At 39.0% G+C, this 144179-nt stretch overlaps 3 protein-coding genes across 6 annotated transcripts in view; 2 read left to right on the top strand and 1 right to left on the bottom strand.

Annotated features, from left to right (window-relative positions):
* Positions 1 to 39625: 39625 nt before the first annotated feature.
* On the top strand, positions 39626 to 127295 carry LOC307059543 (E3 SUMO-protein ligase ZNF451-like; the record flags this gene model as incomplete). Of its 3 annotated transcripts, XM_079713604.1 has the most annotated exons (16): positions 39626 to 39671; positions 40033 to 40116; positions 46590 to 46670; positions 65291 to 65416; positions 75596 to 75707; positions 79163 to 79313; positions 80474 to 80600; positions 87238 to 87391; positions 87883 to 88030; positions 90926 to 92532; positions 94354 to 94497; positions 98948 to 99078; positions 99977 to 100163; positions 109385 to 109453; positions 123891 to 123958; positions 127192 to 127295. In XM_079713604.1, the coding sequence occupies exons 1-15, from the start codon at positions 39651 to 39653 to the stop codon at positions 123935 to 123937; spliced, it is 3189 nt and encodes a 1062-aa protein (XP_079569730.1). In that variant the 5' UTR covers positions 39626 to 39650. The 3 variants fall into 3 exon arrangements, with proteins under 3 accessions (XP_079569730.1, XP_079569731.1, XP_079569732.1); XM_079713605.1 differs by lacking the exons at positions 123891 to 123958; positions 127192 to 127295 and adding an exon at positions 110008 to 110012; XM_079713606.1 differs by lacking the exons at positions 65291 to 65416; positions 75596 to 75707; positions 79163 to 79313; ... (8 more) ...; positions 123891 to 123958; positions 127192 to 127295 and adding an exon at positions 48128 to 49621.
* Positions 127296 to 128113: 818 nt separating this feature from the next.
* On the top strand, positions 128114 to 139159 carry BAG2 (BAG cochaperone 2; the record flags this gene model as incomplete). Its single annotated transcript, XM_079713406.1, has 3 exons — positions 128114 to 128226; positions 137189 to 137298; positions 138747 to 139159. The coding sequence occupies 3 exons, from the start codon at positions 128114 to 128116 to the stop codon at positions 139157 to 139159; spliced, it is 636 nt and encodes a 211-aa protein (XP_079569532.1).
* Positions 139160 to 143678: 4519 nt separating this feature from the next.
* Positions 143679 to 144179, bottom strand: part of RAB23 (RAB23, member RAS oncogene family) — a gene marked incomplete at both ends in the record, with an annotated part of 14300 nt that continues 13799 nt past the window's right edge. For both annotated transcript variants that reach the window (XM_079712987.1, XM_079712988.1), the window contains one exon: positions 143679 to 143818. In XM_079712987.1, the coding sequence (XP_079569113.1) occupies positions 143679 to 143818 (140 nt within the window). The remainder of the gene's footprint in view (positions 143819 to 144179) is intronic.

The following is a 144179-nucleotide window of genomic DNA, read 5'->3' as shown; positions in this document are numbered from 1 at the left end:
TGACAGTGAAAACTACAAAACGTTGCTGAGATAAGTTAAACATCTACAACAATTAGATAAACAAGAAGATAAAGCTGAAAGACTAACACTATTTGATTTCAAGACTTACTGAAAAACTACAGTAATCAAGATGGTGTGGTACTGGTGTCAAGATAGATAAATTCATCAACAGAATATAACTGAAAGTTCAGAAACAGACCCACATGAATATGGACAACTGGTATTTGACAAAGGTGCAAAGGCAATTCAAATGAAAACTATTCTTTTCAACAGCTCGTCCTGGAACAATGGTATATACATATGCATACCTCACACCATATACAAAAATGAATTCTAAATGGACCACAGACCTAAAATTAAAACCTAATTCTAAAAATTTCAGAAGAATATTTGTAATCTTGCTTAGATACACCACCAAAAAAAAAAAAATTGATAAATTAGACTTCATCAAATGTAAGAACTTCCCTTTGAAAGACAATTTTAAGAAAATGGAAAGAAAAGCCACAGACTGGGAGAAAATATTTGCAAATCACATATCTGTTAAGGACTTGTACCCAGAGTAAATAAACAATTTTCAAAATTCGATAAGAAAATAAATAACTCATTTAAATAACAGACAGAAGGTCTTAACAGACACTACCAGTGAAAACATACCAATGGCAAAGGAACACATAAAAAGATGCTCAACATTATTACATTATTAGTCATTAGGTTAATGCAAATTAAGATCACAATGCAGGAGACTTCCCTGATGGCGCAGTGAGTAAGACTCCGTGCTCCAAATGCAGGGGGCCTGGGTTCGATCCTTGGTCAGAGAACTAGATCCCACATGCATGCCACAACTAAGGAGCCCTGGAGCTGCAACTAAGGAACCCACCTGCTGCAACTAAGACCTGGTGCAACCAAATAAATAAATACATATTTTTTAAAAATATCACAATGCAATATCACTACATACCTATTAGAATATCTTAAATGGAAAAGACCATCCCCTCAACAATTACCGAAATGAAGGGCATGAGCACATTTGGGCTCTAGGCACATACTTGCTGCTGTTTACCAAGAGCTTAACTGAAAAACTCCCAACGGCAACCTATCACAGTGCATTTCTATTGAACTCTTACCAGCAGACTAGGAAAATCTTTTAAATGCAAACCTCTCCTAGACATTTACAGAATTTAGAAATGGTTAATTTACCTGTGGCTTTTGGGGAGATCATCATGGTCAGTCCCTCCTGTTCTCAACTTTCTTTTACAAGCCCCAAATTTAGTTGGAACAAGTGCACTTTGTGAAAATGCAAAAAATATAACAGTTGTATCTAATACCACCTATGAACATAATGTAATGTGCTCATTTAGACCGGCAAAAACGGACCTCCGACAAGAAATTAAATGTCTGCTGGGCTTAAATATCACACACACATAAAGTCAGCTTAAACATTAACAAGGGACAATATCTCTACCAAAGATATACGGCATAAAGTCAAAGTGACTTTGATAACTACTGCTTTCTTATTTGCTCAATGAGAAACTTTGTTCTCTAAAATCAGACTATGAGACACTTTGTTCTTTGAAAATGTATCAGTAAGAATGAAATGCCCCTCTCTTGGCTGGTCTCTTTGATATAGAGAACCAGCCTCACATCTCACACCTGGCACAGGGGTTTCTGGATACATCATTTAGTATCTATCTTAATTTGTAGTTCCCAAGTTACCAAGACCTTTGCAGTCCAGACCTAATGTTGAACTCTTTACACGCGGCCCTATAATTGCTTTTGACCCTATCAGAACAGTTTCACTGACATTTCACCTACCTAAACCCTTCCTTAAAATCTCATAACTCCATTCCTTTGTCTCCTGAGGTTATTCCGCTGTATGGCCTCGCTCACTGCAGGCCAGGGTCAGAATCATAAAGGTGATTCTGTGGGAATACAGGTTCGTCGGACTACAGGTGATCTTAGGCTGATGGGGAAAGGAGGAAAAGCTTTACATGTCCTCAGATAATACCTGTTTTCACACATTTTATCTATTCACAATTGTTTGCGTGTTTTTTAAAGAAAACGGTTGGTCACTATTTCACTAGAAAGCATTTTAACACCATTGATCTATTATGTAAACCACAATTTTGTTCTAAAACAGAAAACAGAGAGAGAAGTTGGTAGAGAAAGGTCACCTAATGATTCCACTTGAGCAGCAGAAGCTTCTCGAGGAGCGCATGCGCAGTAGCTCAGACTTCCCGCGCCCCTCCGCGCGCGGAGCGATCTCGGCGCGGCCGGAACTACACTTCCCAGCAGCCCGCGCGGCGGGCGAGTTTGTCCGGGACCCTAGGAGTGAAGCCAGGCCGCACGGGCTTACAGGACTGCTGCTCACGGGAAGCGGTTTGCAGCCCTTTCTGCTGCTGCTGGCGGCGGCGGCGGCGGGGAGATGGAAGACCCAGGGTCGGAGGTGAGTAGCGGGCTGGGCCCGGCCTTGTGCAGAGTCCGGGGGGTGCTGGGCCGGACCTGGGGTCCGGGGGGCTTAGGAGGCCTGGGGAGCTTAGGGGGTCTGGGGCCTAGGAGGCCTGGGGGGCCTAGGAGGCCTGGGGGTCTGGGGGCCTGGGCCTGGGGGGCTTGGGATCTGGGGCTTGGCGGACTAGGGGCCTGGGGGTCTGGAGGCCTAGAGTTTGGGGCCTAGCGTTTGGGGCCTGGGAACCTAGTGGGCCTGGGGGAGAGGGCCCCGCAGCAACAAGGGCCGCCCGGCTCGGGGACCGCTGCTCGGCGCGGGCGCGGCGTGGGTTCCGAGGCCGACTGCCTCTTGGGGGAGCGTGCTCCCTGCTCCTCGGGGAGAAGGGATGCGGAGGGGCCCCTGCGGTCCACGGACGCGAGCTCGGGCTCGCGGGGGCTGGGGCTCCGTTAGGTCTCCGCGAGAGCTTTCCTTCTTCGTTCCCTTCGGAAAAATCTCCTTCTGTAAGTGCGGGGTTGTCTAGATAACCGTGTTTTGGCTTATTTTTATAGATAAAGAATGTGTCCCTCCAGCTGGGCCTGAGGCGTCCGAGTCAACACCCGAGGAAAATGAAGATGACATTCAGTTTGTTAGTGTAAGTAGCGACGATATTCGGGTTTTTCCGAGTCAGAGACTATGCGTGATAAGCCGTGATGTGATTACCCCTCACCTGTTCGTTCATCATGCAGCAAACGTGTGTGAATGTCTGATAGGGACTGTACACTGTGGAGCAGGGCATAGGAGTAGGGAATTTGCCCGAAGAGGTGTCTGAGCAGCCCCACTAAGCATCACAAAGCCTGTGGCCTGCGGTGCGTGTTGTACCCTGAATCTCGCCTCTCCCCCTGCACTTAGAGTCGTTCATGTACGCAGGGTTGTGGTCTCCTAAGACTGTTTTGAAATGAGACAAGAGTAACTTCTAAAAGATAGCACACAGGTTAGGGAGAAGGGGCGACTAGTGATGAGGAATGAGGTAGAAAACCAGAAGGGCTGCAGGAACTCACCTTCTGAGCCTGTGTGTCTCCATACCGTGAAGGTGGGTGGCTTGAAGACTTCACTAAGCTCCGAGCTCATCCTGTTACAGCACAGTCCAGCAGGCGAGGTTCACAGTGAAGGGCCCGTATCACCAGAAGCATCCTGTATCTTTCTGTTTTTATTCCCTTCGGACAGTAGTTTTCAAGCATGAGTAAGTAGAAGCGTGTGGATTCCTGGACCTCACTCCAGACCTATGGAATCAGAAATGAGAGGTGGGGCCCAGGAATCTTCATATTGGTGCAAATGCAGGGGTGAATGAAGCTGTGAACACACTTTGTAAAACATTGGTTGCAAAAACTGAATGGGGTGCTATGATACACTTGAGGATAATTTCCACCCCACACTGTTAAAGTTTTACAAAGGGTCTGCTTAAAGTAGTATCTTAGTTAGCTAGAGAATATTTCTACTGTGAACGACTCTTTTTGAATATTGTAGTTAGTTGAGATTTGCTGTTAAAGGTGAATAATCTTTTTTAAAGGTTTGCCTGTTTAATGTTTGTGTGTTTCTTAGTTGCTGTAGGTTTAAGGCAACCATGTAATTGACTTGTTTTTATTTTTATATTAATTTTTTTCAGTTTTTTTTTGACATCTTTATTGGAGTATAATTGCTTTACAATGGTGTGTTAGTTTCTGCTTTATAACAAAGTGAATCAGCTATACATACCCATATATCCCCATATCTCCTCCCTCTTGCAAATGACTTGTTTTTAAATCAAACAAAATTCCCTCCCTAAAGGTTGTGGTAACATTGTCTTTATGTTCTAGTAGGGTTATATAGAAATTCTTTAAAAGATCAAGATCATTTCCTTGACATTCTTCCCCACAGTAGTGCATATGGTACTTTTTTCTTGACACTTGGAACTTTTATAAATTTGGGGATACCAAGAAGGATTGTATGCTCACTTTGCCTCCCAATGTGGTGAGGAGTAAGCGATGTAGCTGTGGAAATTGAAGAGTCATGATGTCTGTTTTTGTACTGAAAAACATTTGGAAAGAGGATTGCAGGGGTCATTAGGAAAAATAATTTAGGTTCTTCCTGACCGTGGTATAAAGACAATGAATAGGATATGATGACCTTGATGGTGTTTTGTGCAGCTCTAGCTAGGCGTGACACAAGTGTTTATGATTTGTGTGCCTTATTTTGAGAAACACAGTAGGATTCTACAAAATTAAGGTTGGAGAAATAAATAGGTGTAATCTTGTGTCATACTCTCAGGATTAAATGCATAATCATGTTGTAAATTCTGACTGAGTTAATATATCAGCTTGTGTTCAGGTGAGGTTTAGAAATCTTAACTTAAATTTTATTTTAAATATAGAGAATTTTTTTGTATCTTTGCATCCAGAGTAGTGTACATCCAGCTTGATAGAACCTCTTAGAAATAGCCTTGTTTACAATTAGAGGATTGAAGATTTGACAGCTCAATAAGAAATTAATTATATGCACTGAGTGGAATTGCAGTACAAGAAGAATCTAGTAAAAATATTCCTGTTGCATTTAAATGGTGCCACATAAAAATGATCATTTAATTCTACTTTAAACTACATTCAGATCAGAATTTACTCCTCTCACCCCATCCTATGCTGGGTTCCATCAGGATGTATTTATTACTATGTTTTTTATAGTACCATCCAAAAAAGATGAAATGCTACTGGGTACAATGCTCTGCTTGAGGGTTCTCAGATACAAAAAAATTTTTGTGTTCTTTTTATATTTTTTATCAAGAAGTATGTTACTACTTGACGTATTCTGGTTTGGATTTCTTAGTTTTTTCGTATAAATCTTATTTTCCAGCCTCAGTCTGCATTATGGCACAGCATCCTCTTTGTATATACATAAGCCCCAAACTAAACACAATATGCTGAAAAAAAGGAATGATGAAAATTGGGGAGTACAGAAAGAGCTCTTATCTTTGGTGTAAATTTTCCTGAAGTGCAGTGTACATACAGAAGAGGGCACTTGCTCATTATTATCCTTGCCCTCACTCTACTTTAGTATTAAATTACCATTTGTCTGCATCGGTTTTCTTCTTTTTTTTTTTTTTGTGGTACGCGGACCTCTCACCGTTGTGGCCTCTCCCGTTGCGGAGCACAGGCTCCGGACGCGTAGGCTCAGTGGCCATGGCTTACGGACCCAGCCGCTCTGTGGCATGTGGAATCTTCCTGGACCGGGGCACGAACCCACGTCCCCTGCATCGGCAGGTGGACTCTCAACCACTGCGCCACCAGGGAAGCCCTGGTTTTCTTCTTAACTGATCATCCCACATTTCATACTCTCCTAATCTTCTTCTTCTTTTTTTTTTTTTAATAATTAGCAGTTCAAGTTTATTTTTTATTTTTTAAAATATTTATTTATTTGGCTGTGCTGGGTCTTAGTTGCGGCATGCGGGATCTTCTTTGCAGCATGTGGGATCTTCGTTGTGGCCTGTGGGATCTTTTTTTAGTTGTGGCACACAGGATCTTTAGTTGAGGCACATGGGATCTTTAGTTATGGCATGTGGGATCTAGTTCCCTGACCAGTGATTGAACCTGGGCCCCCTGCATTGGGAGCATGGAGTCTTAGGGAAGTCCTGTCTCCTAATCTTCTTGAAGCACACCTTTAATGTGGTTCCTGTCTCAACAGTATTAGTTGATTCCTTTGCCTGTAAAATAAAATCTGGGTTTTCAGCTGGGGTATTTAAGGCCTGGTCTATGTTGAAGGTAGTATGTATGTAAAGAAAAGATTGAAGAGATTTGATATTTGGTTGCATAAGGATATGGAGGATGAAGCAGAGATATCAAAGAACTCCATGCTTTTGAGCTTAGATATGTAAAAGATTATTGATAACCATCCCAGTTAAAAAATGCTGTACCATGATATCTGTGTCTTTTTAACATTATCCCTGGTCTACTTCCCGTTTCTAAAGGAGTACATGGCTTTTTTCCTCTATATAGATTTAGGCTCTTTTTGGATTTTGTTGTCATTGCATATTGGTCTTCTCTGAATCTTTACCTCTGCTGGTTCTGTTTCTGATTATTTTGCACCACTGCTAAGGCCACCTCTTCACAGGAATTCTTGCTAATTCCAACCAAAAACCCCTAGTGATTGTAAAGGCACATTTGGTTTGAATGATTGTTAATGACTTGTAAATTTGCTGACTTCCTATTCAGGAGGAACCATCAAGACCTGTTCTTGAATACATTGATCTGGCCTGTGGTGATGATAAAGAGCGTAGCACCTGTCATAGTGATGTAAGTATATTATATTTGTGTTCCTTCAGTTGTGTCATTAAGTGCAGTATGTGCTGGAGGTGGCTTGAACTGGCTTGCAAGAATTGTTTGTTAAATTTGAGCTGATTGTTAAACATAGCCATTATTAAAAATTCAAGTATAACTCAGCCATAAGAAAGAATGAAATAATCCATTTGCAGCAACATGGATAGACCTAGAGATTATCATACTAAGTGAAGTAAGTCAGAAGGAGAAAGACAAACACCATATGATACTACTTATATATGGAATCTAAAGTATGATACAAATGAACTTATTTACAAAACAGAAACAGACTCACAAACATAGAAAACAAATTTATGGTTACCGAAGGGGAAAGATGGGGAGGGGTAAATTAGGAGTTAGGAATTTGCAGATACAAACTACTGTATATAAAGTGGATAGACAACGGGGTCCTACTGTATTCTGTAATAACCTATAATGGAAAAGAAAGTGAAAAAAGAATATATATAACTGAATCACTTTGCTGTACTCCAGAAACTAACATAACATTGTAAATCAACTATACATCAGTTTAAAAATTTAAGTATATAAAAATTTAAAAGTAAATGATTATCATGTTTAAGGTAATAGATGCTCAAAACTCTTCATACCCTAATATCTACACACTTGAGGTTATTTACATCTGTTGTACTGTGTGGTAGAAATATGGTATAACAATGTGCTCCTGAAGGAAGATGGAAGTGTTTACAGCAAGGTAATTGGCAAACTATTGTACAGAGCAGGTCGTGATTTATTATTTGTTGATTGTCTAAACTGAAGGAAGTGATGGATGAAATGTTAATATAGATTAAGCCTAAAAACATAGGTCTCTAACTACTAGACTCTATGCTATACAAAAAATTGAGGAAATCTTGCAGTATTTGAAAACTCTTCATTGATTCAACAAAGATGTTGATGTTATCATTGATGAATGAGTGGAGTTCTGATATACATCTTTTTTTACACTCTTAATAGTGTAAATGAAAGTATCAACCACTCTTCACACTAGAACTATACTTGTAAATCATATGAGCAACTTTTCTGTTGAATTGGGTGATCATCAAAAGTTCAGTCAGATTTTGTGACATTATTGGCTATAGAATTTAAAAAACTGATAGTGCATTTTTCAAGAAATAGCAAGTCATTGAAGTTATAGTTATAAACTGAAAATCAAGGTAAGTATTCTAGTTTAAAAAATTTATTTCTAAAATTATATAAAGAAGTCATTAACAGAAGTTTTTACATTAACTCTAAAAGTGTTATCATGACTTTTACTTACATATGTAAAATTATTTTTCAGATTTTGTTCCCTAAAATGCCAAAACGACAGGGTGATTTATTGCATTTTTTAAATGTGAAGAAAGTGAAAACAGGCACAGAAAGTAACAATAGGAACAAAAACTATTGTGGATTGTCTAAGTCTAAGGAATCAAATTTCAAATATGTTGAACAACCAATCATTGAAGAAAAGCCATCATGTTCACCAAAGGAAGAAATGGATAATCTTGTGCTTCCAGATTGTTGGAATGAAAAACAAGCATTTATGTTTACAGAACAGTACAAATGGCTTGAAATAAAAGAAGGTAAATTAGGATGTAAGGATTGCTCAACAGTTCGGCCTTTGGGATTGAAAGCAGAAAAGCATGTCCATGTGTCCAAGGAGTGGATTGCATATTTAGTAACCCCTAACGGCAGTAATAAAACTACTAGACAAGCTTCTCTGCGAAAAAAAATTAGGGAACATGATGTTTCTAAAGCCCATGGTAAAATTCAGGATTTGTTAAAGGAATCAATTAATGACTCAGTTTCTAATTTAGTGCAGAAACAAAGTAATAAAAATATTGATGCTACTGTGAAAGTTTTCAATACTGTTTATAGTTTAATAAAATATAATAGACCTTTATCTGATATTGAAGGGGCAATAGAATTACAAGAGAAAAATGGAGAGGTCAGTTGTTTAAATACATGATACAGTGCAACAAGAATAGCAGAGCATATTGCAAAAGAAATGAAGATGACAATATTTAAGAATATTATAGAAGAAAATGCCAAAATCTGTATTGTAGTTGATGAGGCATCCACAGTTTCAAAGAAAAGGACCCTCGTGATTTATCTCCAGTGCACAGTTCAGTCGGTTCCTGCACCCGTTATGTTATTTGTTGCTTTAAAAGAACTGGTGTCAACCACAGCAGAGTGTATTTTCAATACATTATTGAGTACTTTAAATGATTGTGGTTTCACTAATGAATATTTGAAAGCAAATTTAATTGCATTTTGTTCTGATGGTGCTAATACAGTGCTGGGAAGAAAGTCTGGAGTAGCTACAAAGTTGTTAGAAAATTTTCCTGAAATCATTATTTGGAACTGTTTAAACCATCGATTGCACTTGTCCCTTGATGATTCAATATCTGAAATAAAACAGGTGAATCATTTAAAAATATTTCTCGATAAAATTTATTCTAATTATCATCAATCTAATAAAAATCAAAACAAGCTTTTAGAAAATGTAGCTAAAGATCTTGAAATTGAAATTGTTAAAATTGGCCGGATACTGGGACCAAAATGGGCAGCATGTAGTTTTCAAGCTGCTACTGCTGTATGGCGTGCATATCCTGTATTATATATGCATTTTTCTCATTCTCATTCTGGTTTGGCCAGGAGATTAGCTAACATTAATTTCTTGCAAGACCTTGCTTTAATGATTGACATTCTTGAAGAATTTTCACTACTTTCAACTGCGTTACAGTCAAGCTCAACTAACATTCAGAAAGCACAAAAATTGATCAAACACACCATAAAAGCCTTGGAAAATTTAAAAATTGGTGCTGGAAAGCATGAATCTCAAATTGAAGGTTTGATTAAGTCAGATAAGTTTAAAGATATTCCATTTAATAAAAATAATAAATTTAATGCCCTTCCTAGGAACATGTTACTAGAAAATATAATTCAACACATGAACTTACGTCTTTTATCTGACAGGAACCATGATGAAAGTATTTTTAATTATTTTGATTTGCTAGAACCTTCTACGTGGCCTTATGAAGAAATAACTTCACCATGGATAACTGGTGAAAAAAAATTATTTCATTTGTGTGAAATTTTAAAATTCGAAATTGATTTGAATGATTTTTGGGAATTTGTAAATAATAATGTAAAGTCAAACAATGTTTCAATTCCTACAACTGTACAAAAAGCTAAAAAGATAGTTAGCACCATTGCCATCAATAGTGCTGAAGCTGAAAGAGGTTTCAATTTAATGAACATAATTTGTACAAGGGTGAGAAATAGTTTAACAGTAGGTCATATATCAGATTTAATGACTATAAGTTTGTTGGGAAAAGAGCTGATTGGGATGCAACTCCCTTTGTAAAATCCTGGTCAAATTGCAATCACAGGTTAGCTACAGATACAAGAGTTCGGCAAAAGTCAACAAAAGCCTATGAGAATCAGTTGTCTATATGGAACGTACAATAAAGAGTATTGTGTGGGAATTCCCTGGTTAGGTCTTGGTGCTCTCACTGCCGTGGCCTGGGTTCAATCCCTGGTCAAGGAACTAAGATCCTGCAAGCCACATGGCGTGGACAAAGAGAAAAAAGTATTGTATGTGATTTTATCATTTGTAAATTGTATGCTGCACATCTTTTATATACATACATTTTTATTTCAAAAGCCAGTTGTTAAACTTTATTCAGCACGTTGCTGTTTAAAAGGCATTCTCCAAAGAGATAAAGTTGATTGTTTTTAGGAGCAATGGGTTTTTAGAGGTTGGTCCATGTCTGCTAGAGTGGGCCAAATACATATTTCAGGGAATCCTATACAGAACATCCAACAATTCCATTTTTGCTTTGTTTTATTTTTTTGTGAGGATATGAAAGAGTAATATAACCCAGATAACTTTTAAGCCCTGGAAGTTATATCAAATAAAAGAGAAATGGAATAAAAACTACAAGCCTTGTGACTTTTGTCTTTCTCATTTCTATATCTGCACTATCTAATATGGTAACCACTAGCAACATGTGGCTATTAAGCATTTGAAATGAGTTCAGTAGGACTAAGAAAGTAGATTTTAAAATTAATTTTAATTAAACCTAAAAACTAAAGCAGTGTGAAATATTTTTGTTGAACTCAACTTATTTGTTTTTTTAAAAATACATTTAACTTTGTTATCTTGCTTAAGGTGTGATTGTTGGAATGTGCTTGTCAGACTCCATGTGCTATGTCTGGTATTACATATAAACATCACTGATTGAGTTGGTGTTGGATTCAGTGTAAATTATTTTTTCCTATGAATCAATGTAACGTAGTGTATTTATCTGAATATTTTATGCTGGCAACAGGAATTACAGTGATTACTTCTGTAAATCATAATTGGTAATTGATATACTTGTTTTACTTATTATTTTTCTAGTTTAGACATGAATATGAACGAACTTTAAATTTTAAAATGAAGGCATACTGAAAAAGCAACAAGTAGAACTGCAGAAGCTAGTCCTACAACTGGGACAGTAAACAGAAAGACTGGAAGAAGGTATGTTGCAGATTTCACAGTGAATGACGATTACAGTTTGTTGTGGCAGAGAAAAACAAGCTATAATTTAACAAAAAATAAGACAGTAAAGTAACAATATTGAGACAGTTCCAGCAAATGCATAATGAATGAGTGAATGAAGTTACCTTTCAAAAGTCAAAAAAGAATTGAAATTTAGTCGCCTGAAATCACAATGAAATGTCCAACAGAATTTTTTTGAACAATTTTTAAAAGGATTGAGTTTGTTAAGTTTGGCCAGATATAAAACAGCTTGGATTCTTGCATGAAAAAAAACTAGTTTTAGATAGATGGATAGTAAAGTTCATTATTTTAGTTATAGAAATTGTTAGAAATTTATGAGTTAAAGCCTAAATATGCCTTATAAAAAAGTACAGAGTCTTCAGTAGTCACCAAATGTTGCTTGTAGAATACAGGAATTTTTAACAAAGATTAATTGATTCAAAATCTGAAAAATTACAGGTACTTTTCTTTAGCTTTAGATGAGTTATGTAATAGAAAATGTGCTGTCCAAGTAATACTTGGAGTGCATTTTGTCTCATAGGACTTAAAAATTTACAAAGAAATAATTTCAATTCATGGCCTGTATAGCTATATTTTAATCTTTAAATTATCAAGAGTTTCATCTAGATGAGAAAAAATTACTTCTTGTCACAATAAATGGCATTCCAGCTAGGTTAGGTCAAAAGTCAGATTTCATTGGAATTTTTAAATGAGCTTGGTGTTTCCCCTATTTCTTCATTCCACTGTATGATACAGTTTGAGAGTACCTGTGCTCAGTTTTCCGAAATGGTCTCTATGATAGTGTCATGGGTACAGTTGTTAGGTGTTAAGTGCTATGAGTCAACATCAGCTTACAGGATTGCTGAACAAATTAAAAGACAATGAATTTAGTGATTTGTGTACTCTGCCACTTGGTTGAATTGTGGAAAAGTTTTACAAAACTTACTGTACTGTTAACACCAGTTCAAGATGTTCTTGCAACAACAGAAATGCTAGCCAAATATTTAATTAATAATCAAAGAGAAAATTGGGCCATTTGTTTTCTGCTCAGTATTACACAGAATATGAATGATCTAAATTTGAAGCTCCAAGTAAGGGAAAAAGCCTACTTGTGCTACCTAGACAAGTACTAGAATTTATTTATTTATTAAAGAAAAATTTTTTAAAATATTTATTTATTTATTTATTTATTTATTTATCTTTGGCTACATTGGATCTACATTGCTGCGCACGGGCTTTCTCTAGTTGCGGTGAGCGGCAGCTACTCTTCGTTGCGGTGCGCGGGCTTCTCATTGCGGTGGCTTCTCTTATTGGGGAGCACGGGCTCGAGGCATGTGGGCTTTGTTGCTCTGCGGCACGTGGGATCTTCCCGGACCAGGACTCCAACCCGTATTCCCTGCATTGGCAGACGAATTCTTAACAACTGCGCCACTAGGGAAGCCTCTAGAATTTATTTTGAAAATGAAACTTTAAAAAATAAAAGAATAACTTTACACATTTTTCTAATATGAATTGGTATGCATAAGATTTTAACTGTTTTTGACAGGTAAATTTACTACAAAAACTACAAGAAAAATTTGAAAAATGTTACTTATTGATAAGTTTAGAGTTGCTTTTCAGTTTACCCAGTAACTCTGAGTTCAGTGTTAGCAATACTGAGCTGACACAAGATTTATTGAATTTACTTAACTTGGACAAATGTAGTTTTCAAACTGATGTGCTTTTGCTCTGAAGGCAAGTCAATTTTTTTAAAACGGATGAGCAGGATTTTTCTGGTGTGGATTTAAAAAGTAAAGGAAAAATTTTCTTTCAGGTACTGGCAAACTTAAATGTGTTTGGAACAGTATGGGTATGTGAATCTACTTTTTTCAACTGTAAGTTTTATGAAATTTATGTATAGATCAAGTATTTGTGATGAAAAAGGCATTCACATGAATTGAGATGAGCTTTAAGTATAAAATATACATCAGATTTTAAAGACTTAGTATGTAAATCATCCCCATTAATAACTTTATATTGATAACATGTTGAAATAATATTTTGGAAAAACTGAGTTAAATAAAATATTAAAATTAAATCCATCTATTTATTTTAACTTTAGAATTACATATGTAATTAGAATTACATTATAATTCTTCTGGACAGTACTCTGTATCTGACGGTACTCTCAAATCTGGGTTTCTCTAATCCAGACCTCACTCTTGACTTCAAGATCCATAGTCAGCTGCCTTATCATTTTCACGTGTTGTCCCATAGGTATCCAAGCTGAATATGTCCAAAGCTGAACTTATGCCTCACCATATGTGTTTTGGAGAATGGCATGACTATCCACCTAGTTTCTCAAACTCGAAACTTGGAAGATATTTGAAACCTTTTCTTTATCTTGCCTTTTCTCTCTCACCTTTTAAATATCTCTGAATCTATATTTTCCTCGTTATCATCACTGCCCTTGTTTCTCTTGCTTAGAGTACAATAATAACTGCATCACAACTCTCACTACCTTCATTCTTGTCCCTTCCTAACCCATCCTCCACAGTAACTCAGAAATGGCCATTCTGAAATACACATTTATTCTTATAACTTTTATTGGTCAAGAAGACATTCAGACTCATAACAGAAAACCCAACTTAAATCACTTGAATGGACTTATCATTTTGAATAACAAGAAATCTGGAGATGGCTGCAGGCTTTGCTTGAGTAGCTCAGTGGTATCATTGCTGTGTTACCTGGGATGCTTTTGGCCTTTCCCTTAGGGTTATAGCATGACTGGCACAGTTTTACACATGCTGGATTTAAGGCAAGAAGGCAAGGGGTGGAACAAGCCCTGGATATCAAAAAATCAAAAGGTTTGCCAGAAGCCTTTTCTAGTAGATTTGCATTTCACTGGCAAGAACTGTATCAATGTGGCCATCCCTCATTGCAGTAGAGGCTTGGAATGTGAATTTTTACCTTTCCTAGCTTCTGTAATAAAGGTAAGCAAGGGGGGCAAGGGGAGTGGATGGTAGTTTAGCCAGTCTGAGGTTTACCATTTTTCTCCCCTGCTGAAAATCCTTCACTAGTTCCACACTTTCTTCAAGATAGTAAAGTTCAACCTTTCTGGTTTCCTTATAATAAGAGTTCATTTTTTTTGTCTTTTTCCCCTACTAGGTAGTGAGTTTCTTGAAAAGAGTCTATAACCCTAGTTATTAGCAATGTCTAGCACATAGTAGAAGCTCAGTAAATGCTTGCATAGTATTGGACATTTCCTACATATCAGTTCATTTTTATGAATCGTTTACATCTCCAAATATTCCTATTTCCCAGTGAACTTCTAAGGGAAATAAGATACTCTTCTGTTTTAAATTTCAGGTATATAGTTATGCCTTATATAACCTTTCATGTTTACTTTGAAGAGAAATTGAGGTACTCTTAAAAATGAGTTGAAAATATTTACTGGTTTTTTAATATTGTAGAGATGTTCAGGGTTTGGACAGAATTTTCAACAAGATTTTTATATTCAGCATTTTTTTAAAATTGTATTTGATAGTGTGAAAAACAAAAACATCTTATAACCAACTTACCTTATAATCAGTACTGCTACCTGGTTTTACTGCTTAAGTTTGTGTTTTAATTTACAAGCATGTTGGTGCCAAGTGATATTTCTTTACTTGTCATGAGTTAATGAGGAAGGTGAGGAACAGTCTTAATATAAAATTTATATTCATCCACATTAGAGGAAAATGGTGCACTTTGGTAATCCTCAAGTTTTGAGAAGTGGTGCAGATTTGACCAAAAAGCATGAGAAATGGTTAAATAGGCAAATATAAAATACCATTTTTTCTTGTTAATTTCTTTAAAAGAAAGCAAAAGTTGTAACATTATTTTGTCATTTGTACTAGACACATGACAATTAGAGCAGGGGTCCCCAACCCCTGGGCCATGGACTGATACTGGTCCGTAGCCTGTTAGGAACTGGGCCGCAGAGCAGGACATGAGCGGCGGGTGAGCGAGCAAAGCTTCATTTGCCACTCCCCATCACTTGCATTACCGCCTGAACCACCTGCCCCCACACACACAACACCCCCCCCGCCCCCTGCCGTGGAAAAATTGTTTTCCACAAAACCGGTTCCTGGTGCCGGAAAGGTTGGGGACTGCTGAACTAGAGCATAAAATAGTAGGGGTTAGGTATAGTGAAGTATATGGTTGCAAAGTTTCTATATATTACATGAAGTGGCACAGTATTAACTACATAGAAAGAAAAGATTGTATAACTAAAAAATATAAATGGAAGTTTAAAAAATGTTTAAATATTTTTTTAAAAGGCAGGAAAAGGTACAGAAGAACAAAACAGTGAGTACAAACAAAACTTACAATTATGTTTAAATATAGCCATAGCAATAATTACATTAAATAATAATGGTCTGGGCTTCCCTGGTGGTGCAGTGGTTAGGAATCTGCCTGCCAATGCACGGGACACAGGTTTGAGCCCGGGTCCGGGAGGATCCCACATGCCGCAGAGCAACTAAGCCTGTGTGCCACAACTGCTGAGCTTGCGTTCTAGAGCCTGTGAGCCACAGCTGCTGAGCCCACATGCCACAACTACTGAGGCCCGCATGCCTAGAGCCTGTGCTCCGAAACACGAGAAGCCACTGCAATGGAAAGCCCTCACACCACAACGAAGAGTAGCCCCCGGTCGCCACAACTAGAGAAGGCCCGTGCGTGGCAACGAAGACCCAACACAGCCAAAAATAAATAAATAAAATAAATTTATTAAAAAAGATAATAATAATGGTCTAAACACACCAGTTAATAAGGCAGAGATGAACCAAAATGAATAAATAGCAAGACCCAATAATGTCTGTCTAGAAGGAGGTAGATAGAAAATCAAAAGTTGAGGGTAAATGGATGGGGAATGTACTTTGGGATTCCTCCTGCTATGTACTAGAAACCCTGAACATTGTTTATAAACATAAGAAGACTGAAAAGATGGAGAGAAGGCAGACCAGCTATGAACGTTAGAACTCACAGAATGATAGAATGGTGAGTTCCTTGAGTTTTCTATTTGCCTCATATCCCAGGCTTGGAGCTGAAGAAGCTAGCAACCTGGAAACGCCAATGGATGCAGACAAGAAAGCCCTGCAAAAAGCCTGTCTTCTCTTCAAAAGATCAGGGAGGGGCAGGTTAGCAAGACAGAAAACATATTATTTTACACAATAACCTCTCTGCTTCAGCCAAATACCACAGAGAACACTGCAGCTTCACCTAAACCACCAAAGGCCAAGTGGGGAGCCTGGGCTTCCATCTTTGCCAGCTTATAATGAAGTACCACTGACCTGAATCCCATCCCACTGGGTTGATGTCAGAGGAGGCCTAATGGAGAGCCATGAAGTTTACCTTTGCTCAGCATTAAGGAGCCCCTTCCCCCAACTTCAGGTATTAACAGAAGCTAACTAGGGAGCTTGGACTTCTTTACTACCTGGTAGTAACCAGGCAACAAACAACATCCCTCTTTCTGCTCCTAAAGTGGTGTCAGCAGAAACCAACTGAAGCAGTAAGTTTATGATCTAGAGTCTCATAATATAATAACCAATATGTCTATGTCTGTTTCAATAAAAAGTCACATGTCATTCCTAGGACCAGGAATATCTTGAGTGAAAAAGACAATAGATACCAACACTGAGTTGCCATAGATGCTAGAATTATCTGACACAGATTGTAAAGCTTCAACAAGCAATTAAAACATGTTTTTGAAACAAATGAAAACATAGAATGTCTCTGCACAAAAAAGAGGAAGTCTCAGCAAAGAAGTAGAAGATATAAAGAACCAAATGGAAATTTTAGTAATGAAAAATACAATAACCAAAATAAAAAACTTAGTGGATTGACTCGAGAGGAATGGATGGGACAGAGGAAGGAATCAGTGAAGTTGAAGGTAAACAATAGAAATTACACAATCTGAACAAGAGAGGAAATAGACTGGGGAAAACAAGAATCCAGCCACAGGTACCTGTGGGACTGTAACAAAGAAGCTAATATTCATGTCATCAGAGAACCAGAAGGAAAGGAGGAGGGCAGGGCTAGAAAAGTATTTGAAGATATATTGTCTGAAAACTTCCCCCATTGAACAAAGACAAATCTCAATTCAAGAAGCTGAGTGAATTTGAGAAATCCACACCAGTATATATCAGAGTCAGACTTTGGAAGACTAAAGACAGAAGTCTTGACAGCACTGAGGAAGAAAGGCACCTTACATATAGAGAAAAATAATTTGAATGACACAAGAGGCCAGAAAGAGGCACAACATTTTTCAAATACTGACAGAACTGTCAACATAGATTATCTGGTGAAAATATCTTTCAGGAATGAAGGAGAAATCAAAACATTCTCAGATGAAGGAAAACTAAGGAAATTTGTCATCAACAGACCAATGCTAAAATGAACATTTAAGGGAAGTTCTGTAAACCATTAAAGGAGGAATCTTGGAACATCAGGAAGGAAGAAAATATAGTAAGTAAAAAATAAGGGTAAGCATGAAGCAGTATTGTGTTGTTTGAAAGTGGACTTAGATTTGTTGTAAATATATGTTGCAAACACTAGAGAAACCACTAAAATTTAAAAAAAAGTTTAAGTATAATTGATATGCTAAGAAAGAAGATAAAATAGGATCATATAAAATGCTCAATTAAAACCAGAGAAGGGAGAAAAGATTGGAAAACAAAAGCAAAAACAAAAAAAAGGGGACTTCCTGGTGGTCCAGTGATAAAGAATCCGCCTTCCAGTGACCGGGACGTGGTTTTGATATCTGGTTGGGGAACTAAGATCCCTCGTGCTGTGGGGCAACTAAGCCCACACGTCACAACTACTGAGCTTGCCCGCCTCAACGAGAGAGCCCATGAGCCGCAGACTACAGAGCCCACGTGCTTTGGAGCCCGCACCACAACTAGAGAGAGAAAGCCTTCACACTTCAACTAGAGAGAAGCCTGCGTGCTGCAATGAAGACCCAATGCAGCCAAAAAAATAAATGAAATAAATATTTTTTTAAAAAACCAAAAAAACAAAAAAAGAAGAAAGAACAAGGTAACACATAGAAAAGTTACAAATGTAGTATATGTTAATCTGTCTATACCAATAGTCACTTTATTTTTTTATTTTTATTTTTGGCCACACCACACGGCTTGTGGGATCCTAGTTCCCCAACCAGGGATTGAACCTGGGCCCCCTGCAGTGGGAGTACAGGGTCCTAACCACTGGACCACCAGTGAATTCCCCCAATTGTCACTTTAAATGTGAATGGTCAAAATATACTAATTAAAAGAGATTGTCGAGTAGATTTAAAAAAGTAAGAACCAACTGTGTGTTTTCTACAAGAAATATTTAGGTATAAATCTAACAAAATATGTGTAAGGGAATATGTGTGTTAGGAAATATATACGTAAGGAAAAACTGTGTACAGAAATATATGAGGACAACTAAAATTCTGAAGAAAGAAATCCAAGAAGATCTAAGTAAGTAGAGAGATATTCTGGGTTCATGGATAGCAAGACTCAATATTATTAAGATATCAGTTCTTCCAATTTGATTTGTAGATTCAGTGTAATCCAGATGAGAATTCTAGCAAGTTACTTTGTGGATATCAACAAACTGATTCTAAAGTTTATATGGCAAAGCAAAGACCCAGAATAGCCAACACCGCATTGAAGAAAAAGAGCAAAGTTGGAGGAGTGACTACCCAGCTTCATGACTCACCAAAAAATGACAGTTTGGTAGTGACAGAGTGGACAAATAGATAATGGAACAGAACACAGGACCCAGAAATGGATCCATAAAACATACAATCAGCTGACCTTTGACAGGAGCAAAAGCAATTCAACGAAGAAAGGGTAGTCTTTTCAACAAATGGTGCTGAAACCACCAAGCATCCACGTGCACAAGAGTGCTGTGGTGCTTCCAGAGCATAGAGTACTACTCAGCAGTAAGGAGGAACAGACTTTTGTCATTTAAAACAACTTAATTATCCTGAGTGACAGAAGTCAATCTCAGAGGATTACGTATCGAATGATTCCATTTGTATAACATTCTTGAAATGACAAAATTCTTAAGATTAAGGAGTTAAGGAGGTTAAGGAGGTGGCGAGGATGTCAGGGAAGTGAGTGTGACTATAAAAGGGCGGTGGTAGGGATCTGTGGTGATGGAAATATTCTGTGTCTTGACTGTGTCACTCAGTATCTTGGTTGTGATATTGTACTATAGTTTTGCAAGATTCACCAAGGGAACACTGAGAAGAAGATACATGGTGTCTCTGGGTATTGAAATCCTTATAACTGCATGTGAATCTAAATTATCTCAAAAATAAATTCAATTAAAAAAAAAACCCTCATCTAGACATGCTTCATGAGTTAGTCAAATACAGCACTGCCCAGTAGTATACGGCTGTATTTTTTTCTCTTCTAGGCTGGTTAACTCAACAGAACCCTAAATGTAATTACACTTCTTTACTCCTATATATTCTTTTTGGAGGGGGTGGGGTGGGGCAGGCTGTTTTCCTACAGTCATTATTAGGAAAGCAATATAAACCAAAAAATCACCAAATTTCTACAAATTTTAACGTGTCCAAGAGCCTAGCAACCCATGCCCCATGCCCTGTGATAGGCTATGTCCTCCACCCAGTACTGAGTTCAAGGTAGCTGCCATTGGTCTAGTTTTGAAGGGACAACTTAAAGATGATCTAGTAGGATCTCTTTTGTACACAGCGAAACTGAAGTTTCAGGAGGTTAAATGAATTGCCATCATCACAGAGTTTGTCATGAACAGATAACCAACACTTAACAATATCGTTTTTTGTATTTACTATCCAGTATTTTGAAACAGTGATTTTAAATCATGTTCTGCCTTTTAATATCTACATGACCTTGAAGAACTGATCTTTCAACAAGGCTAATATAATAACCTCATAAATGGTTCCAGGTTTTGTGGGGCTTATTGCTTACTGAATTTGGCAAGCTCTGTTTAAGAAAACCCCCACAAAACTATGAATACAGTGTTAGATGCAATTTGAAATATCATTTAGACCAAGAAAAGCATACATATTGTCTTTTCATTTGACAACTTTGTAATATACTTTTCTATAGTAATAGGAGTAATAGGAAGCTCATTTTGAGTATATTTTAACATAGTTGATGGAAATATGCTTTTTATTTTTGACAGTTTACAGAGGTTTCTTTCAAATTCTCAACCGTTTGTTAGTAATACGGTGTAATTTTTTTTGATGTCAAATTTGAGGAAACTTCTGTTGAGTTTCTTTGAAATCTGAGCTGTAAGACTTTGGTGCATTTTAAATTTTCTATGGAGTGAGTGCTCGTAAATATTCTTTAAGTTGACCACATTGAAAGTATTTCTAGAAGACATCCCAAACTGAGATGGCCAGCAATAATGTAATTAATTACACATGGAAGAGATTACAAAACACAAAAGTATATCCCAGTCAACCCTTAATAAAATCTGAGAAGTGCTCACTGCCACTTTGTGGAGGAGCAGGAGAAGGCACAAAGGAGCAGTTGAAGTGGAAAGAGACAGCGCTCTTAATGGTTAAAATGTGTGATTTTTGCAAATTTTACAAAAACATAACCATGTGAACATATTTCTAGGGCCCCTTTGTTGGAAGGTATCCAATGCAAGTAAACTGTTAGCTTCACACTAATTCTGCCACAACCTCGTTTGTTGGGTTTGTTAGCTTTAAATGAGGTAAGGGAGGTTTGGACATTTTCCAGAAACTTAACAAGCAATCAATAAATGTGACTTGAAGAATGAAAGAATAGTTGATAACTTTTTAAAGATGATGGTTATGTATGGGTGTACTGGGGTTTCATTTTACTTTGTGTTTTAAAACTTCTGTAATACTTTTTTTTTATGCCACTTGAGATAAAATATATCTAAAATACTTTAGTTTCTATGCTGGAATTCTTCTGAATAAATTATACAGTTCCCAATTCTCCTCATGAATAATATTTATTAATAATTTGCATTTTTGAACAAAAAATGTAGTATATATAAAAATAACATGTAACTATTTTTTTTTTTTTTTTTTTTTGCGGTAGGCGGGCCTCTCACTGTTGTGGCCTCTCCCCTTGTAGAGCACAGGCTCCGGACGCGCAGGCTCAGCGGCCATGGCTCACGGGCCCAGCCGCTCCGTGGCATGTGGGATCTTCCCAGACCGGGGCACGAACCCGTGTCCCCTGCATCGGCAGGCGGACTCTCAACCACTGCGCCACCAGGGAAGCCCAATAACATGTAACTATTAAAAGTATTATAAAACTGCCATAAATTTGCCCTGTTTTTTTAAATTTGCTTTTTATAGGTTTTACAGGTACCTGAAACAAAAGTACCTTCACTTGTAAGGCTTAACGTTGGATCTTGTTGGAGACTCTGCAGCCTACCTGGCAGTGAGCACAAGGACAGGTGCAGTGACAGGCTGGGAGACACCCATGACATCGCTGGGCTGTGCTGATCGGAGCACAAGCTCATGAAGAAGCTGCAAGTAGATTCCACCCTCAGTACAAGTGACGCATCAAACCAGAGAATTTCTAGCAGGCCCATGAGCATGCAATACCGTTTCTTGGAAATACGCATTTCCCCATCCCCAAATAAAATAGGTATACTGAAAAAATTTAAGTATATTCCTGCCTCAAACCAAATTCCAGAAAAAAATTAAAGATGGAGTAAAGAGCTAAAAGTGAAGCCATAACAGAAAAGTAAACAGTGGTGAATATTTTTATGTTCTCTAAAGGAAAAGGACTTCCTAAGCCTATAGTTAGTGCAACAAAAGTGCCAAAGAAAAATTTATTAACATCTGAGTTCCTGTCCTGTGTTCTGCGTCCTCCGTGGAGATGACAGTGTCACAGAGAGTTCTCCCCTGTGCTGGAAGGTGCACTCTGTTTTCATCTGTTCTATGGCAGTGTTTTTCTGTGAATGGCTTTCTTGCGTTTGACAATTTTGCAGCTCTTTCCCACATTTTTTCTTATAAAATCACTTACCGATGCTGTGCCATAGCCTTTCATGAACACTTGTTTCTTAATGACTTGGTTTTTCCCAGCTCAGCTATTTGCATCTGGGTTTGTGGATGGTAGGAGGGGCCCTCTTTGCTTCACAGGGACCACTGACTCTGGCTGCTGTGGCTCTTCTGAGGAATGTTTCGTGTAGCCCTGCTTCCTCTGTCGTCTGACCCAGGCTCAGTCGGAGAGGACTTGTCACTAGCCCTGCATCCCCAGGTCCTTCACCAGCGCAGCAGACAGAGGACAGAGCCCCTGCCCTTCCAGATGAGCCCTGCACCTCAGGGGGTATGTTTTTGCTGGACCTTTCTGAGATCTGCTGCCGGGAGCCCTCCAGATACTCTCTGTGCCTGTTCTCTCTGCCTCTGACTTCTGCTGAAGCTCAGCTCACCTCCCCCCTCAGTTGTTAGATTTACAGATTCTAGATTTTGCATTTCTGGAGGAGTTTCTGCCTTTCAAGAAGTATACTTGCCTGGTACTTTCTGATATCTGCCACTCATGAGGCCCCTTGACATTTCCTTTGCATTTTCTGTTTAATTTTAATTGCATTTCTTTAGAATTTTAATTTAATTTAATTTTATTTTATTTATTTATATTTAGTTTTGGCTGTGTTGGGTCCTCGTTGCTGCACGCAGGCTTCCTCTAGTTGCGGTGAGCGGGCTTCTTATTGCAGTGGCTTCTCTTGTTGCAGAGCACGGGCTCTAGGCACGCGGCTCAGCAGTTGTGTCTCACAGGCTCTAGAGCGCAGGCTTAGTAGTTGTGGTGCATGGGCTTAGTTGCTCCGTGGCATGTGGGATCTTCCCGGACCAGGGCTTGAACCTGTGTCCCCTACATTGGCAGGCGGATTCTTAACCACTGTTGCCACCAGGCAAGTCCATGTTTCTTTAGAGTTTTGCAGATTTTTCTGTCACCTATTTGCTCAGAAAGTGGGACATTTAAAAAGAATCTTTATTTGGTTACTTATTTGTTATTTTTCCTCATTGTTTTGTTTGCTTTCTCAGAGGAGGAGTAGAGAGGTAGCAAGGTTACCAGCGTTTATACCAGAGTTACATCTACTGTTGCTATTTGGATGCCCAGTGCAACTCTGATTCTCCTTCTTTTACTCAGAACCTGTGTCCTCATACTCCTTGGGGCTCTTGTAATCTTTGTCTCTGATATACTGGAATTGGGAGAACATGTGCCTGTTGTTTAGCTTTTAAAATTTATTGTACTGGGTACATGATGGGTCTCTCAGATCTGGGAAAATTTATTTTATTACTTTTTATACAAATTATAATGTTCTCCCACCCTTCAGTTTATCTCTTTCTGGAAGTCCAATTATCCTGGAAATCCAGTTACCATGAACTGAATCTCTTTGTCTTATATCTTTTTCCACAATTTTTTGTGAGTCTCCCAAGCTGCTTTTTCTGTTTCTGGAACATTTCCTTGCCTATGTAAATTCCAGCCATCTATTGAATTTTTGATTTCAACTGTCAAAACTCTAATTTCCAAGACCTATTTCTTGTTCCCTGCTTATTTCTTTTTCATTAAAATACTATGTTTATTTCTGGATGCCCTTTATTTATCCCTCTAGAAAAAAATTCTTTTTAAATATTATTTTCTGGGCAGTATCTGTTTCACTGAACCAAGATCTCTTTTTCTCGTTACCTTAGATTTACTTTTTCTCTCCAGGGCCTTTCCATTTGATCCTTGGATGTTCTTCCATATTTAAATGTTATGGGGAACTTCACTCTTGAATCACTGGGTAGAAAGCCATCTGTTTGGGCAGTTATCCTACGTATCAGTCTTGAGACTGAGTCCTTTGGTGCTGCATTGCTCTCCAGAAGATCCTGTGGTTCTTCCAGCTGTTAATACTTTGCACATGTGACAGCAAAAAGGGGCTGGAAGTGACAGTGTTCCCAAAACAGACTTTCAGTGAATTCTCTTTTCAGCCCTCACTCATGCCCACAACTGCACCTGGTGTCCTGGGCCCTGGATGTCTCCTTTTAACTTAATGCAGAGAATGTCTTGTGAGTAGAGGTGTGGACATGTGTAGGAGGAGGGATTTATGGCTCCTGTATGCAGTCTTTCAACCTCTCTTTGTTACATGGAACCTTATCTACAATCATCCATTATACCAGGTCAGTTCTGAGCCCCTCCTGGGTTTTCTGGAGCAAACTGGTTTGCTTCCTCTGCCCTGTGAAATCAGTTACTACTCTATTTAATTTCTCACAAAATTTTTTCAAATGGCTGATGCACATAATACCAGATAATACACTGTAAGGTTGTATGGATCAAATGAAGTTATATGTGTAAGATGCATAAGACAGCACCTGGCATGGAGTAATCATTCTATAAATGGTAGTTATACATGTAAAATGACCTCTCAAAATCCCGGATTACTTCCCTAGATGATGAAGACAGAAGAAAAATCTCCTCTGTTGCTGTCTTTGTGGACTTATTTATTTTTTTATATTCATCTTGAAAAAAAAATTGGGAGAGAAAAATAAATTGATGCTTTAATTTGCCATTTTAATGTCTTAATTACTAGAGATTATAACACCTGATAATTATAACTCAAAATTCTTTGTTTTTTAAGAATATTTTGACTATTTTTATAATTTATTAGTCCAGATGAGGGTTTTTTTTGTTTTTTAATTTATTTATTTTTGTCTGCGTTCGGTCTTTGTTGCTGTGTGCGAGCTTTGTCTAGTTGCGATGAGTGGGGGCTACTCTTGTTGTGGTGTGGGCTTCTCATTGCAGTGGCTCCTCTTGTTGCAGAGCACGGGCTCTAGGCACATGGGCTTCAGTAGTTGTGGCACGCAGGCTCAGCAGTTCTGGTGCAAGGGCTTAGTCGTTCCACAGCACATGGTATCTTCCCGGACAAGGGCTCGAACCTGTGTCCCCTGCATTGGCAGGGGGATTCTTAACCACTGTGCCACCAGGGAAGCCCCCAGATTAGTTTTATGATCATTTTGATTGGAATTACACTTAAGCAGTTTTCAAATTGAGAAGTTATATCTCTGCAAAACTGATTCTTCCAATTCAGGAACAAGTTCAGCTTAAATTATAGCTTTTCTTTTTTTTAGTAAATATTTGCATTTTTTTCATATAGGTCTACACGAATTTAAATCCTACGTTTTTTATATTTTGTAGGTTGTTGCTCTAAACATTTTTTTCTGTTGTTTTGTTTTATTGAAGTGTAGTTGATCTATAATGTCATGTTAGTTTCAGATATACAGCAAAGTGATTCAGTTATACATATATATAGTTTTTTAGATTTTTTCCATTATAGGTTATTACAAGATATTGAATATAGCTCCCTGTGCTATACAGTAGGACCTTGTTGTTTATTTTATATATTACTATATAATAATGTATATTATTATATATATATAACGTATGTGTATCTGTTAATCACAAACTCCTAATTTATCCCTTCACCCCTTCCCCTTTGGTAACCATAAGTTTGTTTTCTATGTTAGTGAATGTGTTTCTGTTTTGTAAGTAAGTTCATTTGTATCTTTTTTTTTTTTTTTAGATTCCACAAATGAGTGATATCATATATTTGTCCTTCTCTGACTTACTTCACTTAGTATGATAATCTCTAGGTCCATCCATGTTTCTGCAGATGGCATTATCTCATTCTCTTTTATGACTAATAGTCCATTGTATATATATACCACATCTTCTTTATCCATTCCTCTGTTGATGGACGTTTAGGTTGCTTCCACATCTTGGCTGTTGTGAATAGTGCTGCTTTGAACATAGGGGTGCATGTATCTTTCCAAATTAGAATTTTCCCTGGATATATGCCCAGGAGTGGGATGCTGAATTATATGCTAACTCTACTTTTAGTTTTTTAAGGAACTTCCATGCTGTTCTCCATAGTGGCTGCACCAATTTATATTCCCACCAATAGTGTAGGAGTGTTCCCTTTTTTCCACACACCTCTCCAGCATTTATTGGAGTTCTTTTTTTTTTTTTTTATTGAAGTCTCCAGCATTTATTATTTGTAAATGATGATGGCCATCCCGACTGGTGTGAGGTGGTACCTCATTGTAGTTTTGACTTGCGTTTCTCTAATAATTAGTGATGTTGAGCTTCTTTTCATGTGCCTGTGTGCCACGTTTATGTCTTCTTTGGAGAAATGACTATTTAGGTCTTCTCAGTTTTCGATTGGGTTGTTTGGCTTTTTGATATTGAGTTGTATGAGCTGTTGGTGTATTTTGGAAATTAAGCCCTTGTCAGTTGCATTGTTTGTGAATATTTTCTCCCAGTATATAGGTTGTCTTTTCGTTTTGCTTATGGTTTCCTTTGCTGTGCAAAAGCTTATAAGTTTGATTAGGTGCCATTTGTTTATTTTTGCTTTTATTTCTTCTGCCTTGGAAGATTGACCTAAGAAAACATTGCTGCATTTCATGTCAGACAATGTTTTGCCTGGGTTCTCATCTAGGATTTTTATGGTATCATGTTTTATATTTATGTCTTTAAACTGTTTTGGGGGGGGATGGGATTAACATTTATTTATTTTTTTTATCAAATAATTTTTTTATTGGAGTATAATTGCTTTACAGTGTTTTGTTAGTTTCTGGTGTACAGTCAAGTGAATCAGCCATATGTATAAATATATTCCCTCCATCTTTGACCTCCCTCCCCCTGCCCCATCCCACCCATCTAGGTCATCACAGAGCACTGAGCTGAGCTCCCTGTGCTGTACAGCAGGTTCCCACTAGCTGTCTGTTTTACACATGGCAGTGTATTTATGTCAAACCTAATCTCCCAATTCTTCCCACCCCCCCCTTCCCCCGCTGCGTCCACACGTCCGTTCTCAACCTCTGCGCTTCTGTTCCTACCCTGAAAATAGGTTCATCTGTACCATTTTTCTAGATTCCACATATATATATGTGTTAATATATGATATTTGTTTTTTTCTTTTTGACTTACTTCATTCTGTATGATAGACTCTAGGTCCATCCATATCTCTAAAAATGACCCAATTTTGTTACTTTTTATCTCTGAGTAATATTCCATTATATATATGTACCACATCATCTCTATCCATTCATCTATTGTTGGACATTTAGGTTGTTTCCATGTCCTGGCTGTTGTAAATAGTGCTGCAATGAACATTGGGGTACCTGTCTCTTTTTGAATTATGGTTTTCTCAGGGTATATGCCCAGTAGAGGGATTGTTGGTCATACGGTTGTTCTATTTTTCGTTTTTTGAGGAACCTCCATGCTGCTTTCCACAGTGGCTGTATCAATTTACATTCCCACCAACAGTGCAAGAGGGTTCTCTTTTCTCCACACCCTCTCCAGCATTTATTGTTTGTAGATTTTTTGATGATGGCCATTCTGACTGGTGTGAGGTGATACCTCATTGTAGTTTTGATTTGCATTTCTCTAATAATTAGTGATGTTGAGCATCTTTTCATGTGCCTCTTTGCCATCTGTATGTCTTCTTTGGTGAAATGTCTATTTAGGTCTTCTGCCCATTTTTTGATTGGGTTGTTTGCTTTTTTAATATTGAGGTACATGAGCTGTTTATATATTTTGGAGATTAATCCTTTGTCCGTTGCTTCATTTGCAAATATTTTCTCCCATTCTGAGGGTTGTCTTTTCGTCTTGTTTATGGTTTCCTTTGCTGTGCAAAAGCTTTTAAGTTTAATTCGGTCCCATTTGTTTATTTTTGTTTTTATTTTCATTACTGTAGGAGGTGGGTCAAAAAAGATCTTGCTGTGGTTTATGTCAAAGAGTGTTTTTCCTATGTTTTTCTCTAAGAGTTTTATAGTGTCTGGTCTTACATTTAGGTCTTTAATCCTTGTCTTGTTCCTTATCTTAGAGGAAATACTTGCAGTTTTTCACCATTGAGAATGATGTTTGTTGTGGGTTTGTTGTATATGGCCTTTATTATGTTGAAGTCAGTTCCCTCTTTGCCCACTTTCTGGAGAGTTTTCATCATAAATGGGTGTTGAATTTTGTCAAAAGCTTTTTCTGCATCTATTGAGATGATCATATGGTTTTTATTCTTTAATTTGTTAATATGGTGTATCACATTGATTGATTTGCATATATTGAAGAATCCTTGCATTCCTGGAATAAATCTCACTTGATCATGGTGTATGGTCCTGGACTGGATTCTGTTTGCTAGTATTTTTTGAGGATTTTTGCATCTATGTTCATCAGTGATATTGGTCTGTAATTTTCTTTTTTTTTGATATCTTTATCTGGTTTTGGTACCATGGTGATGGTGGCCTTGTAGAATGAGTTTGGGAGTGTTTCTCCCTCTGCAATTTTTTGGAAGAGTTTGAGAAGGATCGGTGTTAACTCTTCTCTAAATGTTTGGTAGAATTCACCTGTGAAGCCATCAGGTCCTGGAGTGTTGTTTGTTGGGAGTTTTTAAATCACAGATTCAATTTCAATACTTGTAATTGGTCCCAGATTAGGCTCGGGACTTCAACAGGCTCCCCAGGGTGCAAGTGGCCAGGGAAAACTCTAGCTGCACTCTCTTCCGATCCTCCGCTTTCCTGAGGGTCTCCCCTGTCCCTGTTGATCCCTAATTGTGGGTGGGCCACTCCAGGCATGGTATCCTTCCCCTCCCCCAGCTGCCCCTCATGGGTGCTGGTCCAATTCGGCCGGCCTTTACTTTTCCTCCCCACTTTCTCCCTCCCACTCCCGCAGGACCCACGTGGCTGGAGGAGGTCTTGGTGGGCAGAGGATCAGGCCCAGGACCTCAGCAGGCTCCCCACGGCCCAAGTGGGCAGGGTAAATGCTGGCTGCATTCCCTTCTGATTCTCTGCCCTCTCCAGGGTCTCCCCTGTTCCCCCTCTGGGCGTGGGAACCCCTCCCCTCCCCCAGCTGCTCCTCAGGGCCACTGGTCCCATCCCGCCTCTACTTCTCCTCCCCCCTCCCTCCCCCCAACATCCTGCCTAGTTGCTTGGGTGTCTTCCCGTTCCCTTAGGTGTCCATGGTCCCCCACCAGTGCCTGGTAGGTGCACTAGTTGTGCAGAGACGTGAATTCCACATCCTCCTAGTCCACCATCTTGACTCCGCCCCAAGCTTCTAAACTATTTTTTTTTAACATCTATGTATTTATTTGGCTGTGTTGGGTCTTAGTTGCAGCACGCAGGATCTTTGTTGTCACGTGCGGGATCTTTGTTGCAGTATGCAGGATTTAGTTCTGGCATGTGGGATCTTTAACTATGGCATGTGAACTCTCAGTTGCGGCATATGGGATCTAGTTCCCTGAGCAGGGATCGAACCCAGGCCCCCTGCATTGAGAGCAAGGAGTCTTAGCCACCAGACCACCAGGGAAGTCCCAAGTCTTTAAACTATTTTGAACTTATTTTTGTGTATGGTGTGAAGGAGTGTTCTAACTTCATTGATTTACATGCAGCTGTCCAGCTTTCCCAGTGCTGATTGATGAAGACACTGTCTTTTCTCTATTGCATATTCTTGCCTCCTTTGTTGAAGATTAATTGACCATAGGTGTGTGGGTTGATTTCTGGGCTCTCTGTTCGGTTCCATTGATCCATATGTTTATTTTTGTGCCTGTACCATGCTGTCTTGATTGCTCTAGCTTTGTAGTATTGTCTGAAGTCTAGAAGGGTTATGCCTCCAGCTTTGTTCTCTCTCCTCAGGATTGGTTTGGCAATTCTGGGTCTTTTGTGGTTCCATATCAATTTTTGGATTATTTGTTCTAGTTCTGTGAAAAATGTCATGGATAATTTGATGGGGATCACATTAAATCTGTGGGTTGCTTTGGGTAGTATGGCCATTTTAACAATATTAATTCTTCCAGTCCAAGCTCATGAGTTATCTTTCCATTTCTTGGAATCATCTTCAGTTCCCTTTATCAGTGTTTCATTGTTCTCAGCATCTGTCTTTCACCTCTTTGGTCAGTTTTATTCCTAGGTGTTTTATTTCTTTTTGATGTGATTTTTAAAAGGGTTTTTTTTTTTTTTTTTTTTTTTTTTACTTTTTCTTTCTGTTGTTTCATTGTTAGTGTAAAGAAGTACAACAGCTTTTTGTATGTTAATCTTTTTTTTTTTTTTTTCGGTACACGGGCCTCTCACTGTCGTGGCCTCTCCCATTGGGGAGCACAGGCTCCGGACGCGCAGGCCCAGCGGCCACGGCTCACGGGCCCAGCTGCTCCGCGGCACGTGGGATCCTCCCGGACCAGGGCACGAACCCGTGTCCCCTGCATCGGCAGGCGGACTCCCAACCACTGCGCCACCAGGAAAGCCCCTGTATGTTAATCTTGTATCGTAATACCTTGGTAAATTTGTTTATCAGTTCTAATAGGTTTTTGTGTTGAGTCTTTATAGTTTTCTATAGAAAGTGTCATGTCATCTGCATATATTGGCAGTTTTACCTCTTTGCTTCCAATTTGGATACCTTTTATCTCTTTTTCTTGTCTGATTGCTGTGGCCAGGACTTCCAATTCTTTGTTGAATAAAAGTGGTGAAAGTGGGTATCCTTGTCTTGTTCCAGATATTAGCAGGAAGGTTTTCAGCTTTTCACTGTTGAGTATTATGTTGGCTCTTGGTTTATCATAGATAGCTTTTATTATGTTGAGGTATGTTCCTTATATAGCCACTTTGGTGAGAGTTCTTATCGTGAACAGATGTTGAATTTTATCAATACTTTTTCTCATCTATTGAGATGATCGTGTGGTTTTTGTCATTTCTTTTTTTGATTTGGCGTATCACGCTGATTGATTTGCATAATGTTGAACCATCCTTGTGATTCTGGAATGAATCCAACCTGATCATGGTATATGATCATTTTTATGTGTTGTTGGATTCGGTTTGCTAATATTTTTTTGAGGATTTTTCTAACTATATTTGTCAAAGATACTGGCCTGTAATTTTTTGTTTTTTGGTAGTGTCTTTGTCTGGTTTGGGTACCAAGGTGATGGTGGTTACATAGAATGACTTTGGGAATGTTCCCTCTTCTTCATGAGCTCCACCCCTCCGAGCTCTGGGAATGCACAAGCTCTGGAAGGTTGCCCACACATGGAGACAGGGCTGAAGTCTGAGCCGATTGCCTGAATTCCCCTGTGAACACACTGCTATGGTGGGGCCTGCCCCTCCTTTCACATGATGGACCTGGGCTCTGTCCTGCACACACGCCCAGTTGCAGCCTAGACCACACTCTAGGCCCTTCAGACTGTCTTCGCACAGCCAAACTGAGTCCTCTCCCTGGGTCTGTCCACTGAAGCCTGAGTTTCAGCCCCCAGTTGCCACACACACCAGCAGGCATGCATCATGGGCTGGGAAGTGCAGTGAGGTGGTATTTTGTGACTGCCATCTTTCACTTACCATAACATTTTAAGGGTTCATCCATCTTGTAGTATGTATTGGCACTTCATTCTTTTTGTGGGTGAATAATATCCCATTGCATGTGCATATACTACATTTTATTTATTCATTCATCAAGTGATGAATGTTTGGGTTGCTTTCACCTATTAGCTATTATGAATAATGCTGCTATAAACATTCTTGGAAGTGTTTTTGTATGAACATGTTTTCACTTCTCCTGGGTATATATCTAAGAGGGGAATTGCTGGATCATATGTTAACTCTTATGTTTAATCATTTGAGGAATTGCTACACTACTTTCCAAAGTGGCTGCAAAATTTTACATTCCCCTAGCAGTACCATGAGGGTTACTGTTTCTCCACATCCTTGTCAACTCTTGTTATCTGACTTTTTAATCTTAGTTATCCAAGTGGGTGTGAAGTAGTATCTCATTCTGGTTTTGATTTGCACTTACCTGATGACTAATGATTTGAGCATATTTTCATGTACTTATTGATCATTGTACGTCTTTATCTTTGTATAGCTTTACATTCTGGATACAAGTCTTTTATCGCATATATGATTTGCAAATATTTTCTCCCATTTCTTGGGTTATCTTGTCACTTTCTTGATGGTGTCCTTTGAAGCACAAAAGTTTTTAGTTTTGGTGAAGTCCAGTTTATGAAGTGATTTTTTAAAATTTTCATTTGTTGTACTTTACAAGTTCCATCTTTTTGTATAATTTTTATCTTTTATTGATATTTTCTATTTGATGTAACATTGTCATCATACCTCTATTTACTTCTTAATCATGTTTCCTGTAGTTCTGTGAATGTGTACATAATGGCTGATTTGGCAGCTTTTTCTTACAAATCTGTTCTCACAGGCAGTTTCTGTTGACTGTTTTTTTTTGTTGTTGTTGTTTTTTAATGATAACCACTCCCAGACTTCCCTTGTGGCTCAGTGGTTAAGAATCTGCCTGCCAATGCAGGAGATACAGGTTTGAGTCCTAGTCTGGAAAGATCCCACATGTGGCGGAGCACCTAAGCTCGTGTGCCACAACTACTGAGCCTGCACTCTAGAGCCTGTGAGCCGCAACTGCTGAGCCCGTGTGCCACAACTACTGAAGCCCGTGTGCCTAGAGCCTGTGCTCTGCAACAAGAGAAGCCCCCACAATGAGAAGCCCGCACACCACAGCGAAGAGTAGCCCCTGCTCGCCACAACTAGAGAAAGCCTGCACGAGCAACAAAGACCCAACACAGTGAAATAAATAAATAAACAAACAAACAAATAAATAAATAAATAAAACCACTCCTACTTTTAAAAAAATTAATTAATTAATTCATTTATTTTTGGCTTTGGCCATTATTAGGGCAAGATTTCATTTAATTCCCAGTTAAGCAAGTACTTGTAAGTATAAATTCTGTATGAACATAATAAATCTTCCCAGTGTCTTTCAACTGAGGATAACCCAGGTACCTAAGTTCAAGGAAACCTGCTACTCCAGTGAGGAGTTTAACATCACCAAACAAAACTTAGGATCATCGGCCAACAATGGGAGGTCAGAGACACAGGAGAGACTCACTCAAATTCATCTGGACCCTCAGAGGAGGCGGATGGGCACAAGAGGCCTCTGCTGGTACCCAGGCTCTGGATCCTCAGAGAGTTTAGGCAAAAGAGAGAAGTCTGCTCTGGGTCTCTTCAGTGGTTGCCAAAATTATTGACAGAAAAAACATAAAACACACAACCGAAAAGTTTCAAGTTACATATTTTATTTGGGGACCTTACTGAGGACCGTAGCCTGGGGAAACAGCCGCTCAGACAGCTCTGAGGAACTGTTCCAAAGAGGTGAGAGGAGAGCCAGGATATGTAGGAGTTTTTGCTGAAAAAAAAAATGTAGCAAACATCACAAGATAACTGCTAATCACACACAAAAAGAGACATCTCAAGTTAATGATTTCAGTGCTTTTTTATGTATGGGAAGATGTAAGAATCTTGGCTCATTGAAATTATTCCTTCAATATACATCTTACCGATCTAGGGCCAGTACCCTTTGTTTCTCCACCTTGAATTCCTCTCAGCGTGCACTGCTTGAATCCAGCAACATGTGTTTACTGGAACAACAGGTGACATCATTTGTCCACATCAGCATAGCTCTGCACATTGTCATGTCACAAGTACTCTATTCTTAACAACTGCATGTGAATGTAAAATTGTCTCTAAAAAAAAAATAATAATCAGAACATAGATATATGGCATGGCCAAGCTATATCTAAAACAAGTGTTATAGGTCACAAGGTAGAAAAAGTAGATGCACAGGAAGTTGTGAATCAATGACCTCTGATATTCTGAACCCCTAATATCCACAGTGATTACCAGGTAACATGCTAGGAAGGCTCTTGATGTGACTGTATCTGCACTCTGTACAAACATCAAAAAATCATTCAATGAAAGGTTAGAAATGAATTCATACATTAAAAATTATTTTAGGGCTTCCCTGGTGGCACAGTGGTTAAGAATCCACCTGCCAATGCAAGGGACACGAGTTTGAGCCCTGGCCCAGGAAGATCCCACATGCCACGCGGAGCATCTAAGCCTGTGCACCACAACTACTGAGCCTGAGCTCTAGAGCCCGCAAGCCACAACTACTGAAGCCTGCGCGCCTAGAGCCCATGCTCCGCAACGAGAAGCCACAACGATGAGAAGCCTGTGCACAGCAACGAAGACCCAACACAGCCAAAAATAAATTTATAAAACATTATTTTAAAAGAGAAGGCAAGACTCTTACAGAAGAATGCCAGCTGAAAAAAGTTGAGAGGTGCATTATTTCATTCTTTTTTTATGGCTGAGTAATATTCCATAAAAAACAAACAATGCCGTTTGCAGCAACATGGATGGACCTAGAGATGACCTTACTTCATACTAAGTGAAGTAAGAAAAGGACAGAAATCGGAAAGAGAAGGACAAATATATGTGGAATCTAAAAAAATGGTACAAATGAACTTACAAAACAGAAATAGAGTCAAAGAGTCAAAACATACAGAAAACTAATGGTTACTGGGAGGAAAGCAGGGCGGGGGGGATCAGTTAGGAGTTTGGGATTAACATATACACACTACTATATAGAAAATAGATAATAAGGACCTATGTATAGCACAGGGAACTCTTCTCAATACTCTGTAATGACCTATATGAGAAAAGAATCTAAAAAAGAGTGGATATACGTATATGTAAAACTGATTCACTTTGCTGTATAGCAGAAACTAACACAACATTGTAAATCAACTATACAATAAAATGTTTTTAAAAAATTAAAATCATTTTCTTAATAAAAAAAAGTTGAGGGAACAGTAGAGTTCGAATATTATTTTGTGGACATCATAGTAAAGTTTGGGAAAGGCAAAAATCATCAGAATATGCTATATATAGGCAATACATTTCATGAGGCATAGTGTTTGAATGGTCTAAAAGTATATCCCCCCAGATGGCCTATTATTTATAAAGGGGAAATTACATATTGGTGATATGGGATGATACCTCGACCAGGTGATTAAAATTAATATCCTCAGTGAGGGTCAAATAGCCATCATGGGTCTCTGGATATGATCACCTAAAACACTTCAACATCACTTAGATAATTTTGTCTGGTAATGCATAACATGAATCAAATCATGAGGAAACATCTGACAAACCAAAATTGGGGAACATTTTATAAAATATTTGGCCTTGTGAATTCAAAAACATCAATATCATGAAAGACAAAGTTGAAAAACTCCAAATTAAGAATAAAGAGACATAACTCAATGCACTATGCGATCCTGGAGTGGACAATTGATAAAATGTGATAAAGGACTGCAGATTAGGAAAAAAAAGATCGTTCCATGTTAAATTTCCAAATTTTGATAATAATACTGTCATGGCCTACATGTTTATGTCCCCTCAAAATTCATCCCATTAGGATGGTATTTGGAGATGGAGTTTGGGGGAGATAATGAGGTCATGAGGGTGGAGCCCTCACAATGGGATTAGTGTCCTTACAAGAAAGACACAAGAGAGCTTACTTCTCTCTCTGCTTTCCACCCTGTGAAAGTAAAAGAAGACTGTCTGCAAACCAGGAAGAGGGCCCTAACCAAGAACTGATTGTGCTGGCACCTTGATCAGGGACTTCCCGGCCTCCAGGCTGTGAGAAATAAATTGTTGTTTAAGCCACCCACTCTGCTAAATTAGTAAAGCAGCCCAAGAGGACTAAAACAAGTACACATGTCAAAGAAAATCCTGATTCTTAAGAAGTACACAATGAACTATTAAGGGATAAGGAGGCATGATATATGCAACCTACTCTCCAGTGATTCAGAAAAAAAAAATATGTGTATATCTCTATGTAGATAGAAATACAGAATACGATAAAACAGATACTATTCTTGCAATTTTTCTGCAAGTGTGAAATCATACAGAGAAGTTTTGCTCGTGCTTAGGATTTTTCACCCTTCAGTTTGCGAGAAGAAAGAATATTATACTTGCCTTAAATTCCTCCATAGTCACTCTTTAGTAAATAGATTTTAACAACTATTCTAACATGTAGATTATCATAAAAGAGGTTAAATAGATCTTAATACTTATGACATCTTAATACCAGCCAGCAAGATTGTTACAAATATACCTACAGTTAAACTGTGCCACAGACCAATTCCTTTATCAGATACAAACCATTTCTAATATTTTGGTTGTCCATGGTGTTTTCAAAACCCTTGTGACCCACTACAAGTTGAACCATCAGAAGTTTTGTTCAGTGGCCTTATATGGAGGGGTAGTACTGCCATGAAGCAAATACTGAAAGATGATCCTCCAAATAATTCTAGAAAGAGGGTGGGAAGTTTTGCAAATACTACTCACAATATGTAGTAATGTTACCCCAAACTACTGTTCCCAGTTTACTCATAAGGGCAAATACATGATTGCTTGAAGGGGAGAATTCCTTTTCAAAAGAAGTAATTATCACAGCTTCCTCTGATGAGAAAAGTGGCTTGTACATATGACCCAACCATAGAAATGAACCACCCCTTTTTTCCTGCGCTTCTTTTCCTTGTGTGCAACACTTGTACAGAATTCCAGATCTGAGAGGAACAAAGAAATTGCACTACAGACCTAGTGGATAGTCTTTTGTACTCTTTCAGACCTAAATGCTCTTTGTTTTGCCCTCATAACTCCCAGAAAATGACTGACGACTGGTTCCATTTTTCTTCCCTAAAGAATATTCTATTTTGGAATAAATGCCTATAAATCTATTTCTTTATCAGAACTTATTAAAGAGACCATTCCAGTTGCCAGGTCTTAGAGCATTTACTCCAAACCAAATATGGTTCTTAATAATACAAATGCGTTGGAAGTATTTGTTCCTTTTCTAAAGCATAATATTTGGTGCTGTGTATACTCCTTTCCCCAAGTTGAATGCTCCTTAAATAAATGACAGGCTCATGGTAGCTATACTTTCCCTTTTTTGAGATTTATGAATATTGGACAATGATTCTTTTTTGTTTGTTTTGGCCAGGTGGCTTGTGGGATCTTAGTTCTCTGACCAGGGATTGAACCCAGGGCCCCGGCATTGAAAGTGCTGAGTCCTAACCACTGGACCGTCAGGGAATTCCCTGAACAATGATTCTTAAAGAGGGTTTGAGACTTACTGATGCATTTAATTTCCTCTTGGTATCATTCCCTTAGTCAAGAACCAAGACTTGGAATCTTAAATCCTGGATGCAGCCAATGTTCAAACAGATGGTTCTATAAACAATCACTCAACAAAACCAGCTAGAAAGTCAATAGAAAACTGATGAAATCAAAACTAAAGTTGAAGCCTGTACCTATTTGTTTCAGTGAGTTGAAGGAAGAATATCAACATGTAGATTTGGAAATTATTATAATGTGTCTGACAAAGTCTAAGAGAACTGAATTTGAGGGGTTACCAAACCCATTGATGGGTTCCCTTCAAGATCTTAACTCATAAAGCAATATAATGGATCCACAGTGAAACATAAAAAACATTTTCCCATGGTTAAAAGTTTCCATTTTGAACCCTGAACCAATCAGCAAAGAACTCTGCTTTTTCCAATTCTAACCAGTTCCCTACCACACCGACTGGCCTTAAAAGCACCCCACCCAATCTCTTCTTAATTTCCTAAGATTAAGGAACTCCCAAGCTTTGCCTATAGTTTGTTCTCCTCTGCTACACCAAGCTAAATAAAACTGGCCTTACGGGAACTACAGGCATGTCACTTAAATATTAATGGGTTTCAAAAGATTTTCTTATTAACACATAGTCCAGCTCCCCAGAGAAAATTACTATTAGTACTTAAGTCGGGTTCCTATTTCAGGCATGGTTTGCTTGGTGGTTTGATGTGGTTCTGATCATATTATATATACCTTGCATTTTTAAAAAATATGCTTTTAGAAAATTTTTTTATACCTTCCTCAGAGAATCATTGTACTGGTTCAATCTTAACACCAGTATCTATCTATCTATCTATCTATCTATCTATCTATCTATCTATCTATCTATCTACCTTGGCTGCATCAGGTCTTCGTTGTGGCATGCACGCAGAATCTAATTCCCTGGCCGGGATTGAACCCTGGCCCCCTGTTTTGGGAGCGCACAAGGAATGAAGAGTTATGAGCATATTTGGGCTCTTGTTTTCCAAGTTTTACACATTAACTCCTACCTGCAAATGGTTAAAGTAAATGTTCCACTGAACTCTCACCAGCACGTTAGGAGAATCCTAAATACAAGTTTTGCCTAGACATTTAAAAATTTTAGAAATATTTACTTTACATACAGCTTTTAAGGAATACAACAGACAGGTCTCTCATTCTCAATTTGCCTCTACAATTCTCAAACTTGCGAAGTAGAAAAGCAACTGAAAGGAAGTATGGACTATTAAGCAATAATTACTACCAATATAGGTAATCATGTGTTGGGCATGTATGCAGACAGGCAAAAAAGGCATCTAAGATTTACAAGAATTTTCCAACTTAAAGTCTTTTCAAAACCTTTACTAACAATTGTGGATGTGTAAAAAAAAAAAAAATGGGGCTTTTTGGTAAGGCATTTAAGTGAAAAAAATTAGAACACACATTATTTGAACATGAGTGAACTATTTTACAGGGCTTTTGAGCGTGAACACTGGAAAACAGTCAACTATTCTATTTTACTAAGATACTATCTGAGAACGTCTTTAAAAAGTACGTTGTAACATCACTGGCCTAAGGCCCAGTGATAAAGTTGTCTGAGCCTCGGCTCCCTATCCTACTGGGCCCAGGATTCTCTAGCCTCACCAGCTTTCTTCAGGTCAACCTGGAGATGGGAGCTCAGGGCCTCAGTTTTCCTCCTCAGGTGTATTAATATAGGCTCTGAGTGGAGACTGAGGATGGAGAACAGGTGAGCAGTGTAAGGCTGCCTCAGATTTCTGCTGTGATCTTAGAATTCAGCTAAGCATCCACATCTCCGATCCTTCGGGGAAAAAAGGAGAACTGGTAAATTAGTCTCCATCACCCGCCTGTCACTTCCACAACCACACGAAACCCATGCCTACGCCCTCCTCCCCATCCTCGTCCCCGCCCTTTACTGTAAAAGAGCCCAGCCAGCCCACCGCCTGGCGAGCGGCAGTGACGTCAGCCTCGAGGAGCGCATGCGCCGTGCCTCGGGGTCCTCTTCCGTTCTTTTCCACTAAGTGTTACGGTGGTCTCGGTGCCTTTGGAACTATAGTTCCCAGCGGCCGGCGCGGCGGAGGAGGGAGGCCGGGACTGCGCCAGGGAGGCCAGGCACCGCGGGCCTAGCGGGCCGCTCCTCCCCGGGAAGCGATTTTGGAGCCCTTTCCGCCCGTGGTGTCGGCGGCTCGGCGGCGTCCTCGGCTCGGCGCGCACGCGGGGGCGGGTCACGGCGGCGCGTGGCTGGCTGGCCGGCCGGCGGGGCCGGCGGGGAGGTGAAGCGGCGGCGGGGACGGCGGCAGCGCTGGTGCCTGCAGGCGGGCCGTCGGGGAGATGGGAGACCCAGGGTCGGAGGTGAGTAGCGGGCTGGGCATGGCGTGGTGCGGGGTCCGGGGGCTGCTGGGCCGGGCCTGGGGGCCTGGGGGACGAGGTCCCCTCAGCAACAATGGCCGCCCGGCCCGGCTCGGGAACCACTGCCCGGCGCGGGCGCGGCGTGGGTTCCGAGGCCGACTGCCTCTTGGGGGAGCGTACTCCCTGCTCCTCGGGGAGAAGGGATGCGGAGGGGCCCTTGCGGTCCACGGACGCGAGCTCGGGCTCGCGGAGGCTGGGGCTCCTTTAGGTCTCCTAGAGAGCTTTCGTTTTTCGGTTCCCTTTGGAAAAATCTTCTGTAAGTGCGGGGTTGTCTAGATAACCGTGTTTTGGCTTATTTTTATAGATAATAGAATGTGTCCCTCCAGCTGGGCCTGAGGCGTCCGAGTCAACACCCGAGGAAAATGAAGATGACATTCAGTTTGTTAGTGTAAGTAGCGACGATATTCGGGTTTTTCCGAGTCAGAGACTATGCGTGATAAGCCGTGATGTGATTACCCCTCACCTGTTCGTTCATCATGCAGCAAACGTGTGTGAATGTCTGATAGGGACTGTACACTGTGGAGCAGGGCATAGGAGTAGGGAATTTGCCCGAAGAGGTGTCTGAGCAGCCCCACTAGGCATCACAAAGCCTGTGGCCTGCGGTGCGTGTTGTACCCTGAATCTCGCCTCTTCCCCTGCACTTAGAGCCGTTCATGTACGCAGGGTTGTGGTCTCCTAAGACTGTTTTGAAATGAGGCAAGAGTAACTTCTAAAAGATAGCACACAGGTTAGGGAGAAGGGGCGGCTAGTGATGAGGAATGAGGTAGAAAACCAGAAGGGCTGCAGGAACTCACCTTCTGAGCCTGTGTGTCTCCATACCGTGAAGGTGGGTGGCTTGAAGACTTCACTAAGCTCCGAGCTCATCCTGTTACAGCACAGTCCAGCAGGCGAGGTTCACAGTGAAGGGCCCGTATCACCAGAAGCATCCTGTATCTTCTGTTTTTATTCCCTTCGGACAGTAGTTTTCAAGCATGAGTGAGTAGAAGTGTGTGGATTCCTGGACCTCACTCCAGACCTATGGAATCAGAAATGGGAGGTGGGGCCCAGGAATCTTCATGTTGGTGCAAATGCAGGCGTGTGTGAAGCTGTGAACACACTTTGTAAAACATTGGTTGCAAAAACTGAATGGGGTGCTATGATACATTTGAGGATAATTTCCACCCCACACTGTTAAAGTTTTATAAAGGCTCTGCTTAAAGTAGTAATCTCACTTAGCTAGAGAATCCTTCTACTGTAAATGATTCTTTTTGAATACTGTAGTTGAGGTTTGCTATTAAAGGTGTATAATCTTTCTTTAATTCCCTGTCTGATGTGTATTTGTATTTGTTGGTTCTTGGACAGTTTTGAAAAACTGGTTATTAAAGTGTCTTCTGTGTACCCCACCATTAGGCTATTGTGGTGATGCTGTATTGTGTTTCAGTGGGTTTGTTTAGGAGTCTTTCACAAGATCATTTCTTGGGTTTTTTTGCCTTTGCCCATGCATATGGTGCTGTATCCTTTTCATTTTAAACTTTAAAGGTTTGGGGGTGGTGGTAGAAGAAATTGTATCCTGCCTGTTCCTTCACTGTGAATTGAAGTATGTTTGACTCTTCAGGACAAATATTTCAGGTTCTCCCTGAATATGGGTATATTTGCGAATGGAGAATATTTACCTTGGTATTTTGTGGAAATTAAACTAAGAGGGACACACTTCTTTATGAACTATTGGGCTTACTTTGAGAATCACAGATGGAATCTACAAAAATAAGATTAAAAAAAATATATATATATAGGTACTCTGTGGAGTGAAGAATTGTGGTGTAGCTTGTCAGTACTTAATATAAGCATGTATTAGACTGAAGTTTAAGAATATTCTTTTAATTTAAATATTGTTTTAAATGTAGAGAATCTGTTATATCTTTGCATCCAGAGTAAAAAATATCCAATCAGTGAATTTGTGTCCATCTTGATATATCTTATATTTATCTCTCTTTCCAAATATAGGTTCAAACGTTTGATAGTTCCAAATGGAGAAGTGAATTATATGTATTAAATGCAATTACAGTACTAGAAGCAACCTATTAAAAACATTCCTTATGCCTTTATGGTGATAACACTTCAATGAATTAATGATAACTTAATTCTATTTTAAAATACATTAGAGACAGTATCTTCTCTCTCTAACCCAATCTTATACTTGACTCCTCAGGTAGTGCTTGTTCAATAAAAATAATAAATAGTCTGTGCTTAAGGTTTCTTCAGATACAAAAAGAACATTGTGATATTACTTCTTGGTTTACACTGGTTTGCATTTCTTAGTTCATTCTTAGTCTAACTTTCCCATCTTTAATCCGCGTGGTGGCACAGTAGTTTTTGTGTGGTTTAGAAAATACAGAGTTTGAAACTAAGCATGTTGAAGGAAAGGAAGGATATAGATGTGGAAGTGCAAAAATGAGCCCTTTCATTTAAATTTTATTGAAATACACATACAGAGAATTGCACAGTTCATAAGTGTACCCTCTGATTTTTGCAAAGCCAGTACACATGTGTAAACAGTGCTTAACTCAAGAGACAGAATATTACTATACAAACTTTTCATTTAGGTTTTTTGCTCTAATTTTCTGTTTAATTTAGTAATATGATCCCTTATTCAGCCACCATCTTTATTCTTTGCACTCTTTGAAACTGCAGATATGTTAGTTAATTTACTCCCAGAAAACTGTTTTAACTCAGGGCTAATGACATGATCTTTCACAGTGCTACTCTAGATATAAAGGTATAAAAACTGCTGAGACAGCCTGTCATAATCTTGATAACAGCACATGAGATTTAGGCTTCAACCAAGATGATTGGTATAATGTGGAATCATTGAACATGTGGAATATTGGTATATTTTCATAAATTACTTCAGGGGGGTCATGGACAAATAATGAGGGTGTCTTTTGGCTGGGTGTCTTGGGGTTGTATTAGCGCAATAAATAAAAATAATGTTGGAGCAAAGTCCTGAATTAAGTACCTTAGAGCTACAGAGATTAGTTGGAAGTACATCCTACCCATAAGTGTCAGTATTTCAGTGTGAGAGATGAGATAGGGATGAGAACTTTGTAAATAGTTCTAGCAGAAGGTAGAAAGTTCTTTTATAAAAAGGACAAGGTGCTGTAAAAAAAAAAAAAACCATACGATTTTCAGTTTATTTTTCATAGGTAGCATTTAGTGTTTGTATGTGTTTAAAAGAGTATTTTGAGAAGAAACAAGGAAAGTCATCAAAATGGGAGAGCAGAGAGGATTATGCTTAGTTCTGGAGGGTACTTTTTTTTAAGTGGGATAAGGAAGGATGGGCTGGATAGTATAGATTTTGAATTGTGGACTAAATTTGAACTTAGAGCAGGCATTCGGGAATCATTTGAAATGTTTGAATTGGGCGGGACTGCAGAAGTAAACTATGTCCCTAACTTCTCTATGTGGGAAAAAAAACCCGTGACTTATTTAGGGTTTTAGATTAGATTTTTGCATCTGTGCTCAAATCCATCTTCTTTGTTTTAGACTGGGGTAATAAACTAGTTTTTCCGTAGACTGTATTTTAGTGTATTGACATCACTTTCCAATTAGTAGGTATTTGGTGTTTTGGCTTTGTATGAGAAATCAGTTTTCTAATAACAAGAATGAAAGCTTTTTATTTCATTAAAATATTTTTTAAAACTTAGAATATTAATTAAACTGTGTTTCTAAACTGTTTTGCTTCTGCCTGGGCTCCTGCCCCTAAATTGTGTGGCTTTGGAGTAGAATCCTTTGATTTTGTAACTGGTACAGAGGGGATGAGAATGATGGTTCACTAGTTGATGGATGAAGCAAATTTAAATAAAATACCTTGTAATGGGAGGACCACTTGCATTTATACTTTTTAAGAATATAAGCAGCCATTATAAACATAGTAAGAAATTGCCTTTTCTTGATATTTGTATTATAATTATTACTGTTTGAGGAGAATTAATAACTTATTTTTTGGCTAGTGTTGTGAGTTATTCAGAGTTGGGGACAGTAGCAGGTAGACTTTTTCCTCAAATTGAAGGAAGAGAAAGTATCTTATCTCCGAAACTTAGGAAATAAGCATTGATTTAAACATAGTGTGTATACTTGGAACTGCCTCAGAATTATGTGATTAGAGACCACATGGCCAATGATGTGATTAGAGAACCAGATGGACCTCACTTAGTTTTCTCCTTTGTTAAATGACACAATAGTGAAGTAATGTGGGGATTGAATGAAATAACATACATGAAAAGTTTAGTACCTTTGCCTGTACAGGGCTCAGTGACACATGTTCCCGATTAGAGTAAAATCAACGGAGTGCCAAAGGGTTTTGATTCCTTAGGTTCGTTATGGTGGAAGTTTGGCCATATCCACTGTGAAAATTAGCTAAAGTATAGAGTGTTTGTTTATAAGTAATATTTTCCTTTGGAATACTTATCTTCCATTGTTTTTCCACTCAGCCTCTTTTCCTTTTTAGGTCTCAAACACATGCTGTCTTCTTCTACCATTCTGTCACTTGTAACTCCATAATATTTGTTGAGTGAATGAATACTCTCAATGACCCCTGCTTTTTCTCATGTATGGACTTCCTATCTGATTCTTTTTATTCTGCTCTCAATTAGTGTGAATCATAAGTTGTCATTGTTCAGTAGTTCAGAGGTGGCTGGGTATCAGTTTAGTGGTTGACCCCAGCAGGATATTTATGCTACTTAGTCCTTACTCCTGCCCTTTCTCCTGTTTCTGCAGCTACTTTTTCATCTTGTTTGTGACCATTTTCCTGCCCATTCTACTTTGTGCTTTGTGCCCAGTTATCCTTTCATCTCCCTTTTTTCTCTACCTGCCAACCCTTCATGGAAGCTCTGCCCCAGCCTCTGTGTGTTTCTGGTACCTTGGGGACTTTCTTGGTGTGCTGCTTCAGTGGGCGTGTAATAAACGTTCCTAACGTACATTTCTTGAGGAGAGCAAGCTATTATATTTTTATCTCCTCTACTACCTTCTTGGATTGAATGTATGATTTTGACAACCTTATTACAAATGGTAGGTTTGGGTCTTAAAGCAGGTGATTCATCTCTGTTGACCACACATTGCAGAATATCTGTCCCTCTAATCCCCCTTTTTAAATGTCCATTTTTACAGCTCAGGCAGAAATCCTAATTACTTTATTACATGAGCCCTGCCCAGAAGTTTTGCTCTCTGGTTTTATCTTAGTGGCTAAATCACCACCTGTAGGGAAAGCAGTTTCCTGCTTGGAGAGAAGTTGCAGCCTAGGGGAGAAATACACTGTCTTTGAGACTGGATGCCTCATCTCAGGAAGAGGATCTTTAACTAGATCTTAGCTTCTGTCTCTTGACCTGGGGTCTTTTTCTCTTAATTTTTCCACTGAATATATCACTTTGGCTTCCCAACAGCCGTCTTTCCCAATCCTGAGAAATCATTCCCTCAGCCATGTTCTCCCCCTATGTTCCTTTCTCTTGTTTTAAACATAGTAGAATTTTTCAAAGAATAATCTTTACTCTTGGCCTTCACTGCCTCATTTTCAGCTTAATTTTTTAGAGCCTGACTTGTATGCTCACTACTATCTTGAAAGTTGCTCTGTCAAAGACATTTAAAAATCTCCATTGTTGCTAAATTCAGTGGCATTTTTGGTTTGTTTTTTTTCCCCGGTGCTCAGTGTTTTTGGCCACATTTAGCATTGACACCTTTTCATTGAGGTTTTCTCTATCTTTAGGTTCTTTGAATTTGTGCATTTCTGATTCTTCTCAGACCTCTGATTACCTGTTTAGCTCTTCTTACTAAATCCTAAAATTCCATCATTTCCTCAAGAGCCTCCTTGAATCCCTTCTTTCTCCTCTTTGCTTTCTTCCTTGGCAATATCATAGTTTCAGTTTAGTTCTAGAGTTACTAGTCTGGTAGGGGAGCATCTTTCCAGTCTCCATTTCCAGTTACGTTCCTATACCCAGATTACAGACTTGCATTTCCAGCTGTCTGACAGGTGCCTCTGTGTAGTCTTCGTACATCATCCCATTATGGCCAAAGGAATGCCAGCTTTCTGTCTTTGTATTCCAAATTTATGTCTATCCTTTAGTCTCCTAAGCTTGAAACCTTAGAGACCACTTTGACTCCTTGTGGTTGTTGGGGTTTTGTTTTTATAGTCAATCATTTTTTGTTTTTTGTTTTCATCTTACCTGTATATCCTTTTGTATATGCACCACAGCATCACTGTTATTTTTGCCATCACCACTATTTTAGTTTTGCATTATTATGTGTGTAGACTGATTAATTATCCTGCTTTCCATACTTCTCTATGTGATTAATCTTCTGAAGGTAAGCTCTCATGATCTTATTCCCATCTTAGTATTTATTGATTCCCTTTTGCCTATAGAATAAAATCTAGGCTTTTAAGCTTAGCATTCAAGGCTTGGTCTGTGGTGGAGTCAGTATGGATGGAGAGAAAAGATGAAAGAGAACCAGGTTTGATGTGTGACTCTGTAGGAGTCGGAAGTACAGCCTAGCTCCTAGTCAGAGATACCCATCCCATCTGAAAAGCATTGGCTTACAGTATCTGACCTTGTAGCACTATTCCTGTGTTAATAATCCTCTCCCCAAGGAATCAACACAGGCCTAATACCCTACCTTGGCTTAGTCTCTTTTAGGTCTTGTCATCATTTCTTAGTCTTGTGCTATGAATATTTCCATCTGCATTTGTTCTGATTATTTTCTACCACCCATAAGGCTTCCTCTTCAGAAGAGTTCTTGCCAATCAATCCCAACATCGACAAAAAGGATTGTTTTAAATGCTAATTTAGTTTGAATAATTCTCCATGACTTGTTAATTTGTTCATTTTTTCCTAGGAAGGACCATTAAGACCTGTTCTGGAATACATTGATCTGGTCAGCAGTGATGATGAAGAGCCTAGCACCTCTCAGAGTGAGGTAAGTATATTACATTTGACTTGCATTTCTTCACTTCTGGCATTTAAGAAGCATTCTCTAAAGAGAGTCATCAAATCAGCGATGGCTGTGTTTAGGTGCTATTGTGCTTTAGAGAACGGCCTGTTTCTGTTAGAATGGCCCTGAGAGGTAGTCCAGGGAGTCCTCTGCCCAGAAGATCTCCTGCTTCCAGCTTTGTTCCTCTACTTTCAGTGAGGATGTGAAAGGATTATGTGACACAGGAAAGTTCTAAGCCTTGGAGGCCATATCTGATAAAAGGGAAATGGAATAAAACTGCAAGATTTTTGGCTCCCTTCTCCTTTCCTGTCTCTCCTCAGGTGCCCTGTAGAACTGGATCCTTTTCTTCCAGAACCATGTGGCCACAGAAAATTTGTTGTATCTTGGAAGAAAGGATATGTGAAGATCCTTTAGAAATGGAATATGGGGAAGGGTTGTGGATTATTCAGGCGTCATCCTTTTAACCTCCTCTTTCCCCCTCGTATTTGGGGTTTTCTCTCTGACCTGTGATTTATTGGTTGTGGGTTTGACCTTTAAACTTATGCTTCCCTTACTCTGAGAACCAAAGTAGCTGAGCACTTTGTAGCAATCTTGTCTTTCATTTGTCTTAGCCCGGATTTCTGTTAATGGGCTGTTTTCTTGATTCATTAGAGAACTGGCTGTGTGTTCAAGGCGGCCAGAAAGCTACTTGCTGTATGATATAAAGTATTGGGACTTGAACTTGCAATCAAAATACCTAGGTTTTAGTCTCAGCTTTACTTCTTAAGTCTGTGAATTTGGATAAGTAGCCTTTTAACCTTAGTTTCTTTACCACATAAGAATAATACCTACCTCACAGGGTTGTTGTGAGGATGAAATGAGGTAACAAAGCTCCTTGAAAACTACAAACCATAGAGTAGAACTGTGCAACTGGAAAATTTTGTTGTTCATGGAGAGTGAATGAGAGAGAATTTTTAAAGGGATTTAAAAGTGACTCTGCAGTGCAGGACTTCTAGAAACGTTTTTTCTTCTCAGTGGAACTTTTCCCAAGTTCTCTTTGCCGTTATTAACTTCTACTTGTTGCCTTACATATGTTGAATGGGATTTTTAAAAAAAATTATTTTCACCAATAGTCTTGCTGCCTCTTCTTACTCTAGCATGGGAACAAGCATCAGGCTAGGATGGCACCCCTTGACCTGGGCTTGTTTTTACTCTTTTTCATAGACACAGTGCCAGGTTAATGCCAGTAGTTGGTTTTGGGCCTTTGGGGTAGTGAAATTTGTGGATTTGACTTCTGTGGTCCCCTTGCTGACCTGAAGTGGATTGTATGTTTCATTGTTAATTATAATAATTTTAAAAATTGAGTTCTACTTACTGGACATGCATCTCTGCACTTGAAAATTAACATATTAAAAGCATATTTTTTTTCTTCCTTGGTTTTCTTGTTCATGTGGATAACCCAGAGAATGCCTGAGTCTAAGGTGCCATCCTCTGAGAGTCATCGCCCAGAAATGTGCTCTAGCTGCAGTGTTCCTCTTCCCAGTGGAGACAGCAGCTCCTCCTCTGGGAGCTGTACCAGCAGTCCACACAGGATAGTTTCTCAACCTTCTTCTGTTGAGAACCCATTGGAGAACCAGAAAAGTGATCAAAGTAATTCAGTTATTAAGATCTCTGAGACAGAGACACTTAAGCCATCACAAAATTGCCAGATTCTGCCTTCATCTCCACTTCTGGTCCCCCAAGAATCTTTGGCCTCTTCAGAGGTCAAGGAGGATTTACCTGTAGAGTCTTCTGCTTCACAGCACGGACAGGATGCCATCCTCTATCTCCAGACACAAGTGGCTGAGATGTCCCGAGTGATACGTGATCTGCAGTCCAGGAGCTGTTTTCGATTTCATCATTCTAGGCCAAGTAAGAATTCCTCGGTTCCTTGGGACATCTCTACCTCCAAGGAAGAACATTTATCCACAGTGGAAGAAGAAGCTGACTGCAAATCCCCCTCAGCTGATGACAAAGGGCAGCCAACTGACCCTAGTCAGTCTAGTTTCACAGGGCTTTTGAAAAGAATGGAACAAAGAGGTATTATCAAGAGAGTCACGTTACAGTCCGAAGCAGAACCATGCGAAGAGAAACCTGATTGTGTGACTTCTAAGAAACGTTTGGTCCCTCCACTGCATCCTCTTCTGAGAATTGCCACCACTGAGGTTTTTAAAGACCCAGCTGATTGCCATCCTTCTTCCTTCATGGGACACAGGGTATATCCTGTGGCCAAGGATACCTCTCCTTTCCAACCAAATCCACCGGCCGGGGGCCCCATCGTAGAAGCATTAGAGCACAGCAGGAGAGGAAGCACAACATCACCTCTGGATTCTACCTCGAAGGAGATGGAGGTCATGGGTTGTAGATTCTACCATGCTGCTTCCATTGCAGCCCGAGCTGCTAGCTACATGGCCTATATGACTCAGTATCAGCGTAAACTCTGGGAAGACATGGAAGATCTGGTCCATGACCCAGAGTTTGATCGTGGAAAAGCAAGATGTATAATATCTGATGGTATGGATGCGGGCCTTTGGCAGCTTTGTACTACTAGGGATATAATGGACTCTGTGGTCAGAGTTATGGCAATGGCAATAGACTACAGAAGGCAGGCTTGGCTTCGACTCACATCCCTCACTAAGAAAACCCAAGAGAAGATCTCACACTTGCCCTTTGACGGTACTTCCCTCTTCGGACAAGATGTGAATGCTGTAGTTGCAGAAGAAAACAGTATAAAGGAAAATGACTATAAAGACCACAGCAAATACTATAACCAACATCGATACTTCTATAGTCATGACCAGAAAGCACATTATCACAGTAGAGGATACTCCAGAGGGGATTGGTACAAACCCCGAAACCACCCCTATAGATACAGGAAAAAGGGAGAATCTCCAGAACGCCATGGGTACAAGAATTAGTAACCCATTCACGTTCAGCAGTGCACCTGTCCAAGATGCTGACTGTGCTACTTGCTCCTCCCATCCACACAGGATCTACAGGTAGGAGGGCACCTCAGAATCTGAACGCATGGCTGGAATGATCACAGCTGACATTTGAATTCTAGACTTTTAGAATGAAGTAAATAAAGAGACTCATGCTTTCTTGGCCAAGTGAGTGGTAGAGACGTTCAGTAGGGTTGGACAAAGGTTTACCCGTTATTTCTAGTCCAAAATAAGTCTAGAGGAGGGTACTCAGGAATCTGAATCCTCTTATGATTAAGGAAAAATATAAATATTTCTTCCCCCTCAGGAAAACCTCACTGGTAAACTGAGGACTAGGAGATTTTGGATCTGGAAATAACCTACTACTAGATCTCTAACACCAGAGGCAGATCCTTCGTTTTTAGGTCATCAGTGCTTCCTTGTTTAGGCTTCCGTTTGTCAGATCTTCATGAACCGACAAATCTGTTATAATCTCTTTATGTCAGGGTGATCAGCTCACCAGTGTCCATACTACTGTCAAGCTCTGTGAGACTTCAGAATCAGCCTTGAAGCTGTATATCAAGAACTAAAATTCAAATCAAAATTTGCAAAATCCAGTTCGCTTCCAGTGGGGTGGCTAGATGTCCCAGGTCTACTGTGGACACCAGCTGGAAGAAGACTTTCCTACCTGTGACATCTCTGTAGAAACTTTCACAGTAACTGTCTTCACCACCCAAAGCTACACAGAGAATTCTCTGCAGTTGTCACTCCTAAGTCTGTCAAGCTCTCATATATCACAAGCTGTGAGACCTGGTCATGGTGTTCTCAGAATAATCTGGGCCTTTCACCAAGATGACCTTGACTCCCTCCTAAACTCTTGAGCTCCGTAATTCATCACGCTCTAAATACAAAAAAGATAACGCACATTAGTGCCCTGGAAATCAAGGATGTTATACCATCCAGGCATGCAAATCTGAACTCTTGAAAGAGCAAGAATTCGAAATATGCCTGACAATCTGGTCCTCTGATTGTAATAAAGAGGGATGCCATCAGTCTAGATTTTACTGAGAAATCCTTCAGATTCAGAGCGTAACTGTGGATGTAGTAGAGAGAACATCTCATGCACTTCTCTTCCTGGATGTCCATTAATGATTTCTCAAGACTTCAGTGGCGTGTTCTTGGTTTATTGGTCCTTTAATCTAGTCAGACTCTTACCATGAGAGACGACTTATCTTTTCATTCTCAGTTCTTCGCATTATGATTTCTCCATCAGACTGGAACTGGCAGCAGATACCTCAGTTACATGTCCTACAGTATCTATCTCGAGGCAGTGGCTGTGCAGTGCCCAGCCCTTAGACCCTTGTCTTCACATCATGACTTCAGTGTTGGAGAAACTGCCAAATTGGAGGGGTCTGAATACATCATCTAGAATTACTTGCTTGGCCAAATAGAAAAAAATTTTATCAATAGACTCATAATTTTGTAATTTCTTGGTTTGTCGAACATCTGCATTTTTTTTTTTTTTCATCTGCTTGACCGTAGTATTTTGGGTCTACTGTTAGTGGACCATGACACTGTTTTCGGGTTTATATGGTTTCTGTTTCTTGCCATGGTTCCTGCACAGTGGTGACTGATGTTTTCCCTGGTGCCCCACTTTTTAATAGTTTATTGGAAGCCCATTCCCCCTCCTCATCATAACCATATTCAGCACCCTTTTTGTTTACTTTTCTTCCTCTCCCTGTTTGTGCTGTAGAGGTCGAAGATGCAAATATCTCTACTTGGAAGAAGTTATTTTATTTTGTCAGATAGTTTCAGGGTACTGTATTGATTCTGTTTGTCCTATTTGTAGATGAAGCTTAAGCTGCAGTCTTAATAGAGTCTCCTCTTGGCACATTTGGTCAAGTCATATCTAGAGTTAACATTTACCTTTAATTTTTCTATACTTTTCGCAAAGTTTTACTCTGTTTTAGATCTGTGCCAGTGCTCTAAAGATTCTTTCAAATTGAACCCTAGAAGAGCACTGGTAACTGTTTAAAAAGAAACAAGGGCCTAAGAAATCATACAAAGATTTTTATAGTTCACGATGTGTACTCTACCAGTTCAGCAGTCTCATGTGCCCTTGCTGTCGCACCGTAGTTTTCTTCTGTGAAAGGACTAGCCATGGGGAACTTGCTGGAGAGAGAGACCTTGACACTTTTCTGTATGGCTGCACATAGATGTTCCCAGTTGTCTGAGGCTACTTCGCAGTTGTCCCACTTTTCCATTTCTCCCTGTCCCTTCCCTGAATTGCATACTGGGTCACCAACTTGATGATTTTTGAGATACTCTTATTTTCCAGAATTCAAAGCAAAATTATGTTGCTTGAAGACCTGGTTCTCTGAAACTGCTCTGGCATTTCCACCTAACCTGCTCTTTTTAATTTTTTTATTTTTAGTTGTGCTTAAAAAAAGACAACATAAAATTTACCATCACAACCATTTTTAAGTGTATAGTGGAGTAGTGTTAACTGTACTCACGTTGTTGTATACCTCCTCCTTCCCTAAATGTTTGTAGAGCAGCATTGCTGCTGTCTTCATTTTGTGTTATGTTGCTCCGAAGCAACAAGTAGCATAGCTTTGCCACTCTCTGATTGATATGCCCAAGCATCTCCAGAGATCTTTCCTAAAAATAAAAAGGTATTGAGATATCATGGAATTGGTGGTCAGGTGGCTAGCTTCTGAAGGGGTTTGGCAGTTGCGTGGGGATGGGGCAGAGCACTGAAGTGTGGGAGCAGGTTTAGCTGTAGATTGGGTGCTTGACTGCAGAAGAAACTATTCTCAACCTGTTTTTTTAAGATTAGTTTAAAGTCTTTCTCTGGCATACTTGAATGATGATGGTGTTATAAAACTAAAAACAGGGATTTGGTGTAGGGAAACAGCCCTAATACACAACCATAGTAGTGTATGGAATTCATAATTAGATAACAAGTTTTCACATCATGTCTGCCATTTGCAGAGCCTTCAACAAGATTCTCCATCAGGCCAGCCTCTGATGTTTGAACAGCTCTAGGTCTTCTAGGAGGCCTAGCAATCATCGCAAGTTGAGTGATGTGGTGTTCTTGAAAGGGATGCATCTAATGATCCTTTTTCTTTAAAATGTTATTGTTTGACTAGACGTAAAATGTATGTGGAAATGATACGATTTCTCATGGTTACTGTGTGTACACAGAAATGCTGTTTCTATTCATTGTTATATGAAGTGCCTTTTTAAATTTCACACTATTGTTTAAAACTTAACATTTTAATGTGTTGCATATGTTGCTGGTGATATTTATGTAAATTCTGTACAGTGATTTTTTTATCTTGTAGTTTATTTGTCTTCTGTACAATTGCACTATCTAAATGTACTCTCCTTCTGAATGTTACTTTGTTTTCATTACAGCACTGTTGATCCATTTCAGAAGGTTGTAGAGTATGTCCCTCCCCCTTTATTTAAATAACTTCACAGTAGTTATTTTAGTTTTTAGTGATTGGCTCAGTTTTCTGGGCATTGAGGCAGCTTTGTTTTCTATATCTAGGTTCTAGGTTTCTGATTGAACCATTTGTCTCATGTCTAACCTTGTTCTTAGCCATGGTAACACAACTTTAATTTGATAAGTGTGTGTGTTTACTCGGTAATAAGTAACAAGGACATTAGGAAAATGAGTACATTTGTTGACACTTTATCTTTTTTTTTAAGACTGTGTGACAGCTTATCAGTGTAATTGCATTTAAACATTATTATTATTATTATTATTTACTGTGTGGCAGCTTCTTTATCAGTATAATTACATTTATTTACCTAGCCCTCAAAAAAACATTTTGAGGGGAGCATAAACTCAGGCTACTTGGGTACTGTTTAGTATATTACATTACTATTATACTAATAATTGACTGAATGATACCTAAGTGACCTGATTGATAATGTCCTTAAGGGCCTGCTCCATCCAGGATAACCTCTCAGGTACCGTGAACAAGGAGGTTGGAATCGACGCAATCTAGAATTCCTTCTAGCTATAAACTTGGATACAGAGTTAAATGACATGGATGAACAGAGTTAAATGACATGGATGAACAGAGTTAAATGCCACATTCAGTATTCTTGAGGATATACTTAATTGGGATTCTGGTAAAGGTTAGAAATTATGGATTAGATATTTGTAGAAATAGTTTAAAGACCGCAATAACTGAAAACTTTTTTTTTTTTTTTTTTAATGTGAGGCATGTTTTGCCCAGACTTGCACTGTTTAGGTTCCATTGTCTTTTGAAATTTACCATTCTTACTTAGTGTTAGTGGCTAGTCCAGTAATTGACTGTCAGATCTGTATGCATCTCCTTCCTGTCATTTAGTTGGCTGGACCTATTCTATATAGTTCTTCATTAGTGTTTACACCAATCAGGTCTTCATTTTTCACTTAAGAAAATAAACAGGTGGAAGTCGTCAGTAAGCTGATGACAATCACTGTATTGAATGCAAATCTTTCAGTTATTTATCCAGATATAACAAGTTTTGTAAGCCATTAAAATATGTTATGGAATGTCTCTTCCTGGGTGAATGATGAGAATATTGTTTTATTAAATCTTTTTTTCTTGTATTGATTAGTGGGACGATATCTTTGTACTACTTTGTCTTTTCGTTTGCTTGACTTTATAAGAATGAAATCTTTTTTATAGTAGTGTTTGGTACCATTGAGATACTCCTCAAAATTAGGTTTGCTTCCCGTGGATATATCTGGAAGTGATCACAGGCCAACCACGTCCATTTGATGTTAGCATCTCAGTTATTTCGTTCTTTGTATTGGGTCTTTTCTTCCCCTTTATGTAAAACCTCTTTCTAAAAGGATGTCTGATCTTCCTTAATCTCTTTGATGGAGATTATATTTTTTATTCTACCAGTCTATACTAGCCAGGATTTTGATGTGGCTTTTTATGTTTAAATACAATGCCTTCCGCATTATTGTAAGAGATTTTCTAGTTTTCTCTTAAAAATGTCCTTTTTAAAAAAAAATAGCCAGTCCAGTCTCACACTATTTGGCTATTGAACTTTCATCAGTTTTTAATGCCTTCTTGTTTACTGGTGGTAGTATTTTCTCATTTCTGTAGAGTCTTTGTGCAAACATATTATTACATGTAGTTTGTGGTCAATTGCATTTTTTCTCTTTAGTAAAAATTTTAAGTTCATCATCATGAATTTATAGTACAGCCCTGACATACACTGTATCTTTAACAATCAGGTTTTTTTCTAGGTCGTAAAAACTTTACTGATTTTGTTGAGGTAACTGTCTATTTCAAGTGGTCTATTGGATTTTCTGATGCCTTGTCAACTCGGTAAGAGTTCTCAGGTTGTCTGTAGTTTCTTTTAGGACTTTGGAGATCTCTCAAGTTGTATTGCGTTTTCTAATATTCCTGAGTAGTGTATTCCTTGGTAGAAGTGAAAGCAGATCCTTTATATCTGGTAATATTCAAAGAAATTCTTTGACCTTAAATGGTTCAAGTGTTATCTTGTGGTTCTGTTAGTAGTCCCTTTGTAAGACTAACTTTCATATGCTTTTTTTTCCCCATGAGCTATCCTGTGCTTTCTGTTTTCTTTCATTATCCATAAAAGTGGCTCTATCACAGCATTCAATTTTAAGGGCTACAGTTAGACCTCTTGTTAACTCCTGGTTTTATGTTATGGCTGTGTTTCACACTGCCTTGACTTACAGTGTAGTGATGTGCTAAAATAATTATGTTTGTGGTCCTTCTATCTATACTGCTTTTATTTAGTGAGGCAACAGTGATGTGGATGATAGGGGAAAAAGACATTTTCCAAGTCACTAAACATAGTTTAAAATTTTCAGTTCTATTTTAAAAAACATTTAATTACATTAAGCTTTCTGCTTTTAGGTGTGCAGCCCATTCCTTTCTGCCTTAGGGAGAATAATTGTAATTACTTTCATTTAGATTCGTAACACGGAGTTGAATGCGTGTTGGTCTTTGCCTAATGGTTTATAACAGCTCCTGTTTTCTTTTGCTTTTGACAGAAATATATTTTGACAGATGTTGGAAGCTCTTTGATAGTATTGGGTCTAATTGGCATCTTCCTACCTGGGAAGGATTAGAGGAGAGAACCTCCATTGATAGAGCGTATATGTACCAGGCTGTCTGTTGGTTGCAAGGGACTCTTGAGGCAGAAATGCACTCTTATTTTGCAGATAAGAAAATGGAACTTATATTAAACGATTTGCTCAAGTGGTGAGCTTTGAATATACACTCTGTTCCTCCAAGTTTCAATTCAATGTTGTACTCAGTGGCCTTCTTTTGTCTTTCAAGCGCCACTCAAATCTTAACCTCTCTGAGAAGGTAATTTGTCAAATAACTACCCTTCTTCCCTGGATTTTGTGTTTATGGCTGTACTCTTATCCCTTATTACTTGATGTCTTTATTAACTAATTCCTGGTTATTTCACTTGTCCAATCAGAAACCCTAACCTTCATTCTCACATTGAGTTTTCACTGTGCTGGACTGAGATGATTTCTGGCTACGTTGTCGTTGGCTTCTGTTTCATGGATTCCTTATTTGTGTCCCATTCATTTTCAGCACTGATCGTTTCAGTCATGGTTCTTGATGCTTGTGTTTTTCTTTGTTGTACCTCTTTTGTTTGTTACATGCTTTTTGTTTCAGATATACACTTAAATTTTTTTTTTAACTGGTGTCTTGAGGATACTGGCTTAATGAAAGGAAGGTGGAATGCTAAGCACATGGTATTTGAATTCCAAAGAACTTGACCTGAGTATTAGCAAGTCAATTATTCTCTGAGACTAAGTTTTCCTACTCTCAAATGAGGTAATAATGCCTGGAACTTCAAAGCCTGTTACAAATTTCCTTTCTATAGTGGTTATGCTGTTTCTACCCACATTTGTAGATTTCTCATAACTGTGGGATGGTATTGGATATAAATACAGATATACCTTAAGATGTATTTAATAGTATATAATAGTTCATGTCATCACGTCATGTTCCCCTTGTTTACAGTTTTTTTTAAGGCTGAACCATTAAGCTACATATAATACAAGCTCAACAATGGATAAGTCATTGAAAGATGTATTTAAAATAGTCTCTTAAGTGCAAGCTAAGAAATGCTCCTAATAATAAGAAAAAAATTAAAAAGAATATAGAATGAAGAGCTAGAATGTATAGGTATGTGTATACAATTTTTGATGGATGGTATTTTGTCATTTTGTGTCTCTGATGGAAACAATCAGTACCTGCTATGTGCAAGCAGGCCCTGAGGAAGGTCTGTGGATACTGGGAGTTAATAAGAGATGGTATATTCTCTTGAGAAAGAAATACCAACACAGTGTAATTGTCCTATTTAGAGGAACGCCTGTGATGAGGTTGGAACAAAAGAGACGGCCATCTGAAGTGGTCCAGGAAAACTTTTCTTACCAGATGCTTGAGCTGTGGTTTGGAACGTGATTGGAGAAGATTTACCTGGGCTAGTGGAGAAACAGGAGCCAGACATTCAGATGAAGGAATCAGTGTGTGCACGAGTGTGGGGAACATCGTGTATCTGGTTTTTCAGAATTATAAGGAACAGCCGCTATGGGTGCAATTGTAGGAGATCAGGTTGAAGAAAGGATAAAGGTACATGAGAATGTATTGGTTCCTACCTATTCCAAGCATACTAAGATATGTAGCCGTTACTTGTAAGGTCGTAGCAGTAGTTTGTCTAGAAGTTTCTTTGTCCACTATGGACATCTAGGCAGTTCCTTTTTTTCCTTGAACTGAGCCAAAGGAAGGCTCTCCATCATTGCACCTCTAGCCCCAGGGACGGCTCCAGCAGTGACAACAAACTGGGGCCCTGTGGGAGAACAGCTTTGATGATGAACAGGATGCTGCTGCTGAAGAGGGAGGGGCATTCCATCATGGTGGGCAGGTGCACACTGCAGCACCACCTGTGGGCCATGTTCCTCACTGCAGCTCAGTGAGGCTTGTTTCCCTGTGCATTGGCTTACAGATAATTTGAGCGTGGACTTGGAGAAAATGAAGGTATTTCTTTAAAATGTTGCTTCTTTGGAGATTGGAGATGTGTTGCACAGGGCCTGTGGACCTTGTGCCAGTGGCAGCACCTAGAGCACGTTTTGTCAACTTCCTTTTTGTTTTTTCTCTGCTTTGAGTTTTTTTCCTTGCTCTGGTTGCCACTTTCACCTTTTCTTATCTCTCTCCACAATTCTTTCTTTTCTTACTGTGCCAGAGGTAGAGCAGTGGCACTCAGGGTTGAAACATTGTAACTCCCTTTTGTTTTGTCACAGCTTCATAGTAGGAGATACTAAAAAATTCTCCTAAGTTCCAAGGTTGTTTTTTGGGGGGTTGGGGGGGTCCTGTGTCTAAAGAGAATCAAAATCATTCTGCCTAGGAGGGGAGTTTTACAAATACAGATATTGGTAATTAACCCAAAAGACACTGTAGGAAGAATCTTATTGAAGAGGTTTGGTGGTACGAGCCTTCTTCACTGAATAGTACTTTACAGAATGGTGTATATCTATATGTATGTTTTAAAGTTTGTTCCTATAAGGCATATGTTCCATGTACTTTGTATTTGTAAACAATAACCAGTTTGGGGGTGGGAAGGAGATTGCTTTGTACAAAAGGGTTGTTTCCTGGTTTTAAAGCTTTGCTGCTGGAGATGGTAAATAAATATTGTACAGCTTTGCTGTGTTTATCTCTTCTGTTCTATCTGTATTTGAATATAAAATTCTTGAGAAAAATTGTTGCTTTTCAAAATGTTATTTGGGGTGTGGTTTCAGTTCTAAGGTGCGTACAAGGAGATTCTGGTAAACAGAACTTATTCTGGGAGTGTAAACCTCATAAGACCAAACTAGAGACCCAAGCTTTGAAGGGATGGGCAATGAGAAGCAGGCTTTGAAACTGGAGCTTGTATGAAGTAAAGCAGTTGTTTCAGGAATTCTGTTCAGCCTGTTAACTGAAAATGGCTTGCCCTAATTCTTGATTAATATGTTTCTGTTATGTTTGGGCAATAATGTAATCCAGTCACTGCACTTCTAGATACAAAAAGAAACTTGGAGGGAAAAAGTTAAATACAAGATTATGTTCCTTTTAGAGACAAAGTTTCCATTTGCGTTTATGAAGGATAGATGTTAAACTTACATTTTTAAAAGGCAAAAAGTAGTGATTTAAGCCAAATTCATTACATTTCCAAACAAAAGATTGAGATCCTCGAGACTTTTTGTCTTTATCCTGCATGCCATGTGGCACAGCCAAAATAATATATATATATATAGAGAGAGAGAGAGAGGGAGAGAGGGAGAGAGGGAAATAGAGACTCTCCCCTCCCCAATATATTTCTTAGGACTTCCCTTTCCTATGCTTCTCCCCCTAGATAACTGAGCGGTTACACTTTCTTGCTGGTCATTTGCTATCATTGTGGACTCTTTAATATTACTCTTTAGTAGTATTTAATATAGAAGTTAATCCAGGGTAATCACAACAAGTGCTTCAAGAAGGATGACTGAAAATCTGTAGCTGCTAACATTCGAAATGAAACTGAGAGCCCATTATTCTTACCATTGGGAGCCAATTCCATTTCTAGTTTGAGAAGTTACATATCTGAAAGCCTGACCTTCCTTAGAAAAACTCCAAGGGCCTAAAAGCTTCTTTAGACTATAGGCTTTGGGGGAGATAGGCAAATCTAGCCTAAGAAGAGTCCTGGAATTTTGTGATTTCACTTTAAATTACAATTCAGCATTGTGGCACTAACAGAATGGTGGAAATTCGCAAACTGATAGATATATTGGCCCCTTTTCATCTTAGTTCTACAGGAAACATTTAAGACATTTTCATGTAGCCTGAAATCAGTTCACTTTCTGCCCATATTCTGACAGTACTGTAGCTTTGGTTCTGCAGTTGGGTCAGTAACAAGGTGGCCTGCAGTAAGTTTTCCCCCCGTGTTCTGATCAGTTAAAATTTATTTCTGAACATATTGATTCTTTGAATTAACAGTTAAACTTCTGTGCAAAATAAGGCCTTCTGTGACCTAATGGGTTAAATCACTAACATGCATTTTAATATCAATGATCCCTCTGTTTTTCCAATGCCGATATGTTCTTCCAGAACCACAGAAGAATGTAATTCAGTGAGATCTGAGGCCAGCCCTCATTTTGGATCACTAACAATGGAAATCCCAGGGACTTGGCTTTCTGGAGAGAGTGAGTGTTCATAGATAACCTATTACTCATGCCTGGCTTTAACCAGCAACCTTGATCCCCAAACCCAAGTTTGTGATGGAAAAATATCAAATGAATATCACCCTGCTGCACATGCTTAATTTCTTTCCTCTTTAACACATTCTTGTTTAAAGTACTTCCATTTTGTCATTTTTAAATGGCAAAGATTTCAAAGTTGAAGTTCTTCCTTTCTCTAGCTACCGTTTCTTTTCATCTACTCCCAACTGATTGTCTTTCGATTGTCTTTCAGATCTGCTTTTCTGCTTTCCATGTAGGTAGCCAGAGTTCTTTTTTTCTTTTTTTTTTCTGGAAACGAACCCACCTTAGAGGGGAAGGAGAAGGAGACCAAACACAATTCTGAATGCCTTTTGTTTTCAGCATCAGGACCATAAGGTCTTTTGAGCCCTTCAAAGTCATGAAAGTTAATAAACAGATCAGCAGAATTAATTGGAAATAACATAAGTAATCCTGTTATTGACATAACCATATAGTTAAATAAAAGACAACAGGCTACTGATAGCTAAATATAAGAAAAATAATTTTAACAACTTAATAATACCAACAGGTTATACTCACTTGACCTTTAAAAGGTAAAGTTCTAGGGCTAGAGATTAATTTTAGAATGAAGTTGAAGAGATCCAAACAAAAGTTTAAATGTTGATTAAAGGGCTAAATAATTTATCTTCCTAGCATATGTGTATAGCTTGAAGGGAGTAAAGTTTTAGGAGCATACTTATATTTTGACTAGTGGATTACTAAAACTTTTTCCTGTAGGATATATAATTGCTGTATTTCTGGCATTAGTTTTCATTTAGCTTTGCATCCAGAGTTTATATTTACAGTGTAAATCAGAGGATCATTACTTGTGCTTTAATGTAAACTTTAAGAAGAATAAATATTATGTAAAGTTTTCCTGAATGAGTATAACTTGAGAAGTAATTCAGAATGGTTATTTTGTCGTGGTTTGGGAAAAAGTAAAATGATAGTGGAACCATCAATTCAAGGTAACTCTTCCTGGGTTAGGATTACCTTAATTACCTTAATTAACCTTAATTAACCCAAAACATGGCCTTCTTCCTGTCTCCAGAATATTCACATAGTTGTGACACAACAACATATTTTGTCAGTAAATCCTAATTTGCACCTTGTCTACCTCATGTGTTAACATGACCTTGGTTTACCTGGCCTTCCAAGCATGACTTTTGCTAGCGTTTAAAACTTAAATAAAATGTCATCTCTGTCTGGAAAACTAACACACTCTAGGTCCATGTTTAAATACTGTTAACTTCTTTAAATTAAAAATTCTTTTAGAATCTACTCTACATTTCCTTCTCAAGGTAGTACCCACATTTTAAAGAGATTAATTTTTTATCTTCCCAAAGAGTAAATTTCATTTGCTTTTAAGACAAAGAGATAAACTTATCTCAGGATCAGAGCTCAGATAAATGAATTTTTATGACTATCATTTTTAATAAGCTGCATTGTCCTATGACTTGTAAAAGGACATTTTGAAGTTGGTAAGATGCCACCTACTACCTGGTGCAGTGGTATAGGCTGGCCAAGTGGTCAGAAATTTAGTTTGGGACTACTTTTACCCAAAGTGATCCTATGAACATTCTTTACTGCAGTGATGTAACCTTGTACTAAAAATACCACCTCTGCCTTGTTATATATGCTCACTTCAGTGGAACTTCTGTGTACTTGGAAAATCACACCTGCTGTTTGATTTGGTTGATGCAACTCTATCCCAATTTAGATAAAATTTGGGTTGTACATATATGATTGATTTGCCTAAAAAGGGATATATTTTATTTTATTTTATTTTATTTTATTTTATTTTATTTATTTATTTTTTTTGCATTACGTGGGCTTCTCACTGCTGTGGCCTCTCCCGTTGCGGAGCACAGGCTCTGGACGCGCAGGCCCAGCAGCCATGGCTCACGGGCCTAGCCGCTCCGCGGCATGTGGGATCTTCCCAGACCGGGGCACGAACCCGTGTCCCCTGCATCGGCAGGCGGACTCTCAACCACTGCGCCACCAGGGAAGCCCGGGATATATTTTAGTTAGTAACACAATCTTTCTGGTAGAAAAACATTTTAAAATTTATTTATTTATTTATTTATTTATGCATGCTGCGCCAGGTCTTAGTTGTGACATGCGGGATCTTCGTTATGGCATGCGGACTCTTAGTTGCCGCACGCGGGATCTAGTTCCCCGACCAGGGATCGAACCCTGACCCCCTGCATTGGAAGCGTGGAGTCTTACCCACTAGACCACGAGGGAAGTCCCTAGAAAAAGATTTTTTTTTTTAATAGAAGCCCATATGATTTAAATTTATTTATTATTTATTTATGGCTGTGTTGGGTCTTCGTTTCTGTGCGAGGGCTTTCTCTAGTTGTGGCAAGTGGGGGCCGCTCTTCATCGCAGTGCGCGGGCCTCTCACTGTCGCGGCCTCTCTTGTTGCGGAGCACAGGCTCCAGACGCGCAGGCTCAGTAATTGTGTCTCACGGGCCCAGTTGCTCCGCGGCATGTGGGATCTTCCTAGACCAGGGCTCGAACCCATGTCCCCTGCATTGGCAGGCAGATTCTCAACCACTGTGCCACCAGGGAAGCCCTAGAAAAACATTTTTAATAGAGTTTATGTTTTAGAAAAGTTTTAGGTTCACAGCAAAAAAAAAAAAAAAAAAAAAAAAAAAAAGGAAGAGATCTCCCATATACCTCCCCACCCCTCAATAAAGCTTCCCCCATTATCAACTGCCCCCAACATAGTAGTACATTGGGAATAATCAGTGAGCCTGTGGTGACACGTTATCACCCAAAGTCTGTAGTTTGCATTAGGGTTCACTCTTGGTGCTGTACATTCTATGCATTTGGACAAATGTAATAAGGTATCTACGTTTATAGTGTCATATAGAATAGATTTCCTATGCTAAAAATCCTCTGTACCCTGCCAGTTCATCCCTCCCTCTCCCCTAACCCCTGGCAACCACTGATCTTTTTTTACTGTCACCATAGTTTTGCCTTTTCTAGGATGCCATATAGTTGGAACCATACAGTAAATAGCCTTTTCAGATTGGCTACTTTCATTTAGTAATATGTATTTAGGTTTTCCTCCATGTCTTTTCATGGCTTGGTGGCTCATTTCTTTTTAGCACTGAATAATATTCCATCATCTGGATGTATACAGTTTATTTATCCATTAACCTACTAAAGGTGCTTTGTTGCTTACGAATAAAGCTGTTACAAATAAAGTTTATGAATAAAGCTGTTATAAATATCTCATAACACAGGTTACTTCACTCCTAACTACTGTTTGGTTTATTTGCATGTTGTTTTTCTTAGGAAGAACACTTCATCTGCAAAGAAAGAGGGTTTTATTTCTTCCTTGATTTGTGGTTTGGTGTGTGACATTAATTTGGGGAAATTATTGGTCATTATTGCGTCAAATAGTTCATCTGTTCCTTTCTCTCTTTCTTCCCCTGGTATTCCCATTATGCATACATCTTTTGTAACAGTTTTTGGATATTCTGGGTTTTTTTTTTTTTTTTCGGTCTTTTTTCTCTTTGTCTTCCAGTTTTGGAAGTTTCTGTTGACATATTCTCAGGCATGCAGATTCTTTCCTTGGTGGTGTACAGTCTGCTGGTGAGTCATGAAAGGCATTGTTCATTTCTGTTGTGGTGTTTTTGATCTCTGATTTCTTTCTGGTTGTCTCTTAGGATTTCCATCTCTCTTACATTACACATCTGTTCTTACAAGTTGTCTATTTTTTCCATCAGAGCCCTCAGCATAGTGATCATGGTGGTTTTAAATTCCTGGTCTGATAATTCCGGCATCTTTGCCAGGTCTACCATTCTTTGCTCGCTCTGACTCTTCAAACTGTGTTTTTTGCCCTTTGGTATCCTTGTAATTTTCTCTTTGAAAGTTGGACGTGCTGTCGTGGGTCAAGGGAAGTTTGGTAAACAGGCCTTTAGTGATGTGTGGTAAGGCTGGTGCTCTGTGTGACTGGTCTCAGCCTTGGAGAGCCTGTGCGCCTGGACTGGGAACCCCGGCGGTGCTTCTCAGGCCTTCCCCTCACCTGGGAGGGTAGCTGCAGTGGCCTGAAATGGCCTATTTCCCGTCTCCCAGGTCGGTCAGGCTCTCTTGAAGTAGTTTCTCTTGAGACCAGGCATCGTTAAGGACAACGCTCTGACATATTTCGAAATGCTTACTTTTCTTCTCCCCCTGCTGGAAACATGGTGGGATTTTTCTCCAGTCGTCACTGTGAGAACCTGGTAGAGCTTCTGAAGGTAAACTCGCAAAAAGAGTAAGGTCCCCCTCCTTGACTGGGTCCCCCTGGAGTTTAAGTCTTGTTAATACTTGTCCACACTGAGCTTCCAGCACTTGGTCAGTTACAGTTCAGGTTTTCCTCCCCAGCAGTGGTCCCGCTGAGGTTTCCACCTGTGGGTTCCTCCTCCACTCAGTTGTGATTCTCTGTATCTGCCCCTCTGTCTCTCCCATTTTTGCATCAGTCACTTACACTGTGACCTCACTTCTATGGTGGATCTAAGAGAGGCTGTTAATTTTACAGTTTGTTTCAAGCTTTTTACTTGTTAGGATGGAGTGGTGACTTCTAAGCTCATTCCTTAAATGTTGAGCCAGAAAACAGAAGTAAGAGCTATCCTTTTTAATCAATAATTTTTCTTATGTAAATACTGTCCAGGAATTGCTGAAAAGCCGGAACCAAGGGGGTTGGTGCTATTAGACTTCTAGGGGGTGGACCAATGGCTTGGCATTACCTTATAGGCTCAGAGCAAAGCAGTGCCAAACTTTTCAATATCCAGATGATTATAAAGTAAATAAGGATGATTAATAGGTTATGTAACTTTTCAAAAAACAAAGATGCTGGTGGGTGACTGGCTGTCCTACAAAATACCACAATTTTAAAATATAAAACAAACAAGACAGGTTCTTAGAAATTTGATAATGATAAAAGTAATTAGTTCCTTAATCAACAAGGGCCCACTGTATAGCACAGGGAACTGTACTCAATATTCTGTAATAACCTGTGGGGGAAAATAATCTGAAAAAGAATGGATATATGTATCAATATAAATGAACCACTTTGTTGTACACCTGAAACTAACACAACATTGTAGATCAACTATACTCCAATATAAAATAAAAATTAAATTAAAAAGAAGTAAATAGTTCTTTTTTTTGAATTTTTGAATTTTATTTATTTTTTTATACAGCAGGTTCTTATTAGTTATCCATTTTATACATATTAGTGTATAAATCTCCCAATTCATCACACACCCCCAGCCTCTTTCCCCCATTGGTGCCCATACTTCTTTAGTACAGTAACTCTTTGGTAAGTGGATATATGTTATTCCAAAGCTAATTTTGTTAACTAGAAGGAATGAAACTTGTTTTTTCAATTATAGGATAACATTAAGCATAAAGACCATATTGACCATCAGAAGGATAAAGTCGCCTTGACTCTGGCTCGTCTAGCCCGCCATGTCGAAGTGGAGAAACAGCAGAAAGAAGAGAAGAATAGAGCATTCAGGGTATGTGGCTGTTTTAATTGATATTTTACCAGATTATAGAGTTGTTTATAAGAAAGTTAAAGAGGTGCTTGTATAATCAAAAAATGTATAATTGGATCCAAGTTCAGCATGAAGTCTACATAGCTCACTGAGTTAGTAGTAATTCATGACGGCCTTTTACATCTGTTTTTGTTTGTTGGATTCTACTCATATATGTATACAGACAAAAAAAGAAAAAATAGAATTAAGTGGACTTTATTTTTGGGAATTAAAAATCATGGGATTCCTTAAGCTGGTGAGCAGTTAAGGGTTTCTAGTTACTTTATCACAGTTTATTAGGGCTTCTGTAGATATAAGCTGTTGAAAGGTTATTTTCTACTAAGTAGAGCCAGACCACTTTCACTTCAGCCTCTCCCTTCAGATTATTGAATTAGTGTGGTAGAAGAGCTACTACGTGGAAAATGAAGCCTAATTTAGACTCTTGCATGATATAAACCTTTTAAAACCTTGACTTGCTTTATTTATTTTTTTAAGATTTTTTTTTGATGTGGACCATTTTTAAAGTCTTTACTGAATTTGTTATAATATTCCTTCTGTTTTATGTTTTGGTTTTTTGGCCATGAGGCATGTAGGATCTTAGCTCCTCAATCAGGGATCGAACCCGCACCCCCTGCATTGGAAGGCGAAGTCTTAACCACTGGACCGCCAGGGAAGTCCCTTGACTTGCTTTAGAAGGCACCAAATGAAATTACCTTAAAGAACTCCCCCAATATTGCCAAATGTCTGTTAGGAGTAGAATGTTGGCAAGTTGGGTAAAAAAAAATCCTACTGGGAGTTTAAAAATGGAAATAGGAATCATGGCATAATTTTACGTTGTATGTTTTTGATTCCTTGTTCCATTGCTTATTATAAAGGAATTTATATATTTCTGTTGCCTCTGTTTTAGTATCTCCTAATCTAATGTAGAATACATTAGTCTTCTTTAAATTTAGAAGTAGCTTTGTTTGGGGACTTTAAACTTTATAATGTAATACCAGTTAAATTAGAGCATAGTATTCTAATTGTATGTTTAAAATGCTTAATACATCAGTGATACTTTTTTTAATTTTTGGTTGTGTTGGGTCTTCGTTGCTGCACGTGGGCTTTCTCTAGTTGTGGCGAGTGGTGTCTACTCTTTGTTGCGGTGCGCGAGCTTCTCATTGCAGTGGCTTCTCTTGTTGCGGAGCACAGGTTCTAGGCGCACAGGCTTCAGTAGTTGTGGCACACGGGCTCAGTAGTTGTGGCTTGCGGGCTCTAGAGCGCAGGCTCAGTAGTTGTGGAGCACGGGCTTAGTTGTTCCGCGGCATGTGGGATCCTCCTGGACCAGGGCTTGAACCCGTGTCCCCTGCATTGGCAGGTGGATTCTTAACCACTGAGCCACCAGGGAAGCCCAAATTAGTGATACTTTTTAAAAGATTCTTTCTTTCCTGGTAGAGACACTATTCAATTTTTTTTTTTTTAATTTTTACTGGAGTGTAGTTGATTTACAGTGTTGTGTTAGTTTCATTATGATCAAATCTTTTTTTTTTTGGAGCAAAATTGCTTTACAATGTTGTGTTAATTTCTGCTGTACGATGAAGTGAATCAGCTATGTGTATACCTGTTTCCCCTCCCTCTCGGACCTCCCTCCCACCCACCCATTTAGGTCATCACAGAGCACCAAGAGGAGCTCCCTGTGCTATACAGTAGGTTCCCACTAGCTATGTATTTTACACATGGTAGTATATTTATGTCAAATCTAATCTCTCAATTCGTCCCACCCTCCTGTTCCCCCCACTGTGTCCACAAGTCCATTCTCACAATCTCTGTTCCTGCCCTACAAATAGGTTCCTCTGTACCATTTTTAGATTCCACGTAATATGCGTTAATATACTGTATTTGTTTTTCTCTTTCTGGCTTACTTCACTCCGTATAACAGACTCTAGGTCCATCCACATCTCTAAAAATGACCCAATTTTGTTCCTTTTTATGGCTGAGTAATATTCCATTGTATATGCATACCACAACTTCTTTATCCATTCATCTATCATTGGACATTTAGGTTGTTTCCATGTTCTGACGATTGTAAATAGTGCTGCAGTGCACATTGGAGTACATGTGTCTTTTTGAATTATGGTTTTCTCAGGGTGTATGCCCAGTAGAGGGATTGCTGGGTCATATGGTAATTCTATTTTTAGTTTTTTTACAGAACCTCCATGCTCTTCTCCATAGTGGCTGTATCAATTTACATTCCCACCAACAGTGCAAAAGGGTTCGCTTTTCTCCACACCCTCTCCAACATTTATTGTTTGTAGATTTTTTGATGATGGCCGTTCTGACTCATATGAGGTGATACCTCATTGTAGTTTTGATCTGCATTTCTCTAATAATTAGTGATGTTGAGCATCTATTCATGTGCCTCTTTGCCATCTGTATGTCTTCTTTGGTGAAATGTCTATTTAGGTCTTCTGCCCATTTTTTGATTGGGTTGTTTGCTTTTTTAATATTGAGCTGCATGAGCTGTTTATATATTTTGGAGATTAATCCTTTGTCCGTTGCTTCATTTGCAAATATTTTCTCCCATTCTGAGGGTTGTCTTTTCGTCTTGTTTATGGTTTCCTTTGCTGTGCAAAAGCTTTTAAGTTTAATTCGGTCCCATTTGTTTATTTTTGTTTTTATTTTCATTACTGTAGGAGGTGGGTCAAACAAGATCTTGCTGTGGTTTATTTCAGAGTGTTTTTCCTATGTTTTTCTCTAAGAGCTTTATAGTGTCTGCTCTTACATTAGGTCTTTAATCCGTTTTGAGTTTATTTTTGTATATGGTGTTCAGTATTGTTCTAATTTCATTCTTTTACATGTAGCTGTCCAGTTTTCCCAGCCTCACTTATTGAAGAGGCTGTCTTTTCACCATTGTATTGTTCTTGCCTCCTTTGTCATAAATTAGGTGACCATATTGTGCATGGGTTTATCTCTGGGCTTCTGTCCTGTTCCATTGATCTGTATTTCTATTTTTTTGCCAGTACCATAATGTTTTGACTACTGTAGCTTTGTAGTATAGTTTGAAGTCGGGGAGCCTGATTCCTCTAGCTCTGTTTTTCTTTCTCAAGATTGCTTTGGCTATTTGGGGTCTTTTGTGTTTCCATACAAATTGTGAAATATTTTGTTCTAATTCTGTGAAGAATGCCATTGGTAGTTTGATAGGGATTGCACTGAATCTGTAGATTGCTTTGGGTAGTATAGTCATTTTCACAATACTGATTCTTCCAATCCAAGAACATGGTATATTTCTCCATCTGTTTATGTCATCTTTGATTTCTTTAATCAGTGTTTTATAGTTTTCTGAGTATAGGTCTTCTGCCTCCGTAGGTAAGTTTATTCTTTTTGTTGCTATGGTAAATGGGATTGTTTCCTTAATTTCTCTTTCTGATTTTTTGTTAGCGTATAGTAATGCAAGAGATTTCTGTGCGTTAATTTTGTATCCTGCAACCTTACCAAATTCATTGATTAGTTCTAGTAGTTTTCTGGTAGCATCTTTAGGACTTTCTATATATAGTATCATGTCATTTGTAAACAGTGACAGTTTTACTTCTTTTTTTCCAATTTGTATTCCTTTTATTTCTTTTCCTTCTCTTATTGCCATGGCTAGGACTTCCAAAACTATGTTGAATAGAGTGGCAAGAGTGGACATCCTTGTCTTGTTCCTGATCTTAGTGGAAATGCTTTCAGTTTTTCACCATTGAGAATGATGTTTGCTGTGGGTTTGTCATACATGGCCTTAATTATGTTGGGGTAGGTTCCCTCTGTGCCCATTTTCTGGAGAGTTTTTATCATAAATGGGTATTGAATTTTGTCAAAAGCTTTCTCTGCATCTATTGAGATGACCATATGGTTTTTATTCCTTAATTTGTTAATATGGTGTATCACATTGATTGATGAATATATTGATGAATCCTTGCATTCCTGGGATAAATCCCACTTGATCATGGTGTATGATCCTTTTAATGTGCTGTTGGATTCTGTTTGTAGTATTTTGTTGGGGATTTTTGCATCTATGTTCATCAGTGATATTGGTCTGTAATTTTCTTTTTTTGTGACATCTTTGTCTGGTTTTGGTATCAGGGTGATGGTGGCCTTGTAGAACAAATTTGGGAGTGTTTGTCCCTCTGCGGTTTTTTGGAAGAGTTTGAGAAGGATCGGTGTTAGCTCTTCTTTAAATATTTGATAGAATTTGCCTGTGAAGCCATCTGGTCCTGGACCTTTGTTTGTTGGAAGATTTTTAATTACAGTTTCAATTTCATTCCTTGTGATAGGTCTGTTTATATTTTCTAATTCTTCCTCGTTCAGTCTTGGAATATTGTACCTTTCCAAGAATTTGTCCATTTTTCATGGTTGTCCCATTTTATTGGCATATAGTTGTTTGTACTAGTCTCTTATAATCCTTTGTATTTCTGCGGTGTCAGTTGTGTTTTCTCCTTTTTTGTTTCTAATTTTATTGATTTGTGTCCCCCCCCCTTTTTTTGGATGAGTCTGGCTAAAGGTTTATCAATTTTGTTTATCTTCTCAAAGAACCAGCTTTTAGTTTGGTTATTCTTTGCTACTGTTTTCTTCATTTCTATTTCATTTATTTCTGCTCTGATCTTTATGATTTCTTTCCTTCTACTGACTTTGAGTTTTCTTCATTCTTCTTTCTCTAGTTGCTTTAGGTGTAGGGTTAGATCGTTTGAGATTTTTCTTCTTTCTTGAGGTGAGCTTGAATTGCTATAAATTTCCCTCGTAGAACTGCTTTTGCTGTGTCCCATAGGTTTTGGGCCTCTGAATCTGAACTACTGGGCTAACAGAGGACCTCAGACCCCAGGGAATATTCATCAGAGTGAGGTCTCCCAGCAGTCCTCATCTCAGCATGAAGACCCAGCTCTGCCTAACAGCCTGCAAATTCCAGTTCTAGAAGCCTTAGGCCAAACAACTACTAAGACAGGAACACAGTCCCACCCATCAAAAAAAAAAAAAAAAAAAAAAAGAGATGACAAAAAACGTGTCACACATTAAAGAGCAAGTAAAAACCTACAAGACCAAATAACTGAAGAGGAAATAGGCATCCTACCTGAGAAAGACCTCAGTGTAATGATAGTAAAGATTATCCGGAATCTTGGAAATAGAATGGAGGCACGGATTGAGAAAATGCAAGAAATGTTTAACAAATATCTAGAAGAACTAAAGAAAAAACAAACATAGATGAACAACACAATAACTGAAATGAAAAATACACTAGAAGGAATCAGTAACAGAATAACTGAGGCAGAAGAATGAATAAGTGAGCTGGAAGGTAGATTGGTGGAAGTAACTGCCAAGGAGCAGAAGAAAACAAAAAGAATGAAAAGAATTGAAGACAATCTCAGAGACCTCTGGGACAACACTAAACACACCAACATTCGCATTATAGGGGTCCCAGAAGAAGAAGAGAAAAAGAAAGGGTCTGAGAAAATATTCAAAGAGATTATAGTGAAAAACTTCCCTAACATGGGAAAGGAAATAGTCCTCCAAGTCCAGGAAGTGCAGAGTCCCATAGAGGGTAAACCCTAGGAGAAATACACCAAGACACATATTAATCAAACTAACAAAAATTAAAGTCAAAGAAAAAATATTAAAGGCAGCAAGGGAAAAGCAAAGAATAACATACAAAGGAATCCCCATAAGGATATCAGCTGATTTTTCAGCAGAAACTCTGCAGGCCAGAAGGGAGTGGCAGGATATACTTAAACTGATGAAAGAAAAAGCCCTACAACCAAGATTACGTTTACCCAGCAAGGATATCGTTCAGATCTAATAGAGAAATCACAAGTTTTACAGACAAGCAAAAGGAAGAGAATTCAGCACCACCGAACCAGCTGTACAACAAGTGCTAAAGGAACTTCTCTAGGCAGGAAGCAAGAGAAGAAAAAGACCCACAGAAGCAAACCCAAAACAATTAAGAAAATGGTAATAGGAACCTACATATCGATAATAACCTTGAATGTAAATGGATTAAGGGCCCCAACCAAAAGACACAGACTGGCTGAATGCATACAAAAACAAGACCCATGTATATGCTGTCTACAAGAGACCCACTTCAGACCTAGGGACATATACAGACTGAAAGTGAAGGAGTGGAAAAAGATATTCCATGCAAATGGAAATCAAAAGAAAGCTGGAGTAGCAATACTCGTATCAGATAAAGTAGACTTTAAGATAAAGACTGTTACAAGAGATAAGGAAGGACACTACATAATGATCAGGGGAGCAGTCTAAGAAGAAGATATAACAATTATCAATATTTATGCACCCAACATAGGAGCACCTCAATACATAAGGCAAATGCTAACAACCATAAAAGGGGAAATCAACAGTAACACATTCATAGTAGGGGAGTTTAACACCCCACTTACACCAATGGACAGATCATCCAAACAGAAGATAAATAGGAAACACAAGCTTTAAATGACACAGTAGACAAGATAGATTCAATTGTTATTTATAGGACATTCCACCTGAAAGTGGTGGAATACACTTTCTTCTCAAGTGCACACAGAACATTCTCCAGGATAGATCACATCTTAGGTCACAAATCAAGCCTTGGAAAATTTAAGGAAGTTGAAATTGTATCAAGCATCTTTTCTGACCACAACGCTATGAGATTGGAAATTAATTACAGAAAAATAAACTGTAAAAAACACAAATACATAGAGGCCAAACAGTGCGCTACTAAATAACCAAGAGATAATTGAAGAAATCAAAGAAGAAATTAAAAAAATACATAGAAACAAATGACAACAAAAACACTATTCAATTTTAAGGAAGATCCTTTCCCCAGAGTATGTTAAGTGTGTTATTTATGGGTCGTGGGCAGAGTCTCTTTGAGAGAGGAGTGGTTTGCAAGTTGTCCCCCTTTCCTGCCCATTTTTTTCAGTATGCTCACTTCTTTTCCCAGATCAGATGTTACAGATGTGTTAACACCACATAGGTAATAAAGCATTTGAGATGAGTTCAGAATCTGTTAGTCACTGTGACAGGTAGGGTTTTTCTCAAGGGTAGTTTCAGCTTTTACCCATGTAAATGTTCATTCATTGTATTAAAGACTTCACCTTAGCATTTGAGAAAGCTTTTTTAAACTTTGAAATTCTTGTTTATCCAATTGTAAAGAATAAATTTATCTAGATTTCATTCTTTTCTACGAAAGAAACTGACTCACACAGATACTTTAGCTCGTTTTTTGCTATCCATTCATGACTTTTTTCTTGTTTGATTCTCCTTATATATAACTTGTTTTTTAAAATTAGGTGACAGAAAACAAAAAGAAAACAAAACTACCCGAAAGGAAGATAATGAAACTAAAGTAAAACTAATTCTTGCAGAATTTTAGTAGGTGTTAACTGTGACTAAAAATATAGTAGAAAATGTCTTCCAGCTCTTCTAGGCCTTTGTGAATTGTTGGTGTCTCACTGTTAGAGTGGATTGTCCCATCTTTTGTGATGGAAAGGTTTTAAAGAAAATTTGTTAAAATCTTCACTGGATAAATCACTTTCAGAGATAATGTGTTGTGCTTGACTAGTTGATCAGTTACCAGCTTTGCTTGTTGATATTCCAGGAGTTAAGATGACTTGCATGAAGGGATGTACCCCTAACGTGTGTGGAAATAGCTGGGTGACAGGAAAAGGGTGACTAATTTGGGGGTGATTTTAGCCAGCAAATGTTTTTTGATCATTGACTACGTATGGCTACAGAGTTCAAATTCTATTGTAAGAAATGCCAGAGAACTTTCTTTTTAAAAAGCCTGCTTATTTTTAATTACTGACAGTAGTTTAAAATAAGTAGGCTATTGGCTGGCATGTAGTAATATTTAATCTCAATTATATTTATTTTAAGGTGTTTTTTTAAAGATTTTTGTGAGGAACTCTGATAGATGGTTTAATTTTGTACATAAGAAAATGTCTTTATAGTCTACCAGAGCCTTGCCATATTACTTTCTTTGGATAAACTAATTTTGTTTCCCATGGCATGTTATCCAGAGCACTGATCCTATAGGATACACTTTGAGAAAAAAAAAAGTAATTTGGTGACTTATCAAGTTGGGATATTGTGTATTCACTGTAAGGAAAATCACATGTGTGTTAGCACTTCAAGGTTTTGGAAGTCCTGCACAGAAGGGACCTTTTGAACTCTGTATTGAAACCAGTGGTTCTATACTTAATTTGATTAAGAGAATTTAAAAAAATGTATATAATGCATACTAACATCTTTGGAAAATTAGTATTCTATGGCCATACTTAGAACAAAGTTGTGTAGAAGATTTTTTTCAGAGTAAAATCTTGAATCTCCCTGTTCCCCTACTTACCCTTGCTGATAGAAGATCCTATTATAGTGATAAGTAGGTCATTCAATATTCTGGTCTATTTCTTGCAAATCCAGCATTTGTGGATTTGTGATTTCTTTTTAACAACCTTTTTGAGACACAGTATGTTGTACAGTAAGTTCCCTACTTATGAATGAGTTCCGTTCTGAGAGCGCGTTCATAAGTCCAATTTGTTTGTAAGTCCAACAAAGTTAGCCTACGTACCCAACTAACACAATCGGCTATGTAGTACTGTACTGTAATAGGTTTATAATACTTTTCACACAAATAATATGTAAGAAACAAGCAAACACAAAATATAAAGAAAACATTTAAAATCTTACAGTACAGCACCTTGAAAAGTACAGTAGTACAGTACAACAGATGGCATACAGGGGCTGGCATCGAGTGAACAGGCAAGAAGAGTTACTGACTGGAGGAGATCCTGGGCTTGAAATACAGATACTGTACTACCGTACTCTATACAATACTGTACAGTAAAGTACACAAAATCACAACCAGTTGTAGAGTATGCACACATGTGACAATGTACGCCAGACTCATGAACTAACTTACTTGACTGGACATGCAAGCATACATTCGTATCTTTGAAAGCTCGCATCTTGAAGGTTCGTGTGTAGGGGACTTACTGTACTGGTTAAGTGAATGGATTCTAGAATCAGATTGGAGAATGAGAGCTTAAATCCTGGCATTGTTATTTATCCTTGTGCAATTTATTTGACCTTCATGTGCCTCAGTTTTCCCATCATAAAATGGGAACAATAATATACCAATCTCGTAGAGTTATTGTGAGAATTAGATCTAAGATGCTTTTAGAATAGTGCCTGGCACGTGGTAAGTGGTTAATAAGTGTTACTTGTTAAATACAGCATGATTAGAGTATGCAAATAGCTTTATCAGTAACATAACTAGAAAGATTTAGAGACTGTAACAGTCTAAAGCATCTAGTTTAGTGGTTGGCACTGGCCCACTGCCTGTTTTTATAAATAAAATTTTATTGGAACATAGCCATGCCCATTTGTTTACATATTATCTATGGCTGCTTTCATGCTGCAGCAGCAGAGTTGAGTAGTTGCAAAAGAGACTATATGGGCTGCAAAGCCTAAAATATTTACACTGTGGCCTTTTATGGAAAAAGTTTGCCAGCCTTTGATTTAGACGCAATAGATGCTTTATACTGGCACATTTTAAGTACTAATGTGTGTCTGCTCTTATACTATTCACTGAACAAATATTTAATAGGCTTCTGTATACTTCAGACTATATATGGAAAATTTGAAGGAAAATGTAAAAAAGGTTAAAGATGAAAATAATAATTCATATTTCCATTCCAGAGATAGCCATTGACACTTATATTTATTTTCTGCCTTTTCCCTCTCTGCAGATAGAGTTACATATAGCTTGAAATAATCTTTGTTTATACTTGGCCTTATTTGTTTAATACTATTTGGTGACCCACTTGATATCAAAAGTATATTTCTGCTTCAATGAAAAAGTTTTGTTAGTGTTTCTAATGACTTTCATGAAATGTACACACCATAATTTACTTAAATGGTACCCTATTGTTGGAGATTAATTTGTTGCAAACTTTGTGCAAATGTAGATGACATTGGGATCAACATCTTAGAGCATGAACCTTTGGTTTGACTTACCTCTTTAAGATAGAGTTCTAGGTGTGGAGTTACAGGGATAAAGGATAATCAATATTTTCTGATCGCTGTTGTGACAAAATCATTTTCTTAAGGAAACCGGATTAGTAACCATAGGTTAATTGAGTTTTTTCTTAATATCTTTAGGAAAAAATAGATTTTCAACATGCTCATGGGTTACAAGAATTGGAATTTATTCGGGGACATTCTGATACAGAAGCAGCGAGACTGTGTGTGGACCAATGGTTAAAAATGCCAGGTAGGTATTCTTTAGAGATCAGAGTGGAACATAAGATTACCAAGCTTCCCTAAAGCCTTAAAGCATTGTGTCTGTTTTACTCAGTTGCTAATAAGTATATAAAGTATTGAAATTTAGTTCAGTAATACTTAACAGAAGGCCTACTTTACCAGTTGTCTTCCTACTTTGGCAAAAGTGTATTTTGAGTATAAGTAATCCTTGAGCTGATCATTTATTCATTCATATGTCTCCTAGTTATTACCCTCTATGGGAGAGCGTGTAACAGGTTACTTGAGGTCAGGCTTCTCTAAGGAAGTGGAATTTAAGCTGAGATGGAAAGGATTAGCATTTACTTATTTGTCAGTGCAGCCTGTGTAGATACTTTGTTAAGGAAATGTCCATGTGTGAGGCTCATCTAAAGCAGTGGGTAGCTTCTTCATTGCTAACTCTTTGCAGACCTGAAATTCCTGGAAGAGTCACAGTGCAGTGTTTTCCTCCTACCAGATAATTTGGTAGAATTTTTAAGAGCCACCATGGCAGCTTTTCTAGCTTGTCTTGTAGAAGACCCACTGAGCCCTTAAAGGCTTGGGATATCCACAGAAACCTTAGCTGTGGATTTAATCCAGCAGAAAGTTTAATTACAAAAAGTCTTAAAAATATCTATGTATGCAGTGCTCAACTTTGAACCTAGGTATCTTATTCTGTAGTTTTCAGAGGGCTTTTCTTTGAATAGAATCAAATTGCCACTTTTAAAATAATTCCAATAATTTGTAGATATTTTAACACTTGGCCACTCCCTGAAACTGTATTTTGTTCTTATCTCCCAATGTGTTTGTGCCTGGCAAACTCCCACCGTGCCCCATCCTCCTTTTTAAATACCCTTTCCTCTTTTATTCTTCTTAGTTGCCTATGGGGTTAGCCCTACGGATAACATTCAATACTAGAAGTTGCTAGGTTTATTTAGTCTGCATAAGTTTGGTTGTTCAGCTGTCTTTGATCCCACAGTGCTGTAGTCATTTCTCTCAAATAGTTTCTTCCCTGTTAAGTTGCATTGATAAGTTTACGTGTCTGTGTCTTTTACCAGATTTATATGCTCCGTGGGGACAGAGACTAAGGCTTATTAATCCTTTTCAGTGTCAGTGCCTAAGAAGAAGCCTCAGCATAAAGATGTCCAATAAGTATTGGTTGAATATTATACAAGAGTGGGCTGTAGGATTTGCATATGAACACAGAAAAGAAGCCTAGAACTCGGGTACCAAATGTGACTGTCATTCAACTAAAGAAAAGAATTGTTTGGCATTCCAGACCTACTTTAGGAAAAATACTTAGAAATTATGGTCCTTAGCTGCATCAGAATCACCTGGGAGTCTTAAATACCCATGTCTGGGCCTCACCGCTAGAGATAATTCTAGGGCATCTGTAGATTTGGGAAGATTCCTACGTGATTTTGATAGGAAAATGGGCTAGAACTACAAGGCTCAATCTACAAGATCTTTTGTAAAAATCGTTCATCTCATATGAATCTAACACTTTCAAGTCTTGTCTAGAATGATTGCTGGGCCAGTAATATGTCCCTTTAGGCCTAATCCCTGGCCTCCAGATTGTCAGAATATTTTAGTTCATTGTAAATTGAATTCATGAGCATCTGTTTATATATTTCGGGGAACAAATGAGTCACTTAGCTGTGTCTTTAGGATTCTTTGCAAGATGTGGTATTGTATCAGTCACTTCAGGTGACATCTGGTTCAGTGGTGGCTGATAATCTTGTGCCTTGAGTTAAGGTCTTTAGTTATGCTCTTTTTATGTGATTGTTTTATCTTTGTACTTGGTCCCTGCCACTCCGTAACACTGAAGTCTGGGGTCTTTTGCTAGCACAGCTGCCTTAGCATTGGGCTATACTTGGTGTGGTGCTGTTCCACACATGGGCTTCAGAGAATGCTGAGATCTTTGAGGAGAGGAGAGCTGGGGAGAATAGAGATGGCATTGTTCTCGTCAATTATAAAAAGTGAGATTCTCCTTCTCAGTAGCATTAAGGGACTTCTTCAATCTGTTCCAAAGTATCCAACCATTATAATTCAGTTCTTTGATTAGAAATACTTTGAGTACTTTATAATTACTCAAACTGGAAATCCATCTTTTATTTTTTATAGACTTTTATAGTTAGGCCAGTTTCCACACATTTGAATACTTAGTAATTTAAAAACAACACTCTGTACTATTTAAGGAAAAGAGCTGTTTAAATCTCTCTGTATTTTGCCTTTCCATAGATAAAGCTTATTTTCTTTCTGGCTTGTTTTCTCCACTTTGATTTTTATCCAGAACCTCTGTTTGGCTAAATAAAGGTTTTAATAGGTAACACCTGGAATGTGGATGGACAGTAAATAAAAATTATTATAATTCTGACTGCATTTAAAAATTAAAGATAAAAAAGTATATTGTTGTTAATGCCTCTTAATATGATTAATGCTATGTTAGTCGCTGTTTATTGGTAGAACACATTTATAAGCATTTTGGCAGCATTTAATAGAGGCATTTCCCCCATAAACAGCAGAAAAGCATGGAAACCTTCAACATATATAACCATTTGGGGATCTTAACTAGATGATATTAAAGGAATAACATTTATTCTGGTTAAATACTTAGGGGCTTCGTAGAAATTGCCATAAAGATAAATACACAGCTTTTTGTTGTATGAAATATTCAAGGTATTTGAGTGAAACAATTTACAAGAAATAATAATAAAAGATAATAAACTATCTAGAGTATATATTAGAATCCTCCTGGCAGTTTTTACAATTCTTTGTTTATACAACATAACTCTAAATTTTTCATTGTGTAACATGTATTGGGAGTTTGCCTGGGAAGAAAATTTGGCTAAGTCTAGAAAGTTACGTGACTGTTAAGACCAAGATTATAAAGAAAGAAAAGGGATGAAGAATGGACCAGGATAAAGGGATAATTCAGGCATTCTCCTTGTCTCTCTGTCCTCTTCACTCCTTCCCGCCCTCCCAGTTACATTGTTGGACATAATATTCATAGAACCCAGATCCTCTATAATATAACTAAACCTTACGATGTGTTTAAGATAGTTAAAAGAGAAAATAAGAATTAGAAGAAAAAATCTTTGCCAACTTGCATAAATGAAAAGAAGGGAGGCAGGAATAGGGGTTCTGTAGAGCAACTGGTTTTCTAATATATTCCATCTTTGATGTTTCCTGGCTGTTGAACTTAAGGGAACAGTTTTTTTCCTCAGGTAATGTTACTTGGGGATGTTAACGGCTTCCCTTGTCCCAAATAGCTATTTACTTGTAGGTTGTTGTACCTTTTATAAGAAAGTTTGTAAACACCTAATTACAAGTAGGATCACCCAGTTGATGCTGCACATGTTTTTCATTGTTTTTTCATAATTCTGATTACCAGTCCAAAGGACAAGTATCTGAAATAGAAACTTAAGAATTTATATTCCAATGATGCAGGACTCAAAACAGGCACAATTAATTCTGGAACAAAAGGTTCGTTCCGAAGAGGAGGCCAAATACAAGTGTCTGGGAAGCCAATTTCATGTCCCATAATGCACTGTAACAAGCAGTTCGATAATGGGCACCTTCTCTTAGGACATTTGAAAAGGTAAGTGTGATATTCAGAATAGTGGATGCTGAAGATGAAATGAAAGCGTGATGCACCTCTGCCATTGTGATTATAGCTTTATATTCCAAACTCATTGTTCTGTGCTATTATGATATAATTTTTTCTAATTTACATTTCTTAGGCTTCCTAGGAGGCTTGAAATCAGATTATTTTAGTGATATTCAATCCTAATATGTCTCATAAAATTCTGACCAGACTTTTTGCATTGATATGCATTTGGATCAGTTTTAGAGAAATGCAGTCCATTAGAAAATCCAGCATTTAGCAAATTTGAAGAGACACAAAGCACTTGCAGATATTTGGGCTAGCCTAAAGAAAGCTAGTTTGGCATTACAAAATAAATGCTAAAGGCAAACCAAATGTACCAAAGTTAACAATAAATGTTCTATTTATGAAATCCATCTTATTAATTTACTGAATTTTTGAATAGTAGAGCTTGAGAAAGTAAATATCAAGGGAAGGCAATATTAAAGGCATTAAATAGTCTTATCTTCAGTGTCCCCTTCTCATAGTTTAAAGATGGGAATTGAGAGTTTGGAGCTCTAAGCCCTCTCTTTTCCAGATGTCTCACCCTACTTACGCCTTACCTTACTCTTAGAGCCTTCTGGAGGGGCTTCAGCATTCTACAGATAACTATATTTTAAGTATTTTTAAAAAGTCTCTGAGGCAGTTTTAAATGACACAAATTTGTTAAATGGTTAAAATGACATTAAAAGGATTAAAAGCCATTTTTAGGAAATAGGTGTGTGCCAGAAATCTTGCCATGAGATTATTATTCCAGTGGTTCATTTACAATTATTTGTGAGTTTTATGGTAAATAAAGCAAGAAGGAACAGATGATGGCTGTACAGTTTTCAAACTGGAAGTTTACCAGTTTGGCAAGACATGCTTAAATCCATTTTATTGGATCTTGGGCACTTTTATGAAATGTAAAGCTGTTGGTCACTGTTTGAAGAGATTGCATGGCATATGGGAACCACTTGATATTTCTTGAATATAAAGAACATTAATATTTCAGTAGAAAAAGTGTAAAGTCCCGAATGTGTGTGTGTGTGTGTGTTTAGCTTAACAAATGAAGCAACATAGTTCTGCCCCTAGAATGTCAGATTTTCTAATGTTACCTCTCTTTTGCTGAGTAGGTTTGATCACTCTCCATGTGATCCAACAATTACACTGCATGGACCTTTCATCAGTTCTTTTGCTTGTGTAGTATGTTATAAACATTTTGTTACTCAACAACAATATAGGGATCACCTTTCTGCTAAGGTAAGAGCATATCCTAAGCTAAGAGTAGGTATTCTTTTTCTAGAGAACCGTGGAATGGGATATAGGTGTTTTCTTGCTGCTCTTAAGGTTGCATTCAACAGTGATGCACATAAAGATCAAAATTATGATTGTCTATGGGGAATAAAATTACTTGGAACATTAAATTATCGTGGGCAGGTAACCCTGATAGCTGAAAGCCAGCAGTCTTAAAGAATATCATTTTTATGGAGTTGCTCTATGAAAATAACTTACTTTGTTCAAGATGTTCTGTGAGTTAGTCACATGATAACCAGAACATTATTCTTTAAGTGTGCTGCCGTTCACTGCTGGTTGAATTGTTGGAGCCACGTAGTAAATAATGATTCCTTTATTAATGCTGGTATTAAGAAATAGATCTGGTATTTAAAAGACTGGTATTTAACACTCGCATTAAGTGTTAAATCTCAAGGGATATAAGATTGATTCATGATATTAGCAAATTCAATGTAATGAAGAACTGTGTAATAAGTGTTTCCCACACTTGATATTAGATATCTCACTAGTTAACATTACAGAATGTTAATTGTGCAATATGTTCACTGTGGAAAAATTTTAAAATACTAACAAAAAGAAAATAAGAAATCACTTTAAAAAAAAATTAATTGAAGTATAGTTGATTTACAATGTTGTGTTAATTTCTGCTGTACAGCAAAGTGATTTAGTTATACATATATATACATTCTTTTTTATATTCTTTTCCATTGTGGTTTATCATAGGATATGAATATAGTTCCCTGTGCTATACAATAGGACCTTGTTGTTTATCCATCCTACATATAATAGTTTGCCTCTGCTAACCCCAAACTCCCAGTCCTTCCCTCCTCCATTTCCCTTCCCCCTTGGCAACCACAAGTTTACTGTCTGTGTCTGTGATTCTGTTTCTGTTTTGTAGATGTGTTCATTTGTGTTGTATTTTAGATTCCACATATAAGTGATATCATATGGTATTTTTCTTTCTTTTAAGAAATCGCTCTTTATTTCACTTATAGAGATTGTTAACATTGTTAACATTTTTATGTATATATTTCTGCTTTTTCTCCATATATATATATTTTTACATAGGATAAAGTATGTAAATTTTTTCGTAATTAAGAAAAGCAGTGTGTTGTAAACATAAATGTTTAAATATATGTTGAATCAGTATGTACATTTAAAATCAATGAATGGCATTCTGTATGAATATATTATAGTTCATTTAATTTCCTAGTAGATGTATTAATTGTTTACATTTTTCTGTTATTAAAAACAATAACACATTAAATATCCTTGTAGCTAAAAACCTATGAGAAGATCCATACTTGATGTATTTGCTGAGTAAATATTAGGTTTTGAAGTAGTAAAATGCTAATGTCCAGAGAGAACTAGGGTTTTTCTTTAAACCATGTTTTCAGAATTTGCTAATCTCTAGCCCTATACTTGAAAAGTCATGTGGGTAGTAACTTGGATTCTGTAGAGGTTCACACAGAAAATGAAGACTTGCACTCCCAGGTGTCTCTGGTTGAGTTCTGTGGTTGACTGACCCCTGTTCTGGTGCTGGAGAGTGTTCCCAGGATAGATGTGCCTCTTGACGCTGAGTTCGTTGTATACTTAGTCATTAGTTTTGGGGAGCCTGTGTCTTGTTCAACCCTGATGAGTCACCGTAGTACGAGAGGAATCCACGTGCTCTGGAATGAATAAGCCGTGATGGTACATCATCAGGTGAAACAGGAGTTCAGAGGAAGGAGAGAGGAGTAGCAGGAGAAGCTGACAGAGCACTGCAGAGGAGAAGTGGTCCTCCAGGCTTAGATTTGGATAGATGGAAAGGACAAGTGGTGTAATCACAGGACGGTTTGAACAAGAGCCTACACAGAGTAGCAAATATGGGAATAGGTAGCATGCAGAGAGCAGGTAACATAGCAGGCCTGAGACTTCTATCCTTAGACGGACTTGCTTGCAAGGTTGGCACTGGGCTGTTGTCTGGGAACTTAGATTTGGCGGGTCCCTATGAGTCTCTGATGAGTGGCCCTTTGTGCATGAACTGTTGGTGCAGACAGTGTGGTTTATGCTGAACACCTAATTTCCTTGTGGGGGTCTGGAATTTTGGTCTGTACTAGGAAGGTGTGATCCGGCCCCCTGAGCAGTGAGTCTGTAAGGTATTGTTCACGTGCATTGCTGCAATTCATTGTTAAGTGTGTCCTGTGTGTCTCCGCTGGGAGGGGACCCTTGGAATCTTACACCTGGTTTCCTCTGGACCTTGCCCAGTGTGCTTTCCCCCCTTTGTATCCTTTTCTGTAATAAATCATAGTCATGAGTACAACTGTACACCAAGTCCTGTGAGTCCTAGCCAACCACCAAGCCTGGGGATGGTCCTGGGGACTCCCAACACAAGTACAATAGTAACTTGACTATAAAGGCACAAAATTTAAACTTGATATTGGCAAGATACTGGCACTATCACAGGACGTGACATGATGAAAATAATTCTTATATCTTCAGAGCTAGAGGGACTTGAAATTCTAGAACCAAATTCCTTCTCCTTTTTTAGGGACACCAAAGAGATTGAGTGGTATTAGAATGGCACCAGTGTTCAGGGTGGATTCAAAGATGTGGACAAGGAGACCAGTTTAGGTGACTTCAGCAGTAATTTAGCTTTGAGATGAGAAAAGCGTTTACTTAGGTAATGACATTTAAAATAAAGACCTTAAAGTGGACCCAAAAGACACATTAAAGAAAGAAATGATAGGGCTGCCTAGTGCCCTGACACAGGTTTGGGGAGAGAAGGGAAAAGGGTGCAACTACATTCCATAGTTTTATAGTGTTTGCAGTGGGTCACTAGTATTCCACCTTTTTCAGAACTGGAGTTCTTTCAGGGCATGTTTTTCTATTCCATGCTGTAAGCATATTTATCTTTTTTCTTCAATAAATCTGAATAGATATTTTAACCTTAAAATTAATTAATACTCTCATTTGTGTTTTCCCAAATTTCATTAATTTGTTTCCTTTTTTTTTCTGGGAATCACTCATCCTATGCTGTTTTGCCCTCCCTTTTGCCGTCTCTCCGGGAAGTAAATTTATGATATTCAGCCTTCTGGGAAGCCATATGGTAAAACAGAGCAAAGGCTTTGGTGTCAGACAGACCTGGATTCCACTGTTACTTTTATTAGCTATGTGTTCTCACCAAGTTACAGCACATCTGTGAGCTTGGTTCTTCATCTCTAAAGTGGAATGATTATACTTACATACAAGATTGTTGAGAGAAAACATAATACAATATAAAGCACTTATGGCCTGACATATAGTTTTTAATAAAAACCCCTATTGCTTATTCTTTGGAGTGTCGCAAGGACTCGGAAGGAACCAGTCATTACATATCTTAAATGAGCCAGAAGAGGTCGCTAGAAGATTGCATACCTGTGAATTCTGTTTCATGAAGATGATGTTCTTCAATGAAATTGTGAAACTGTCCACAATTTGCATTTTTTGCCTTGCTGCCCTTCCCTTTTCTTTTTATCTCCAGTTTCTTCTGTCTAGACTCATGCCTCTCAAACTTTAAAGTGCACACAGATCACTTGGGAATCTTGTTAAAATGCAGGTTCTGACTCAGTAGATCTGATGTGGGGCCTTAGATTCAAGATTTCTAACAAGCTTCTAGGTGATGGCAGTGCTGCTGGTCTTTGAGTCATACTTTGGGTAGTAAGTGTCTAGTGTTTTTTGACATTCAGGCTATCCAGGGACTTCCCTCGTGGTCCAGCGGTTAAGACTCCGTGCTTCCACTGCAGGGGGCGTGGGTTCGATCCCTAGTCAGATCGCACATACCTCGCAGGATGGCCAAAAAAAAAAAAAGACTATCCAGTGGGTCTGTCACTGTGTAACTTCCTGCTTTTCTCCCTTTTGGTGCTGGTGGGGATGGTGGTGGATGTATCATAAGCCCCAGGGTGCCTCAGTGTCACTTGTGGGTTGGTGGGCATTACAACTCTCTCTCATTCTGTTCCTAGGGCCATTCTGTCATCGAAGGTGACTCTTACCCCTCCCCAGCCTGAGGCAACCAGTACACTACTTTCTGTCTCTCTGGTTTTTTTCCTTTTCCAGACATTTCATTAAATGGAATCCTACAATATGTGGCCTTCTGTGACAAGATTCTTTCACTTACCATGATGTATTCAAGGCTTATCTATGTTGTGACATATGTCAGTACTTCATCCTTTTTATTGCCAAGTAATATTCCATTGTATGGACATATGCCACTTTCTGTGTATCAGTTCAGTTGATGGACACTTGGGTTGTTTTCACTTTTTGACTGTTGTGAATAATGCTGATATAAACAAATGTACAAGTCTTTGTGTGGTCATACTTTTTCACTTCTCTAATGAGTTAATTGTTGGGCCATATGGTTATCATCTTTAAGTTTTTGAAGAACTGCCAAATTGTTATCCATCACAGTGTACCAGCTTACTTTCCCACCAGCAATGTTCCAGTTTCTTCACATCCTTGCCAACACTTATTATCTGTCTTTTAAAATAGCCATCCTAGTGGGTACCTATGAAGTGGTATCTTATTGTGGTTCTAGTTTTTTTATGTATACATATTTGTGTGGTGTGTTTTGATTTAATATAACTGGAAATATAATGGTAAAAAGGAATTGAATACTTCCCAGACATCCTATTTCCCATTCCTTCCCCTGGTTTGTAGAAGTTATTTGCAAATATGCTATACTTTTGCAATAGGTATATTCCAATAAAGTTTTATCTAGAATCACAGTTTTTGTTCTATTTAGCAAACAGTTTAAACAAGCTTATTTTGAAACCACTTATAACTCACAGTTGAACTAAAGCTTATTAGAGTTCTTCAGGTAGAGGTCATTTGTATAAATTGGTTGGTAGTAAATGCTTTTAGTGCTCTTATTTGGAAGCTTGCAATTGGAATGCAGAGTGTCATACTGGGTGTTATCTTCTGCATGGCTCTCACCAAAATAAAATAGGGTGAGGAGTAGTGGAAAGAGCACAGGATTTACCACCACAGCTATAAAGCTGGGTGTGAATGGTAGCTTTGTCTCTTCTGAGGGTACAACTTGGAGGGGAGTGATAATTTTGTTGACTTAATGTAAACTTCAGTTTTCTCATTTGTAAATAATGAAAATAGTACTTCACGGGGTTATTGTAAGGATTAAGTGGAAAAGCACATTTGAACCATAAGGTGGTGCTTGACATATGCTCAGTATAAATGTAAATTTCCTATCACTCCTCCTGTTGCATTTTATAAGCAATTACACAAACTATTTTGATATCCCTAATGTTAATGATAGTAAATTTAAGAAGACACACATTACAACTTGTAAGGCTATTACTCTAAAGACCATTAACAAGAAGTTACATTATATTTATACACAACACACATACAGTTATACATACACATATAAATATACACTTAAAAATATTTCCAATTTGGGGATAGAGGAGACTCTTAGCCAAGTTTGGAAACCTGGACTCTAGAAAAGACATACGTGTTTGTATCAGAATTTTAAGGTGACCATATATACTAAATTAATAGACGTTTGATGAAGAATATTTGAGAAATGGAGGATGAGACAGAGTTAGTTTTGATAACAGAGAATGGATACAAGTTGACCAGAGGGGAAAAAACAAAAACAATCAAAACACGAGGCTGGAATGGAATAAGCAATGCACAGAATTGTATAAATAAATGCTCACACTCACCAGTAGACAGGAAAGGCAAATTAACATAACACACATCTGTAAGACTGCAAACATGAAAATAAGATGTGTAATAGCTATTGTGCCAGGCTCACTCAGTGCTAGGGAATCAGAATTTGTAGAGCCTTTTTGAGAAGCAGTTACACAATATCTTTTAATATTCTAGTAATGAACCTTTTAACCCAATGCGGCCAATCCTGATAATGAGAGAAAAGCACTATTTAATGAGGATATATAGTCAGCAATATTTACAAAACCATTGTTTACAGTGGCAAAAAAAAAAAAAAACGGCTGGAAATGAATGGTTGACTAAATCTCAGTAGATCCACACCATGGAGTAGTTTGTAGCCATTAAGAAGAATAAATCAGAGCGACACCAGTTGATTTTTAGGGATTTCCATTAGTTATTGTGGAATAAGAAAACTATGAGGCAGAAGAATCTGTAAGATGACAATATTTGAGAAAACAATGACAATTCCCCTTGTGTATTTATTTTTGGAGAAACTTATGGAAGAATACATATTTGTAAACATAGGTTATATTGCAGAGTAGAGTGAACAAAGCAAAACATAAGAAAAAGTATATGTGATATGAAAACGTTTATGCATTTATATAATATTGCATATAGATGTATATATAAAAAGAAAAATGTATAGAAAGCAAATGTACTTGTATGTTTATTGTCACAGAAAGATGGTAATAATTTGTTTTTAAGAAATAATTTAAAATTTCATATATGGGATCTCATTTATGACAAAAAAATTCACAGTTCACCCTCAGGGAAGAAAAGTTTTCATGTTAAAAACTGATACAAAATATTCCAAATAAATAGGAAAATTTGAAAGTTGATTTAAGAAATTGAATATTGATTTTAGTTGTCTATAATAAAGCTTTCCCTTATATTTTAGGAAGCTGCAGATGATGAACATAAAAACAACCTTCTTCCTCAGATTATTCAGTGTTTTGCGTGTCCAAATTGCTTCCTTCTTTTTAGCAGCAAGGATGAGTGTTTGAAGCATATGTCTGGAAAGAATCATTTCCATCAGCGTTTTAAACTGCGTGGTATGTTAATACTCTCTTCTGCTGAAAATTATTAAACTACTTTAACCTTTGCTGATTTACCATACTTCTCAGATAATTCTTGAGGTAACTCATCTTCACATTCGTTTTGAGAACCATGAAAGCAAAAGATTTTTATGTCATTTTTTATTTTTCAAAAAAGATTCTCATTGTTTATTTGCACCTAAGAGTAAGGTTTACTTTGAGGAATGAAGAGAAACTTGGGAAGAAAACATTTATGCAGGATAATGTTTTTGTATATCCATTGGGAAGTTGGGTATTTCTCTGCATTTAAGACTCAAATTTTAACTTGAGCATGAGTTCAGCATCCATTGCACTTAATTGGAGCTAGAAAACGACTTCTCTTAGATTTTTATCTCATAAATAGCCATCTTCTTTTACTTATCTCACGTGATGTTGAGAAAGGCAAAGGGGAGGAAGGCCGGGTCACTCTACTCAGATCTTTGCAAGTCATAGTTCATTTTGTCTTTCAGATGACAAGGGAATGGCACAACCAATATCATTTCCATCTTTTGCAAAGAAACTTTTGATCTCTCTGTGCAAAGATGTTCCATTTCAAGTTAAGTGTGTGGCCTGCCACCAGACACTGCGTTCCCACATGGAGCTCACTGCCCATTTCAGGTTTGTAAGGGGCTAGTCTTGGGCTGTAAGATTCCCGCCCAATAAGCTCCTCACCAGCCAGAGGACTCAACAAATACTTTTCTATTCCGTGTTCCTCTCCTTCTAAAATGAGAGTGTATATTTGCCTGGACATTACCCAAACTTAGCATAATGAAAGAAGTGAGAGGTGTGAGAAAAGTGGATATATATTGATGTTGCTGTGAACATAAAACAAGCTAACAGTTCTAAGTTCTGGGTGTGCTTTTGATGGTTGTGCCTGGAGGAGGAGAGGGTTAAGATAGAACCTTGGCTTTGAGTCAACCAGCATGGAAAGTACCACAAGTGAAAAATTACATGTCAGTGAAAGGCCGGATTTGTCAAACAATCAAGTATGCTTTTTTTGTCTTTACAATGGAAATTATCAGGCACTATACAAAAGTAAGGAGAATCGTATAATGAACCCCAGTGTACCTTTCCCCAGGCTTCAGTAGTTATCAACACATGACAGTCGTGTTTTATTTATACTCTCATCCCCACAAGTTTTTATTTTGAAGCAAATCTTGTCATTTTATCTGTAAATACTTCAATATATACCTCTGAATGATAAGCACTCTTTTTTTTTAAAGAAAAATAACTAATACCATTATCACACTTTAAAAAACTAGTTTTTAAAATATCAAACACCTAGTCAGTTGTCAAATTTCCCTGATTACTTCATGAAGTTTTTTACATTTGGTTTGTTGGAATCATAATTCAAAGTCTGTACTTTGCATTTAGATGCTCTGTCTCTTAGGTCTTTTTTCCCCATTATTTCTTTAAAATGCATTAAAATTGTATCACACTACTAAGTGATACAATTGCATTTGTTTAAGTAGAACAGTTGTTTTCACAAACCTTCAAGTAAAATATGTTCTCAAAAAATAGAGGCAGTGGAGTATAATCACTCTGTATATACTCAGTATAATTATTGATGTTAACAGTCCTGGTTCTGACTTATATTTCATGAGTTCAAATCCTGGTTCTGCCTTTTATTTTTATTCCTAAATTTTTATGGAAAATTTCAACTGTATGAAAGTCAGCTGAATAGTATAATGAACCTCCATTTACCCGTCACCCAGTTTTAACAATAATCAACACTGCCATTCTTCTTTTATTTATATATCTGTAGGCTCCTTACCGCCCTTAATTTTTTTTTTTTTTTTTTTTTGCGGTATGCAGGCCTCTCACTGTTGTGGCCTCTCCCATTGTGGAGCACAGGCTCTGGACGCGCAGGCTCAGCGGCCATGGCTCACAGGCCTAGCTGCTCCGCGGCATGTGGGATCTTCCCAGACCGGGGCATGAACCCATGTCCCCTGCATTGGCAGGCGGACTCAACCACTGCGCCACCAGGGAAGCCCCGCCCTTAACTATTTTTTTACAGTTCCTTGTTTCTGAGATACAATTTCGATTTACTGAAGTATACAGATCTTAACCTTTATGATTTTGACTACTGATACATCTGTTAACCCACACTTTTACCATCCTGTGTTACCTCTCCATGGAAAAGTTCCATTGTTCCCTTCCTGGTCACTTCCCACCCTCTCACCCCCAGGCAGTCTATTCTGATACTTTTTCCACCTTACGTTGGTTTTATCTCCTCTAGGACTTTATGTAAATGGAATCATATATAGTATGCACTCTTTTGTGTTTGTCATAATATCTGTAAGATTCATCCATATTGTTTAGTGCATTGTTCCTTTTTATTTGTGCGTAGTATTCTATTGTATGAATATAGCACAATTTGTTTATTCATTCTTATGTTGATGGACAGCTTTTAGCTAGTGTGAATAAAGCTGCTATGTACCTTTTATACAAGCCTTTTTATAGACATAGGTTTCATTTCTCTTGGATGAATATCTAGGAGTGGAATTGCAGGATCAAAGAGTAGGTGTGTATTTAATTTTATAAGACACTACTAGACATTTTCCCAAAGTGTTTGCACTGGTGCACATTCCTACCAGCCAGGTGTGAGACTTCCAATTCCTTCACATCCTTGCCAAGGTTTGCTGTTGCCAGTCTGTTTCATTTTAGTTGTTCTTTTGAGAGTCTCACTGTGGTTTTAATCTGGATTTCCCTAATGAACAATGATGTTGGACATTTTCTTTAGTATAAAAGCAACCATGGGCATGGCATTTTCCTGACGTAAAATCAGTTCGTTCTTAAAGAATAGGTACAGGGTTGTTGAGAGTCTCACTGTAGTGCTCCTCTGTACTGTTTAATTACCGCAAGAAGTTAATTACTTGCTTGTCTCATGACGTTCCTATCAGTGCACTTGATATAGTTTTTACTTGTCTAAAACTTGTCTGAATTTAAAAAAATTTTTTTGATTCTAGTTTTACCCTTTGGTATATGGATTAGAAACAGATGAAGTGTAGGTAATGGTCAGGTAGATAGAATATTATTATATCATCTGCAACTTTATTTTTTTTTTAATTTATTTTATTTATTTTTGGCTCTGTTGGGTCTTTGTTGCTGCACGCAGGCTTTCTCTAGTTGCCGCGAGTGGGGGATGCTCTTCGCTGAGGTGCACAGGCTTCTCATTGCAGTGGCTTCTCTTGTTGCAGAGCACGGGCTCTAAGCGTGCGGGCTTCAGTAGTTGTGGAACGCGGGCTCTAGAGCGCAGGCTCAATAGTTGTGGTGCAAGGGCTTAGTTGCTCCGCGGCATGTGGGATCTTCCTGGACCAGGGCTTGAACCCGTGTCCCCTGCATTGGCAGGTGGATTCTTAACCACTGTGCCACCAGGGAAGCCCTGCAACTTTATTGAAAAACAATTTTTAGTGCTTATGTATACATTGTTTACTGTATAATTCCTACAATAAAAAGCAGAGATACTATATTTAGAAAATACTTATGAGTTTATTTTTTTGTCCAATTTAGAGTTCGTTGTCGAAACGCTGGTCCTGTAGCTCTAGCTGAGAAGAGCATTGCTCAGGTGGCAGAGAAATTCCTACTGAGAGGTTATTGTCCACATTGCAACCATGTCTTTGTGGATGAAACCAGTACCTGGAATCACAAGCAGAATTCAGGACACAAAGTCCGAGTTATTAACTCAATGGAAGAATCAGTCTTACTTTATTGCCACAGCACTGAAGGGAACAAACCCCCTTCTGACTTGCACCTGTTGCAAGATAAGTCAAAATTTTCATCACTTAAAAGAAATATGTCCGTTCGAGAATCTAGCTCACAAGATTGCAGCACTGTCCCAAAAAAGAAGATTAATTTAGGAGATAAAAGCCATGGGGGTATGGTTTGTGTTCAGATGGAAAAGTCACTTGTTAAAACCTGGTTTTGTGAATGCCAGCAACGCTTCCCAAGTGAAGATGCAGTAGAAAAGCACGTTTTCTCAGCAAACACGATGTGTTATAAGTGTGTGGTCTGTGGGAAGGTGTGTGAAGATTCAGGAGTCATCCGTTTACATATGAGCCGCATTCATGGAGGGGCACATTTAAATAACTTTTTTTTCTGGTGTCGGACATGCAAAAAGAAGTTGGCAAGGAAAGAGGCTATAATGGCCCATGTGACTGAGTTTCATAATGGACACAGGTATTTTTATGAGACAGATGAGGTAGAAGGTGACACTTTGCCGTCCTCCTCTACAACGTTGGTGAATGATCTGACTGCTGATAATCCTTCTTCAACTATTACTATTCTTGATCATTCCCCAGCAACCAGTCCTCCAAGCGGTAAATGGCAATGCCGAATTTGTGAAGATATGTTTGACTCCCAAGAATGTGTGAAACAACACTGCATGTCTTTAGCAAGTCACCAGTTTCATAGGTATAGCTGCACCCATTGCAAAAAGACTTTTCACAAGATAGAAACACTGTATCGACATTGCCAAGATGAGCATGACAACGAAATAAAGATGAAGTATTTCTGTGGGCTTTGTGATCTGATCTTTAATGTGGAAGAAGCGTTTCTGAGTCATTATAAGGAGCACCACAGCATAGACTATGTATTTGTGTCAGAAAAAATGGAAACTTCCATTAAAACCGAGAGTGATTTTCCAGTTATAGAGACCGGTAACCTGCTGACGTGCGGCTGCCGGGAGAGCTACCTCTGCAAAGTCAACAGAAGGGAGGATCAAGCTCGCTGTCTGCAGACTCTTCTGGGCCAGGGCCGCCTGTGGTTCCGCTGCGGCGCGTGCTCGGCCACAGCGCAGGCCACGGATGACATGCTGGCACACGTGCGCCAGGCGCACGCGGAGCCGGAGGGCGCGGAGGGCGCGCGGCGGTGCCTGATCAAGTGCGGCACCTGCACCAGAGTCTTCCAGGACCTCGAGAGCGCGCAGCAGCACTTCCACAGGAAACACTGCTTCCTGCGGGAGCCCAGCGTGGCCTGCTTCGGGCCTGAGCAGACGAGCCCGTACACGTTTGCTGCCAGTTCCTCCCGTGCAGAGAGAAAGCTGAGACAGGCAGCAAGCTGTCCACAGACGTCAGACCCGGAGAGAGGAGCCGAGACTGACATGGGCTGTCAGAGTACAGGTACGGCGCTACAACCCTGACGTCTGTACACGTTTCCTGTTTCCGTTTAGAAACACGTGCATGTGTAGCCACACTCTTTGCTCCTAGGGAGCCAGTGTTGAAGCCGGGACTTGATGGGCTGATACGTTGGCCAGTGAGTTACCGCGGTGTGCACTTTACTGGGAGGGATCTGCATTCCCGCTGCTTCAGGCAGCCACTCTCTCAACCTAAGGGCACAAGGAATATCTGTTACGCTAAATAATAGGTACTTTAGATAACCTTTTCTTTTCTTTCCCAAAAGACATGGGAATTTTGAAAGATGAGGGAAATAGATGGTCCTTCTGAAAGTCAGATTTGAAAGTTATCCTGCACGTTACTGTCATTTAGATTTAAGTTCAATAAAAAGATAAATCAGGTGAATTCTTTTTATTTCTATTTTGACCTTATTCTATAAGTATGAGAAGTTTTAAAGGTCACTTGAGAATTTGTAAATTTTTGTTACCGTCTTCGGAAGCAAAGCTTTTACTTAGAGTTAAAATAGCAATTAGAAGTCGAGTTGTTAAGTAGTAGCAAGAAACCAGGCTGACAACTGAGGTATGGATCCCCTTGTCTGTGCTTACTCTAGGCTTCCCTTCTTCTATGATAAGATTAAGGAAGTCTAGAAGAGTGCAGTGTTTTCATTTTGTTTAGAAGTAAATTGTTTTCTTTAGAGTATAATTTTAAGTGTATATTCTTTTAAAGATTAACTCTTCATAAGTTATACAATGTCGAGTGGAAAAAATGAAATATATGAGTATTTTGGTTCATAAAATATGTTTATGAACTACTGAGTTTTTATAGGCTTGCTCTGTAGCACATGTCGATCTCAGCATTGCCTTTAGTCACGGCATGTTTTATGTGAGAAATGATTAAATGACATACTATTGATCCATTCAATTCGATGTCAGACAGTGAAACCGTGGTCACACTATTTTATGTTCTGTTGTTTTCCTTTTGCTCTTGTGATTGCTTTTGGGGGATTTGTGTTGGTCTGTGTCTGATAGGAGGTCATTGTTGTATCTATTACTTAGTATTTTAAGAAGATAGATAAGATGGGTGGTTTGGAAATGGGAAGATGGCAGTCTCTTTCTGAGGGAGTCTGTAGTAGGTGGAGTAGAAGCTATCCATTTTAAAAATAGTATAAACATTTAAGGCTTGCATTGCTACCACTCGAAACTGTAAGGCCCTGTCAAGGTGGAAGGTATGAAAGAAGGGAAGAGGAGGGAGAACAAGAGTTGCAGATGGTGGGAGGTGAGAGGCCCTGACTTGACTGAGGAAGAGGTGTCCTTGGTGGGAGGAGCACCGGGCCCTGTTTTGCACGAGTCACAGGAGCCTCTTGTGGGCTGTCTCGTGTCTGCTTTCGGGTGTGTGAGCGCAGAGCCAGAGGGCTGCTGATGAATCAGTCTACATTAGGAAAAGAACAAACTCCTGGTGTCAAGAAAGTTCTTAGCAAGTAACCCTGAAAGTTTATTTTGATGGATGGTGCAAATTTTTAGTTATTTAGCCTTAAAACTTGGTCTTACATATCTTCCAGTACACTAATTTTTAAAAAACTTCCTTTTATAAGTGACTTTTAAAGAAAGCCAGGATCAATGGTACACATTTGTAGAAAGGATAATCATTTCTGAAATATTCAAAATATTTCTTACCTGATATAAATATATTGTGTCATATATAGGTTTGGATTTCACGACATGGTTTAGATAGAAGTAAATAACATGCAAGATTAATATTAAGTTGACAAATTAAAAAGTTTTTAGCTAATTCTTATCAAATTCATGTCGATGTTTCTCTCTTCTTCAGATGAAGAGGTTGTTGAGCTCCCAGACTTGGATTACCTGCGAACCATGACTCACATAGTCTTTGTAGACTTTGATAACTGGTCCAACTTTTTTGGTCATCTACCAGGGAATCTTAACCAAGGAACATTTATTTGGGGCTTTCAAGGTATGGTTAATAAGGAACACATTTGAGACAACCTCCCTTTTTTTCCCCCTTAGAATATGATTTGCTTTAAAAGGGCTCCTTTTGAACCTTCCTGAATAGAAGATAGGAACATAATTGGAATTTTGTCACTTTGCATTATAGTTACTCTGCTAGAATATTTTTCTCTTTACATTTCTCTGTGGTAAATATTCGCTCTATCTGGTGACCCACAGTTTGTGGATCTTTAGATACAGATTGAAAGAGCCTTTATTCAGTACCTACAATGCACCAGATACTGTACTTGGTACTAATGCATGCTTACTGATTGTTACAATTTTCTCCCTTTAAAATATAAGGAAGTAGGCTGAGAAGTTTATTTTTTACAAAGTACAAAAATAATAAATAGTAGAGTTAGCTTTCAAACTTGGGCCTCATGACTACAGGACTAGTGTGTTTTCAACATAACTGCCTCTTCAGTTCATCCTTACTGTTCATAAATGTGCATCTTCACATAACTCTCCCTTCCAAGTACTAACCAGGCCCAACCCTGCTTAGCTTCCGAGATCAGATGAGATCGGGTGCATTCAGGGTATGGCCGTGATCTAAATCTCTTTACAAACCATTGACCAAACCTGGGAGAGAGACTCCTCTTTGATCAACTGAGGCTTAGTACAGTGAGCCTCTGATGTACAGGCATCCCTAGGAGATACTGCGGGTTCAGTTCTAGACCACTGCAAGTCACATGAATTTTTTGGTTTCCCAGTGCATATAAAAGTTATGTTTAGGGCTTCCCTGGTGGCGCAGTGGTTGAGAGTCTGCCTGCTGATTCAGGGGACACGGGTTCGTGCCCCGGTCTGAGAGGATCCCAAATGCCGCGGAGCGGCTGGACCCGTGAGCCATGGCCGCTGAGCCTGCGCGTCCGGAGCCTGTGCTCCGCAACGGGAGAGGCCACAGCAGTGAGAGGCCTGCGTACCGCAAAAAAAAAAAAAAAAAAGTTATGTTTATACTATACTGTGGTCTATTAAGTGAGCAACAACATTATGTCTAAAAGAAGTCTTAATTAAAACATACCTTGGGACTTGCCTGGTGGCACAGTGGTTAAGAATCCACCTGCCAATGTAGGGAACATGGGTTCGAGCCCTGGTCCAGGAAGATCCCATATGCTGCGGATCAATTAAGCTCATGTGCCACAACTACTGAGCCTGCACTCTAGAGCCCGCGAGCCACAACTTTTGAGCCCAAGTGCCACAACTACTGAAGCCTGCGCCTAGAGCTCATGCTCCACAACAAGAGAAGCCACTGCAATGAGAAGCCTGCGCACTGCAACAAAGAGTAGCCCCCGCTCACCGCAGCCAGAGAAAGCCCACAGGCAGCAACGAAGACACAACACAGCCAAAAAAAAAAAAACCTTATTGTTAAAAAATGCTAACCATCACCTGAGCCTTCAGTGAGTCGTAATCTTTCTGCTAGGTGAGGGTCTTGCATCCATGCTGATGGCTGCTGACTGATCAGGCTGGGGGTTGTTGAAGGCTGGGGTGGCTGCGGCAGTTTCTTAAAATAAGACAACAATGAAGTTTGTTGCATCGGTTGACTCTTCCTTTCATGAATGATTTCTCTGTAGCATGCAATGGTGTTTGATAGCATTTTACCCACAGTAGAACTTTCAGAATTGGAGTCAGTCTTCTCAAACCCTGCTCCTGTGTTATCAGCTAAGCTTATGTAATATTCTAAATCCTTTGTTGTCATTTCAACAATCTTCACAGCATCTTCACCAGGAGTGCGTTCCTTCTCAAGAAACTACTTTCTTTTGGCTCATCCATAAGAAGCAACTCCTCATCCATTCAAGTTTCATCCTGAGATTGCAGGAATTCAGTCACATCTTCAGGCTCCAGTTCTAATTCTAATTCTCTTGCTGTTTCCACCACATTTGCCGTTCCTTTGTCTACTGAATTCTTGAACCCCTCAGAGTCATCCATGAGGGTTGGAATCAACTTCTTCCAAACTCCCGTGGATGTTGATATTTTGCCTTCTTCTCATCTTCCCAATCATGAATGTCCTTCATGGCATCTAGAATGGTGAATCCTTTCTAGAAGGTTTTCAATTTACTTTGCCCAGATCCATCAGAGGAATCACTATCGATGGCAGCTATAGCCTTACGAAATTTATTTCTTAAATAATAAGACTTGAAAGTCAAAATTGCTCCTTGATCCATGGGCTACAGAATGAATATTGCATTAGGAGACATAAAAACAAAATGAATCTCATTGTACATCTGCATCAGAGCTCTTGGGTGACCAGGTGCATTGTCAATGAGCAGTAATATTTTGAAAGGATTCTTCTGAGCAGTAGGTCTCAAATGTGGGCTTAAAATATTCAAGAAACCATATTATAAACAGGTGCGCTGTCATCCAGGCTTTGTTATTCCAGTTATAGAACATAAGCAGGGTCAATTTAGCTTAATTCTTTTTCTTTCTTTTTTTAAAAAATAAATTTATTTATTTATTTGCTTATTTATTTTTGGCTGCATTGGGTCTTTGTTGCTGCATGCGGGCTTTCTCTAGTTGTGGTAAGCAGGGGCTACTCTTCATTGCAGTGCATGGGGTTCTCATTACAGTGGCTTCTCTTGTTGCAGAGCACGGGCTCTAGGCGCACGGGCTTCAGTAGTTGTGGCATGTGGGCTCAGTAGTTGTTGCTCGCGGGCTCTAGAGCACAGGCTCAGTAGTTGTGGGTCACGGGCTTAGTTGCTCCGCAGCATGTGGGATCTTCCGGACCAGGGATTGAACCCGTGTCCCCTGCATTGGTAGGCAGATTCTTAACCACTGCACCACCAGGGAAGTCCTAGCTTAATTCTTAAGGGCCCTAGGATTTTCAGAATGGTAAATGAGCGTTGGCTTCAAGTTAAAGTCACCAGCTGCATTAGCCCCTAACAAGAGAGTCAGCCTGTCCTTTGAAACATTGAAGCCAGGCATTGACTTCTCTCTATCTGTGAAACTGCTAGATGGCATCTTCTTCCAATAGAAGGCTGTTTTGTCTACACTGAAAATCTGTTGTTTAGTGCAGCCACCTTCATGAATTATCTTAGGAATTATCTTCTGGACAACTTGCTGCAGTTTCTACATCAGCACTTGCTGGCTCACCTTACACTTTAATGTTACGGGGACGGCTTCTTTCCTTAAACCTCATGAACCAACCTCTGCTAGCTTCAGACTTTGCTTCTGCAGCTTCCTCACCACTCTCAGTCTTCATAGAATTGAAGGCAGTTAGGGTCTGGCTCTGGATTGGGCTTTGGCTTAAGGGAATATTGTGGTCGTTTGATTTTCTATCCAGAGACTCAGACTTTCTCCATATCAGCAATAAGGTGGTTTCACTTTCTTGTCATTCATTTGTTCACTGCAGTAGCACTTTTAATTTCCTTCAAGAACTTTTCCTTTGCATTCACAGCTTGGGTAACTTTGTGGTGCAAGAGGCCTAGCTTTCAGCCTGTCTTGGCTTTTGACATGCCTTCCTCACTAAGCTTAATCATTGCTAGCTTTTGATTTTAAAAAATGTGAGACTCTTCCTTTCACTTGGACACTTAGAGGCCATTGTAGGGTTATTAATTGGCCTAATTTCAATACTGTGTCTCGGGGAAAAGGGAGGCGGGAAGGGAGGGGAGAAAGACGGAGGAAGGGCCAGTCGGTGTGGCAGTCAGAACACACACAACATATTTATCAGTTAAGTTTGCCGTCTTGTATGGGCATGGTTCATGGCACCCCCAAACAATTACAATAGTAACATCAAAGATCACCATAACAAATAAAATAATGATGGAAAAGTTTGAAATATTGCGAATATTAACAAAATGTGACACAAAGTTAACAAATGCTGTTGGAAAAATGACATCGATGAGCTCCCTCAATGCAAGGTTGCCACCAACCTTCAGTTTGTAAAAAACACAGTATCTGCAAAGCACAGTAAAGCAAAGTGCAGTGAAACAAGGTATGCATGCCATGTTTGACAGGAAGCAGCATATAAAGAAGAGGATTAGGATTTAAGATAGACACATGCTGACCTGGATAAGGCAGTCAGTACAACCTCTTAGTAAGTCCAGCTTTCCTGATTGCCCATCATTTTTATTCACTGAGCAGCCTTGACATATTTGTAAAAAACCACTAATGCGTACATTCATATAGAACAACAGCAGGCAAAGAATTTTCATGCACATTACTTTTGATTCTGCTTAACATCCCTGTGAGTTTTCAGATTAATAGGCAGATTTGGGGAAGTCGGTCTACTTCCCCAAGATTTAAGCAACAACCTGGTGTTAACCTGCACGAGAACTGCCTTGTTCTGCCTTCTAATCTGGTACTTTTCCTCTAGAAACATTTTTTTCTAGTATTTGTTTTTCCTTATAGAGTTTTCAGTTGTATCTAGTGTTCTGTTCTTTTTCTCTTGTTTGACTCATCATTTATGCCTTTTCTAAACATAATAGGAGGAAACACCAACTGGAAGCCTCCCGTCAACTGTAAGATCTATAATTACCTGAACAGGATTGGTTGCTTCTTCCTTCATCCTCGCTGTAGTAAAAGAAAAGATGCTGCTGATTTTGCCATATGTATGCATGTGAGTCATTGTTTTATTCAAAATCAGATGTGAAGCTAGGACCCATTTGGATTTTTTCCCCTCTTGAATCATAATGACACTGTAGATTCCTTTTCAGTGTTGTGCTTTTTGTATAAAACCTTTTGCATCAGGTTCTACTTATGACTGTTGAGGGCAGGAACCCATAGCATGTGTTTACTGCTTCATCCCCAGTTCCAGCAGACTCTCAGCTACTCATAGTAGACCCTCAGCTATTTCTAGAATAAATTATCAGGAGATGACACTCCTTGACGCATGAGGCACTTTCACATTTTAACATCTCTGAAATGAGGGGGCACCATAGCAGTCACTGTTGACCCAGATGGAATTTGCATTTGCTTCTGTCTCTGCTAGTCACCTGGAGAAACAACCCACCTGAGACCCAGTTTAAATTAAATTCTCTGCTTAAGGGTTTCTGTGTCACACTGATACTCTGCAAACTTGTTGACTGCTGCTTATGTTTTAAACCACAAGATAGTTTCTTTTTCCATCTAGCCAGTTCTAAGATTGAGTTATGCAAATTACTTTGCTTACCTTTTCTCTATGGCAGATTCATTTTTTATTTACCCTTAGGTTGAGTGCGTAGCCCTGTTAGTGTTCCACCTTTATGTGGGGGCCTCCTGTTATACTCTTTTTGGCTTTTTTTTTCTTTCTTTCTTAGTGACATAAAAGAGCTTATCTTATAACTGACAGCATTTTATATTTGATTAAATATGATAGATTTCATTTATGAACGAGATCTTTATATCATGCTTTGGTGGGAGCAAGGGAACAAGCTAAATACGCGTTTCTAGGTATGTGTTCATTCTGAAATAGCTGTAACTTGACTGGAAGCTCAGATGCTGATTTTTATGAACTTGTGCCATTTTTTCCAACTTAGGCTGGCCGTCTGGATGAACAGCTGCCCAAGCAGATTCCTTTCACCATCCTCTCAGGAGATCAAGGTTTTCTGGAGCTAGAGAATCAATTTAAGAAGACTCAGAGGCCAGCACATATACTCAATCCTCACCACTTAGAGGGAGATATGATGTGTGCCTTGTTAAATAGCATATCTGATACCACCAAAGGTATGCAGCTGCAGCCACAGTACAAACTGCCCAAGAGGAAGAGACTTCACTTCACTTATTGATGAGAAACCATTAAACTGCTCTGCACTAGTGCCCTGCTGCCTGCTCACTAAACTGCCATGCGCTCATGCTTCTATCATATTTTTTCTCTTATCTTTCACTTTGACTGTATTAGAAGGAGAATGAATTCATAATATTTTAGAGCCCATTTTTAATCTAATGGATAAAATTTATATTCATATATTTAAGATATATACTTATGGTTTGAAATATGCTAGTATAGTTTTGTAAAGCTCAGAATCCAGATCTTCATTTCATTTATAAAATTCTAAATTTATCTTCAGTTTTTCAGAAAGCAAAGTGCTTATAGGAGAAACCAGAAAGCAATAAATGCTAATATGGCAATACCAAAAAATAAAAAAATAAAAATTTAAGAGGTTGACAGTGACAAAATGATGCCCTGAGAGATCTTTATTGCCTTGAAGGGCTAGGCACCCCCTGTCCTACACTCTTCTCTGCCTTTCTGAGATTGTTCAATGAAAGGGCATGCTGATGTCCAATTTCACTAACCAGTATTTAAGAAAGGATGTAATTCTAGGGATCCAGATGGGTTTTTGTTTTTGTTTTTGTAATTTCTGAAATGTGGGTAGGAGAGAATAAAAGAGTAATTTTTAAATATCCTAATAATTTGCAGCCATGTATATGGTTTGAAGGTATTAATGAATGACCTCAATGAAAAACTGACTACTTTTTGGAATTTTTATTATATGCCTTTAAATTGTCCAAGTGTGCTCTCCTCCTAGCTATTTTCTTCTTTCTACATATATAGAGCCACATTTTGATTGAAGATCTATTCTGAAGAACTTTACTCTAACCATTCATTGCGTTGGATCAATTCACTTCTGCAAAGTTAGGAACCATTAAGCTACTGGCACAGTTGGCGCTCTTTAAAGAAAAATCAACTCTGTTTTGCATATTTATGTCATGATTTAGTACTGAATTTTGTCTTCCTATTCTGTTTTCATTCACTTGCTTTTTCTGTCTGTGGCGGGTTTTTTTCTTTTCTTCCTTTTCTTAAAATTTTTAATTAATTTTTTTTATTGGAGTATAGCTGATTTACAATGTTGTGTTAGTTTCTGCTGTACAGCAAAGTAAGTCAGTTATACATATACATATATCCACTCTTATTTATTTATTTATTTTAAAAATATTTATTTATTTGGCTGTGTGGGGTCTTAGTTGCGACATGTGGGATCTTCATTGCAGCATACAGGCTTCTCTCTAGTTCTCTAGTTGTGGTGTGTGGGCTTCTCTCTAGTTGTGGTGTATGGGTTTTCTCTCTCTAGTTGTGGCCCACGGGCTCCAGGGCGCGTGGGCTCTGTAGTTTGTGGTACGTGGGCTCTCACGTTGAGGTTCACAAGCTTAGTAGTTGTGATGGGTGGGCTTAGTTGCCCCGCGACATGTGGGATCTTAGTTCCCTGACCAGGGATTGAACCTGCATCCCCCACGTTGGAAGGCATATTCTTTACCATTGGACCACCGGGAAAGTCCCTATTCACTCTTTTTAAAATTCTATTCCCATATAGGTCATTACAGAGTATTGAATGGAGTGCCCTGTGTGTCTGTGGCTTTTTTAAACCTCTTTTTCTCCCATTCTTTCACCATTCCTTCCCCGATCCTTAACAACATCTACTTAATATCTTGAAAAATATTTAAATTTTTACCTTTGCTACCTAGGCCAACCCCATTTTCTTCCTCCTATGCTGCTGCTCTAGGGAGCTTTTCTTCTGTAATTTAGAACATGAGACTTGTAATGGATTTGCCTTTCTTTCAACTTTATTTGGAATGAGAGCTGCGTATGAGTAGGTCTGCATGGGTATATTAGGGTTGGAGGTAAAGTATAGGTTATTGTTATATACCGATGTTCTTTTCTGAATGTCTCTTACTCTCTAGCCTTTTTTTTTTTTTGACATATACTTTAATTTCCTTTTTCACTCATCAGTGTCATAAACCACTCTCTATGTCAGAATATAGAATTCTCTAGGTATTTTTTTTTTAAATCATTCATTTGTAATCAGTGCTCATTTGAACTTACTGCTCTTTGGGGGCACATGTATACTTTATTCTGAATTTTTGTGAAATACAGAGACCGTGCAGTACGTAAAGAAGGGCATGGTCTTTGATTCGAATACTGACTTTGCTGCTTCTTAGCTGTGCGATTTCAGGCAAGTTACTCAACTTTTTCTGAGTCTCACTTTTCATATCTATAAGGTTGTAAGAATTAGTGATATGTATAGTGTCTAGCCTAGCATAGGAAAGATCATAGGTGCTCAGTAAATAGCAGCTATTATTAATTATTACTACTGTAAAAAGGAAATATGGCTCCTAGCCACTATATATTTTTTTAGTTTTTCTTTCCATTTTTTTCACTGTAGTAAAATATACATAAGATTCACCATCATAACCATTTTGAAGTCTCCAGTTGAGTGGTATTAACTGCATTTACATTGTTGTGCAGCCATCACCACCATCCATCTCCAGAACTCTTTTCGTCTTGCAAAACTGAAACTCCATACCCATTAAACAACAACTCCGCACTCCCCTTTCCCCAGCTCCTGGCAGCCACCATTCTGTTTCCTGTCTATGAATTTGACTACCCTGAGTATGTCGTGTAAGTGAAATCATGCAGCCTTTGTATTTTTGTGACTGGCTTATTTCACTGAGCAAAATGTCCTCAGGTTTCACCCATGTTGTAGGCTATGTCAAAGTGTCCTTTTTAAGGCTGAATAATACTCCATTGTATGTATATACCCCCTTTTGCTTATCCATTTATCCGTGATGGACACTTGGGTTGCGTCCATGCTTCATCTATTGTGAATCATGCTGTTGTGAACATGGGGGTACAGACATCTCTTCAAGATCCTCCTTTCAGTTCTTATGAGTATATACCCAGAAGTGGAATTGCTGGATCATATGGTAATTCTATTTCTAATTCATTCATTCATTCATTCATTCATTCATTTATGGCTGTGTGGGTCTTCGTTGCTGCACAAGGGCTTTCTCTAATTGCGGTGAGTGGGGGCTACTCTTTGTTGCGGTGCGCGGGCTTCTCATTGTGGTGGCTTTTCTTGCTGCGGCGCACGGGCTCTAGACACGCAGCCTTCAGTAGTTGTGGCACGCAGGCTCAGTAGTTGTGGTGCACGGGCTTAGTTGCTCCGCAGCATGTGGGATCTTCCCAGACCAGGGCTCAACCCCATGTCCCCTGCATGGGCAGGTGGAATCTTAACCACTGCGCCACCAGGGAAGTCCTATTTCTAATTTTTTGAGAAATCTCCATACTAATTTTCCACATGGACTGTACCATTTTACATTCTCACCAGTAGTGCGTAAGGGTTCTATTTTCTCTGCATCCTTGCTAACAATTGTTATTTTCTGATTTTTGTTTGTTTTTATAGTAGCCATCCTAACGGGTGTGAAGTGGTATCTCATTTTGTTTTTGATTTCCATTTCCCTGATGGTTAGTGACATTGAGCATCTTTTCATGTGCTATAGCCACTACATTTTAAAAGTAATGAAAATTATTAAAATTAAGTGGCCAAAGAAGTGTAGTCTTTAAGTCACATATTTTATTTAGGTCTGGATTTAAAGATGTTTTTATAACTCTAAAATTTAAAAAAATATTATGCTGAATCACAATATGTTCAGATTCAGTTTAAGACAAGTTTTTTTCTTCATGGAAGACTGAAAGGCATTAAACTGCCTGCTAATAAACTTTATAATAAGAAAAATCAAAGAACAGTGACTTTCTTGGGTAACTTTATTCCTTCACTTTTCCTAATAAATGGCTTTGTGAATAGTAGAATAATAGTCTTTGTTAAGAAATGATATTTAATATGTATTGGGACTGAGAAACATCTCTCAGTGTCCACAAATACTGCAGTTCATGTAGGGTCTGTAGTGTAGTTTTGGTTACCACGAGAATGCCAGGGTAACTCCTTTCATCTAGCTTAACCCAGTGTCCTATCTTCAGATCTGACAACCAGTTATTTTTAAGGCAGTGTGGTTTGGGGGTAGGCGTCGATGGACCTTTTTGGGAATCTGAAAAAAGCTTTCCAAACCTCTTTCCCCCAAATGGACATGTACAGTAAGTCCTCTACATATGAACGTTCAAGTTGCAAACTTTCAAAGATATAAACGTGCGTTCGCATGTCCAATCGCGTAAGTTAGTTCGCCTGTCTGGCGTACCTTGTCACGTGTGCATCCTCTACAAGTGGTTGTGTTTTTGTGTACTTTACTGTACATTACTGTATAGACTACAGTAGTACAGTATCTTTATTTCAAGCCCAGGATGTCCAGAAGCAAGCGTAAAAGCAGCGGTGATGTAGCTGGTACTACTGTACTTTTCAAGGTACTATATTGTAAGATTAAAAATGCTTTCTTGGGCTTCCCTGGTGGTGCAGTGGTTGGGAGTCCGCCTGCCCATGCAGGGGACACGGGTTCGTGCCCCGGTCCGGGAGGATCCCACGTGCCGCAGAGCAGCTAGGCCCGTGAGCCATGGCCGCTAAACCTGCGCGTCCGGAGCCTGTGCTCCGCAATGGGAGAGACCACAACAGTGAAAGGCCCGCGTACTGCAAAAAAAAGAAAACAAAAAAAACCACAAAAAAAAAACTTTATTTTTTGTGTTTATGTATTATTTTTGTGAAAAGTATTATAAACCTATTACAGTACAGTATTATATAGCTGATTGTGTTAGTTGGGTACCTAGGCTAATTTTGTTGTTGTTAACGAACGCGCTCTTGGAACGGAACTTGTTTGTATGTAGAGGACTTACTGTACGTACAATATCACGTACAGCTTCGGGGATCTGTCATTTCAAGGCTCCTGGTTACCAACCAGCCACCCCACAAACTCTCTTACAAGTAACACACAGTGAGAAGTTCTCTCATGTTTTATAAGCAGTGTGATGATTTTTCACGTTTTTAAAATCTCTGCCATAGCATAGACAAATGATACAAGCTTGAACCTCTTATTTCTTTCTAGCTTTTCAGAAATTTTCCATTATTAGGACCATAAAGTGGTTTTATTACTCCTGTGTAGTAAACAGGAAGAATCTGTTGAATAGTGTTGTCAGAATCGATGATCATATGGTATCTTTCTTTTTTGCCAGTTTTTCAGTTAATTGAAAGTTTTTTCAGGAGATACTAATTTCAGTAGAAATAGAGGTATTGGGAAGTTGCTGGCTCCATGTATGAATGTCAGTCATTTGGTCATAAGGTCTTATATCTTTGCTTGGTAGGGAGAGGACAGGTAAGTAGTGCTACTGCTGCTACTTTGTTAGATCTCTGACTTGGTTGGGTTAAATCAGTTACCCTCTCTAGCAAGGTGAGCCTTTATACTAAGTTTGAGATTTGAATGTGTCATGGTTTTTGCCCTTTAAACTCACTCTCCTTCTATGCATCAGGGTTCCAGCACCAACGTTTTGATTACAGCTATGATATATGTGTAAATCCCTGTAGAGATGTGTAAAAATATTAATCTGTCCTGAATTGACACCCTTCGGCCCCTTATCCTTCATCAGTTCTATTTTATATTGTACTCATTTTCACTTTTTAAAAATTTGCCAAGATACATGGATCCTTTCTAGTGATCCTAGTCAGAGGAGTCAGGTAGACTTTTTCTTCTTTTATACTTTTCACACTTTATTCACAAATATGTGTTCATTCTAACTCAAGCCTCATGTTTCAAAGATGCAGATATCACTTGTCATTTCAATGTTGTTTTAAAGAAGTAAAAGGAACTAACCTTTATTGAGGACCTACTGTGTGCCAGCCACCATGCTAGCTGCTTTTTGTATTTGTAGTGTTTGAAGATGTTTAAACATGTTCAAAGAACTTTTGCGTGTTGTTTAATCCTCTTTTCAGCACTGTGAGTTAGGATATATTAGATCGCCCCCTTTCATAGATGAGGGAGCAGAGGCCCAGGAAGGTTCAAATAGCTGCCTGAGGCCACACAGCCATCACCTGTGAAGGCTGAGGCTTTCACTGACACAAAGCTCTGATTTTATTATGTAGAGAATCCATTGTGAATTGTTCGCTCTTACCATGTCCTTGAGGAATGAAGATGAGAAGCTCTGTTGCAGTCTAACGACATTGCAGAGTGTGTGTAGATAAAAATAACATTTAGGAAGATGCTTTTTTTTTTTTGTAGAAGGTAAAAAGATTTGATTGTGGGTTCTGGTACTTTAAAAAGTAAGCTGATTATGTGTCAAGCATAGCCAACTTATCATTTTAAGTTCCCTGGGATCTTTTGTCTTGTAAGTAAACCAAGAAGCGCCATTTTCCTTTCTTCAGACTAGAAATGCAGTCTCAGTGTGAGGGCAGGCTGAGTTAAAGGGACCACGCTAGCACCATTTTTATTTACCCTGTGACGTTGCTCCTGGCTTGTAGTATGCTCTTTGTAAAATAAAATAACTATGCTACTTGTTTTTACTGTCTTGACCATACATTTTAAGGCTTTGTTTATTTGTTTGCTTTTACTTTCCAGAGTGTTGTGTTATTGCACCTACTTCAACCACATTCTTGATGACTGAATTTCTGAGTTGCCATTTTCTACTATTTCATTAGTCACCGCCATTGCTTATATAAAAAAGTTCTCTGGGCTCTTAAAGATCTGTTTATGTAATAGAACTTGCCTGTATCTTGTAGGTTAGTTCAAGAATATTGTTTGCTATATGTAAACGCAGTTTTTAAAAACACAGTTTTGTGTATTCAGTTGTTTATAGTTCTTCAGTAATTAAACATCTTCCTTCCAGTTTTATGTAAAGTTTGAACTTTCCTATAATATTTTTTCTTAGGTAATGCAAGGAGGGACTTGAACGTAGGCTGTTATGAATTAGTGAATTTAAATTGAAAACAGACTTTACTGTGCTTTGACATGATTTTTGTTGAATCTGCACACTGTCCTTGGGCTGTCTGGTTTATGGCCCTGGGACTTTGTTATGTCTGTTTTGGTTTGTGTCTTCATTTTGGAATGAATGGGATGGAGGCATTAAGTATGGTTGGTACCAATTATACAGGGTTTTTTTTTTTTTTTTTTTTTTTTTGCGGTACGCGGGCCTCTCACTGCCGTGGCCCCTCCCATCACGGAGCACAGGCTCCGGACGCGCAGGCCCAGCGGCCATGGCTCACGGGCCCAGCCGCTCCGCGGCATGTGGGATCCTCCCAGACTGGGGCACGAACCCGCGTCCCCTGCATTGGCAGGCGGACTCCCAACCACTGCGCCACCAGGGAAGCCCCAATTATACAGGTTTTTAAAGCCATCTTAAAAATTGAACATACTAGTTCACCCATGCTGTGAAAATGTAGGTGATTGAAGCAGTGGCATGCCCTATATGAAATAGTAGTTGAACCTAATTCTAAGCATCTATCTACCTGCTTGCTCAGCCTGTTGATGAGACTATATAGGTTGTTGCTTTGGGCACCATCCTAAAAATCTATATGATACAGTTAATTCTGTGCAAGGTACTGAAAAATAGGGAGAAAAATTCATGATTTTCTCTGTTCTACAGATGGGGCTGATTGAGGCAAACAAAACCTTTAAAAACTTTTTACAACCTAGTGTCAAGCTAAACCTTATGAGTCAGACCTGCAGTTTTGTCTTAGGTCTTGGTTGCCATGATGAATTGTTTAGGCCAGTTACCACATGCTGCTTTTGACTGGCCTTGACTTTGAATTGTAATAAAAGAAACCTTGGGTATTTTCTCTTTGTTCCTAATGTTTTAGGACTAAAGTTTTTGGGCTTCCCTGGTGGCGCAGTGGTAGAGAGTCCGCCTGCCGATGCAGGGGACACGGGTTCGTGCCCCGGTCCGGGAAGATCCCATATGCCGCGGAGCGGCTGGGCCCGTGAGCCATGGCCGCTGAGCCTGCGCGTCCGGAACCTGTGCTCCGCAACGGGAGAGGCCACAACAGTGAGAGGCCCGCGTACCGCAAAAAAAAAAAAAAAAAAAAAGACTAAAGTTTTTGTTCTTCAAATTGTAAATGTAATGTTTTATTTCACTAAAACACAGCTTGAAATATTTGAAGTAGTAGGTGTATATAACATATTGTAGAAAAAGCAATAGTTTTATTGCTGGAATAGCAAAAGGTGACTCGTGATAAATTTTTGCAGCAAAGGAATATAAGAGAAATATGGTGGGTTTTATTTATAAACAATGATATATTGATAAAATTTTAAACGTATATTTTAAGTTTTTATATATTTTCACAGAAGTAAATATGTCCATGTGATTTGTATTGAATACACAATCAGGGTTATTTAAACCCTGATTCAGTCACTCTGATAGAAATTGATTTAAATGTAGTTAAGGTGAAAAGCCAAATACTGTGTCCCTGATGGTACCGCGTTCATATTTTAAGTGACTTTTGTAATACCCGGTCAGTCATGTCATTATTTTAAAGCCTTAGGTCTCTCAGTAAGCATATAAGCCATCAAGTGAGTTTGTGCCATGCAGAGACACTGTTAATATAAATCTATGGTCTCTATAGAGATGAATGCATATGATTTTCAAAATACAGGAGAATTTTATCTGTCATCATTAAAAATCTTTTAAAGATGATTTCATGCAAATGAAACTTTGGAGTTTATTTGCTAGATCCAAATAAACATACTAGCTTTTTAAAATTTACAGTTTTTTAAAATATACTAGGATTTTATATTTCCTCAACATGCAAAAAGAACTTTTTCAAATAATTTTTTGAATATGGAGCCAAAATCAAATTGCCTATTTCATTCATTTTTATTTTTTTCTCAATTTAAGTAATATTATTTGGTAAGCATTAAAAACACACAAGGGCTTCCCTCGTGGCGCAGTGGTTGGGAGTCCTCCTGCCGATGCAGGGGACACGGGTTCCTGCCCCGGTCTGGGAGGATCCCACGTGCCACGGAGCGGCTGGGCCCGTGAGCCATGGCCGCTGGGCCTGCGCGTCCGGAGCCTGTGCTCCGCAACGGGAGAGGCCGCAACAGTGAGAAGCCCGCGTACCGCAAAAAACAAAAACAAAAAAACACACAAACCTCTAAGGAAAGTTGTGTAATACTAATGGATTGTAATTAGTAAGCTTGGGTGTGGGAGAAGTCATTGAAAGTCATATTGTCTTAGAATATATAAATTATGGCACAATAACTTTTTCAGAAGTACATTTGCATTTATTGATTCTTCCTTACAGAATGTGACAGTGATGATAACCTGGGTATGAAGAGTACTTCAATGGGAGAAGAATTCAGATCCACAGAAGGTAACCTAATCCCTTCCTGACTGTATCTGTATGTTTTTTTAAAATTTCTCCCTCTTTCACTTCATCCCTCCTACCACTGAGTATAAAAAAAAAAAAATTTGTTCTCTCATTTAAAGGATAGTTTGCGTTTCCTCGTGTAAGATGATTTAGGGGCTAAAACAGGAATCAGCCAGTCGACTGCCTGGTTTTGTAAATAAGGTTTTATTGGAGCTCAGCCATACTCTGTTGTGTAAGTATTGTCTGTGCTGTCGCTTTGACACTGCAAGAACAAGGGTGAGTAGTTGTGATACAAATGGTATAGATCCTCCCCCACCCCACAACCAAGCCTAAAATAAATATTTTCTGACCCTTTGCAGAAAAAGTTGCTGTCCCAGGGATAGGAGAAGATTTTGGTGTCCTAATTTTTATTTATTTTGAGTAGTATTAAATTAAGAATATTAAAGTTATGCAGTAGAACTATGAAAGCAAGGATGTACATCTGAATATTAATGGACTTTTAAAATAAATTAATTATGTTTCCCTCCTCTTAAAGGAAAAGGTATTTCCTTCCATAGGTTAAAGAGAACTTTTTATATTACTTCACATCAAATCATTTACTTGCTGTACCACTATTTGGTTGTGACATAAGTCCAGTTTTTACTATGGTTTTTCCATAACAGACTGTGCTTTTTAATAACCCTGGGGGGAAATGAAACAACAGATTTTGGAAAATACTTGAACCTTCACTAAAGTAGTTGAAACTTTTATATTGGCATCTTTGACATTCAAGGATGACAGTAGGAGTCATAGTATAGTTCCAGTGTAGTATTTGTTGGTGGAGATTTGAGAGTAGAAATGTGTAATTAAGGAGGGAAATGTGGCAAAACAAGCACACACAGAATGGCCACCTGGTTTGTTTCTGCGCGTCTCCTTGTGCTCACCTAGAGGGCAATTAGTCTGACTAGGAGCACACTGGATCTTCGTGCTATCTGGGGTTGGAAATTTCAGTGTGGCAGTGGAACTGATTCATCCATTCAGTGAAGTAGAAGACTGATCTTTCTCTCTTATAGTCAAATTTCACTGGTTAAACAAAGTTGGCAGTAAATCTACAGCCTAATTGGAAGCAAGTTTTCTGACCAACTTGTTTTCCCAACATGATCTTGCAAGGTCTGGCTCAATGCTTAGCAGCCACATAATGATGAGTTAAACAGGTGAAAGAACATTTTGTGAGTTTTAAACAAAAACTGCCAGCTAAGTTGTTTATCAAGGCCATGAAAAGATGAACACCATTGAGCATCTAAGTAGTTCAGACTTTGCAACCTTCATTTACTACCCGTGACTAATCCCGTGGAAAATGCCAAACAAAATTATAACTTTTAAATAACCACACTTGAGAAACCTCCACAGTTCTGTGGGCTCCTAGCTAACCCAGGAAATCTGAGATGTGTATAAATGAATATGTGCCAGAATTTCTAGTGTTTTGTTATCTATGTAATACATATTATGGTTGGGAGATTTTGAGAGTTTTTACATCTTTATCATGTCTTAGTTTGGAAAAAGGATTACCATTAATGGATTCAAGAAAAGATACTTCAAACTTTTAACTAGTTGTTCTATGAAGTAAGGACATAATGCTCTAATTTCAAGAAAAATCAAAGTGGTGTTACGTGTGTGTTTTCTTTCATTTCCTGATGCTTTATGTAAAATGAGTGTGAGAAGCACATAGTGTTCCACTTGTAAGTTAGGGAGTGTGGCCTCCTCTGTACTTGCCTCTAATACCTTCCTTTCCCCCTTCTTTTCCCCCAACAAGAGCTAGCTCAAATATCATCTCTTAGGTTGAACCATATAGAATTACCAATTTTGTAGACAATTTTGTTTGATCAGTGCCTCTTAGATCTTCCATTTTTAGAGAGAGCTACCCACTACCACTCCTAGAATCCCTCCAATTTAAACATTTTTTTTGGTTTGCATGTCTCATCCCCACCAGACTATGAGCTTCTCAAGGAGTAGGATCATGTTTCATTTATCTTTATTTCAACAACACCTAGCACAGTGTTTAGCACTAAATGATTGTTGAATGAATAAACTTATAACATATTAGAGCTACCAGGACCCATCTCCCTATAACTGAATAAAGGAAATTAAGACAGAGGCCATTTGGCTGGGAGAATATTGGGTGATTTTGTTGACCCTGCACCATGGGAGCAAAGTGATGTTCTAGTCTAGACCTAATAGCAAAACTCAAAAAAGTATAAATAACTTCTCAAATCTCTTCTCATTCCTTCCCTTCCCAACACAACACTTTAAAAGCCTGACAAATGGGTGGCAAAAAGCAGGATCAATTTGCTTGTGATTTTTTTGCCTTGAGGAAAGGCAGTTTCTCTTGTTGCCCCGTCTCCCTCCACCATGATTTATCTCCAGTCTTCTGTCTCATTCTTTGTTGTTCTCTGTAGACCAGTATCAGATTGTAACTACCCAAGTCAATCATAAAGGTCCTATTTTATCTCAGCTCTGCTGCTTACAAGTTATATAATATTGTGCAAGTCCCTTAACTTCACTGTGTGTCAGTTTCCTCAGGAATACTAGTATACCTACCTTACTAGAGTAGCCTGGCACATGGTAAGCAGTGTATGTATTGGTTGCTGCTGCTGTTATTGTGATTTATTTATTTATTTATTTATTTATTTTTGGCCACACAGCTTGCAGGATCTTAGTTCCCCGACCAGGGATTGAACCTGTGCCTTTGGCAGTGAAAGTGCAGAGTCCTAACCACCAACAAGAGAATTCCCTATGATTTTGATCATTATCATTAGTCACTGTTACCTGCATCTAAGGTGTGCTCTGGAAGTATGCACACTTAACAGAGGTATTCTGACTCAAATCCTTGGAAAAGAAAGAAGACAGCATTATGTGGATGATTGCCAATGCAAAACAATCTTTCTGTAAATGTCAGCAATTTGCCTTAGAGTTCCTTCAATTAATAGCAGTCATCAATATAATTATTAATATTATAATATAACATAAACAGTAAAACTCTATACTGTGGCCAGTTTAAAGAACAAAGAAAGGATAAGAGACTAGTGTGTTCAGTTTTTACTTCAATTAATGCTTATGAAAAATCTAATACTTTGAAAACTGCTCTTAATCCTAACAACTTATGAGAGTCAGAATATTCTCCTTATTTTACATAAAAACTTAGTCTTCCAAACGTTAAGTAATTTGTCTTCAGATTCACAGTCTCAAAATGGAGTATGGTTCGATATAGGTCTTCTAACTCCTATTACTGGGTTCTTTCTTATTTTGTCATATTACCTCTTTTTCAAAGAGAGTGAAATTAAGGCAGAGAGAAAAGAGAATAAGAGAAACATAGACTTAGACATATAAAAGAAAAACAAGGACATATTTGCCATAAATGTTCTTTATTTCTTCATATAGATTTGAGTCACTGTCTAATGTCCTTTCAGTTCAACCTGAAGGATTCCCTTAGCATTTCTTGCAGGGCAGATCCGCTAGTAACAAACTCCTTTAGCTTTGTCTTGATTTCTTCTCCATTCTTTCTGGATATAGAATTCTTGCTTGACAGTTTTGTTTTTGTTTTCCCTTTCAGCAGTTTAAATATATCTCAGTGCCTTCTGGTCTCTGTGATTTCTGATGAGAAATAAGCTGTTAGTGTTATTAAAAATTTTACATGTGATGAGTTGCTTCTCTCTTGCTGTTTCTGTTGATTTTGGCTTTTGACAATTTGACTATAATTTGTCTCAGTGTGGATCTCTTTGAGTTTCTCCTGTTTGGAGTTTGTTGGGCTTCTTGGGTGTGTAGATTCATATCTTTCATCAAATTTGGGACATTTAAAATTTGCTGATTCTTTTTTCTGTCTGCTTAATTTTGTTAAACTCCTTTAATGAATTTTTCATTTTAGTTGTACTTTTCAGCTCCAGAATTTCTATTTGGTGGCCTTTCATAATTCCAATCTCTTTATGATATTCTCATTTTATTCATACGTTGTTTTACTGGTTTCCTTTACTTCCTTGTCCATGGTTTACTGTAGCTCCTAGAACATATGTAAGACAGTTGGTTTAAAGTCTTTGTTTAGTAAATTCAATGTCTTAGTGTCCTCGGGGACAATTTAACTCAATTTTTTTCACTTTGAATGGGCTATACTTTCCTGTTTCTTTGTATTATCTGTGTTTTTGTTGTTGTTGAAAATTGGATGTGCAAATATTATAATGTAGTACCTCTGGAAATCAGATTCTACCTCTTCCCCAGAGTTTTCTGTTTGTGATTGTCAAAGGCTGCAGTTGTCCATTTGTTTAGTTACTTTTCCAAACCATTTTTGCAATAACTGTATTTCTTGTCACATCTGGTCATTGAAGTCTCTGTTCCTTTAAGCTTTTGTTCAATTAGTGTTTTAACAGAGATTTCCTTGAATACCAGGAGCTAAACAAAACAAAACAAAACAAAAAACAAGCTCTCTCTGGTTTTGCAGATTGGCTGTGTGCTAGGGTCCTTCAGCATTTAGCCAGGCTTGCACTGAGCCTACAGATCAGCCAGTGGTGAAGGCTTGGTGTCTTCTGAGGTATTTTCTGAGCATGCATCGTGTCCTGGGTCCTAAATTCCCCAGTACTCATAGGTGCTTTTGAATGACCTGATTTCCCAAGGAAATTCTCTTCATGGCTTTTCCTCTCAGATATTAAGTGTTCTATTGATTGTCTCAACCATAATCTTTTACCCTAGGCTGTGGGCTTTTTGTTTGTCTTACGGTGTTTCTGAGCAATGCAGGCTGCTTTTCTGCCCTGAGTGGGTTCTGAGCTTTGTAAAATAGAGATGAATGTCTTGTTTCAGTCCTTCAGGTAGCCCCCAGACAGATTAGAACAAACACAATAATTTGTGAGTTCTGCTCTGCTCTGTCTGGAACCAGGGACCAGGGTCCCACACTAGGAGTATGGGCTGCCATCTTCGAGACTGCTGCGGAGGCACAGGGAGGTGGTGAGGAAAGGGCAAGTGAAAATACCATGAGGCTTTCCTACTGCTTTTATTTGTCTTTTTCTTGATTCAGTGTTTGCTTGGTTGCTGTGAATATTTTCCAGACTTCTGACAAAGTCGTTTCTGACAGTTTCTGCTTGTGTTTCAGTGTTTCTGTGGAAGGATGGGTGTTTGGAGCTGCCTACTCTGCCATTTTGTTGTATATTCACTCTAAGACCAATTTTATTTCTTCTTTAAATGTTTCAGAGAATTCACTGGTAAAACCATTTGGGCCTGGAGTTTTCTTTCTGGGGAGTCTTTTAATAAATTTACTGTGCCTACTTCGGCAGCACATATACTAAAATTGGAACAATACAGAGAAGATTAGCATGGCCCCTGTGCAAGGGTAACATGCAAATTCATGAAGCATTCCATATTTTTAAAACTCTTAGAGGAAGACATAGGCAGAACACTCTATGACATAAATCACAGCAAGATCTTTTTTGACCCACCTCCTAGAGTAATGGAAGTAAAATCAAAAATAAACAAATGGGACCTAATGAAACTTAACAGCTTTTGCATAGCAAAGGAAACCATAAACAAGACAAAAAGACAACCCTCAGAATGGGAGAAAATATTTGCAAACGAAGCAACCAACAAAGGATTAATCTCCAAAATATACAAGCAACTCATGAAGCTCAATATCAAAAAATCAAACATCCCAATCCAAAAGTGGGCAGAAGACCTAAACAGACATTTCTCCAAAGAAGACATACAGATTGCCAACAAACACATGAAAAGATGCTCAGCACCACTAATCATTAGAGAAATGCTAATTAAAACCACAATGAGGGACTTCCCTGGTGGTGCAATGGTTAAGAATCTGCCTCCCAATGCAGGGGACATGGGTTTGAGCCCTGGTCCGGGAAGATCCCACGTGCTGCAGAGCAACTAAGCCTGCGCGCCACGACTACTGAGCCTGCGCTCAAGAGCCCGCAGGCCACAACTACTGAAGCCCGTGCGCCTAGAGCCTGTGCTCCACAAAAGAGAAGCCACCGCAATGAGAAGCCCGTGCACCGCAACGAAGAGTAGCCCCCGCTCGCTGCAACTACAGAAAGCCTGCATGCAGCAAAAAAGACCCAATGCAGCCAAAATAAAATAAATAAATTTATGTTTAAAAAATGCATTGAGGTATCACCTCACACCGATCAGAATGGCCATCATCAAAAAATCTACAAACATCAAATGCTGGAGAAGGTGTGGAGAAAAGGGAACCCTCCTGCACTGTTGGTGGGAATGTGAATGGATACAGCCACTATGGAGAACAGTATGGAGTTTCCTTAAAAAACTAAAAATAGAACTACCATATGACCCAGCAATCCCACTACTGGGCATATACCCTGAGAAAACCATAATTCAAAAAATACATGTACCACAGTGTTCACTGCAGTACTATTTACAGTAGTCAGGACATGGAAGCAACCTAAGTGTCCATCGACAGATGAATGGATAAAGAAGATGTGGCACATATACACAATGGAATATTACTCAGTGCTTAAAAGGAATGAAGTTGAGTTATTTGTAATGAGGTAGATGGACCTAGAGTCTGTCATACAGAGTGAAGTAAGTCAGAAAGAGAAAAACAAATATCATATGCTAACACACATATGGAATCTAAAAAAACAGTACCGATGAACCTAGTGGCAGGGCAGAAATAAAGACACAGACGTAAAGAACGGACTTGAGGACACAGGGTGGGAAGGGAAAGCTGGGACGAAGTGAGAGAGTAGCATTTACATATATACAGTACCAAATGTAAAATGGATGGCTAGTGGGAAGCTGCTGCATAGCACAGGGAGATCAGCTCGATGCTTTGTGATGACCTAGAGAGGTGGGATAGGGAGGGTGGGAGGGAGGCTCAAGAGGGAGGGGATATGGGGATATATGTATATATATAGCTGATTCACTTTGTTGTACAGCAGAAACTAACACAACATTGTAAAGCAATTATACTCCAAATAAAGGTATTAAGTAAATAAATAAATAATTTAAAAAATAATTACTTTAATATATTTATAGGTAGATTTTGTTTCATCTTGTGTTAGTGTTCGAGAATAGTGTTTTTTAAGAAATTTGTCCATTTTACCTAGATTTTCAAATGTACCAATGTAAAGTTGTTCATAATAATATTCCTTTATTATATATTTTTTTATTTCTATAGGATCTCTGGTGATATCTTCTCATTTTTTCCTGATATTGGTAATTTTTGTTTTCTCTCTTTCTTGATCACTAACTAGAAGTTTATCAGTTTATTTGGTCTTTTCCAGGAATGAAATTTTTTTAGTTGGTAATTTCTCTCTTTTTGGTCTGCTTTCCATTTCACTGATTTCTGCTCTTTATTATTCCTTTCTTCTACTTTGGGTTTAATTTTCTCATCTTTTATAGCTTCTTAATGTGACACTTAGATTGTTGACCTAAATTTTTTCTTGTTTTCTAATGTAAACATTTAAAGGTGTTTATTTCCCTCTAAGCCAGGGTGAACAAGCTTTTCCTGTAAAATACCAGATAGTAAACATTTTAGGCTTTGTGGTGTCTGTTACAATTACTCAACTCTGCTATTATAGCATGAAAACAGCCCTAAACAATACATAAATGAGTGTGGATGTATCCAGTAAAACTTTATTTACAAAAATTGCTGGTGGACTGGATTTGGCCCACAGACTGTAGTTTGTCAATTCTCTACTTATTGCCGTGTTCCACATCTTTTCATATTGTATTTTTGCTATCAGTTTAAAATATTTTCTGATTTTCCTTATATTTTCTCCTTTGATCTCTTGGCTCTTTAGAAGTATATTGTTTAATTTCCAAATATTTGAATGTCTTATTATTCATTCCTAATTTAATTTTGTTGTGGTAAGAGAGTATACTCTGTGAAATTTAAATCTTTTGAAATTTATTGGGACTTTTATGGCCCAACATGTGGGCTGTCTTGATGAACATTCCATACGCACTTGAAAAGAATGTATTTTCTGTGTTTACTAAGTAAAGTATTTTATGCATGTCAATTAGGTCAAGGTGGTTGATAATATCAGATCTACTTTGATTTTTTTTTTTTATCTAGTTGATCTCTCAGTTACTACAGTAGGAACAGTGAACTTCTTCATCAATGATTGTAGATTTATTTTTTCTCTTTAGTTCCATCATTTTATATTTTCGAGTTCTGTTTTTAGTTGCATATAAATTTCTGATGTGTCTTCCTAATGAAATGACCTGTTTATCATTATGATATTATAAAATGTTCTTTATCTCTGGTAATATCTTTTATCATGAAATCTTTTTTTCTGATATTAATATAGCTACTCAAGCTTTCTTATGCTTAATGTTTTCACGGTATATATTTTTCCATCCTTTTACTTTCAATCTATTTATGTCTTTACTTTGAAACTACATCTCTTATAGACACCATAAAGTTCAATCTTACTTTTTGATTTACTCTAACAACCTCTATTTTTTAATAGTTGTTTAGTCCATTAACATTTAATGTAATTTCTCACATGGTTGGATTCCTCTCTGCCATTTTATTTTCTTTTTGTTCCCTCTTTTACCTCTTAGTTCCCCCTTTCTTGCCTTCTTTTGGATTATTATAATATCTATATTTTACTCCATTATATTTATTTAATGTTTACTATTTTAATATACCTATTGATGTTTTAGCTCTTTTCTTTAATTTTTATGGTTGCTCTAAAGGTTGCAATATATATTTTTTTGCTTTTGTTATAAATTCTACAAGAAAATGTTATTTTTTGCTTTAAACAGTGAGTTTTAAAGAAAGAGTTTTTAAAGAAAGTTTTAAGGAAAGAGAAGAAGAAATATATATTCTTTTATATTTACCCACATAGTCACCATTTCAAATGACCTTCATTCTTTCCAGTAGATTACCGTTTCCATCCGATGTCATTTTTCTTCAGCCTAAATAACTTCCTTTCTGTTTTATACACTGAAGTTTTGCTAGTGTTGAATATTCTGTTTTCATCTATATAAAAATATCTTTATTTTCCCTTTAATTTTGAAGGATATTTTCTCTGGCTTTAGAATTCTGGTTGACTAGTATTTTTTCCCTTCAGCACTTTAAAGATGTTATTCCATTGTCTTATCATGTGGCCTCCATTGTTTGTCATGACAAGTGACTATAATTTGTATTATTGTTCCCTAATATGTAAAGTGTCATTTTTTTTTCCTCTGGTTGCTCTTAATATTTCCTCTTTGTCCTTGGATTTTAGCAGTTTTTGATAATGCCCCTAGATGTGATTGTCTTTGTAGCCTACTTGGAGTTTTCTTAGCTTCTTGTATCTGTAAGTTTATAGGTTCTCCCAATTATTTCTTCATAGTTTTTGCCCCACTCTCTGTCTCTCTTCTTTTCTTTTGGAACTCCAGTTTACATATGTTAGCTTAAATTTATCCAATTTATCCAAATAAATTTATCCAATTTATTTAAATGATAAATTTAAAATTTATCATTTTCTTCCAGTTTTTTTCTCTCTGTTCTTCATATTTGATAATTTCTATTGTTCAGACTTCAAGTTTATTGTTCAACCTTCTAACACCTCCAGTGTTAAGCTGACCTAGTAAATTTTCCATTTCAAATATTGTATTTCTCAGTTCCAGAATTTCCACTTAGTTTTTTTTTGTAATAGTTTTCATTTCTCTGTTGAGATTTCCTATCCACTCAACCTTAAATCCTTGAAAATATTTATAACTTTTCTAAAATCCCTTTTCTGCTAATTCCAATGGCTTGATTATCTTGGGGGTTAGTTTCTTTTGACTGCTCTTCCTCATGAACTGTGGGTCACATTTCTTGTTTCTTTACAAGTCAAGTGATTTTTTTTTTGAATAAGCTAATACATGGGAAAGCTCTTTTTTAAAAAAATATTTATTTATTTAATTGGTTATGTCAGGTCTTAGTTGCACAGGCGGGCTCCTTAGTTGCGGCATGCACGTGGGATCTAATTCCCGGACCAGGGCTCGAACCTGGGCCCCCTGCATTGGGAACATGGAGTCTTAACCACTGCACCACCAGGGAAGTGCCACAAGTCCCGTGATTTTTTTTTTTTTTTTTTTTTTTTTTGCGGTACGTGGGCCTCTCACTGTTGTGGCCTCTCCCGTTGCGGAGCACAGGCTCCGGACGCGCAGGCTCAGCTGCCATGGCTCACGGGCCCAGCCGCTCCGCGGCACGTGGGATCCTCCCGGTCCGGGGCACGAACCCGTGTCCCCTGCATCGGCAGGCGGACTCTCAACCACTGCGCCACCAGGGAAGCCCCCCGTGATTTTTGATGTATACTGGATGTTTGTGGATGTAAGTTATAGATTCTCTGAATTCTGTTAACTTTACTTGAGGAAAGTTAGTTGTTTTTTTCCCCTTGTAGGTAGTTAACTTTCTAGACTCAAACTCCAAAAACTCTGCCTCCTCCACAGCAGGCAACGCTACAATTGCTTGCTTCTTTTAGCTTTCCAACTGTTGCTTTTCACTGAGAATCTTGGCTCCTCTCCCGTATAAGCACACAGAAGGCAACCAAGGATTTGTAGGATCCTCTTCTGTTACTTTCTCACTTCTGCTGGGAGCTCTTCTTTCTCTCGTCCTACCCACCCTTCCCCCGTCCCCGCCCCGCTCCTGCCACCAACTCCACTTTCCAGCTTCTCTGTCAGACTCAGACTCTGTCTTTGACTCCTCAAGCCACAAAGAAGTTGGCTTTCTGGGTGAAGTTCTGCCATTTTGTTTCACAAGGATTGAGGCATGCCGTAAGGCAAAAAATAAACCAAAACAAAACCATAAAGCTGCAAATGTAACCCCATGCAATTCACTTCTTTCAGTGATCAGAGTGATCAAAAAATTTTGTCCTGTTTGTACCTGATTTTTGTTGCTCTTCAGTGCCTTAAAATACTTTATAATTGTTATCTATGGAAGAGTTAATCCAATATAAGCTACTCCACTCTTATTAGAAGTGGAACCATTTAGAATTGGTTTTGTTTTTATCCAGTCTTTTAACTGGCAAGTTTAATTCATATAAGTTCATTGCAGATATTAATATTTTTGTATTTACTCTTGCTATTTCATTCTTAGCTTCCTCTTTTTGTTTTTTCAAATTGTTTTATAAGCTATGTATGGGTTGGCCCCAAAATTCATGTTTCTATTCTTTTTGTGGTCACCTTGACATTTTACCACATTTTTTATATATAACTTAAAGACTAAAGTACAGGTACATGTTGTCTACCTCTATGCAATGTACAAGGACTCTGGAACACTTCAACTCTGATCCTTTCCCCCAACTTATATGCTGGTATTCTCCAGAATTTTGGTTCTCTGTGTGTGTATATGTGTACGTAATGCACACAAAAATTGTACAAACATCTCACAAAGCAGGTGACCATCTTTCAGGTTAAGAAAAACAGAATATTGCCAGTGTATTGATTTCCTAGGGCTCCTCAACTAAGTACTACAAACTAGGTGGCTTAAAACAACAGAAATTGTCTGACAGTTCTAAAGTTTAGATATCTAAGGTCAAGCTGTTGGTAGGGTCGTTGTTCCACACACAGCTTCTGGTTGTTAATGGCAATTATAGGCATTCCTTGGCTTTTAGATGCATCCATCCCTCTAATCTCTGCCTCCATCATCATGGAGCCATCTTCTACCTATGAGTCTATCTTCACATAGCATTTTCTTCCAATAAGGACACCAGTCATATTGAATTAGGGCTCACCCTAGCGATCTCATCTTAACTTGTTTACACCCACAAAGACCCTATTTCCAAATTAGGTCACATTCATAGGTACCAGGGGTAAGGACATACCTGTTTTTGCGGGGGGCAGAATTCAACCCATAACAACTAGTACCCTAGAAGCATTCCCCTCATTTAATTTTAATTAATTAAAATACAAATAGCCACATATAGTTAGTGGCCATCATACTGGACAGCACAGGCATAGTCTATATTCTTTTGGGTCTGGATGCCTTCAGTCAGCATTGTTTTACAGATTCATCTGATTGTTAGCATATAGCTTTGGTTTGTTCATTTCCAATACCTCTATAATAATTTTACACATATATCACAACTCATGTGTTATTTATAGACATTTGGTTGGCTGTTACAAGTAATTCCGACACTTCTGGGAATATATACTGAGGCGGGGACTTGCTGACATTCAGCTTTAGTAGGTTATGCCAAGTTTTTTTCCAAAGTGGTTGTTCCAATTTCTTTCCAGTACTGAATGTGAGTTCCCGTTGATCTACTGATACATCTTCACTAATCATTGAATTATTGGTCTTTTTAATTTTAGCTAATGATGGTCATTTCTTTGTGGTTTGAGTTTACATTTTTCTGATGAGTAATGTTTATTGACCATTTTCACATCTTTTGTCAGTGCCTTTCCAGATTTCTTGACAGTTTTCTTTTGGATGATCTTTTTTTTTTTTTTAAATTAATTAATTTTTTGGCTGTGTTGTGTCTTCGTTGCTGTGCACAGGCTTTCTCTAGTTGTGGCGAGCGGGGGCTACTCTTTGTTGCAGTACACGGGCTTCTCATTCCGGTGGCTTCTCTTGTTGCTGAGCACAGGCTCTAGAGCGCAAGCTCAGTAGTTGTGGTGCATGGGCTTAGTTGCTCCGCGACATGTGGGATCTTCCCGGATCAGGGCTCGAATTCGTGTCCCCTGCATTGGCAGGCAGATTCTTAACCACTACGCCACCAGGGAAGCACTGGATGATCTTTTTATTGATTTTCCTGGGTTGAAAATCTTTTAGTTCTCTCTGGGTACAAGCAAGATCCATGTATTGCAAATATTTTCTCTCACTCTGTCTTGTCTTTTTACTCACTTAATGGTGCTTTTGATGGATAAAAGTACTTTTAATACATTCCAAAGTACGATTCTTTTTCATGTTTTTTGAATCCTATTTAATAAATCTTTCCCTACACTAAGGTCATTAAGATATTCCCATGTATTATCTTCTAGAAGCTTTGTTGTTTTGCCTTTCACAATTATATAGTAAATATACAGTAAATCTGAAATGTATTTTTGTATATTCCATAAGGTAGAGGTAAATGTTAATTTTTTTTCCATATGGCCTACCAGTTGGCCATTTGTTAAGAATATCATCTTTCCCCACCTTTCTGCAGCACCACCTTTGTCATCAGTCAAGTTTCCATATATGCATGAGTCTGTTTCTGAGCTGTCTATGCTGTTCCTTTGGTGTGTTCATCTGTTCTTACACTGGTACCACACTCTTTTTTTTTTTTTTTTTTTTGGTATGCGGGCCTCTCACTGTTGTGGCCTCTCCCGTTGCGGAGCAATGGGCTCCGGACGCGCAGGCTCAGTGGTCATGGCTCACGGGCCTAGCCGCTCCGCGGCATGTGGGATCTTCCTGGACCGGGGCACGAACCCGTGTCCCCTGCATCGGCAGGTGGACTCTCAACCACTGAGCCACCAGGGAAGCCCCCCACACTCTTAATTACTGTAACTTTGTAATAAGTTTTCATAAAATAAATCTTGTCACCTTTTTCTTCTTTGCTAAGAGCATCTTGGCTTTTCTGTGCATTTCTTCATCCCTTTGAATTCATCTTATGGCAACTCACTGACCCAGAATCTAGCTTTAACTTAATACAGTGTAGAGTAGCTTGTAGTGTTTTAAATTGCCAACTACATAACGCTAGTGCCCCAGCTCAGAGGAAGATGCAGCTATATCTTAGAAGAATTACCAGTGTCTGTGAACCAAGTAGGCTCTGGGAGACCGTGGACTGGACAGGATGAGATAAATCTGGTGTGAGAAACTACTGAAGGCCAAGAAACTGACACCTAGTTCCACCCTCTTGGACCTTAGTATCATTCTTGGGAAATGGAGAAAAAGACCTGTGAACACAAGAATGTCAGTCTTGTTCACTGTTGTATTCTGTGCCTGGTATATAGTGGGCATTCAATAAATATTTGTTCAGTGAGTGTATATGTGTATATGCTTCTCAGAGGACATTATATAGCCATGAGTTTGACTCTTTGCCTTAGATACTAGAAAGCTTAAAACTAAAATTTTAATAGCCTTTGAGATTTTGCCATTTCATGGTTTTGGCTTTCTATTTCTGCTTTAAGTCTTATATGCATTACTTCAAATCTTTTTGGAAATACATACTCATTTTCCACGTTGAGTCTGGTGATTACCTGTTAGTGATTCTAGAAGTTTGTTGACTTTCTATGTCCCTCAATGGAAATTACTTACAAGTTTCTTAGCATAATTAAGCTCAGATATATTATAATTCAGTTTGAGATTATATTCAGATTCTCATATGTCAAAATAGTCATATTTTATGATGAAGAAACTGCCAAGTTACCCTCAGTTTCTCCAATTTGTATTTCCTTTCCTTCCTGAAAATATAGATGTAGTTGATGAGACTTACATAAAACACATCTTTATTAGTTTTCTGCCCTAAATATCAAAATTCTATGTTTTTTAATGCAGATGTGGAATTAGAAGAAGCGATTAGAAGAAGTCTTGAGGAAATGTAATTAAAGATATTACCACACAGCGTAAGTGGCCTTGAAGAGACTCAGGATAATGAATTCTTGAGTTTGTTTTCTAAAGGAGATCAGAAATCTACCAGTACAAATGTACTTGAAAACTTTTTTTTGCTTTCATATGTTCAAAATCTGATATTGCTTTGTATTTTTGTGCTATTTTGCAAAAATGTATAGAGGAATAGAATACATGTTAATGCAAGTACAAATCATGTATTCTAATATAGGTATCATGTTTCCCAGTTAACTTTGAATTCATATATTTAGGTTACAAAAATTAAAAATTAGAAAAGCCCTTAACTATTGTTCATATGTTTCCCAAATAGAATTGGTTCTTTAATTTTATTTGTACTATACAGATGATTCTAGTTTATTTTTTTAGGAGTGAAAATGAATATAAATAAAGCTGTCATAGCTCACTTTTTCTGTAAATTCTACTTCTCATGTGGCACTAATATATAATACCTTTGAGATCTTTGTTTATGGTTATTGGGAGAGAGTAATGGAAACTGATCATGGAAAGGGATGAAAAATTTTATCAGCAATGTTCTTTGTGGGTTTCACTCATATGTATATCCCTGCTTTAATTAGAGCTGCATATTGCTGGAATAAAAAAATTTTTTTCTTTGAAAATAGTGAAAAGAAACTTTTGCCATTCCTTTTACCTGCTTAGACTTTTATGTGACTTGTATTATCTACTGTTTAAAGGGAATGATGTAAAAAATATTTGCATAGAATTAGGCATATTTTTAATAATATTAGTCCTTTTATATATATATTTGTGTAAACATACTATTCTTCAGAAAATAACGTTGAAAGTCTACTCAGGAGTAATCTTCCTTAACCCTTAAAAATTTTTATTTCATATGGAGGTATCTTCATTTTAGTTATTCATTAAAATGTCAGTTTCCTATAGTTGGTATTAAATATTTAATTTTTAAATGTTGAGGCCACATTGTGAATAATAAAAAATGTTACCTAATTAGGAGACTAAGAAGCAGCTTGTCATACAATCTTTGTGTATATGCTTCATGTTATTTGACCCAGAAATGTCATCCCTAAAAATTTCGAGTAGTAATTACTTACCAAACTTAAAATTTTCTGTAAATATAAATTTTTCTTTAAGACAGAAAAAAAATATATCATGGCTAGAACTTTGGTCTTTCTCTGTAACTAGATAGTTTAGCGTGAAATAGTATTACTATTTTTTTTTATTATTATCATATAGTCTTTTCAATCCACATTGGAAACCAATTTGTGTTTTTATTTCTTAAGCTGCCAGTTCTGTCCTACCTGCTTGCATTTTTTTTTAAGTACACATCATAGCTTGAGAATGTACTAGTCATTTTTCCAAAGTGACCACATTGTATTTTTAATTTGTTTGTTAGAGTAGTTAAGGCTTTGGGTGGTAGTCATGGAGCCGGACCTTAAAGACATCTGCAGGAGCTTGCTCAGTAGTGAGGAGCAGAAAGAGTGTTCCAGAAAGAAGAGCGGTCCAGCAGATGTAGGGAAGGTGCCACACACAGGTGGGATGCAGCCTGTGTTCTATTAGGACGCTTGTGTGGTGTCTGTGGTCAAGAGTAACCGAGGCTTTTCATATGACAGCAAAGGGATAATTCATCATGATCCTTTAAATAAGGTAACTGGGTTGTTTAATGTTTTAATTAATAATTGTCACTGATTCTATTTCTACTTATTAAGCAATTAAAAATCACTTTTAAATTACTTCATAATTTGAAGTTAATTTAGACACAAGGAGGAGAGGTAGTCTGGATGTTACAGAAAGTTATGGGGAATATTATCAAGAGTAAATGTTTCTAACATTGACAGTGATGCTTACCTGTTTGTTTTTATTCATTTTTTTATTTTATTGTGAGTTTTTCTTTTAAAAAGTTTTTATTGTGATTCCTTATTTTTATACCTGAATAACAACTTTTGTCGAAGCAATGATGGATAACATAATGTTTATTTTAAAAAGGATATGTAGATAATGTACTGATAGTATCTGGTTGGTGGTATCATTGTCTGTCTTAAATAAAAATATCTCAGTTAAGAAGCTTTTTTTTTTCTTTCTGGATGCTTGGTATCCTACCAGACCAGCCCTTTCTCCTACTCCTTGTCCCCCTGACGACCTGGCCCTCCACTCTGGCCTCTCCCAAGAACAAGGCACAGGGACTGTTCTGGACACCCTTGGGCAAGTGCAGCTGGGAGACTCAATCGGCTGGGCCTCAATTTAAAGAGCTTTTTTTTCCATCATTTTTTTCTTTTAGATTTCTTTGAAACAATTCATTTATTCATTCACTCACAAAGTATTTATTTAGTACTTACCGTGTGTCGGTGGCTGTTCTAAGCACTTGAGATACACCAGTGAGTGAAACAACGCCTACACTCCTCTCTGGAGCACAGCTAGGGGAGAGGTGACAAGATGGGGAAGGAAAACAGAGAAGAGGAAGATAGTATGGGGGTGGGGTGGGGCGGGAGTGCTTGCTATTTGTAATAGGGAGGTCAGAGTCCTTCTGGTGAACTTGAGCAAAGACCTGAAGGCGAGGGAGTGAGCCAAGCAATTGTGTATGGGGAGGAGCTGTAGGTGGAGGTGAAAAGTCTGGAAGTGAGCTTGAAACATCCATGGAAAAGCAAGAAGGCTAAAATAGGCGAGTGAGCAGGATGAGCTCGGAGAGCAGCAGGAGATGGAGTCCTCTGAGGCCTCTTCTGAAGACCTTGGCTTTTACCCATTTCACAAACGAGGGGCCGCTGAAGGTTTCTGAGAAGTGGTGTGATGCGCCTTATTTAGAAGGATGACTGTAGCTGCTGTGCTGAGCCTAGACATGAGAACAGAAGCAGGAAGACCAGGTGGGAGGGTATCGCGGTGATGCAGGAGAGAAGTGATGCTGGCCAAGACCTGAGTAGGGGAGTGGGGACAGGCAAGTGGGAGTGGGCCTGGGTGTTCTCTGAAGGTGGAGCCCATTGGGTCTAGGGTGTGAGAGAAAGAGCGTCCAGCACGTTTCCAAAGCTACGTGATAGACTTTCAGACCATTCACAAAATGTCTAAAGATTCCAGGTGTCACGATAGGACAAAACATTTAATGAGGTCAGATAATCTCCTACAGCAACAGTTTGTTAGTATTGAGTTCAGAGGAATTGGGATCCAGCCTTAAAGGCCTCACCTCTGTTCAAGTATTTCAATGGCTTTGATCTCAGATTAAAGGTTGTGATGCAGCTTTAAACTGTTATTATCTCCATTTCAGGTGTCCTGTACATTCTCATCCTTGGAGGCAGAGAGCTATAATGAGATGGGAGCAAAGCGCAAGTATTTAAGTCGATACATCTTTGTACTCCCAGCCCCATTCCACTCACCGACCTTTATAGTGTCTGACCAAGTGGTCTACTGCGTCTTCTCATAACTGGAGATTTAAATAAGTGGGGTGTGAAACGGCCTTAAATAATAATTATTTCACTCAAATTCCAACCAATAACTTTTTTTTAAACGTGTGAGTGCTTTACCAAAATTCCTTTCTTAATCATCTTTTCTTTTGGTACTTTATTTATTTTGGCTGCCCCCGGTCTTAGTTGCGGCAGGCGGGATCTTTCTTGCAGCATGCGGACTCTTAGTTGCGGCCTGCATGGGGATCTAATTACCCCACCAGGCGTCAAACCCCGGCCCCCTGCACTGGGATCACAGTCTTACCCACTGGACCACCAGGGAAGTCCCAACTGGTAACTTTTTAATAGAAAAGAAAGTCATTAAAAATGCCTTCATGAGAGCGCGTGTAAAAAAAAGAGGTTCAGCTTGCTCCGTACATCTATCAGCTTCAGTTGTGGCCTCCAGGCTCCTTGTTCTCATCTCGGGAAAGTGCCCAGGAGCCGCGGTTGCATGAAGGGCCCTTTCCACCCCAGCACAGCCCAAGCCCGCTCCCCTTGGAGCCCCTGCGGGGCGGGGCCGGGGGCGCGGGCTCCGCCTCGGGCGGTGTTCGGGGCGGAGACGCGTCCCCGCGCCCAGCAAGGCCTCCCCGCTGCGCCGCCCTCGAGGCCGCCCGCGCCGGACAGAGCAGCGGCCGGCTCTCGTGCCCCCGCGCCCGGTTCCCAGTTCCCCGGTTCGCGGGCGGCGCGTCAGAGGAGGCGGGTGGAGCGCGGGGAAGGCAGTGATCTCTGGCCGTCCGCCGGACGCCGATGGCTCAGGCGAAGATCAGCGCCAAGGCCAACGAGGGCCGCTTCTGCCGCTCCTCGTCCATGGCCGACCGCTCCAGCCGCCTGCTGGAGAGCCTGGACCAGCTGGAGCTCAGGTGCGCGGGCCGGCCCTCCGAGCCTGCGGAGGGCGCGCGGGGACCGAGAGCAGGGAGCGCGCGGGCAGCGGGGAGCGGCTGGCAGGGGAGCTGGGCAGCCCCGGGCCCCGCGGGGGGCCGCGCCGGGTCAGTGGGTCCCCTCACAGGAGCGGCCGTGTTCTGGGTCAGCGGCCCCGCACGCTCTGGCGGCCACGCTCCTTCGCGGCTCCAGACCCGAGCACCGGGAGCGTGAGAACCGAGAAGGGAAAGTTACGGGTACGTTACTCGACATGGGGGCTGTGACACTGGCCGTCCGCAGAGCTTCTGGAACGTTCCGTATGGGGGCCAGGTGTTTCCGGCCCAGTCTTTTCCCATAGTGTATTTTTAAGACAGGCGGCAGTTTAGTGGTCCCCGTTGTGAATGATCGATTTCTTTGCAAAATATAAAAATCCATCTGATCCCAGGACGGGAGAGGAGCAGGACCCGTGTCCTCTCCCCCTGCCACTTTCAGCCCGGGTGTGTGTGTGTGTGTGGGGGGTCTTCTCCAGGTCGCCGCTCACACCTTCCAAATGCTGGTCACTGGCCCAAGAACACGAGTCAGTTTTCCCTTCTTAACTAATGACGGTGTTATTAAGTAATCAGTGTGCCCATTGCGATAAACACGTGCAAGGTGAGAGCGTGAGTTGTTCCACTGGGGGAAGGTGGGGGGGCGGTCCCGGCGCTGAGGTCCCGGGAATGTGACTTTAGAGAAGGGCCCGTGCACTCAGGCGCGCATTTGGGTGACAGGTTACTGCTGACCAGGAGCAGATGTCTCCCTTAATAGTTTGAGTGTTTTTCTGAGTTTGGGAAGATGCAAGAATGTGTTCCTAAGATTTTTCCTGAAAATCTCTCTGAGTGCCTGTTCTGCCGGTTTTCCCAGAGAGAGCTCTGAGTACCTCATTCCTGCTCTTCTCCTGAATTCTTTCCAGGCTGTGCTGTCAATTCCTGTAGAACCGGGCACCACGGGCACTCCTTAGTGGCTGGCTTGTATGGAATTCCTAAATAATTTCTAAGAAATTTGGGAAATACTTTTTTTCCTTTAACAGTGAATGAAAACTTGAATGTACTTCCTATAACTGTTTATGTCACTGAAGTTACTGTGTAAGTTGTGTGCAAGTGTAGTTACAGGAAAATCATACTGAGGCGCCCACAACTCCCTGAAACCACAAGGAATTTTTCTCGCATAGTTTTCACCTGGTCCTGGGTGAGCAAGGGAGTACGTAAGACAAAAATTTTAAGAAGCATTGCATATATGTCTTTATCTCCCTGGATTAATATACCAAAACAAGGGGTCTGTTTGCCAATAAAGTACATTAATAACCAAGTGAATAATTTATTATCATTTATTAATATATATGTTTAAATTGTCATTTATTATTATATACGTGTTTATGATTATTATTATTATCATCATCATGGGAAGAAACGACGTCTTCTCAGAAAATAAGTTCTCCACCACCATGATTTCATAGAGAGTAATAGAGGGGTCCTGCTTGGAATGAGGCATGATGAAACAAGCTGGACCAGATGGAGCAAAACTAGAGCTCCTGAGTGTGCCTGGGAAGATTATGATTTCTTTTTATGTAGCAGCGAAACAAGTGCCTCAGCATCTCCTCCGGTCTTTAGAACTTTGAGGGCATGTTCTCAACCATTTCAGGGGTCTCTCTCCCCTAGTTAGAAAGAAGGGATGTTTTCTTAAAGGAACAGGTGGGATGCTGCCCCCTCCTTTCTTCAAGCTGATTCACTTTCCTCAAACTTGGTGCCTCACATAGGGTAGGTACAGAAGCAGTCAAGTACTCATCTTTAAAAGGAAGCCTCTGGTTTTGAATATTATTCTAATGCTTCATTAATGTAAAGTGAATTCTGATTACCATGTGCAAGTGATTAAATAATAACTTGCTGAATTAACCCTTGAGCTAAGAAAGATTAATATGTGTCTAATTGTTCATTTTAGGGCCTTTTCTAGTAATTTTAGACTTTTGTGAGCTTTGTTTCTTCCTTTAAAAAAAAAGTGATGCCGGGCTTCCCTGGTGGCTCAGTGGTTAAGAATCCGCCTGCCAATGCAGGGGACACGGGTTCGAGCCCTGGTCCAGGAAGATCCCACATACCGTGGAGCAGCTAAGCCTGTGTGCCACAACTACTGAAGCCCGTGCACCTACAGCCCATGCTCTGCAACAGGAGAAGCCACTGCAATGAGAAGCCCGTGCACCGCAAAGAAGAGTAGCCCCCGCTTGCCACAATTAGAGAAAGCCTGTGCACAGCAACAAAGACCCAAGGCAGCCAAATAAATAAATAAATAAATAAATAAATAAAATTAAAAAAAAAAGAAACTATTGATAGAATCATGCCTGTAAGATCAAGTTTAAAAAGAAAACGTGACATTCATGTGTCATCTTATCTAATAGTTTAATTTCATATTGAGGATGGCAGGGTACTAAGTAGGGTGAAAATTACAGGCTGTACCTGGAAGCTGGTGTTTACTGTTCCCCCACTGTACTAGTTTTGTCAATTGTGGCAGACCTTTTTCTATATGAAACTGAAAATAGAATTATGCTCAGTGCTTTATGACCTGCCTTGTAAACTGATGTCCATGGTGTTTAAAGTGCTTTCAGGTGTTTGGCAGCATCTGAGAAATCATTAAAGAAACTCCATTTGTTTCTAATATGTTAGCACGACACTAGCCTTTCTTTTTTGACGCCGGCTCACCTCCTTTTTTCCTTCCTCCTAAAAAGGTGATGCCTTTCTCTCCCGGTTTTCATGACCAATTCAAATGGTGTCTGATTTTTCCACTCGTCAGTGGCTCTAAACACTTTGCTTAGATTGTTACTAATTTAACAGTAATCATAATTCATAAATGATACCCACTAACAGTTATTTAGTTAATGAGCACTGACTCTGCAGGCCCCGTGCCTTTGTGGAAATTACCGTCACCTCTGTTCTTCAGGCAGGAAATTGAGGCTTGAGAAGTTAAATGACCCATCCAAGGTCACACAGCTGGAACCCAGGAAGACTGGCTATAGAGCTTAATACTTTATGCCTGAATTTTCTTAGAGTAAAGTATGTCATATTTCAAAAATGTAGGGATAGTATATGATTTTACTGAAAGAGGTGAAAATTCCACTTAGATTGGTGTCCCTGAGTCCATGATCTCAGGGACTATTGAACACCTGTTCTGTGCAGGGTGTAGAGTGGCCCCTGAAGGCTCTCGATGGTGGTGAAGATGCTTGGGACGTGGGGTGTGGAGAACAGCCGAGGGGAACGACAGGACTGGGAGACCAGCTGTTCACATGTCCCCAAACTCGTCCTATTGTGGCTCCCTCCCCCGCCATCAGCCAGTCACCATGGCTTCCATGGCAGCCAAGGAATGAAGGATGGGGCAAGGGCGGATGTGGTCATTTAGCTGACAGTTTCACTGCACCAACGTCCCAGGAGCCACAAGACAAGATGGCACCATAGTTAATATTGTATAAGAGCCTGTAATTTAAAAGATTACTTCTTGTAGACATTGTCATGTGAACCTTCCAAAACCCTCTGAGGCAGGAGGAGGACATATATTCCCTCCTTTAGAAGCGAGCGAATCCAGTCCAGAGGGACTGAGTGGCCGGTCTGAGGCCATCCTGCTCATGAGTAGCTCCTGACACTAAAGCCTAGACCCTTTTTTACACCAGAGTGTCTCAGTAGTGAATGTAATTTATCATTTTGGTGATGATTAGGGAGCCCTTCAAAATCTTAACCTTGCCTAAAATATAAGTGATCTTTGTAGTATGCTTTCGTATTCCCCTCTCCTCCCCTCCCGTCCCCTCCCCTCTCCTCTCCATGTTGGGTCTTCGTTGCTGTGCGCGGGCTTTCTCTGGTTGCGGCAAGTGGGGGCTACTCTTTGTTGCTGTGCGCGGGCTTCTTGTTGCGGTGGCTTCTCTAGTTGCGGAGCACAGGCTCTAGGCGCGCGGGCTCAATAGTTGTGGCTCGTGGGCTCTGGAGTGCAGGCTCAGTAGTTGTGGCGCCCGGGCTTAATTGTTCCGGGGCATGTGGGATCTTCCTGGACCAGGGCTCGAACCCGTGTCTCCTGCACTGGAGACCACTGCACCACCAGGGAAGTCCCTGTAGTATTCTTTTGATACAAGAATTTTGAATAAGAAACAGGACTATGATTTTAAGAACCTGTTTTAGAAGTAATTTCTTTGAAATAAGTCCATTTGCCATTTCCCCTTTTGATGAAAGCACAATTTCTTGTTACTTACAAGCCTGAGTTCATAATGGTAAGCATGTAATAACGACCAGGAAGCTAGCGTTCAAGGCACCAGTTCTGGGCATGGACTGCATGCAGTGGTCCCTCGGTGTCTGCAGGGATTGGTTCTAGGGCCCGTGGGGTACCAGAAGCCACAGATGCTCAAATCTTTTCTATAAAATGGTGTAGGAGTTGGCCATCCGTATCCATGGGTACTGCGTCTCTATTAACTCATAGCTTGTTTAGTCAATGCTGTCAGTCACTGTGTTAAACTCTTGACCTGCTTTACTTCATTCAGTCACACCCAGCATCTCATGATCCCCGTTTTGTAAATGAGGAAATTGAGGCAAAGAGAATGTTAAGTAACTACTCGAAGTCACTCAGCTGGTAAGTGGCAGCAGCGCTGGCTTGAGCGGCAGGACTGAGGCCCTTGCAGTCCCCGCACGTGGCACGGAGCACGTGCCGGGGTGGCTGGCCTGGGAGACCACCTCCCAGCACCTTGTCCCTTGGTCCCCAGGCTGCGATCTCTGGGCCCCGGGGACCAGCTGAGGATGCGTGCACTCCACATTTGTCCTCACGGGAACATTCTGAGCACAGGTTCTCTCTGTTAAAGCTTAGTTGTGATTTCATGCAGAGAGTTTTCCAGGAGCACAGCCCGGGCCAGCCTTGCCGTGAGGATCAGTTCTTTCCCAATTTGGACATGTAGCTCTTGCAGGATCTGCTGGTAAAAACAGAGCGGCCCGCCTCTGCCAAGGAGTGTTGTCAAGTGATGTGTTAAGAACGTGAAGGATAAAGTGAGATGGTCCAACACGCCTCTGAACAGAGTTCCAGGAGAAATCATAGAAGGGCAGGTGGGAAATATTTGAAGGTTTAATGGCTAACAGTTTTCTAGAACTAATGTAGACAAAAAGATGTGTATATGAATTGAATTTAAGGAGACCAATAGCTGATAAATATGACTTAAGCAAACTAAGTAGAGATGTAGGTTCAGCTTTTTAAAAGAAAAAACTAAGCATGTGATGTCCATACACTAGGCAGATGTAGTATTGACGGCCTCAAGGGAGGGGAAGGAGGAAGCTGCTAAGGAAACAGTTCCTGCCAGAAGGATTGGGTTTTGAAAAAGGATCACTCAGTAGACGTGGGCCAGGGATAAAGAATGTTCAGGAAGCAGGGGACAGAAGATGAAAGGGCCAAGATGCCAAAAAACCCCTGGGAATCTTTACATCCTGAAGAATGAAATTTTACCTTTGCTATGAAATGAGAAAGGTTTACATAAAATCATATATAAGAAGTTCTATAAAAGATGAAATCTGTTTTTCACAGGGAAAATGCCCTGGCAATTTCTAGCCTTGTGGGAAAAAAAATAAAAGTTCCATGTAATTGCCTCTATATTTGGTCTCATTTAATGACAAAATATCTTCTTTTTTTTTTTTTTTTTTTTTTGCGGTATGCGGGCCTCTGACTGTTGTGGCCTCTCCCATTGTGGAGCACAGGCTCCGGACGCGCAGGCGCAGTGGCCGTGGCTCACGGGCCTAGCCGCTCCGCGGCATGTGGGATCTTCCCGGACTGAGGCACGAACCCGTGTCCCCTGCATCGGCAAGCAGACTCTCAACCACTGCGCCACCAGGGAAGCCCCAAAATATCTTCTTTATATGACAGATTTATTATATTTTTTCTAGAGTGTCTCCTTTCAAACAATTTTCTTGTTAACTTCATGAACTTACTAGTATAAGTTATTATCATAAGTGGAGCATTCTTCTTTAGAGTAACAATTCTCTATCATCTTACATTTGAATATAAACTCAGGAGTGCTGGAAAATTAATCTCTTCTTTCAGCATCATCTCATTTACCAATCAAATGACTCATCTGTGCCATTTAAATACTAGAGTCACGTTTGTGTTTTTGCACAAATGTTTCATGTTAGTGACAACCTGACTGACCCCTTTTCATGTGTCCCAGGCCCTGAGAGTCTGCTCGTGTGAAATGTGTAAGCACATAGTGAATAGGGCTGGAAGGCAGCCTGATGCTGTGTGTTTACTGTTTTATAGAATGTTGGTTTTGATTGTGTTTTCCAGCCAAATTTGTCACATAAGATTCTTACGAGCTCTTTGCTTCTACTGGCTCTTATAAACACAGAATCCAACAATGTATTTAGTATCTTGAGAATCGAGACCCTGTGACTGTACAGTGTGTCGGTGCTATTTTGGGGGATAACAGGTGGGTGCCTGTAGAGGAAAAGGCGCGTGTGTGGTTGGGGTGAGGGCCTCCTCATGTGGCAGGAACACATGCTAGAACACGTGCCCAGGAAGACACGGGATTAGATCTCCTTGTGATCTGTGTTTCCAAGAGCATCTGAGTACTGGAGGTAGGTCTGTCACTGTTTATTTTGCAACACTTGGCAACTTATTTAGTTGTGGTGTAATAAAAAACAAGAAAGTGCCCTGGAAACAGCACTTTAAACACACAGGATTTTGTTTTCTTTCACTCTCGTAATTTCACAGCCTTGTTCTTTAGTCACTGGTTGTGTTTGTGTGTCTGTGTAGTAAGTGCATGTGTGTATAGTTGCAGGGTTATCAGGGCTTTACACCAAAAACCTACAGAAGCGTTCTCTTTAAATTCGGGAAAAGACAAAGATGCCCTCTCTTAGTGCCATTGTTGAATATCGCACAGGAGGACTTTAGTCAGTGCTATATAAGAAAGAAAAATAGGAGCTGATAGGATTGAAAAGGAAGAGATGAGAATTTTCATTTTTTGTAGATGAAATGATCATCAATCCAGAAGAATAGAAATTAAAAAACCATTAAAAATGAATAAGTGTAAATGAAGGTTGCCAGTTATGATGTGAACCTACCAAAAACAGCATTTCTCTAATCAACAATAGCCAACTATAAAATGTAGTATATATGTAAATATATTATTCACAATAGTAACAATATCCAAAATACTCAAAACACTTAGAAGAGTCTGTAAGACTACCATCAAGAATACTTCAAAACTCTAATAAAGAACGTAGAGGAGGGTCTGGATGAAGGAGACACCCTTAGAGGAACTGACAATGTTCTAAAGGTGTCTAATTTTTTCCAGTTTTTTGAGAAACCCAATAAACTTACTTTAGAGTTTATGGAGGAATAAAAGTCGAAATAGCTATGTTACTTTTAAAGATTAGAGGGCTGGGGACTTCCCTGGTGGTACAGTGGTTAAGAATCTGCCTGCCAATGCAGAGGACACGGGTTTGAGCCCTAGCCCGGGAAGATCCCATGTGCCGCGGAGCAACTAAGCCCGTGCACCACAACTACTGAGCCCGTGTGCCACAACTACTGAAGCCCGCGCGCCTGCAGCCTGTGCTCCGCAACAAGAGAAGCCACCGCAATGAGAAGCCTGTGCACCACAAGGAAGAGTAGCCCCCGCTCACCACAACTAGAGAAAGCCCATGCTCAGCGATGAAGACCCAATGCAGCCAAAAATAAATTTAAAAAAGATTAGAGGACTGGTCTACCAGATACTAAGGCATATCACAAACAAAGCTGGTGCTATTTTTAAGAAATGGGTGTTGGTGTAAGAACAGTCAAAATACTACTGGATGGAATAGAGATTTCAGAGGCAGAGAGTCTACAAATCATTGAGGGAAAGATGGATTTGGGGTGCACAGTGTTGGGGGAAATGGTTAAATCCTTACCTAACCATATACAGAGGTGGATTCTAGATGAATTAAGACATAAGTATGAGAAAAGTGAAACAATCAAGTTAATAGAAGGAGATGTAGGAAAGTATGTCCTGACCTAGGGATGGGAGGACCTGAAACAAAACTTCACAGCATGAGCCAAGGCAAAACAAAACCAAGAAAAGATGGATCTTTTTACTTTTCACTTCAGAATAAGGCTCTCTGTTCAGTGAAGGACCTCCCAGACACAGATCATATAGGGTAGGATGGGAGAAGATGGTCACAGTGTCTGTCACCAAATCACCAAGAGGACAGTAACCCCAGTTTAAAAAATAGGAAAAGGTTGTGAACAAGGTCACAAGGATACAAAGAGATGTCCAAAATTATTAGCAATGAAAGAAATGCAGATTAAGTACTGACATATCTATCACTTGTTAGCCTGGCAACAGATGGTTAGAAAGTTGGGAGATGCTGCGTGCTGGTAGGGCTGTCAGGACACAGGGACTCCTGGTCTGGCCATTCTGGAGAACAATGCAGGGTGGAGTCAGATGACAGTCCACACACCCTGTGTCTCAGCAGTTCCACGCTGGGATGGATCCTCTCATCAGGGCCATAAGGGGAAGGGTACTCGTGGATGGGTTGTGAGCAGAAGCTGGGGGACAGGGCGTGTCTCTGCTGGGCCAGGGAGGGCAGATCAGGTGAGGGACACGGGAACCTGGTGATTCTTAATAAAGTATGCTGCTGAGTGAAGAAAGAAACGGTGAGATATAAGTAAATTGAAAATAGACAAGTACATGAGTACAGATTTTTTTTGTAAAAACGAATACAAATCAATAAACACTGAATAGAATGAGTGCCCTGAGAGCGGGGAGGAAACTGGGAACCACAGGGCAAGTGGATTAAAAAGAAAACAATTACAGAATAAAAAATAAAAAGGAGTAAGGAGTTTTGGGGAAGTGTTCCTAATCGTCGTTACACCTGAGCTGGACTGAGCAGTGGAGAGATGAGGAAGACGCGGCTTCCCTCCAGTAACTGTCCTGTCCCCCGCACTCTGCAGGGTGGAGGCTCTTCGGGAAGCGGCCACGGCTGTGGAGCAGGAGAAGGAGGTCCTCCTGGAGATGATCCACAGCATCCAGAACAGCCAGGACATGCGGCAGATCAGCGACGGTGAGGGCCCCTCCAGGGGCCGGGGGGGCGGCAGGGGTGCCGCAGAGCCGCTCCTCCAGCCCAGCAGAGACGGGCCGGGCAGGATGTGACAGCAGAGGAAACGGGCACAAGGTCGGCAGCAGAGAAGACAAAAGGAGATGAATGGAGGTGTAACGTACAGAGGGGAAGGGGAGAAAGGCAGAGAAAACAGATTATGGACCCACTGAACCCCGTTCCACAGGAGGGCCAGGTGGCCTGTGATGCTCTGCACCAGTGGGCAGTGCTCCTCCTAACCGGGCTCCCCTGGGGCTGCACAGGACCGGCCTGTGGGCCTAGCAGCTGGTGTGGTTAAGTGTGCATCCCGGCCAGACCCACACTGTCAGTCACACATCCTCAGAGGGGTCAAGATCTAGTCTGTCTCTTCACTGTCCTGGCCATAGAGCAGTGAATTGGGAAGGAGGTTACAGAGCAGGACAGGTTGCTGATTTCCATATAAATAGTGAAATGATAACCCAGCACCCTCTTCATGCTGGCCAAGGCTCAGACTACTGGCCTAAATTAGTCTGGAGGGGATGAAGTCAGTGCCTCATTTTGAGGCCAGCTTTTCCTCCCGTGTCATGGCTTTTTTCAGCCAGAATCGGGGCATTGTATTCTGATACACACACAGAATGTGAGGCCCCAAAATATGCCTCTCTGGCCTAAGGATTATTCCGAACTATTTTTGAGAAACTGCAGACACAGGAGGAGGAGCTCTGAAAACAGTAGAAGTCACTGTTTTGTAAGGGAAATTTACATTTTGTAAAGGAAATCATTTGTAAGGGTGTCTCCCTTTCTTCCAGGAAGAGGAGGATGACTAAATTACAAGAAGCTTTCGCCAGTGGAGAAGGCACCTACTGAATCTACATAAGAACCCTACCTTTGTCTATCGTGCCTTTTCTGGGAACCTCCAGAACTTGCCTCCCTCCCTCCTCACCTTCTCTAGCTGAGGGTATTTTGGGTGGAGGCTGGGCCATCTCAGGGAGTTACTCAGTTTCCCTGGGGATCTCCCATGTATATACATGGGGTATACATGTCAATAAGCTTCTGGGTTTTTTTCTTGTTAATCTGTCTTATTACAGGAGGGTCTCAGCCAAAAGCTCAGAAAGGTAAAGGGAAAGTTATCTCCCTCCTCTAATGCACATCCTCATGTAGCTCCAGGGCATCCAGTCTCCTGCTCTAACCAGCACAAAGCCCCAGGTACAGACGCACACCTGCCCCAGCTTCTGCAGATGTGACAACGGCAGAGTTATCTGGCGTCCAATCTGATACTCTTTATAAATTAATCTTATTGCTGTAGTTTTAACTTGTATCTTTAAGAAATTCATAGGTGCTCACAGGATAGATTCAGCCACACAAAAATGCCTTAGTGTTCTTGACATAGATGCGTGTATGTCTCATATTGATTGATATTTCAAACTTTTCATGATTAGGAGAAAGAGAAGAATTAAATCTGACTGCAAACCGTCTGATGGGACGAACCCTGACTGTGGAAGTTTCAGTAGAAACAATTAGGAACGCCCAGCAGCAGGAGTCCCTCAAGCACGCCACCAGGGTCATTGATGAGGTGGTCAGTAAGTTTCTGGATGATCTGGGAAATGCCAAGAGTCACCTGATGTCGCTGTACAGCGCGTGTTCCTCTGAGGTGCCTGCGGGGCCGGTGGATCAGAAGTTCCAGTCCATCGTGATCGGCTGTGCTCTCGAGGATCAGAAGAAAATTAAGAGAAGACTAGAGACCCTGCTTAGGAACATTGAAAACTCTGACAAGGCCATCAAGCTGCTGGAGCATTCTAAAGGGGCTGCTTCCAAAACCCTGCTACAAAACACTGAAAGCAGATTCAACTAGTGTTCCAACCTAAGAGCCCTTATAAATAATCACATAAAAATGATAACGTACTATCTTAAGTGATAACTAGTTCTGTTTGTTAGACATAACAACTCATTTGATACTGATAGTTGTTTCCGATGAGGAAAATATCTCAGTGTTGTTAGTTTGTGAATAACAATTAAAACTAGAAATATTTTGATTACCTTTCTAGAAGTTTTTAGATTGAATTCTTGTACTAGGATCTAGCACCTCGTATATATATCTATATCTATATTTTACTATTCTGTGGATGAACACTTAATATGTGGGGGAAGTAAGTGCTCAGCTAGGGGTAAAAGCATTATGGTTCTCTCCTGGGCTTTGTCTGCAAAGACACACGGGCACACACTGACCAAGCATCTGCTGTGAGCCAAGCAGTGAGCTTGGAATTATGGAAGGGAACCTTCCCTGTGTCTTCTCTTTCATTCAACAGGTTTTTTAGACATCTATATCAAATTATTTTGAACTTAAACATTTATGCATCTCATAATATGAATGTACTTCTTGATAATACGTGAAAACATGACATAAAATGTAGAAACTTCACCTCTAATTTTACCACTCTGAACTGTATACGGTATATCCACTTCATCTTTTTCCAAATGCATCATTTCTTTAAATTTTTAATCATTACAGAAATACAATGTTGTAACTTGCCTTTAAAAGGAAAAATTAAATACCGTTTTAAAGTCTGCTTTTAATTCTCAACTTAAGAACCTCTATTCCATGTAGTTGTACAATTTACCCATTCCCCTTACTGGACATTTAGGTTGTTTCCAGTTTGTTGCTTATTACTGCAACATATTTGTGTACATAGAGCTTTTTCCTTCTTTCGTTTGTTTTTGATTTTCTTTGTATAAATTCCCAGCAATGGGTTTTACTGGGTCAAAGGGTATATACATTTTCATGGCCTGATATGTTTCCAAAGTTTTTTTGTATAAGAGTTATATCAATTTATACTGTCTTCAATAATTAAAAAGTAGCTGTTTCACTGAGAGCTTTTCAGCATTGAGCATTTTTTTCTAATATTAAATATGAAATACCTTAATTTAGATTGCATTTTGTTCACTAACAAGGTTGACCAGTGTATTGATTATTCTTTTATCTGTGATAAATGCAGCAACTATAGAACACCTTCATTTGTTCAAAATAACTAGTGCTACTGATACACAAAAACTTTAGCTTCCCCAAATACTACTTCAGAATGAATATATCATCAGATTCAATTTTCATTAAAAGATAGGTATTCTTTCACAATTCAAGAAAAAAAACCAGTCAAGCTGCAGATTAGTTTTGTATATTTATATGTCTCTTCATAAAAAGCAATTACAATCTGAGGACATCCATGATAGTTTTGATGCCAGCCCAAGTTCACCTTATTTAAATCTATTCTTTCATGGGAAACATTAACTCTCACTGATAACTAGTAAAATCCTCTTGATTTGTCAGACTAATTTGCTATCATTAGGTTCACTGTGAGATAGAAGATTTTCTTTTTGTGCCATTTTTTCTTTATCAGCTTTTTGAAAATTCAGCAGACAACCAAGTTTTTCTCACGTTCCCAAAGACCGTCACCATCTGGAAATCCTCCCCTTCCTGTTCACTCCACATCAGCCCAGACTTTCTCTGTTCATTAGATGACTGCAGTGTGGGACAGATTTTCACCTGTCAGTTCATTTTGTTTTCAGAGAAACAGATACCGTAACAGTAACGAGAGCACTTTAGCAAGTTACCAGTAACTATTTCAAAGGTTTTAAAAAGGAGGGAAATAATTAACAATATTTTACATTAAAGTAGTTCCCTTTAAGTTGGAATGTCAGGTCCTGAGGCCACTTCCCCATCCCAGGATCTCCAGAGGAGACCCAAGCCCTGGAGCCCTGGGCACAGTGGAGCCCATCAGTGAGTTCTTCCCAAGCACTGCGCTGCCAGCGTCTGAGGCACCCAGAAAGCACAGGACTGCGGCCACAATGGGGAGGGGCTCTTCTGATAGTGTTAGTTTTACTTTATTTTGAAGAAGTACATGAGTGCTGTCAACTCTGGGCAGATAAAAAGGAAACCATTTAGCCTGGTTTTATTTAATTATATCGCCTTATGTGGCCTAATCTGTACACTATTAATTTGAGAGGCAGACTGAAAGAGGAAAAGGAATCCTGAGGACTCTGAGACACGGCAGCCACGCCACAGCCAAAAATGAGCCACGACATAGGAAAGCTATTACTGCACAAATGCACAACGTCCCGGGGTCTTAGTATTTCTTCAGCATCCATGACTCATTAGAAATTAGTAGTTATTTAAAAGAATTAAAGGCCTCAAGGTGAAAGAATATAATGTCAATTTTGAAGGTTTTTAGAATTGAGAAAGTATTTAACATATTACTTGTGGCTGATTTTTAGGCCTACTTAATTATTTAAAATGACTAATTATGGTCAGGTAAAATACAGAATTGCAAATTAAAAATACAAATGTGTAACAAAGATCTCTCTTCAGTTCTTGTTTAAAAAAAAAGGACAAAACTAAATACGTAAAATTATATTACAAATATCAGGGGAACTGCAACCATCATCAGATTTTTTTAATATAGAAAAATAACAAACTTTTACCCACACACATTTAATTAATGTGAAATAGAACTACAGCATTTTATGTAACGTGATTTTTCTGCTACTAAAGACTATTTGACGCAAAATATATTTTGTGCAAAAATTAAAGGGACTGTATTTCCAGAGAGTAGAAAAGGGAATCACTAGCGGGTACCCATTGTTAGGAACAGAGTTTTTCCCCAACACCTATCCCACTGCCAGCAATGGGAGTGGTGACAACTGGTGACATAAAAATAAACATATTACTTTGAAATAGATAATGCCAGATTATTTCAATATTATGAAAAGCAAACCTTCACTCCTGACCACTTAAAGACATGCCCTACAAAATTCTATTATGTTTTCAACATTAATCTGGACAGGGGATGAGGGTGGTGCAGATGGAAGACTTAAAAAAAAAAAGAACGAGAGAGAAAAAACAAAAGGAATATATAAAACATTATGCATTTAGTAGAAATAATGAAAAATGACTTTGACACATTTTCCAAGAAAAGTTATTTTTACATATATTTAAATCCTGTAAAAACCAGGTATATTGCAAGGGGTTAAAAACAAGTCATTGATGAATGATAATCAGTTTTACCAGAGTTCATGCAATTAATGATCTGAGTTGGAAAGCTACTGTCCCAAGTCACAAAATGTATGCTCTGCCACATGATTACATGTTAAAATCACTTATTAAAAGAAATTATTTTGCATTTAGTGCTGACAGAGCTCTTGAGAAAGTGCTATACAAACTGAAGTTTATAGAAATTTTTAAATGATAATCTCAAAATACCATACAAAAAATGTGTAAACAAGAAGATGCTTTAGAGTTGCAGGGCATTATAAAATCTGTAATGTGGTTTAAGACAAAAGATCACCTCTTGTGTATTTAAAAAAATTGTTAGCATAATCCTAAAAGTTCAGGATTGCGTTGTCAACAGCAAAAGGCACTAGGTACAGGGCGGCCACGCTGCACAGGGCGGGGGTCCTGCAGCCGCCAGCTCGAGCCCGCCATGCATGTGCAGGGAGATGAAAAGATTCCGCACGCAACCAGTGCCACCTGGGAGGGGCTCTAGCACTAAGACACTCTTTCATCTACTCTGTCAGAGAGGAAAACTGCTTTTAAAAGAGATTATCAACAGTATAAATTCTGGTAAAGCACTGAAAATTAGGTATGGTATTTTTGGCACAAAAGCATTTTTTAAATCTGAGCTCATTTTGCAAAATATCTGTCTAGAATTTCTCATTTGAAAATAGAAACTTGTAACATACACATAAATGTGTAAATGGTTTCATGAATGAATGAGTTAGAGTCTATGTTTCCTTAAACACTGCACACACCTTCTGTTTACTCCAGAACCAGGGATCTGCGTGCGCACGTACCTCCACATTCCACATCTACAGATATTGCACGAGTAACATTGCCGAAGTACATACTAATGCAGTCTGGCAAGATTAGGGTTCGCCTTTCAATATTATTCTTTTCAGTATTCAGATTCAATACTACTTCCTAGAAAAGCTAGATGACCAATTTCAGAGAAAGAACTGTTGCTATCTTTCCTTGACCCATAATATTAAAATCTGTACCAGTATATTTAGGCATTTTATTTACGTTTTCCAGCATTTCAAATTCAGCAAAACCTGTTTTTGATGTTTCTTATAGCATTCCTTCAAAAACAGGAGAAGCTTCGTCTAATGTAAAAAAATTAAAATAAGTCCAGAGGGCAGTAATTTTTCCACCAGGGATCTTGCTCCACTCTGAAAAGCACTGCAGAGCAGTGCTATCTGTTTACGTCTGTCAGCTTTCAGAGAACCATTAGGTGCAAAGTCTGCGAAAAAATTGTGTAACATACCGTGACAGCTGGATGTATCTTACTGCACAATACAATTAATTTCTTCCTCCCTGAAGCGTTTTAGGGTATGCTACAGCTGCTAAAAGGATTTCGGTTTTTCTTGGTCCTCTGTCTGTTGGGTCTGAGGTTGATGACATCTCCACCATTAAGGGTACTTGAATTCTGACCCAAGTGACCCCCAGCAGACGTGCTGAAGACACCTGGATAAGTTGAGGGAAAACACAGAGGTTAACACTAACGGACCTCAGGGTCACCTACTGCAGACTGTGCACCCAGCTTCTTAGTAAATCAGCAACATATGCAAGTATTTACAGTTTTAAGCTTTTGTTTTCATTTCATTTATTTTTAATAGCCAGTACACAGGGTTCAAAGTTCAAAGGGAACCAAAGGGGTCACAGTGAAGTCTCTCACCCACCCCAGCCCCTCGCCTAAGGCACACGAGTTTAGAGTTCTCACGCATCCCTGCAGTGATGTGGTACACACATGTAGGCTGAAGTGCACATATGGTCTTCTTTCCTCCCTTTGTGTGCTTCTCTACACACTCTTTTCACTAACAATCTA

The sequence above is a fragment of the Hyperoodon ampullatus genome, assembly GCF_949752795.1.
Source record: "Hyperoodon ampullatus genome assembly, chromosome: 10".
NCBI lineage: Eukaryota > Metazoa > Chordata > Mammalia > Artiodactyla > Ziphiidae > Hyperoodon > Hyperoodon ampullatus.
This window is presented reverse-complemented; position numbering and strand designations above follow the sequence as displayed.